At 39.3% G+C, this 142,923-nt stretch overlaps 1 protein-coding gene across 1 annotated transcript; it reads left to right on the top strand.

Moving 5' to 3' along the window:
* The first annotated feature begins 21,315 nt into the window (after positions 1 to 21,315).
* Positions 21,316 to 90,476, top strand: LOC103041560 (anosmin-1). The gene is made up of 14 exons (XM_022665630.2): positions 21,316 to 21,540; positions 36,417 to 36,464; positions 60,464 to 60,526; positions 60,885 to 61,107; positions 70,859 to 71,043; positions 71,478 to 71,607; positions 74,668 to 74,873; positions 77,009 to 77,156; positions 78,095 to 78,223; positions 82,447 to 82,535; positions 84,684 to 84,855; positions 86,397 to 86,611; positions 88,475 to 88,616; positions 89,300 to 90,476. The coding sequence occupies exons 1-14, from the start codon at positions 21,346 to 21,348 to the stop codon at positions 89,353 to 89,355; spliced, it is 2,001 nt and encodes a 666-aa protein (XP_022521351.2). The 5' UTR covers positions 21,316 to 21,345; the 3' UTR covers positions 89,356 to 90,476.
* Positions 90,477 to 142,923: the final 52,447 nt, after the last annotated feature.

Raw genomic sequence — 142,923 nt, 5'->3', positions numbered from 1 at the left:
ATAATTTCATGAAAAAAGAAAAGAGAGAGAGAGAGAAAGAGATAAAGAGATACAGAGAGGTAGAGATAAAAAGAGAGAGAGAGAGACAGAAAGAGAGAAAGACAGAAAGAGAGATAGAGAAAGATAAAGAGAGAGAAAGAGATAAGAGAGAGAGAGAGATAAGACCGCGGGGGTGCAGATCGTGTTGTGACGCAACACTTACCGGATGGCTCCCCTCCCCCGCGGGCTCGCGGCTCTGTTGCGCCTGGCTGGTCACCGCCGGGCTGATTTAATCCCCCCCGGCCCCGCTCAGTCATTCAGTCTCAGAGAGTAAATAACAACCTGACATCATTACAGCCCTGCATTACAGTCACACATTCCTGAGGGTGCCGTACACACTCAAATACACACGCACACACACACTCCTTCATACACACACTGTACCGATACTTCTACACAACAGCAGGCCTACAGAAACAAATAACTAAAATACCAGTAGAAATGAAGCTGCTGTAAAATTATTCTACTTTATATGAAAATCAACTGATTTCTAATTTATAATAATTGCATTTGTACCTATACCACTTACAACATAATGTTTATATTTATATAAACATTTTCAAGTATTATGAATTACATTACATAAATTATATATTTAACCCTCTATGGCATGGTGTGGACCATGCAAATTGCCATCAGCTGCCGGAGCCCTGAGAGAGCGCAGTTGGTCTTGCTCTCTCTGGGTGAGTACAGTATATCAGTAGATGGCGCTCTCTCTTTCCCCTCATCACTCCTAGGGTGATGTGGATCAGCACAAGGCTGCGTCTGTGAGCTGATGTATCAGAACCGAGTTGCTGCGTTTTCCTCCGAGCGTTAGCGCTGTGATGCTACTCAGCTATGCTAAAGCATCAGCAGCATCTCAAAAGAGGCGGAGCCTGACTTCACATGTGTCGGAGGAGGAGGAGTGTGCTAGACTTAACCCCTTCTGGTGTTGGAGCATCACTAGTGATTTGTATGTATTTGCATGTATATATTTGTTTATTTATTTTTAATATAATGTTACAAGGCATAACTACATCCAGTACAATAAGAAGCACAAGTGGGCCATACAATTATAACATATAAAAATATGTATAAGTGCAAGATATTCTTCTAAAACAGTGTTTTTTAATTTGTTGCCTCTGAACAACATTGTGCAGGTAGACCACTTTTTTTATATTAATCATGACAAAGCAAGGGTTCTTATTTCCTTATGAAAAATACAATTACTGCAGTAGAAAGGATTTAATCTGCTGATTTTCATATTGAGAACAAGTAATTATGCTATTTTTGTCTTTTTTTTTTTTTTTAAAAGACAAATAATTTAAACACTGGCTCTGAGCTCTGGGATTTGTGCGAGAGGTAAATTGTGTAAATTGTGAAATTTGTCCTGAATGAACTCGCTGTGAGAGCTGCAGATGTGCTGTAAATCCATGTTAGCTCTTAGGCTAACCGCTAAAGAAATGACTTTGGGTGTGTTCTCCATCTCCCTGCTGAGCCTTTAGGATTGAGGTTGCGGTGTCTTGCATCATGGCAGTGTGAGATTAGCTCTGTCACCCCCCTAACACACACACACACACACACACACATACACTACCACCACCAAATGAAACTTTAATGTCCCGTTTCTCTCAGGCTAGTGTCCTGCAAAAGCTCAAATGTTGGCCAAATGGTGCGTATCGATCTTATTTAAACATATATTAGCTCACAGAACAGGATTTCTCACATTTAAGATGAAGGACATTTATATTGCATTAGATGATCAGCTTTACACATCTTAAAATGATTTTTACGGTCTTTGGGTTAAGTCCCTATCTGGGTGGAGTATATATACAGCTCTGGAAAAAATAAAAGACCTCTTAAAAATGATGAGATTCTTTGAATTTACCAAATTAAAAACCTCTGGAATATAATCAAGAGGAAGATGGATGATCACAAACCATCAAACCACCAAACTGAACTGCTTGAATTTCTGCACCAGGAGTAAAGCAGCATAAAGTTATCCAAAAGCAGTGTGTAAGACTGGTGGAGAAAGAGAACATGATGCCAAGATGCATGAAAAAAACTGTGATTAAAAACCAACCAGGGTTATTCCACCAAATATTGATTATTATATAAATTGAATTATATAAAACTTTATGAATATGAACTTGTTTTCTTTGCATTATTTGAGGTCTGAAAGTTCTGCATCTTTTTGTTATTTCAGTCATTTCTCATTTTCTGTAAATAAATGCTCTAAATGACTATATTTTGACAAAATTTGGAATTTGGGAGAAATGTTGTCTGTAGTTTATGAGAAATATGATGCTTAGGAAGCTGGAATAAAGCCCTGGAGTGATTTTTACCTTCTAACTCTTGAGTCAGACAGTCAATGTGATCAATATCCTGCACCCAAACAGCCTGGAGAGAGAGAGAGAGAGAGAGAGAGAGAGAGAGAGAGAGAGAGAGAGAGAGAGAGAGACAGAGAGAGAGAGAGTTTAAATGCGCTTCTATTAGCAGTATTACGGTAACTCGGCCTTCTGCTGCTGACCGGCTAACAAAGAACAGGTTCAGGCCCCGCCCCCTGCTCCCTCTGCCCCTCCCCCACGCCAGACTGATGAGGGTCACATGACCTTTGTAGACAGTGCTGAGCAGGGCGGTGATATGGAGCTGTGGGGGAAGGCCGTCCCAAGACACACACTATAGGCCTCCCGGAGTGTGTGTGTGTGTGTTTGGTGTGTGTGTGTGTGTGTGTGTGTGTGTGGTTAGAGTGATTAGTGTGAGACACTTTCTCACCTTCAGTAAACACTGGGGGAAGTACACACTGTGCTGTGTTGACTGGTTCTAATGTGTTTACATGTACTCATAATTATAATGTGGCCACAAGAAAATGATCCAAACACACACACACACACACAACAAAAACAGTATTATTATTACCCTTAATTACACTTTATTATATAAACCATAACATTTACATCTTTATCTATCTATCTATCTATCTATCTATCTATCTATCTATCTATCTATCTATCTATCTATCTATCTATCTATCTATCTATCTATCTATCTGTATTTAAGGGCTGTATTTAGTACAGAAAATGGTTCAAAATATAAAAACAGTGATATATAGTATTGTTTTAGTTTTTAATACATTATTGATACATAGCATAAAACATCAGTATTTGTATTGATACATAGGTGCTCTTAAATCCCTAAGCTCCCTGTGATGAGTCAACGCGTTATATATGGTGTAGCCTGTGCAAGCGCCCTACGCAGCTCTCTGTGTTTATTTAACTAAAGTTACTGCTTTATTACCCCACATGGTGGCGCTATGGTCAAATGAAAAGGGAGTAAATCTGCGAAACTGAAACAAATAAAGCCATAATTGATGGTATTTGCTTATTTAGGAGCATTTTATCCTCATCCTTTATTAACACAGATGTTGTGAAGTGTCTTAGAGGATTGTCTTGCGACATATTTTAAGTATCACATGATCATCATACCGTCTGAAACATATTATGACATTATTGTACACATTTTATATAGAGGCAGGATAATACAAAGAACTGTACGGATGTTATTTACAACCATTGAAATGTGGTTCTTTCTAGAACGGAAAAAAGGGGTTTCATTGTTTTTATGAGCGTTTTATTACAAATATAAGCAAAAAAGGTTTTTAAATAGTATTAAAAAGGCATTTTTGGACCTGTAACACTAAAGGAATTCCCTTTTTTGATGCTACATAGAGCCGATGAGCCTAAATTGAACCCTAGTAGAACCATTTGTAAGAGTGTAGACTGTGGATCTGAAGTGTAAGTGGAGAATCTCAGTAGAGGAGCGGTGGTTTGGTATGTGTGTGTGTTCTCCTATGAGGAAGTGTGTGTGAAACTGTGCTCACAGACTGTACACACACACACACACACATACCACCCATCCCCCACTGTAGCAGCAGAGAGAGGATATTACATCAGCCAGCTCCTCTGTCGACACACAGCTGCTCAAACAACCTGTGTGAATCGCTTTACAAAGCATTAACACCTACAGTATTCCCTTAAAGTGAAAGTTCAGCTAAAGAAGAAGATTATACCCCACCAATTAGCACAGGAGCTACAAAAACATGTGACCCTGTATCATCTAACAGAAGCAAATAACCACCAATTAGCGCTGAAGCTATGATACTATTCTAACAATAAAGCCATGTAAGATTATACCACACCAGCCTCACAACACTTAACCCTTTAAGATCCTGCATTTATTACAATATTCATACATCATGTATTTTCTTTACTTTTAAATATTTAAAGGCACGTAACAATATTAAAACAGTCTGAGAGCTTGTTAATGTTGTCTATCAGAATAGAGACCATGAACCAGCCAATGAACAACAAGTTTATAAACCAATGAAACAGTAGCTTGGTCCCATCCACTGCAAAAAACACTGTAAAAGCAGGAGTACAAAAGAGACTCTAGTACGTAACAGCTATTTTTTTTAGTAATTAGTGTAATTTAGGACACTTTTTAATCATGATTTCTTTTTGTTTAGGGAAGGTTTATAAAATAAAAAGGTCAACATGAAATACAAATATAAAATAAAATTGATTTTAGTTCATTGGATTTATTTACTATACAAATTTAATAGTAGAACATTAAAGTCGTCATTTCTGTGTGTTTCTTACCATTCATATCTGAAAGGGTTAAAGTAGTAGGGTAATGTAAAGTCATGTGAAAGTCATGAAAGTATAGATCACCAATTAAAACTGAAGCTACAAGGCTATTATAACAATTGTATGATTGTATGTAAGTTTACCCCACCAACTATCATTTAAGGTAACAGACTCTAGCTAGAAAGTAATTAAAGCTAATATGCCATCAAACATTAGCATTGGAGCTCCCAGGTTAATAAAACAATTAGGTGAAAGAAAAGTATACCCCACCAATTAGCATTGAAGCTACAAGGCTATCATAACAATTAAGAGATGTAATAAGCTTATACTCCACCAACTAACCCTAATGTAATGTAATGTAATTTAGCTGGCAATTAACACAAGCCTATACACCAATTAGCATTGGGACTATGACATTAATAAAGCAATCAAGTAAAAGAAGAGTATACCCCACCAAATAGCATTGAAGCTATAATGCTATTGTAACAATGAAGAGATGTAAGCTTATACCACACCAACTAAGTGTTGAGGTATAGGGGTAATTCAGCTGGAAAGTAACGAAAGCCTATATATTAGTTAGCAATGGAGCTATAAGGTAATAAAACAATCAAGTAAAAAAAGAGTACCCCACCAATTAGCATTGAAGCTACAAGGCTATTGTAACACTTATGAGATATAAACACACCTGCTAACATTTGAGGAACAAGGCTAATGTGGTTGACAAGTAATAATAGCTTTTGTGCCACCAATTAGCACTGGAGCTATACGCATAAAACAACTGAGCCATGTTAGCATAGAACCCATCAACTAGTATATGAGATATGAGCTAATGCTAATGTGACAGCAAACAAGTAATGGAAGCTTATACTCCACCAATTAACACAGCAGCTGCAAGGCTAATAAGGCATATAGACAAAATATTAAAAAAAACAATCTTTGTGCTAATTGTGTATGTAAGTATATATGGAAAACTGCAACCATATATTTAACTATTTAACCATTTAAAAGGTGGTCATGTTCTATATAGAACAATTACTAAACTGATAAAGTACTAATATAGCCTACCACATGTTTGTACTAAGTTTCTTCAGTGTGAATATGTTAAAATATTGAGTTTTGGGAATGTGTGGGAAGTGTTTTTAGCAATGCTAGCGTAGCATCTCCCACTGTTAATTACAATGAAGCACAAAATATAGCACACATATCTTGGCTGATTGAATAAGTATATTTAGACAAAATAAATATATCAGGTGTAAATGTTCTGCACTAAACTATTGCTTTGAGTCCAGCTGGGCACAGATGACCACTGCTGGCATCACGTTCGGAGGGAAATGGGCTGCAATGTACATTAGTGCATCTGAGAGAGGAGAGAGGGGTTGGGGAGATGACAAAGAGACGATTGGGGGAATGGGGGGGGGGGGGGTGGGAGGGAGATGGGGGGTGGGTCCAGACAGATGTCAGAAACTTAAGACTAGAGGCCAGAGGTTGCTGACCTTTGACCCACAGCTTGGCAGCTTGGAAAAATATGTCACCTCATGAAAGAGTGGAGGTTCCCACATGTGATAGCATGGGGGCTAACGGTGTTCAGTTTATTGAGGTTTAAAGTGAAAGTTTATCCAGTTTCAAATCTTTACACCATCACGATTGGTGAATGCATGATGCACGATATACAGATGAGCCATATTATTAAACACAATGTGTTTAAAGTCCTTTTTTTGCCACCAAAACAGCTCTGATCCATTAAGACACCAGATTTAATGTTAGACGCAGATAAAGTCAGGCAATTTAAGTTGTAATTTGGTGCCTCCATGTGCATCTCTTTGTGCAACTATAGGTTTACATAGGATCTCCGGTGGATTTGACGTTTAGAATTAGTCTGCGAGGGAGTTCATTAGGGGTTAATAATTAAGTTGTAAATACTTTATAAAACATTAATAAATAGTTAAAATGCCTAAAACGTGTAATATTTAGTTTTTCCATCAGCCAGCATTAACATGTCTATTCAAATTATATAGAAAAGTCAATTTAGTTATTTAATGTCATTTATATATGGTAACATACCCCACGTTATGATTATTGGATAAATTATTAATCTGGGTAGTTTAAGTTAATAACAGATATATTATTAAATATATGTAATTACATAAAAATATAATTACATATATTTAAAATTATACTATATTTAAATATAAGTATTTACAACCTAATTAATAATATTAATAAACTCCTTTATAAACTATTTATTAACCATTTATAAATGAGACTTATTTTAAAGTGGTACTGATTAATGTAATGGGTGGATAGTATGTTTTGGTATATATAGAAAAATAATGGCTATACACTTAAAAATACAACATTAGGAAGTTTTTGTATTTAAATACTATAGTCTAGGCTTTTTTAGTCACCACAAGTGGGTTAACTCCATTTAACTCAAAAGTGCTGAAACACCCCCCAGTACTGAATCACTACGGCTGAAGTGGAGGAACTGATCAGTGATCAGTGATCAGGGCCGTAATTCCAGAGCTTTTAGGATCTGAGGGTTCTGATGTAAAGTGACTCTGGATGATGGATGTTCCTCAGAGGGAGAAGCACACAGAGACGTTTGTGAATTAAGATGAGATAAGATAAGACTTTATGGCTCCCCTGAGAAAAGCTGAAGCCTTAAAACAGCAGGACTTAGAGAACACACTGCACTGCACTTCAGCACAGCAGAATAACAACAGGGTTATTAGCATACACAAATCAGACATGCTGTATTATATACAGATAAAGGAGAGGTACCTGAATATTAATGCAAATGTATGCAAATATATGATACACTATATGTTAATGATTTTTATAATTAAAAATTAATGTCAGAAATAGTATTCAGTACTAAATGATATATATATATACAGTTGGCATAATTCAGTGCTGTGCAGTCAATACTCTATTGCGCTTGTAAGCGCTGCATGGTTGCTAGGTTACCTGTATGTGGCAGAGTAATACATGGAGAGATTCGGTTACAGTGCATTACCGGCTGATAACGGCCCTCATAGAGCGTCTCTCAGCCAATCACGTTGCAGGGTCGGAACTAACTGTGGTATAATATTGAGTAGTCAGTACTATACAAAGTTGACTAGTCAGTACTCTGTTATGTTAAGTAGGTGTTACATAACCTTGGGTAGTCAGTATTATACAATGTTAAGCAGTCAGTACTCTATTATGTTAAGTAGTCAGCACAATACAATGTTGGGCAGCTAGTATTCTACTTTAACTTTGATTAGTCAGTACTCTATTATCTTGAGCAGTAAGTACTTTACAATGATGGTTAGTCAGTAGTGTATACTGTCAGGCAGTTAGTACTATATAACATTGAGTAATCAGTACTGCTTGTTTGATGTTAATACAATGCTGAGTAGTCAGTACTGTAGGATATTAGGCAGTTAGTACTATACAATGTTGAATATTCAGTACGATACTACGTTGAGTAGTTAGTACTCTATTATGTTAAGCAGTGTGTATTGTGCAATGTTGGGTAGTCAGTACTGTATAATGTTGGGCAGTCAGTATAGTACAATATTGAGTATTCAGTACTATACAATGTTGGGTAGTCAGTACTGTATAATGTTGGGCAGTCAGTATAGTACAATATTGAGTATTCAGTACTATACAATGTTGGGTAGTCAGTACTGTATAATGTTGGGCAGTCAGTATAGTACAATATTGAGTATTCAGTACTATACAATGTTGGGTAGTCAGTACTGTATAATGTTGGGCAGTCAGTATAGTACAATATTGAGTATTCAGTACTATACAATGTTGAGTAGTCAGTACTGTATAATGTTGGGCAGTCAGTATAGTACAATATTGAGTATTCAGTACTATACAATGTTGGGTAGTCAGTACTGTATAATGTTGGGCAGTCAGTATAGTACAATATTGAGTATTCAGTACTATACAATGTTGAGTAGTCAGTACTGTATAATGTTGGGCAGTCAGTATAGTACAATATTGAGTATTCAGTACTATACAATGTTGGGTAGTCAGTACTGTATAATGTTGGGCAGTCAGTATAGTACAATATTGAGTATTCAGTACTATACAATGTTGAGTAGTCAGTACTGTATAATGTTGGGCAGTCAGTATAGTACAATATTGAGTATTCAGTACTATACAATGTTGAGTAGTCAGTACTGTATAATGTTGGGCAGTCAGTATAGTACAATATTGAGTATTCAGTACTATACAATGTTGGGTAGTCAGTACTCTTTTATGTTGAGCAGAAAGTATTATCCAATATTGAGTAGTCAGAAGTGTATGTTGGGCAGTCAGTACTGCTTGATGTTGGGCAGTCAGTACAGGAAGGTGTTGGGTAGTCAGGACTTTATAATACTGGAAAGTCAGTGTTGTTTGATGTTGGACTGTCAGTATTGTACAACGTTGATCAGCCAGTACTATGTTATGTTGAGCAGTATGTATTATACTAATTAGACAGTCAGTATTGTACAGTGTTAAAGAAGGTAATACAGCATGGTACTGAAAAATCAAACTTAACGTTTTGGTTTTCTAAGCATAAACTTTGTAAATGAAGTAATAGAGAAGCTGTACACTGCATAGATGAGGCACATTAATTGCCACTATTGAAATAAACCAGTAATTGTGAATTATCTTAATTAAAAAAGTAAATATCATAGGGACTTAAAATATAGATTCAATATACCTTAGGTATGATTTTAGACACGGTATTAACTGTAGTGCTGGTGAAACATGCCTCAGTGTCCTGAGGAGGGGGGGGGGGGGGGGGGGGATTGGTTCTGCTTGGGTCAGCATATTGCAGCGCAACAGGACTCAGAGCTCAGCCAGTGATGAAGTGAGTCTGGGCCAGATTCTGTCAGCAAGCCAGTTTTACAGTATTACTGTACTCCCTCTCTCTCTCTCTCTATCTCTCTCTCTCTCTGTGTTTCTCTCTCTCTTTTTCTATGACTGAGTGCATTTATATGCTATTTTCTGACAAATCATTTAAAGTAGTGATACTTGTAAACAGCACAATCAAAAAAAATACCGGAGAAAAAAACAATAAAATAAAACTGGAGAGAGAATGGGATCTGTGTTAAAGAGGAGTGTGAGTAAATGTGTAAATACTGCCATCTGGTGCTGTGTTTTGTAACTGTTTTAAGAGAGACAGTGAATGAGTAGCTCATTTATATGGAGGACTGAAAATGACATTAAAAAATAAATAAATAAATGTTGAAATAATAAATATATAAATGCACATATAAATGTAAAAATAAATAAATAAATAAATGCACTTATAAATAATTAAATAAATACATATACACAAATAAATAAATAAGTCAATACACGCATAAATAATTGTATAGGTAAATAAATAAATTAATAAATACATTTCTTATTTGTTTATACATATGTGCATTTATTTTATTTATTATTTCAACATTTATTTATTTATAAAAAAAAATCTACATTTATATGTGCATTTATTTATTTATACTTTATTTATACTATTTTTGGTCCTCCATAATTTATCTACAAAACGGTGATTTAATTTTGAATTTTGTAGAGCAGCAATTGTAAAATAAGTTTATTCCAAGAGATTTTAGAATATAGAGAGCAGCTACAGGGATTAAACGACAAAGAAAAATAATATTTCATTAGACTGGAGCAATATACTGTATACAGTTGCAAGAAAAATATATGTGAACCCTTTGGGATTATACTTGGATTTCTGCATAAATTGGTCATTAAATGTGTTCTGATCTTCATCTAAGTCCCAACAATAGACAAACACAGTCTAATTAAACTAAAACCAGACAAAAATGATATATATGTTTGCATGGTTTTATTGAACACAACATGTTAACATTCATAGTATACACTCACACACACCCTTACACTACTGAAGGGATTTACACTTTATCAGCGGTTCCTCTTAAAATCCTTTAATATGTCGGGAGATTGCTGGTTCGAATCCCAGTCATGCAGCTTGCCATCAGCTGCCGGAGCCCTGAGAGAGCACACACAGTTGGTCTTTCTCTCTCTCTGGGTGGGTACAGTACAGTAGATGGTGCTCTCTCTTTCCCCTCATCACTCCTGATGGGTGATGTGGATCAGCACAAGGCTGCATCTGTGAGCTGATGTATCAGAACCGAGTCGCTGCGCTTTCCTCCGAGCGTTAGCGCTGTGATGCTACTTTTCGAAAAGAGGCGGAGTCTGACATTACATGTGTTTCTTGTGGTGTTGGAGCATCACTACTGATAGGGAGAATCCTAATGAGTGTGTTGGGTAGTTGGTCTCCTAAATTGGGGAGAAAAGGGTACAAAAAAACTCCAGCATGTTTAGCTGAAATAATACATGCTATTGAAAGGGAGGAAACTGGTGTCACATGATTTTTTTTGGCTTTAGCTTGATTTATGGCTCTACCGATCTCAGTATTTTAAGGGGAACCCGTGACCCCCTCGCTGACCTCCAGGATCTGTGTGGTCTGTTTCAGGCCTGGCCGAGAGCTCAGGGTGTGTTTTCACGGCCAGAGACAGGAATAGATTGTGTACGGTGGTGCGCTGTGGTCTACAGTCACGGCCGTTAAATCTGAGAAATGTTCCCTCCAAACCTCCAGCACTCCAGACTCTCCTGTAAGAGTTATACACAGAAAAATCACTCAGAAAAGCAGCGTGGAAAATCATCACGTATAAAAGGTATCAGTACAGTAAATTATACACAAAGACTGAGTGTTTCTATACAAAGAGTGCACTGTAGAGTCAGACGATGGAGGGTCCGGCGATGGGGTCTGTTCATTATTTAAACCTCAACATCTTCACACACTCACACTCACAATCTGGATATATCTGACTTTTTGACTAAAAGTTCAGAAAATTGAAAAGGAAGGATGCTAATCCAATCAGCTGGAGGAGGAAGAAGCCATGGGAGAAACCAAGGCTTACATGTACCTTATACTATCACATGTACTATCACATGTACTATTTATCACATGCACTACTATCACATGCACTACTATCACATGCACTGCTATCACATGCACTACTATCACATGTACTTCTATCACATGTACTTCTATCACATGTACTTCTATCACATGCACTACTATCACATGTACTTCTATCACATGTACTTCTATCACATGTACTTCTATCACATGCACTACTATCACATGTACTTCTATCACATGCACTACTATCACATGCACTACTATCACATGTACTTCTATCACATGTACTTCTATCACATGCACTACTATCACATGCACTACTATCACATGTACTTCTATCACATGCACTACTATCACATGCACTACTATCACATGTACTTCTATCACATGCACTACTATCACATGCACTACTATCACATGTACTAATTATCACATGCACTACTATCACATGCACTACTATCACATGTACTTCTATCACATGCACTACTATCACATGCACTACTATCACATGTACTTCTATCACATGTACTTCTATCACATGTACTTCTATCACATGCACTACTATCACATGTACTTCTATCACATGTACTTCTATCACATGTATTTCTATCACATGCACTACTATCACATGTACTTCTATCACATGTACTTCTATCACATGTACTTCTATCACATATACCATCTATCACATGCACTACTATCACATGTACTTCTATCACATGCACTACTATCACATGTACTACTATCACATGTACTTCTATCACATGTACTTCTATCACATGCACTACTATCACATGTACTTCTATCACATGTACTTCTATCACATGCACTACTATCACATGTACTACTATCACATGTACTTCTATCACATATACCATCTATCACATGCACTACTATCACATGTACTTCTATCACATATACCATCTATCACATGTACTTCTATCACATGCACTACTATCACATGCACTACTATCACATGTACTTCTATCACATGTACTTCTATCACATGCACTACTATCACATGTACTACTATCACATGTACTTCTATCACATGTACTTCTATCACATGTACTTCTATCACATGTACTTCTATCACATATACCATCTATCACATGCACTACTATCACATGTACTTCTATCACATGTACTTCTATCAGATGCACTACTATCACATGTACTTCTATCACATGTACTTCTATCACATGTACTTCTATCACATGCACTACTATCACATGCACTACTATCACATGTACTTCTATCACATGTACTTCTATCACATGTACTTCTATCACATGCACTACTATCACATGTACTAATTATCACATGCACTACTATCACATGCACTACTATCACATGTACTAATTATCACATGCACTACTATCACATGCACTACTATCACATGTACTAATTATCACATGTACTAATTATCACATGTACTACTATCACATGTACTTCTATCACATGCACTACTATCACATGTACTTCTATCACATGCACTACTATCACATGTACTTCTATCACATGTACTTCTATCACATGTACTTCTATCACATGTACTTCTATCACATATACCATCTATCACATGCACTACTATCACATGTACTATCTATCACATTTACCATATATCACATGTAATATCTATCGTATTTACTATAGCACATGTATTGTAAGTTTTATTTAAAGGTTGTGATACCATCATCAACATTCAAATATATAATGCAATGTAAATCCATCTGTAATGCATTAACACAACACTAATCTCTGAGGTCAGTGTGTATATTTATATATGTGTATTTATAAGTGTACAGTAATTATACATCAACTCAGTATTGATCTAGTGTTGTTTGTATTCAATTTGTATAGCTTGTATTGTGGTCTTACAGTGTGGACTGTGACATTTAAAAATATACACATACAATAATTGATATTATTATTATTATTATTATTATTATTATTAATATTTGAGAGAGCATTATTATTATTTGCTTAAAACACGGTATAGAAGAGCCCCCAACCCAATTCACAATATTATTTTAATAAAATTAATAAAAAAAAACATTTTATAAATAGATTTTCTTATCATATATATATCTCATATATTCATACTTTAAATCCTGGCTGATCAGTTTTTATCATGATGGTCTTTAGCTTATTGATCTGGTTAAGATGCTGAGTAACTTATAAAAGGCTCTTATAGTCTTTTAGTAAACAGCTCCCCCTGGTGAGACACTCCGGTATTACAGCACTGAAACTCCCAGCTGTAATAAACAGAAACTGGCTGATCTTTCTCTACTCCTCTCTGTAGATCTCTCTCTCTCTCTGTAGAGTGTATTGAAGTGAGAGGCTTGGCCTTGAACCTGAGGGTGGGAGGTGGTGTGGGTGGTGATGAGGGTGGTGGTGTGGGAGGTGGTGTGGGAGGTGTTATTTCACTCAGACAGCAGTGCAGGTCTCTGAGGACAGTCTGCTTATCTCACAGCAACAGAAAAGCAGAAATGATTAACAAATCTACATTTAAGACATTCAGACTCCAGAGCAGAATGTCTCCAACCAGTCCTGAGATTACTGGAGATTTATCTGTATTATTGGCAAAACTACAGACTATTTACTTCTACTCTCTAAATTTCCACAGAATGATCTGAATGCTCTCCTCCTTACATTTTAATAAAAACAGTCTCGTTACCGCTGTTTCATTTCAGCTGGTTTTCATTCCGGCTTCTCATCGTTCAATAAAACCCCTATCCAGATAAATCTCTCCATCCAGATAGAGAGAATCTGATTGGTGATTGGATGTAGAGAAGTATAATCATATACCATTCCGACTCACTACTGGTTTATACTGTGATCCATCACATCCGCACACGTCCAGGCTGGAACCATCTAGAAATGGGTAGGTGGGTAGATAGATACTTTACTGATCCCAGAGAGAAATTCTAGAATTTAAGAATGTTAAGAATGGTAAATTCTTGAATTTTAGAATGGAAAGAATGGTAAATCCTGGAATTTAAGAAAGAATGGTAAATTCTGAAATGGTAAGAATGGTACATTCTTGAATTTGAAAATGATAAGAATGGTAAATTCTGGAATTTAGAAATGGTAAGAATGGTACATTCTGGAATTTAAGAATGATAGGAATGGTAAATTCTTAAATTTTAGAATGGAAAGAATGGTAAATTCTGGAATTTTAGAAATGATAGGAATGGTAAATTCTGGAATTTTAGAATGGTAAGTATTGTAAATTCTTTAATTTAAGTAAGAATGGTGTTCTTTTTAAACTTTTTCTTTTAATCTGTGAGCTATTGCTGCAATAAGTTATGAAATGTAATATCTGTTCTAACATTCTCAATATCAACAACCGCCTGCTGTTTATGTTACTTTGTGAAAGCTGTGTTTCCCTTCAGGCTCGCATGCAGGCGCACACTTGCACACACTTTTACACAGGTGTGTGCAACAAAGAGTACACCTGCAGCTTTCAGGATCAAAGATTTACAGCAGTAAGAGCCACACAAACAGAAGCCTCTCCTTACATACGGGCTGATATCTGATACTGCCAGCCTACTGTCTGAGGAAATCAATAAACACACTGGGGTATCTTTATCTGCTGTGTTAGCGCCCTCTACAGGTGACTGAGCATCATATGCCCCAGAAGCCATACCTTTAAAACCACAGGCATAATTTTGAGTAGCGAAAAGGGCATGGGCAACTCATCCAGGAGGTCACAAAGAACCCAGAACGACATCTAAAGAACTGCAGGCCACACCTGCTTTAGTTAAAGGAGAACTCTGGTGTAAAATGTACTTTTGTTGTAGTAAAACATGATTAAAAATTTCTACCTATGAATAGCATAAATAGCGCTTTATAGGACGTAAACAGTGCTTTTTAATAAGCTTCTTGTGCTAAAAAAATGTAAAGGGTAGATTGGGAGAGGCACTGGGTGATGTATGGGTTTAGGGGCAGGTCAGGAAGGAGAGCTGATTGGCTAAGCTGCAGCAGTGTGTGTCTGATTGTGGTGAGATGCTGATGATTGGATGTCATCAGGGGGAGGGATTATTAATTGACTGATCTGCATATTAAAATACATGGAAACATCATCCTCACCTATAGCACAGTTGGCCCTGAGAGGGCACTACAGAGGCAGAAATTACCACAATAAAAGCGTAAAATGAATATTGTTGTTTATTCTATAAACTACAGACAACATTCTCACAATTCTCCCAAATTCCAAATAAAAATATTTTATATAGAAATTTCTGAAATAACAAAAAAGATGCAGAGCTTTCAGACCTCAAATAATGCAAAGAAAACAAAAAGTTCATATTCATAAAGTTTTAAGAGTTCAGAAATAATCAATATTTGGTGGAATAACCCTGGTTGGTTTTTAATCACAGTTTTTTTCATGCATCTCGGCATCATGTTCTCCTCCACCAGTCTTACACACTGCTTTTGGATAACTTTATGCTGCTTTACTCCTGGTGCAAAAATCAATTCAAGCAGTTCAGTTTGGTGGTTTGATGGTTTGTGATCATCCATCTTCCTCTTGATTATATTGCAGAGGTTTTCAATTTGGTAAAATCAAAGAAACTCATCATTTCTAAGTGGTTAAAACACTAATTTTCTTCTGAATAAAACGCTTTAGAGACAAAGAGAGGTCAAACACTTTTCCAAAATGTTTTTTAAATGAGTCACATCATGCTTTATGACGAGCCGCTCTCTCTCTCTATTCGATAACTAATGGAGGAGCAAGTCTAGACCTATAATCCCTGTCCGGGGATCCTCCCTCAGGTGTGCTGCTCTGAGTAAGCGCTGGTGTTTGAGATGTTTTTACAGGTACATGAAAAGGTGTAAAGCAGGAGACTCTGTGTTCTTCAGTCTACAGGTCTGATCTGAAAACACACAGCGATCAAAGCTCTCCTCCTCCTCCTCCTCCTCCTCCTCCTCCTCAGAGCGACTGCTGATCCATTGTTCTGGAGACTCGCTGGTGTTCGCTGTGCAGGTCTGAAGTGAGGGGAGAAGAAAGCCGGGCAGGTAGACCCTGAACAAAAGCCGTGTTTGGATTCCCTCATCGAGTCCTTCCCTCAGGACATGACTCGACCGGCTCGGGGCTTCAGATCCGACGCTCCTGACGTTCCTTCTGTTCTCCTGCTGCACCGCCTGTGTGCAGAAACACCACAATCTCCACTCTGAAGATCTCAGCATGGACAGCGAAGCCTTTATAGTGGAAATTTAGGATTGAATTTAGTTTTTTTGTTTTTTGTCAGGACTGTAGTTTGGTATACGACAACTTTAAAACCAGAGTGTGACAAAAAGGCAAATAAAATGTACAAAAAGTATGCAAAAAACTATTGAAAAAATCACAATACAGATTGTTCTTTTAGTAGTTAAAACATTTTTTAAAAATCAATTTTACATTTTTGATTAGAAATAATCAAATGCGATTAGGTGGAGGGTTACAGTGTTCAGAGCCTCCAAATGCCACGAAATTACATATAATTTTACATGAAATATCAATTTTACATTTAACACTTTAAAACCATTAGACTTCTACATACTGTACCTATGTTTAAACAACTTATCTTGTGGAGCAACCTGAATTAATTGTGAATGTGATTTCATCCAGAGTCACGTGTCTGTTTGTTTGGACACCAGATGCCGTCGGTCATGATTATTACCATCCTGTCAGGGCCAATCAGGGATGAGACAAATGTGGATAAAAATACAGTAAAGAGGCATTATTGCAAATGGACAATCCAAAAATGTGGTCAAAACCAAAATACATAAACTTGAGGTAACAAACTTACCAAGAGAAGAGAGACAGTCAAGGCAAAAATCGACATATCAAAAATTTGAGGGTTCAATGGATGGTACCTGACGAACATTAGACCAAAAATGAAAAATGCACTATATGGACAAAAGTATGGTTATTCGGAAATGAAGGCTACTGATATAAAAGCATGTGATCACCATCCCACCTCATCCACAACTCATCCATAAAGTACTAAATGGAGCTTGATTGTTCTTTTGCCATTCTAGCCATGTCTGGTATTAGATGTGGTGCCAATAACTCTGAATCCATCTGCTCTAAAGAGTTTTTTCCATTGGCAGTGCTTTTCTTCAAGGACCAGCCATACTGTGTGTGCATTTCCACATCTTAACTTAATATAAATAAATGCACTTATTATAAGGGGTGTCTACAAACATGTTGACATGCAGTGTATTTTTGGATGTGGTCCTGGGAATGACCTACATACTGAATTACCAACTAAAGAAACCAACTACAAAAACCCAGTTCTGAGGGTGTAGGCCTGTGAACTTCAGCCTCACTGAGTATCTCCACTGAAGCTCCTCCATAGGCCAGGCCTTGGCTTCGTATGTGTCCAGCCTGCGTAACTCAAAGAGAGATAAAAGGTCTCCCAATGGGTTTATTAAGGAGTCTACAGGCTCTCTGCCCCAGGAATGCATCCCCAAAGATACATATTTTACATTCACACACAGAATATTATTCCAAGAAACCCCAAATGCCCCTGATGAATTCCAGATGCTTCCGAACGTCTGATGACAGCAGCGCGAGTCACAAAGCGATGTGTGTGTGATGTCCTTGGGAAGTGTCGGATAAAACAATACACATAAATGCAAAAATGAGGTGAACGTTTAGCCTCTGCAGAGCTTTTAACTGTTCTGTTTTATCTTTCCTCTCTGTGTGTTCACAAGACGTGGTGGCAAAGGTGTTCCTTCCACATGTACATGTTTAAAATTAAATGCAATCGTTGCCAGTTTCCTCCCTTTCAAAATATCGCTGTATTAAAACTGCAAGGTCATGCTTGGTGCCGGTTGTTAGCTTTGGCACTGTGGTTAACAAGACATGGAAGATTATACCCAAAAATTACAAGGAGGCTCTGTAAGTCAAGCTGACGTCAGAATAACTGTGACTGTAGAATTTTTCGACCCAGTTTTCTCCTCAGTTTAGCTTTTCTCTTGTGTGAGGGGTTTCTATCCTCCTGTGATTTTATTCCCATCCGGAACGACCATGTACGTGTTTTTTTTCCTCAGACGTCCTCTGAGAAAATTACAGACTGAATTATCTACTGTTTTTCTCTGAACTCCGTGCTCCTCCGGTAATTTTAGTCCTGTCCGGACACACCTCTCTGAGTTTTGTCTCCTCGTGTTTAATAAAATAATAAAATAGATATTTGTCCACACGGAGATCCACGTTAAAAACACAACACAGCGAGTGGAAATGGAGGAGCTACTGAACTCCATGATGTCATGAGGTTAGAAGTCATTAGTTTGTTAAGTTGTTAGAGGTGTTAGGAGAATAGATGCTCTTTGAGACGCTCTGTCCTCAGTGTCTTCAGGGACGCTCTTGCTCTGCTTTTCCAATAGATTAAGCAAAACTACGTACAAAGAAACAATAAAAGCATCCTTTATTTACAGTACATGTTTATCTTCACCCTGTACACTAATGCAACATGGGCTAATTGACGCTAGTTTCTTGCACATGTTAAGCATTTGGCTGTAATGTAAGTTTCCATGTTGTCTTCAGTGAAGCGTGCCCCATGCCTGAGCTCTATACTGTATGTAGCTAATTAGTGATGTTTATATTTAAACACACATATAAACAGCGGTTGCCTATGGAGACTTGAAACCATTGCATGCATAAACTGAGGCCCTTTAGGGTTTGGGAAGATGTTGGGACTGTACACCATTTACTATTGCTAACCATCGTTAACCATCATTAACCAGCTCTTTTTTCGAACTCTTTTTTGCACCCTGTAAACCCTACACTTCCCAACACATGGCTGTAATAAGCCGACAAATTAAGCCATCAGATGAGAGTTTAAAGAATACAGACATCCTCGCTTAAATGATCTTCATGAGTGGAAGTTTGGGAGGGTTGGGAGCTTCAGCACTGCTTCGCGAGGATTTAAGAGGAAGCCCATCTGGGATGTGGCCTTCGCAGGGAACGCAGCGCACCTACACGACCTCAAGGGTCACGTTCGCCCGCCGACCCGTCCTCCCGACCACACACGCTTCCGAGAAAGCCGCAAAAACGGCATCTGAACCAGCTCGCTGTGTGTGGTCAGCAGGGGCAACCTTTCCTCAAAAATATGAGTTTAACTTGGCAGCAAGTTCCGCTCAGCCGGAGGAACCGCATCAGCCCGACTCCCCGTTTCATTACGGAGGTACGAGCTGAAATGTTTGGCTCAGACTCAGTCTGGCCCACGGTGAGGCGGCGGCTTCCTGGGCCAGAACCCCCGGCTGCTGGAGTCCCAGTTTCTGTCCTGCTCTGTTTAAGAGGTATACCCATAAAGCCTCATTAGGCAGGAACGCTGCGTGGCTTCTGCTGCTGCTCCAGTGGCCAGACGAGCACTTCACGAGCTGAGAGAAAGTGAAGTCAGAGCGGGATTATAATAAAGCCCTACAGGGAACTTTCCAATTAAACACACACTCTTGTTTTTTTTTTTTTTGCTTTCCTTTACAGCGACCAGCTTTGTTCACATTGTTTGACATCTCGCAGAATATCTGAGACGCAATAAACAGCAGTGGAGGATGGATTGAGAGTTGGTATTTTGTATTTGTTGTAATGTTTCTGTCTGGGCTACCAAAAGAAGAGTCATTTCACACGATTGGTGCCAAATGGTTTAAGGTAATTTAACCATTTTTTCCAGAACTACTGAAAAATCCAGCTGAAGCTGAAGCTGGGAGCTGAGAGCTGCTTTCACATTATCTAAGCTGGTCTCTGATGGTCAAGATGGTTAAAAAGCTGGTCATCCAGCAGCTGGTTAGACTGGTTAATATTTTTATTTACTTTTAAAGGACTAATCAAACACCATCACCAATTTTACCAAGCTGCTGAGATGCTTGACCATCTTAGCTCTTGACCAGTATAGAATAGAAAGGTTTTTGTCCACCAGCAAGACCAACAATCTGGCAAGGCAAGACAATAACCAGCATAACCAGCAAGTCCACACTGGTTGACCAGCATTGCCAACATCAAAGCTGCAAACACCTTAAACACCAAAGATCAGCTTAGACCATGTTATTCCATATATACAGTTTTGAAAAAAAAAAGAAAAAATTAGAAAGCACTTCAGTTTCTGAATCAGTTTATCTGATTTTGCTATTTATAGGTTTAAGTTTAAGTAAAATGAACATTGTTGTTTTATTCTATAAACTACAGACAACATTTCTCCCAAATTCCAAATAAAAATATTCTCATTTAGAGCATTTATTTGCAGACAATTAGAAATGTCTGAAATAACAAAAAGATGCAGAGATTTCAGACTTCAAATAAGCAACGAAAACAAGTTCATATTCATAAAGTTTTAAGAGTTCAGAAATCAATATTTGGTGGAATAACCCTGGTTGGTTTTTAATCGCAGTTTTTTTTCATGCATCTTGGCATCATGTTCTCCTCCACCAGTCTTACACACTGCTTTTGGATAACTTTATGCTGCTTTACTCCTGGTGCAAAAATGATCCAAGCAGTTCAGTTTGGTGGTTTGATGGTTTGTGATCATCCATCTTCCTCTTGATTATAATCCTCTAGATTATTTTAGATGCTTCTTTATTTTAGTAGATTAAGCCTCACTAAACTCCTCGCGCTACCTGCCTGCGAGCTCCTCCTCCCCCTCGCGCTGCCCTGGCCCCGCCCCTCGCGCTCTCGCGTGCCGGGACCGTCAAAACTTTCCCCCTCAGTTTGCGCGGAGAGGCGCGAGCGGAGCGGACCGGAGCGCAGTGATGCCGTCGAGCAGCGCGAGGAGCGCGTGCAGCCTGGCCGCGTGCATGTGGATTATTACGGCGGCGCTGTGGGGCGCGAGCGCGGCGAGGCGCGAGGACGTGGCGGCGGCGGGCAGCGTGAACCGCGCGCGCTGCGCCTCGCGCTGCCTCAGCCTGCACATCACCCGTATCTCCGCGTTTTTTAAACATTTCCAGGTAATTTCTGCGATTTCAGCTGTTGAGTTTCATCTGTCTGATTTAGGCTGATCAGGTGCTGAATAACCAACTCTATACAATTCTGTTTAATAACACTTAACACTTATCACAATATTTCAGGGTATTTAAGCATAATATTTTGTGCAATACTATTTAAAAATGATGAGTTTAATTTGATTTTACCAAATTAAAAACCTCTGAAATATAATCAAGAGGAAGATGTATGATCACAAGCTATTTTTGCACCAGGAGTAAAGCAGCATAAAGTTATCCAAAAGCAGTGTGTAAGACTGGTGGAGGAGAACATGATGCCAAGATGTATGAAAAAACTGTGATTAAAAACCAGAGTTATTCCACCAAATATTGATTATTTCTGAACTCTTAAAACTTTATGAATATGAACTTGTTTTCTTTGCATTATTTGAGGTCTGAAAGCTCTGCATCTTTTTTGTTATTTCAGTCATTTCTCATTTTCTGTAAATAAATGCTCTAAATAAGAATATTTTTATTTGGAATTTGGGAGAAATGTTGTCTGTAGTTTATATAATAAAACAACAATGTTCATTTTACTCAAACACTAACCTATAATAAGTGTTAATAAAAAGAAAGTCAACAATGGCAATGGAAATAATGAAAATAATGATTTTTAGATTTTTAACGATGGTGAAAGTAAACTGAAAGTGAGCATGGGATAGTTATAGTGCTGAAGTTCATGGGTAGATGCTGGTGGAATCCAACACGGTGTTAAAAGCACCTAATTAGGTTTTAAGTGCTGTGCAGATGTTGTGTTGTGTTCACACCAGGCCAGCAGTAAAGGAATTAGCCCTCTTGTCCTCTGAGTGACGGGGTCCGTAATGTCCAAAGCTGTTTTTCACACCTCACTACACATAATGTTCTCCTGCTGGACACCAGTGAAAGACCCTGCAATAGAGCTCTTCTTCTTCTCTTTGGGTCCTTTTGGCGTCTTTGTACTTTGTTTAAACCATTTGTATGGGGTTGCTGAGGTGGTTGGGGTGGTTGGGGTGACTGTCTTTCTTTGACCTTTAAAAGATCAGTTGTTGATCAGTATCTGATGGACAAACTCAGTTAATTTAGAAGGAGTTCAGAGTTTGAGATGAACACATTCACAGTTGGGATTTTTGGATTTTGTGCTTCATTTGTTGAAAAACTTTCTTACTGACTATAATTTATTTTATTGTGGTGCTTTATTTTCTGCAACAGAGCTCTTCTTCTTCTTTTTGGGTAATTTTGTCATCTTTTTACTTTGTTTAAATCATTTGCATGGGGTTGCTGAGGTTGCTGAGGTGATTGGGGTGGCTGGCTTTCTTTGACCTTTGAAAGATGAACATATTCACAGTTGGGATTTTGTGCTTAATTTTTTGAAAAAATTACAGACTTACAGGTGGTTGTTAAAATGCCTGTATAACTTTAGAAATGGTCCCACTGTTAGGATCAGGCGTTCTCCTCACCTTGCCATGAGCACGTTGGCCACATTTTGTTTACATTCCTCCCCTGTCTCTCTCTGTCGCGCTCGGCGTGATTTTACTTTTCTTTGGTTTCCACCTGTTTTTGGGCTCTCTATATCCTTATAAGGGTGTTTTTTTCTCGGCTGTGTTCCAATTCACTAGTCACGGCAGCGGTAGTATAGTAGCGTATTGGAGCTGATAACACAGATCCTCGATCCTGTGTGAGGAGCATTTTTTTTGCTGTGTTTATTTATTATTTTTTTTCCTTTCTTTTTGGGTTTACCTGCTTTGAGATCAGCTGTTCTCCAATTGGGTTCAACAACCCTCTGGGCTGGAGAGCTACTAGTCAGTAGCACTTAATCCCATTACACACTTAATTTTCCAAAACAGATTTTTTAAATTTTTGTGGCCCTCCACATTTCCAATGGCTTGAAAAATATGTGGTCAAACCTATTTGCCGACCCCTGTCCTAAAGCATATCATCATAGATAAAAAAATATATCGTTATCGATAAATGGATCAGAGAATGGCATTGTCACAGTATGTAGGTATACACTAAAAAAAAAGATGAGTAAAATGTACTTAAAAAAGTTTTGCAACTTTCTGCATTTTCTTTTTTTTAAAGTAAATTAAAAAAATTAAATTTAAAGTCAATCCTTTCTTTCAGTAAACTTTACTTAATTTCTGCATACAATATTACCTAATTACAATTACTTAAAATAAAATTTATTTATTACATAAACATATTATAATTATATACATAATATACATAATATATTATAATTCCTGAAATGTAAATATTTTAAGTTTAACACACATATTACACATGGATGACATGTAATGCATTCTTTTAATTATACAGAAATTAAATTTACTTTAAAAAAGCAAGTGCAAAAAGTTGCTTAACTTTTTTTTAAGTAAATTTTAGTCATCATTTTTTCAGTGTAGGTGATTAATCACGCAATCTTATAGAGAGCTACTTTAAGAGCATCTAAAAAAGAATCTAGTGGAAAAGAGTCACTACCGGCTAATAAAAGCTGAATAATAAAGCTGCGAATATAAATGTCAATGGCCTTTAATGCTTTAATGCTGTGACTCTGGCAGGCGTTCCTCCCTAACACATGAGGACACTTTGAGATGTTTTATCCCAGTAAAATACGCATTTGCAGTTCCTGACAGCTGATTTTCTGTATTTCCCTCTCTGGAGGAAGTGCAGGCTGAAGCTGAGATCCTCGGGGAGTTTGATAAGAGCTGGTTGAGGGAGTTGAGAAGCTCCAGGAATAGAAAGCGATTGTTACTGATGCTCTGCAGAGACGGGTCTGGAGGATCTGTGGGTTTGCGGTTCTTTCATGTGGAAATTGGAGGTCTGATCAGCTGCAAAAACATACAGCCACCCCCCGCCCTGACCTCCCCCCTCCCTCCCCACCGGATCAGCCACCAAATGCCAACGTCACCCTCCTCAGAGGAAGCTCGCTGCCTGTGTGAAGCCACAGTGGTGGGGTCGCCTTCCTGCTAAACAGGGCTTCACCCCCGCAGGGAGGCTTTACCGGGTCCTGAGCGTAACGCCGCCGGATCCGCCTCCTGTAAAGGATCTTATTACGGATCCCTTCCGGCGCTCGAGGGCCGGGAGACGACGGAGCGCTTCAGTACTTAAACAGAGAAATCCATGTTTTAAAAGCAGGAAATGAATTCATCTGATGAACGCGTATATAGAGTATAGTAGGGGTGGGCGATAACAGGCCCTAAAATAACATCACGATATTTCATTGTACTTCCGCGATAATAAAACAATATTCTTGGCGATCTTGACAAAACACTGAATTAAAAAAAAAAAAAAATCAAGAATTGTCACGCCTGCTGCGGTTAGGGCTGTGAAACTAATGATTACTTTGGTAATATTCTACTCATCTGATGATTATTTTTTTGATTAGTTGATTTAAAAAAAAAAAATTAAAGAATAGAAACAGCAGAACATGAGATTTAAAAGCCATTTAAATGTCTAAATGTTTGTTTAAACGTGGAAAGTACTGATATTTAGTGAGTAAATATGTAATATGAATCTGTTGAGTTTGGAGACATATAGTAAGTTGAGTGTAAACTGTGTGAGTGAGTCATTTACCCTTTATCTCCCATTGCCCTTCTGTAATAATAAAACAAGCAAAGAAACAAAACCAAAACAAACGAGAGACGAGGAGAATAAACTAGGAACTAAAACGAAACAGAAGAAATGAAACAGAACAAGGAAATAAACAAGCAGTAAACTAAGGGCAATAAACTAGAGAAACAGGGAAAAAACGCGAGAACGACTAAACAACAAAGACCGACAAAGACACACTGAAACACCAGGACTATATATACACAGGAAACACACATTAAACACATGAAACTCTCCTGTCCTGCTCCGCGGAGTCGTCTTCATGTGAAAGCTGTGCGTTTGCGAGCATTTCTGCCTGTTTGCTGGGTGGTAGTGTTGGTTAGCTTAGCTAGCTGGCGGGCTAGCTGCACCCGTAGGACTGTGGTTAGGTTAGCATAGCTTGCTTTGGCTTAGCATTAGCTTAGAAAAGAGTTACTTTAACTCTGTTATATTGTGTATTTGATGGTCACGCACATACTGTACACTTAAAATGAGTTGATATTAACTCTCAGGGAGTTTATTCCAAAAATCAGAATTTTATGTGCAGAGTCAGTTCTAGGATCAGAATTTAAATCCAGATCTGATTGGTGGCGCACCAGAACCGATCAAGTGGCATGTTCTCTAAAAGTGCTATATTGTATTTTTTTGTGTTATTTCATATTAAACATATATAGCAGTGTATTTATGGATATTCAAGCTCACATACGGGTGATCTCTCACCTCCCCACAATACACAGAGAGGGAACACCCAGCCGTAAAGCACCGCGGCCGCTAACGCCAGCTGAAAGGAGGGCTGTGTTCTGCGGTGCGTTTGGAAAGCGTCCGGCTGAAGTCCAATTATTTATGTGCGGCTCGATTAAGCCAAAGGTGTGTCAGAGAGGTCCTGCTGCTCCATTTGGAGTCGTAAAATATATGAGATTTTAAATTAAGCCTTTCATTCCTCCCATCTGGCTCTCGGGCGGTTAATGTGCCGGACCCGAGAGATGCATGTTTTAATCCTGAGGAAAGACAAACATTGGAAAGTAGTCTCGCCGTGTCCCCGTGTCTCCTTGTCTCTCTCTGGCCTTTGATATGAAGCAACGTGGGAATGGAGCTGAAGCCTGCGGTCGTTAGCGGCTCGTATGTGTGGAGTTTTTCATTAGTTAAGACAGCGCAATGAATGAGGACTTATGTTGCCTGGTTTCACCCTTTACAGATCCAAACATGAGCGCACACACACACACATATACACACACACACATACACACACACACACACACACACACTCCAAACTGTTCTCGGAGGAAAATCTCGGGCAGGCTGCTTAATTTTGTTTTTGTGCCACTGAGAAAATGCTGAAGTTGGGAAATTGCGTGTCACTCCTGTAATGAGGTTATATATTACACTTGATTAGCTTTGCCAGACCTGTCTACTGCTGCCCACTAGGGTCACCTCTCCTTCCAATCAGCATAATCTGTTATTTTTCCTTCACTCTGTTAATAATCTGAACTTTTTTTCCCAGAGTTTGGATCATATATTTATATACAGCTCTGGAAAACTGGAAAAAATTAAGAGAGCACTTTAAAAATGATAAGTTTCTTTGATTATACCAAATTGAAAATATAATCTGGAATATAATCAAGAGGAATATGGATGATCACAAGCCATCGAACCACCAAACTGAACTGCTTGAATTTTTGCACCAGGAGTAAAGCAGCATAAAGTTATCCAAAAGCAGTGTGTAAGACTGGTGGAGGAGAACATGATGCCAAGATGCATGAAAAAAAAAAACCACTGTGATTAAAAACCAACCAGGATTATTCCAGCAAATATTGATTTCTGAACTCTGAACTTATAAAATGTCGTCCAATGTTCATTTTACTCAAATATATACGTTCAAACGTAAATTCACCCATAAATTAAAGTAAAGTGAATAACATTTTCGATTTTTTGTACTAATGTGTACTACTTTTCGTAAAGGACGAATAAGGACTATACTTTCAGTGGCAAATAATAAAATGATCAGGATGTATCATCAGATATTAAGGAAACATGCTGAGTTAAAGCACTGGCAGCTCTTGTCAGCAGCACTTCAGCCACTACGGTCCTTTTTTTGTAGTGTGCAGGTGCCCAATACACAACAGCAAGCGAGCGGTGCTGCAGCATGGAAGCTAACATGCAGGGCTGGTTCAGTTCAAACCTTAGCTGCTTTACAGCAGTGAGGGCAGGACATAACTGAGATCTAGATCAGGCTGCAATAAAACAGATAAAACAGCTCACTACTCAAACATATATGTGTTATATGTACTGTATATGTTATCTGCTAAACTAAGCCGTATATTACGAGGGCCTGTAAATATTATATATCATTTATAAACAGTTGTTGGTTCCAGGTGGATTAAATAACTCTGGCAGTAGGTATGTTAACAGTCATGTTTACTGCATTACCCATAACCGTGCAGTCGTCCCGGTGCAGCTCTGAGTGTGTAATATATGTTAATGTATTTATGTTAATGTATGTACAGACCCGCAGTCTCTAACACTAAACTATGTGGAAAATGTGGTGCTGTCATGCTCTGATGGCGTCAGACAGGATTTACTCTGGCGAGGTTTTTATCTTCAGCGCAGTGTAATAAACACGGCCTGAGTGAATAGTGAATTACAGCCGTGCAACAATTCATTTATTGAATTGAGAGTGTGTGTATATGTGTGTGTGTGTGTGTGTAGGTCTGGAATAGCTGCATTCCTGCAGTATTTATCAGGTTCGTCTGTTTATACAGAGCAAGAAAATTCCAAATTAGAACAACATGCAGTTTCTGATTTACATCCCTGAGAGTCTTTGCTATGTTTATGGATTTTATGTGTTTTCATAGATTTACTTTAGTTTTATACAATAAAAAGAGACAAAAAGAAACAGTTTCCAACAGTCTCTTCTCTTTAACTCTTAAAAATCCTAAAAGTTAATATATATGTCTATGTAAATAAGCTCTGTTATGATTGGCTGCTCTGTGTTGTGCTTCATTAAGGAAGCACTCTGAGTTTAAACACTGTAACTTTTATACTGTACCATACAGCTAATGTAGGCTAAATGGGAGGAGCTAAACTACTGTGAGCTGAGTGGGTGTGGCTAAACTGCTGTAGGCTGAATGGATGGAGCTAAACTTAAACTGCTGTAGGCTGAATGGGAGGAGCTAAACTACTGTGAGCTGAATGGGTGTGGCTTAAAACACTCTTTATACTGAAACATGCAGCTAATGTTAAATGTTGAATAGGTGGGGCTAAACTGCTATAGGCTGAATGGGTGTAGCCAAACTAAACTTAAACTGCTGTAGGCTGAATGGGTGGAGCTAAACTTAAACTGCTGTAGGCTGAATGGGAGGAGCTAAACTATACTAAAATGCTGTAGGCTGAATGGGTGTAGCTAAACTAAACTTAAACTGCTGTATGCTGAATGGGTGGAGCTAAATGTCTCTTTTTTCTGTCAAAAACTAACCAGTAATCTTGCGAATGTCATGCAAGTTTTATATAAAATCTTGATTATCAGGAATTATCTGTATATCGTAACAAGAATGCATTCCTTCGGGACTTTTTTTAGCGATGCAATGCTGTACATGTATCCTTCCACCAAGTAAATTTTTAATTTGATATATGATTTAAAAAAAGACCCCAAATCTTCTCCAAACTCAGGTAAACTCAGGTAACCTCTGTCTATAAACTGGTGTCTATTATCTCAGGCATCAGGCAGTGTTTTTGTTTTATAAACATTTGCTGTATTAACTCTCTGTGAGGAAGCTTTTAGAGCTTCAGACGTCTGGATCACTGATTTACCCTATTTTACTCTAACGTTATTGCACGTTATTGCGTGGTTTAGTACCGTGTGTCTCGTTATCGGTGTCCTGAGTGAAGCTGCAGGACTCGGTTGGGTTGTTGGAATCATGTGTACAGCATGTGTGAAGCTCGATCCCTCGGCTCTCTGCTCTTTGGACCGTCTCCCAGATGAGACTGTTTGGATTACGGGCGTGCTGCACCAAGCCTTATCTTAACTATGGCTCAGCCAGGGCTCAGCAAACCCCACACACACACACACAAAGTCATACACACACACACCACACACACACACCAAGGCTAATCATCCGGCCGCCGCAGCCCCGAATGACCGTGGCTTTGGAATCTCGCTTTACGGCCGTGGACTCCGGCACTTCCAGCCCTATCTCCTGCAGGAATGCAGCAGCTGCGGATGCTCGCAGCGCTACGAAACGCTGATAAGAGCTTATTAGCAGGTTGTTGATAGCTGAACACGCCTCCAGTGGTTGGTTTCTACACTGTCGTTACTGTAAAACACTGGGGCTGATGTCATGTGACACGAGGGACAGTTAATCCTTACAAAGTACCGCACGGAATGCAGGACGTTAATCTGCAGGACCTCGCCAACAGTCCCTGTCCAATTCTGATCTGGGTCTGATGATGAGCATGAAGACAGATTCACATGGCTGGACTTTTACTCTGGTAATCATTTGTTATGTAAAGTAATTTATCATCTCTTGTTTCTTTACTGTGTTGATTTTACCAAATTAAAAACCTCTGGAATATAATCAAGAGGAAGATGGATGATCACAAACCATCAAACCACCAAACTGAACTGCTTGAATTTTTACACCAGGAGTAAAGCAGCATAAAGTTATCCAAAAGCAGTGTGTAAGACTGGTGGAGGAAGAGAACGTGATGCCAAGATGCATGAAATAACCCACTATGATTGAGTTATTCAACCAAATATTGATTTCTGAACTCTTAAAACTTTTGTTATTTCAGTAATTTCTCAATAGAATTTTATTAAAGAATAAAACAACAATGATTATTTATATTTCTCAAACTTATACCTATGAATAGCAAAATCAGAGAAACTGACTCATAAGTGTTTTATTCATTTTTTTAGAGGTGTATATAGCCATTTTATTTACTACTCAAAATTCTTGTATTTTTTTTTTATGTCTCAGTTAGGGATGTGCCATATCTAATCATACCATCTCGTATGCAATAATAACATTTAATATTCATTTTGTTGCAGTGGTGTATTCTTGAAATAATTGGTTCATTTTAATTCAGTGTTTTGTCATATCGCCAAGAGTATCGTTTTTGCGAAAATACCATGAAATGGTGATATTGTAATTTTTTTTACAATATCGCCCACCCCTAATATGGCGTATTAAGTACAGCACTGTGATTTTCATTCATTAAGTTGTATTATTGAACATCAAGCTTTTCTACACTTTTAACTAGAATCAAAACCAGGGCACCGCATTTCCTTAAAAAAGGAAATTCAGAATTAGCTTTTTCTGTCTTCACAATGCCGTCATTCTCTCCGCCTCGACACACCCCGACCCGGAGATGAGCTCCTCCTTTTACGGAGCTGAAGGACATCAGTTGATTGTGAGCTGAAAGGTTAAAAGTGCTTTAAAAAGCCTCTCCTTCACTTCTAAAGCAGGGGTCGTGGTGGTGCCCTATAATTATCCCGGGGCAGGTCAGTGACACGGCGGGGTCAGTCCTGAAGCAGCTGGGCCGGGATCCCCGTTGAGCCGGACGGTGCTGTGGGGACGGTGTTGTGGCTCAGAGTTAATCTCTGCTCTGGGTTCCTGTCGCCTGATGATGGATGGGTCTGGAAAGGTGTCGGAGGTGGAGAGCTGATGCACGATTCCCTAACTCTGGTTTCCTCTTTGGGTTCTGGGAGTTAGTCTACAAAATTTAACGTTTTCTTTTATTTTGGTGTTTCTGTTTTCTTTTGTGATTCTTTTGTGCAAGGCCAAAGTTCTACACTAGTTTAGGTACCACTTTAAAATAAGACTACCTTTCTAAAGGGTTTATAAATGGTTTACAATTACATTACATTACATTACATTTGACTGACGCTTTTGTCCAAAGCAATGGTAAAGTACAAAAGTAATAGAAGTTAAAGGTAAAACATTTTTATATAGGGCCTAAAAAGGTTGAAGGGAAATAAAGGGATAGAGGAGTGAAGGAGGGGAAGAAGGAAATGAGGTAAGAAGTAGTTAGTGTGTTAGAGGTGTTAGGAGAGTAAGTGCTCTTTGAAGAGCTCTGTCTTCAGGAGTTTATTAAAGATAGTGAGAGATTCTCCTGATCTGGTAGTAGAAGGTAGTTAGTTAGAGGTGTTAGGAGAGTAGGTGCTCTTTGAAGAGCTCAGTCTTCAGGAGTTTATTAAAGATAGCGAGAGATTCTCCTGATCTGGTAGTGGAAGGTAGTTAGTTAGAGGTGTTAGGAGAGTAAGTGCTCTTTGAAGAGCTCTGTCTTCAGGAGTCTCTTAAAGATAGTGAGAGATTCTCCTGATCTGGTAGTAGAAGGTAGTTAGTTAGAGGTGTTAAGAGAGTAAGTGCTCTTTGAAGAGCTCTGTCTTCAGGAGTTTATGGAGCTGTTCTGTATCACCTTGTAGGCGATAGTAAGAGTTTTGAATTTGATGCGAGCATCAACTGGTAGCCAATGGAGCTCAATGAGCAGCGAGGTTACGTGCCCGTTTTGGCTGGTTGAAGACTAGAATTAGTTTATTAATGGTTACTAATTAGGTTGTAAATGCCTTTAAAAAAAAATCATAATCAGTTATAACACATACGTAGAAAGGGCAACAATGACCTGTTATTTGTCTGTATATTGTTGCCCTTTCTATGTATGTGTTATAACTGATTATGAATTTTTTTAAGGCATTAGGCATTAATAACCATTAATAAAATAATTTTAAACAATTTATAAACCCTTTATAAAGGTAGTCTTATTTTAAAGCGGTTTCCTTGGACTGTGGTCTTTTTTTAAACTGGTCCTTTGGGACGCTCATATAAGTAGTTTAGATGTTTTTCTCAAACCAGACTTGGAGAAAAACACACAGTGTCATCTAAAGGTCCTGAGAATCCGTTCCTAAGTGGTTCATAGCTTGGCATTGTGTCCTACGATAGTGGTTCTTGAATGGCGCCAAGACTTGAGACATTTACTGTAGGAACCTTTCCTTTTTAAACTGAATTGAGTCCAAGTCCTCGAGTCCCTCAGTGGAACTCATCTGGATGCCCGAGTTGTTTTGACCACGTTCTCGTCTAAAGTCGTGACGTCTTTGTTTTTGAGACGTTGTTTGAGACCCAGACGACTCTTTTCGCTTCTACTTCTTTCTCTTCTTCTGCTTCATCTCCTCTCGGGAGCTCTTTTCCCAAGGCCGTGTCAAGCCTCGTCTTCCCCACTCCTAATGGAGTGATATCTTCTTAAAAGGATAGGCTGTTCCACTCTTGGCTCCGTCTCGCCTTTGAAGCCGCTTGACCATTATCCTTGACACGGAGTGCACAACACCCGCTGGTACTGGATCGCAAATTAAGTCTTTAATGATAAGTTCTTTCCCAAGGTTTCACTGGGAATTTCCACTGGATTACATTGTTCCAGAAGCCTTTGAACTTGACATTGAACTTGAGCAGACTTTTTAGGTTCGGGGACTCGTAAAACTTTGGCCGTGTCCTCACTGAGCAAGTGAAGTGTCTATTAAGGGTAGGCGATATGGCTCTAAAATAATATCACGATATTTCAGGGTATTTTTGAGATAACGATATATTTGGCGATATAGGAAAACTAAAATATGAGGAATATATAATAATATATAATATAATAGGAATATAATATAATAGTATAACAGTTTAATCATAATGTGGCAAAATAAATAATATAGCATAAAATAATATAATGCAGCAAATAATATTGCAGAATATTTAGTGCATGCATATAAACTGCAAACTAAAACAATTATACAATAAATACACCTAAAGCTTCACAGTAAATAATAGACTACTTTTAAGACAGAACAGCCCTATTATCACGATATGGATTTTTAATATCATGATATTTCTGTGTCACGATATATTGTATACGATATAATATTGCCCACCCCTAGTGTCTATATGAGGAAGAAAACAGGGATTAGTGTAGGGACAGACATCATCTCTTTTATGCATCGTTTTAACGCTTGTTTGCTAACACAAGAAACCCCAACTCTTCTCCTCAGAAACACGTAAATGCTAATAATTATTTAAAAAACATTTAAAACATTATATCAATGGTGATGATTTCCTTTTTTATTTTAAGACATAAAATAAAAGGAGTAGATTCAGCAATATTCGCTAAAAGTTCGCTAAAAGTCCAAATGTTTGTGAACAGTCCTTCTGATTGATGCATTTAGTCACTACTAAGTCACACCCCTTGTTGGCACTGACAGTTTCTAGTCTATTTGCTGTGGATCGGCTACTCCCTGGAGCAGATACTGTACATTTGAACATACTGACACCATGCCACAATTGACCTGTGGAGAGGAGGAACGGTGTTCTCTGGATGTTTTATGCATCGTTTTAGCGCTTGTTCGCTAACAGAAGAAACCCCTCTTCTTCTTTCTCTGTTGATTCTTGGCTTGGTTTCTCCCGATACGGTTTCGCCGGAGCTGAAACTGCGGATCAGAGGAGGCCAATAAATCATTACGTCTGTCGCAATAAAAATCTCCTGCACCTCCTCAGCATTTAGCTTGTTAAAATTCCTCTCCGACCACTTCTGAAGCCTCACCTGTTCCTCTTGGACGGCTGTCAAATGCATGTGTAATTATAGTCCTATTGAGAATACGCTGACATACTGACGAGGGGGGTGATATTCAAAGAGAGAGACAAAGGAAGCTCTAAACACACACAGCTCACGTTATCGTATATTTTATCTTGTATATTCTATAGAAAAATGGGCTCTTTGACTGGTAACAGTAGTAGAAACCCCTTTGTTGTTATAGAGAATCCATAAATGCAAAAAAATAACTCTTTAAGTAGCCAAAGAACCATTATATATGGTATATATTGTATATATAATGGTATATAATGGTTTGATGGTTTGTTGGATTGTCATGTTTCTATAAAGAAGAATCAGTGATTGGACCAAATGTTCCCTAGAAGATCAGTCCATGCCTTTAAAAGTAGAAATGTGCCTTAAGGACAAATTTCTAGCTTTTGTCAGTTAAAATTTCAGCTAAAGTGAGTGAATTTATGGTATTCTCATAAAATTTCATCAAACTTTAGAAGGGCTTATTTTTTTACCTTTTACAAAGCAGATCTTACATTATATAACATATCTGAATTTTAGAAATTAGCTACATGCTATTTTTAGGAACATCTAAACACGTCTGTTTAAGCCCCGCCTTCTCACTGCCTCTGTTGGTCCACATGATTGATCTTTATCTGCATAAACCATTGAACCAAATTGCTGCCTATCACAGCTGTTAAATATGTGCAAATGCAAATGCTTAAAGTTGAAAAAACATTAAAACATTTATTTAAAAAACACGTTTAAGACTTCAAATGAAAGAAAATGATTTTGCAATAAACACCAATATCCAGCATGTTTAGTAATCTTAGAAACTGAGTAAATGTTTATGTATTAGGTTTAATTAATGCAGTTACATGATCTTAGAGACCAGTAAGTTATAGTTTCGAGTCTAGTCCCAATAGAATAGGACTTTTTGTAGCTAATAATGCCTAATAAAGCTCCATCCTTCCAAACTTTGGGAATAAGCTGCAGAGTTGGGGATTTGATGATAAGGAGGATTGATAACATCCCATATCTTGACCTCTCTATGGATATTGTCACTGTATACAATCAAATCTTTACAGCAATGTTGTAAAATTTGGTAGAAACCATCCCTGGACAGTATAGACAGTGTAGACTCCAACAAAATCTCTTTTTCTAGAGCACATACATGACATTGGTCCTATTATTTAGATCTACTTAAATCCTTTCAGCCTGAAAAATCCTCAGCTTATTGGACGTCTGTGCATCTCCAGTGTTTTTATAATACGCTAGTTAGCTAGCTCCTTGCTAATTGTCCACTCCGGTCTCTACTATTCCCATTTAATTCAGTGTAAAACGTTTAAAATAGCTGTAGATATCTGACACATATCTGTCACAACATTCAGGAGACTGGAGTGAGTAAGAGATTACACTCTAAACACCAGAGATCAGACCTTTAAACCCTTTGAGCTCGTGTGTGTGAACAGTGTGACAGTGGTCTTTTACAGCTGTTGGATGGGCTCTTGGGTATTTACTGTCCTCGTGAGGGTGTAGTTAATCTTTGGCTGAACTGCAGGCGGTGATTTCTCTGTGAACACTGGCGTGACGGTGAGCAGATATCTGCCGCTTCTGCTGGGCGGCTTCCAGTCCACTCTTCTTATTCTTCTTACAACGTTTTTCTCTGAATTAATGAGCAATTTGAAGCTTCTAATGGTTCACGTCATCATATCCTTATAGCAGCCTCCAATGAGAAACACTGTATTAGAGCTTAGATTCGTTTTTAATGCTATTTTTAATTTATATTAAGCTATGGCGTGATAATCACAATATAGTACATAACCAATTAAACTGTGTTTTAAATAAATAAATACATTTTTAAACAAGAATATTATAATCACGCCAGCTCCTTCACTTATCCATGCATTTCCTTATTGCTGTTTTATATGTTTTGTCCTTAGGCTATATTCGTAAAATAAAAGGAAATATTTGTTTAGAAAGTGTTTAATATTCTTAAACATTGTGATTTACAGAATATTAGAGAAGACAAAAGTCATTGTAAATAATCATATATATATATATATATATATATAATAAGTGTAATTGTTGTTTTATGTGTTTTGTGCTAAGGCTATATGTTTAAAATAAAAAGAAATGTTTGTTCAGAAAGTGTTTTATATTCTTAAACATTGTTAATTATATTAGCATACACAGGGAAATCGCTTCACATTGCTAAAAACTGTTCTTAAGTAATAGGTCTATGCTTCTTCAGTGTTGCAATGTTAAATAACATCATTCTAAACAAATTTTGCTCATTTAAACAGCCAAAAAATGTTTTTTTTTTAAAGCCTAGTTTTAACACTCTACTTACACTACTTACTTAAAAAATGTCTTGTTTAAATCAGGCTCGGGCTCACAAAAACAGTTTATGGGTCGGTTTGGGTCGGGCTCGGGCTGGGTCAGGCCGGGTTTTTTGGGCCTGATCTAAGCTCTACACTGTATGGCAATGTATTGCAGTTACACACATGAAGACACATATTGGTATTGGTTTAATTTGAGTTTTTTTATAATTTTAGGTTCATAGTTTTGGCTGGTAAATGGATTGACATGGTCTCTAAGCTTGGGGAGGCTAGTTATGGTTTTGCAGGTCAGGCTGGTTGAACTGGTTGAGGATGTTGGTATAGTATATTTTATAACATTAAACCTTCTTTTCTTTTTCTCTACAGGGTAACGGATCTTTGGTATGGTGTCAGAATCACAAGCAGTGCTCTAAGGTAAGGATCTCTATGGTAGAATCACATTTCATTGTAATGTAGACGGTTCTATGTTTGACTATCAACCTGACAGTTATGTACAGCTCTGGAAACATATAAGAGAGCATTTAAAAATGATGAGTTTCTTTGATTTTAGCAAATTGAAAACCTCTGGAATATAATCAAGAGGAAGATGGATGATCACAAACCATCAAACCACCAAACTGAACTGCTTGAATTTTTACACCAGGAGTAAAGCAGCATAAAGTTATCCAAAAGCAGTGTGTAAGACTGGTGGAGAAAGAGAACATGATGCCAAGATGCATGAAAAAAAAACTGTGATTAAAAACCAACCAGGGTTATTCCACCAAATATGGATTATTTCTGAACTCTTAAAACTTTATAAATATATTTTACAGCAGTAAAAATATGCACAACCCTCCAACTCCTCTACAGAAGTATGGATATATCAATATATCGATAAATTGTATAGTTTTGATCTGATTGTATCGATACATGCCATCAAATATCGATGTTTTTACTGAAACATAGGCGAGCTGATCTTCTTAAAACCTGCCTCCCAATTCGACGTACTAAAGTTACTGCCTTATTATCAAATTCTGTGAAAATGATCCAATAAATAAAAAATGGTATTCCTGTTATTTGCTTATTTATTTATTTTAGTATTTTATTCTCCAGTAACACTGATGCAGTGAAGTATCGTAGAGAATTTTCTTGCAGTACAGGATGTAGAGTATCACTGTATCGTATAATATTACAGTATTGTGAAATCATCATTATCGTGAGCAATGCATCGTGATAGTATCATGTCTGGAGCATCATTAACACCAGTAAACACCTATTAAACGTATTACACCTGTCTGCTGGAAGAACAGCCACCAGAGGGCCTGCAGAAAAACAGGTTAATAAAAAACACACCTGCACGTGAGTGCTTGGCTCTGTTGAGCGTGGGTTTGGTGACAGATGTGAGGACTGAAGGACGTTGAGTAGCCGAGGTTTTTGAGAGTCGTGGTGTTTTTTTTTGTGCAGTAGCTGCAGCAGAAGCACTGCAGGGTTTCTCACGCGGTGTGTTTAAGGTCACGCACATGGCAGAGCTCTCACAGCTCTCCGTCAGCACGGCTTTTAGTGGAGTAAACCTCTCGCGCTGGTGAACAGGCTGGTGAGCGGCGGGTGCTGACGGCCGGGGCTTTGTTCTGACAGTAGTGGATCTGCTGTGGCAGAGCCCGGCTTGTTTATTTTGACGGAGTCGGTGGCTGGAGGCGAGCCGGGGTCTGGAGCGTAAACAGAGCGCGAGAGCAGCAGCTTTCTCTCAGTGTTGACATTGAGTCACGCCGCCGTCGCGCCGGTTTGCTTTCCGCTGTGAGTGTTTTTTTCTGTTTAATATTGGATCAGCTTGTCTGTGAGATCCTGTTTTCCTTCAGGTGACGACAAATTACACTTCACTCACGCCTGTCTGTCACTGCCCACGGATACACCAGCCAATCAGAGGCCTGGAAACAACCTGCTGCATGTTCAAAACACAGTATGAGTTCATTATATACAACAGAGACAGAAACACCTACATCATGCTTCTACTGACTGGCCAATTTATTAGAAACACCTACTTTGTACTTTGATTTCCTGTCCATTTCCTTGAAAACACCTACTTTGTGCTTCCTCTCACTGGCCACTTTATTAGAAACCCTTACTTTGTACTTCCAGTCACGGGCCACATTAATGGAAACACCTACCTTGTTCTTTCAGTAACTAGCTGCTTTATTAGAAACCCTTATTACATCTTATTTGAATGTTCCTTTTTATCTTTAATTTTACAGTTTTTTTCTCTCCATTTTTCCTTTTTTAATAGTGTTTTGATTGCCTTTTTCTATGTACAGCACTTTGAGCTGCATTTTAATGTATGAAAGGTGCTATATAAATAAAGCTTATTATTATTATTATTATTATTATTATTATTATGTTTTGTTTCCACTCACTGGCCACTTTATTTAAAACACTTACTTTGTACTTTGAATTACTCTCCACTTTATTAGAAACTATAGTCTTGTGCCTTCACCTCTGGCCATTTTATAAGAAACACTTATCTTATGTATCCATTCACTGGCCACTTTATTAGAAACACCTACCTAACCTTCTGCTTCCACTTACTTTGGCCACTTTGTTAGAAACACCTATTTCATCCTTCCACTTACACTGGCCACTTTATTGGAAACACCCACCTTATAGTTTCACTCACTGTCCACTTTATTAGAAACACCTACCTTGTACTTACACTAACCGGCCACTTTATTAGAAACACCTTATCTTGTTGTTAGAATCACAGGCCACTTTATTGGAAACACTTACCTTATGTTTCCACTTATTGGCCACTTTATTAGAAACCCTTATGTTGTGGCTCCAATAACTGGCCACTTTATTAGAAACACCTACCTTGTACTTCCAGTGACTGGCCACTTTATTAGAAACACATTATCTTCTTATTCCAATCACAGGCCATTTTAATGGAAACACCCACCTTGTACTTGCACTCTCTGGCCACTTTATTAGAAACACCTACCTTATGCTTCCACTCACTCTGACCACTTTATTAGAAATGCATCACTTTGTAGTTTCAATCACTGGTCACTTTATTGGAAACACCTACTTTATCCTTCCACTCACTCTGGCCACTTTATTGGAAACACCCATCTTATAGTTCCACTCACTGTCCACTTCATTAGAAACACATACCTTGTACTTACACTAACCGGCCACTTTATAAGAAACACCTACCTTATGTTTCCACTTATTGGCCACTTTATTAGAAACCCTTATGTTGTGGCTCCAATAACTGGCCACTTTATTAGAAACACCTACCTTGTACTTCCAGTGACTGGCCACTTTATTAGAAACGCGTTATCTTCTTATTCCAATAACAGGCCATTTTAATGGAAACACCTACCTCATGCTTCCACTATCTGGCCACTTTATTAGAAACACCTGACTTCATAGTTCCAATAACTGGCCACTTACGTTCTTGTACCTTCCTTTGTGCTTTGATTTACTGTCCAGTTTATTAGAAACACCTTTGTTGTGCTTCTACTCACTGTGCACAAATACTTTAGATGTTCTACAACCTCAAAGAGCTATGAGGGAGGTGTTTCTGATAAAGTGGCCACCCTTCATAATATATATGTCTTTAACGCAGCAGTCAGTTTACATTAGAAGTTGTTTCTGAGTTTGGGAGCTGAGGGAAAGTGAGCTCTGCAGCAGCTCAGTAAACAGCAGAGCTGTAATGAATTTCCTCCTCAGGTCTGAGATAATGAGGTTGTCAGAGGGGCTTCAAACAGGAGATAAAGTGCACTTTTAAAGCCAGCCTCCTTTATTTTCCTTATAATACACCAGAGGATGTTCCTTTCTGGAGCTGGAACAGCACTGTCCTCATCCATTCATCACTCTCTCTCTCTCTCTCTCTTTCTCTCTTTCTTTCTCTCCTCTGTTTGTAAAGGCTCACCCTGTTTGCGTGTGTAATTCTAGAATTTTCCATTTATAATCTTCTTCCTGGATGTTTCTGAAACACCTTGGCCCTAAAACAGACTGCCATCAGTCTTCCCAAACTGCCGTTGGCCAGATCCTTAGTTCCGCCCTTCCGTGTTTCCAGTGGTGGAACTTCCCAGGCGAACAGGGAGCGCTTCATAAATAGTTAATCTCTGAAAATAGTCTTTATTGTGGAAACTGGGTTTCAGGGGGCTGTCAGTCAAAAAACACCCTGGAGGAACCAGGACTCAAAAGGAGAACCTCCCTAACTTATATATATATATACAGTTGTGGTCAAAAGTTTACATACACTTGTAAAAAAACATAATGTTATGGCTGTCTTGAGTTTTCAATAAGTTCTACAACTCTTATTTTTCTGTGATAGAGTGATCGGAACACATACATGTTTGTCACAAAAAACAGTCATAAAATTTGGTTCTTTCATAAATTTATTATGGGTCTGCTGAAAATGTCACCAAATCTGCTGGGTCAAAAATATACATACAGCAACAAAATTTGTCAATTTTGGTGATGTAGCGAGTTGTGTCAATCAAATTAGCTTCATGTCATGGCCTCTTCACCTCTTGTAAGTGATTCTGATTGACTACAGCTGTTGACTTCTCATGAGCCCATTTAAATAGGGCTCATTTGACCCAGTGATTAGACTCAGCTACAAAAGCTACAATGGGAAAGTCAAAGGAACTCAGTGTGGATCTGAAAAAGCGAATTACTGACTTGAACAAGTCAGGGAAGTCACTTGGAGCCATTTCAAAGCAGCTACAGGTCCCAAGAGCAACTGTGCAGACAATTATACGCAAGTATAAAGTGCATGGAACAGTTGTGTCACTGCCACGATCAGGAAGAAAACGCAAGCCATCACATGCTGCCGAGAGGAGATTGGTCAGGATGGTCAAGAGTCAACCAAGAATCACCAAGAAGCAGGTCTGCAAGGATTTGGAAGCTGATGGAACACAGGTGTCAGTCTCCACAGTCAAGCGTGTTTTACATCGCCATGGACTGAGAGGCTGCCGTGCAAGAAAGAAGCCCTTGCTCCAGAAAAGGCACCTTAAGACTCGGCTGAAGTTTGCTGCTGATCACATGGACAAAGATAAAACCTTCTGGAGGAAAGTTCTCTGGTCAGACGAAACAAAAATTGAGCTGTTTGGCCACAACACCCAGCAATATGTTTGGAGGAGAAAAGGTGAGGCCTTTAATCCCAGGAACACCATGCCTACTGTCAAGCATGGTGGTGGTAGTATTATGCTCTGGGGATGTTTTGCTGCCAGTGGAACTGGTTCTTTGGAGAAAGTAAATGGGATAATGAAGAAGGAGGATTACCTCCAAATTCTGCAGGAAAACTTAAAACCATCAGCCCGAAGGTTGGGTCTTGGGCGCAGTTGGGTGTTCCAACAAGACAATGACCCAAAACACACATCAAAAGTGGTAAAGGAATGGCTAAACCAGGCTAGAATTAAGGTTTTAGAATGGCCTTCCCAAAGTCCTGACTTAAACCCCATTGAGAACATGTGGACAGTGCTAAAGAAACGGGTTCATGCAAGAAAACCATCACATTTAGCTGAACTGCACCAATTCTGTCAAGAAGAGTGGTCAAACATTCGACCTGAAGCTTGCCAGGAGCTTGTGGATGGCTACCAAAAGCGCCTAGTTGCCGTGAAAATGGCCAAGGGACATGTAACCAAATACTAATGTTGCTGTATGTATATTTTTGACCCAGCAGATTTGGTGACATTTTCAGCAGACCCATAATAAATTTATGAAAGAACCAAATTTTATGACTGTTTTTTGTGACAAACATGTATGTGTTCCGATCACTCTATCACAGAAAAATAAGAGTTGTAGAACTTATTGAAAACTCAAGACAGCCATAACATTATGTTTTTTTACAAGTGTATGTAAACTTTTGACCACAACTGTATATATACTGTATATCATTGTAGCCGCTGGAGTCTGGAGATCAGCTGTGCTAGAATAGTTAAATACTTGGTCATTCTATTGGATAAACTAAACCCAAATCAAACTCAAATGAATATACAGTACACTTATTGACAACACCAAAAAGTAGCTTATGGGAAAAACAATAAATGTACAATTAAAAGGCCTGGATATAAGATAAGATATGGTCAGGCATGGGTAAACTTTTTTAACCCTTTAAAGACAAGACTGAAACTGAAGAGAGCTTGCATAATTTGTGTTGGGTTTAAGTTGGGTTTGAGTTGAGTTTGAGTTTAGTTTGAATTAAGTTTAGGTTGAGTTTGCGTTGAGTTTGAGTTGAGTTTGAGTTGAGTTTGAGTTGAGATGGGTTTAGTTTGAGTTGAGTTGTAGTTGAGTTTAAAGGGTTTGTTGTTTTTGGTTGTTAATAATGAGGATTGTTCTCTAGAGGCTCTTTGTGTGGTGTTTGGATAGCGGGTTAGCGATCGCCTCGTAATGAACTGAAGTGTTTGGAAAGACGTTGAAGCGTAAAAAAGAGAAAGAGTTTAAACTGTGTCTCCACCTTTTGTTCTACGTTACAGTGAGTGTGTGTGTGAGTGTGTGTGTGAGTGTGTGAGTGTGTGTGTGTGTGTGTGTGTGTGTGTGAATAGCTCAGCAGCCAGCGCTAAGTCTTTTCACTTCACTCAGATTCCGAACAAGTCAAACAGCTCAGCTCTAGTAATGGATTGAGCAAACCCCCGACACACACACACACACACACACTCACACACACACCACACACACTCACACACACTGAGAACCACTGCTGATACAGTTCCTTTCGACCCTTCATGGGGTCTCGGCTTCGACAAAAGCTGCACACACACCGGTTAATTATTTAAACAAAGACAGACTGACCTCGCCGGTCCATCAGCACTTTCAGAAATAAAAGCCTCGGCTGTTTTCATTTCCAGTTTGGGGGAAGGCGGTGGTGACGGCGTTTGTGGCGGTTGAGCTGGTGGTGGTGGAGATGGTGGAGGAGCTGGTGGTGGTGGAGATGGTGGTGGAGGGGGGTAATGTTGACCATCCTCTCCAGAATGTCATTCACTGGCTCAATTCGACTCCACTGCCATTAGCATCCAGTTGTTATGGTAATTAACCTCTCTCGCCCGGACTTGGCCTGTCACACAGCGCGAGAGGATGTGCTGGCCTTCATTAGCATGCTGTAGCCCCAGCGTCGGCCTCCATTCAGACCCGGCCACGCCAGGAGGCCGGCGTGCCAGAACACCACAATGCTGAGGCCCTTTATCCTGGACTTTTTTGTCATTTTGGTTCTTTATCTCTACAACGACCTCCTTCACCAGAGAGAGAGAGAGAGTGAGAGAGAGAGAGAGAAAGCCCTGGCCGTCACTTCTCTCTGAGCATTTCACAAATTCTAGTATGTTTGGGTTAATTTTTGGGATTTTTGTGAATGCATTCTGCTCATGTTCGTGGCCTAAGACTTTTTATAATGGCTTTTAGGTTAGTATTTATTCAGTAAATAATTTTGCGGAGAATTAAAAAAAGAAAAATAATGGAGGACTAGAGTGCCAGATCATTCTGTGAACTTTGGCAAAAAGTGCAGCCCAAATGTAGAGTTTCCACATTATATTTTTACACTTTTCACACAAATAGAAAGTAATGCTGAAATATGGTGCCGTATCACCCACCCCTAATTATCACTTCAGGGTTCTACTTTTATACTGTTTTTAGCAAAAAAACTACTACTACTTTATACTTTGCTAGTGCATTATTAGTATCATGACTTCTGTTACAAATCTGATACAATTCTTGTATTTTCTAATATCTCAGTTAGGGGTGTGCCATATCATATCCTATGGTGCTTCTTTGGGAAAACGGCCAAACAGGTAATGAAACAAGTGATTATGTGCTTAAATTAAAGGCAGTTAGACTTAACAGCCATCTACTAAAATTGCTAAAGAACCAGCAGTCCTTGATCACACCCAGTTAATATCAGCAAGACCTTGTCAAATAGTTCATTTGTTTGATCAGGTGTGCTCTAAAACCATCTGAAACCAAGCAAAGCTTAAGAGCATGCACATTTCAGTTAGGTATGCATCAATATAATTAGTAGTGCAATGCATGTCACATTCTATAAACATTTTTATACTTTTCCAAAAAAACATATTTAAGAAAGAATGTATGCTTAAATAAAAAATAGAGATTAGTTTTACTCTATGGATGCATGTTAATGTGGGCATCTTTGTGCTGGAGCTCAGTCAGTGGGAGTAACTTCAGTACTTCACATGCATACCCTCTATTGGAACATAATTCTGGATGTTAATTTTATTATTAAAACCTCAGTTTGGATGTTCTACAGCTTCTCAGACAGGTTAGACTTGTGTGCAGCAGTTTATCATCTAGTTTTATGTGCTTTGCTTTTGGAAGATCTCAAGGTGAACATGTCCAGCAGATTAGAACCATCTCTTACTTATTTTTCTGTAAGTAAATGTGATTTATTTTAGGGGTAGCATTGATTCCATATTTCTTTAAACATGTTTTGGCTGCAGCCGCAGTCTGAGGTAAGAGGAGACTCATGTATTCTGTGATTTGACTTGCAGATCGAGACACCGAGACACTGCCTGCCCGGTTACGTTATGCTGACGGACCAAAATTGATGTTCTCCATTAAGTTAAAGAATGGACACACAAGTCCATAGCACTCATTACACAGCAGAACCGAACCCCTCCTTTCATCTGTGATCAGCCTCCTCCTCCTCCGTCCACAGGAACAGAAAGACTCCAGCTCTGCTTTCTCTTTCATTCGCTTCCCAAGGTCTCGCTGCGCTCGCCAGCAGAAAAGGCTTTTTCAGTCCAGCAGTGCTGCTGCCTGTGGACGTGCTGTTTTAATTGCATTGAGGAAAGCCACGGCCAGGCGTCCCTTTCTGACGCCGTCTTTTGACTGAAGCCGGGCTATTGAGGAAAGAATCCCTGTTGCAGAACAAACACTGGAGTTTTTTCTGCTCTGCCTTTCAGACACACTTACGGATCCCGACCCTTTCAGAGTTTCAGAGTGAAGGTGAAAGCACTCGGCTGAGTAAAAGAACATGGGAATGAAGCCACACTGCCAGCTCCCAGGCAGCTTAGAGTGGCCAATCAGCATCCAAAGCCCAGATTCCAGATATAAATCTAAAGTAGGGGCTAACATACACCCCTGTGGAACCCCACATAGTTTTCCAAAAGTACATATTTGAAATATGGCTTAACAAAACCACTGTGAAACGCCGTGTAGTTTTCTAGAACTTGTACTGATTCCAGATACAAATCTAAAACAGGGCCTAACACACACCCCTGTGGAACCCCACACAGTTTTACAAAATTTAAAACTGGTAAGGATTTCAGATACAAATCTCAAACAGGGTCTAACATGCAACTCTGTGCAACTTCACATAAGCCCCTGTGGAACCCCATCATTTTATAGAACGTGTACTGATTTCAGATGCAAATCTGAAATAGGGCCTAACATAAATCCTTGTGGAACCCTACATATTTTTCCAAAAGTACATATCTGAAATAGGATCTAACATATACCGCTGTGGAACCTCACAATTTCCTAGAACTCATACTGATTTCAGATACAAATCTGAAATAGGGCCTAACATACACCCCTGTGGAACTCCACATAGTTTACTAGAACTCATACTGATTTCAGATACGAATCTGAAATAGGGCCTAACATACACCCCTGTGGAACTCCACATAGGTTTCCAAAAGAATATATCTGAAACAGGGCCTATCATACAGCCCTGTGGAACCCCAAATCGTTCACTAGAACTCGTACTGCTTTCAGATACAAATATTATATCAGACCAAGTTTTCTATAACTTTACTAATTTTAGATATAAATCTGAAACAGGGCCTAATATACACCCCTGTGGGACTCCATAAAGTTTCTAGAACTTGTATTGCTTTCAGATCCAGATCTGAAACAGGGCCCAACATACATCCCTGTGGAACCCCACAAATCTATCTATCCACTACCGATACTGAAGAGATTTTCGCTTTGTCTTCAACTGACTGTGCACTATATATGTATATATATATAAACATATAAATGTTGTGTTGTTAAAATCTAATCCTAAACCTAACCATATTGTTGCAGATAAGCGACAAGGTTTCTCCATACTTCCAGCTCCCATGCAGCTTAGAATGGCCAATCAGCATCCTTCTAAAATGCTTTTTCAGTAGAGGAAGGTCCAGAAAATCTTCTAGCTCTTCACTCTTCATTTTTAACTGAAAACAAACACACCCCACATCAGGAGGAGTGTGAAAGTGTGTGTGTTGGGAAGGGCTAAATTCCTTCCTGGCCGGCAGTGTTGAGCCGCATGTCATGCTGATTCTCCACGGCCGCTGTGTGGTCATCGTTTTCCCCTGGATTTACTGAGAGAAAGAGCAGACGCTGGAGGAGAGGGAGGGTGTTGGTTTTTATTGGAGGCCCTGTCTCTGGTAGCTGCATCTGCCAGGAAGCACTGAAGCACTTCAAAGCCCCTTTTGGTGGCTCTCAAGCAGCACCTCACCCAAGGTGAGTGTGAGCGAGACGGCCATCAATTCAGCTTTAAACCGGTGCTTCAGCAAATCAGCTCAGACTGCAGGATTAGTGTTGGAGGTCAATTGAGTCTTTTTGTTTTTACGTCTTTTTCTTTGTTCTTTTTTAGATTTTTTTTGTCTCTCTTTTGTCTCTTATCACAGTTGTCATTCTATGTTATTTTTATGCCTGATTTTCAACAAAGCAGATATAGCATAGAATGTACGTTGGCTATGCTTAGATAAATACTTGTTATAGTGTCTAAGAGCATTTTCACACCAGCACTATTTGGTCTGGTTAGAACGGTTCTATTGGGCAGGTGTAAAAACAGTAATCGCACTCGGTCCGGATCAAATAAGCCGGATCAAGGTGATTTAGGTCTGGTCCCAAATGAACTCTGGAGTGGTTCGCTTGGGGTGAAAACGTGACCCGGTCTCGATCTGACCCAGATATCAAATATACTCATTTTATTTGAGCTAAACTGCTGATAAGACACCGTTTAATCTGATATTTTATCTATATAACGCTAATTACCACAGCTAACGACAAAAACTCTCTCTGCTGCTCCATGCTGTTTAAACACTGAGCACAGTATGTGCTGTGTTCACTGCTCACAGCAGCACAACTCCGTTTACTACCTGTACATCTGCGCTGCACGCCCTGTTGAAAACGCTGTGTTTAAAAGTACAGCAAGACATTTTCAGTGTTCTGTATTAAAGTGCAAAGATATACACACTGGAACACAGAATCTTCTCAGTATATTTACTATATTTACCTAAATCTCGTCCTAATGCTACAAATAATTACCTACGACTACTGATACTTAATATCAATATCCGTGGTTAATCTTTAAAGATGGGTTGATAGTAATAGATATAATAGAACAGAATTTATTTTATGACTTATATGCAGGGCAGTGGTGGCTAGAGTGGTTAGAGCAGCAGTCCATTGTTGACAAGGTTGTAGGTTTAATATTCAAACTCTACAATCTTGTCTTGTCAGGTCTTGTCTTGTCTTGTATATTATTTTGTAACTTTGTTGTAAACGTTTATACTCATTTAGTTTAAGTTGCTTTGCTGTTTTAGTTCAAAATTCATATTTTAGTTATTGATCAGATACAGTGTCCAACATACACCCCTGTAAACCCTTGATATAGTTTTCCAAACTAGTTCAGATTTCAGATACTTATCTGATAAAAAAGTCCAAAAAATACACCCTTGTGCTTTCTAAAACTGGCACTGATTTCAGGCTGATGGGCTGATGTACCAGAGTGATGTACCCATCATGGTTTTCTAGTGGGAATCCATTTTATATTTTACTGAGACTGATGTTTTGTCTTCGAAAACTTTCCACAAAACCTAAACCTAATCCTAATGCTACAAGTAATCACATATGACTACTGATACTTAATATCAACATCTGTTGGCCATCTATAAAGGTGTGTAGATAGTAATAGATATAATAGAACATAATGCTATATTTTAAGACTTATAGGGCAGTGGTGTCTTAGTGGTTAGAGCACCAGTCCATTGATGACAAGACCTTGCAATCTTGGCTTATCTTGTATGTTCTTCTGTGACCTTTTTTAATATGTTTATACTCATTTAATTGAAGTACCACCACTGTTTTACTTCACAATTTAAATTTCAGCTATTGATCAGATACAGTGCCCAACAAAAACGCCCCGTAGAAATCATCAGAGTTTTCTCTTCGAAGGACATTAAGGAAATTAGATGCATTGGTTCTTCTGAGCGAGTCAGCGAGTTTATTCGTTTTCTGATAATCTCTGCCATTTGTGGCGATGTGTGTATTCTCGGGTGTGAGTGTTTTAAGTATGTGTGTGTGTGTTCTGGCCCCTACCCCTCTCCGTATGGCCTGTTTTGTGGTGCTTCCTGCCACCCACCACGGTGAGTAATGAGACAGGAGCCCCATCCCTCCCCCTCCACACTATCACTGCTAACAGCCGTGTCCCCATCACGTCCTCTCCCGCTGGGTCTGACCAACCCACAGACAGAAGCCCCTAAAACCCGCCCACCCACCAGCACACACACACACATATAAACACACTCAAACAGGTCATTGTGCATGCTTTAACCACCACATGGCAAACCAGACCCAGACCAAACCCTCTGCTAGAAATCTCCACCAAGCTGTTAATTCCTTTCCACGCCCAAAAATAACATCTCTGCTTTTCTCGCCGCCTGTGTGCTTATTACATGCACATCTGCAGTCGTAACCAGACACCCAGGCGCGCCGGTTTTGCGTTCGGCATTAGTACGGCTCGCCCAATAGGAGCCCATTCGCCCGTTCCCCATTATCCACACTTTAAATTAGCAGCGATTAAGAAACAATCACATTTTGATTTCTTAATCACTGTCTGATCCCTTTCTGTGTCAGATAACGGTTGGTGCTTTAATTTCTTGGCTGGAACGATGGGTGCGATGTAATCAGAAAAGCTCGCAAAATCCTCTTTAAGTCGCGGCAGCCTGGATCGAAGGCTGCGGGATTCTCTGCCTCTTACAAGCTGGCTGATGGGAATGAGATTGACCCGGTTCTGCTTTGGTTTGGTTTGTCCTCAATTTCTGCAGTGAATTTATTTACATCCATTTCTTCATCTGAGTGAGTTGGGCTGAATCCTGCAGTTGCGACTCACTTGTCAGGCTTTCTTCAGATGATTAATTGCGGATTACTTTTGCAACACCCACATCAATCACTGATTTACCACCCAGCGCTTGTTAACTTGGCAATCCCTGGAATGCACCAAGACCCAGCGAGTGCCGCAGGTTATCACCAGCCTCGCATTCGTCTGATCAGTCTGTCAGGAGTGTCATAAGAAGCACTAAGACCTCATCTATCTCCAATCAGGCGGCCATTCGTTCATCCAGGACTAATCTGCCGATAAGTCCTAGTCCAATCCTCTCTGGACAGAAACCCTGAGCTCTCTCTCTGCTTGCTTCGCTGGCTTCCCTGCTGATTAAAACTCTTGGGGAAAGTCTTAAGATGATCCACATCTGCGGTCTCTATGGGTTTCTTTTTTGCATCAGTGTGCCATGGCTGAATACAGTTTGGGATAAGAAGTGGAGGTCATTAGTGTCTTATGGGAAAGGACTTTTTCTGTACAGAAATCGTAGGGAGTCCCTCTCAGAAAACATAAGTTTGGGTGTGTTACAAGTAGTCAATCAATCAACCAACCAACCAACAAACAAATCAATCAATCAATCAATCAATCAATCAATCAATCAATCAATCAATCAATCAATCAATCAATCAATCAATCAACCAACCAACCAACCAGCCAACCAACCAACCAACCCACCAATCAATTAACTAACCAACCAACCAACCAACCAACCAATCATTCAATCAATTGTTTGTGTTTATTCCATGACAACATCAACACCTTATAGCTCAAATAAAAGGTGTTTCTGGTCCATATTTTGCTGGTGCTTCTTTCAGACCCTTCTATTGATATATTACTGTGATGGTGGACCATTCTCTTATGGTTTAATGGTTTTAAGAGTTGTCAGTACCTATAAACTAACCAATAAGGAGGGCTAGTCCTCTTCTTCAGACATACATTTCAGTTTCCAGGCCTGCAAACTGGATTCAACTTCCAGAGTAGAAAATCAACAGGTGGACTGAAATCTATAAAGAGGTGTTTCTAATGATTTATTAGTTTGTCACTGTTGTTTTCTGGTCTGGTTTAGATGATTGTGAAAGGTGAATGGTACGAACTCTAAAAAATCGAAATATCTCTAAGCATTTATTTATTCCTTAAGGACATTCCCTATTCAAATAAACATGTTAAAAGTCATGTAGTCATTCCAGGCCTATAGAAGTGGAGAGCTGGAGCTGCGGTTTGGGAAAGCAGCCCAGAAAAAGCTCCTCTCATCACTGCTTTCTTTACCGGCGTCCATCATCAGGTAGACAGACTGAGTGTTTCCGTCAGCACCTCTGAAATATCGGCGGGGGCATTAGGAAGGCAATGCGTGTACAGTAAATCAGATACATGGCCTAGCATGCGCCCCTGTGGAACCCCTCAAAGAGGCCCACTGTTTCCCAAAGTCCCTTTTTAGTCTCTTTTTAGTGACGCATGGCCCGGGCCTTATCACTCATCTGAGGCCTTTCTGACGGCAACATCCTGTCGAAAGGTGGACCGCCGTGAAACCCAAACAAAGCCTGGGGGGACAGCGGAACGATATCACGTTACAGTGCGGCGGCTGAAACCTTCCTCTCAGACCTGTATTAGCTGTACTTACTTACCACTATCGCCATCGGCTTTTAAGTTTAAGAACGGCTGCGGTAGCCGTCATCGGCCGGTGCACGTTTTCCGTAAGAGATACCCGCCGGAGAATGGCTGTCGCCTAAACACGACTTGAAGTGTCATGAAGTATTAACGTGAAACCCTTATTCCTCTGGAGCGCAGACAAAAGCGCTCTGCTGCCTTATTCTGTTCGCTCCGCTCATAAATTAACCAGGCTCCTCCAATTGTGGGGTGCATGTATAATTCATGACCACCCGCCTCCCTCCTTCCCTTTCGGTCTCTTTCTCTGAGCGGAGAGATGCCTCCCAGGCCTCTTTGTTGTCGGTTCCTCCGCCTGCATTGAAATCAATAATTAAAGTGATACTCCAAGAATGTCTGTTTGATGCCACCTGCTAGGATATCATTTCTTCATGCAGCGAACAGGTCGTCCTCCTGTAGGCAGCGATTGCTTTCTGAGGGTCTGTTGGATGCAGAGATCATTTGATTGAGTGAAAGAGTTTGTGGTATCTGATGTTGATTGCTCACTAACAGAGCACGTTTGGGGGAAAATCATTTGGGTGACCCGAAATATATTATTAGTTCTTCTCTAGGTTTGATTATTTTTAAAGAGTTGAAGTACCCTTTAAGTCTCAGTTTATTTTATTGGTTGTTTGTCATGCTCTTAGTGAGATTGACCTTTCAAGTCTTTGTTACTGTAAGCGTCAGGTCAGGTTCTTGTTCACCATCTAGTGGATGTTTGTTCTCCCTCATCACTTTAAGGGAGTTCTCCAAAAATTCTTTTTAATGATTAATCTTCATGTTCTCATTTTGTTGATTCTTCCTCGTGTTCATACAGATTTGTATATTTGAGACATAATTGCACCATGCAGCAGACAGGTCGTCCTCCTGTAGTCAACAATCGCTTTCTTAGGGTTTAGAGGATGCAGAGATCACTTAGTGACAGTGTTTTTTGTGATGGCCGACAATACATTACCAATTGTTCTGTAGGTTTGATTTTTAAAGATTTGAAGTACTCTTTGAGTCGCAGTTTATCTCATTGGTTTCTTTGTCATGCTCTTAGTGAGATTGTCCCTTCAAGTCTTTGTTTCTGTAAGCAGCATCAGGTCAGGTTCTTCTTCACCATCTATAGAAGGTTTCTATGGAGTTTCTTCTTAATTGTTCTTCCTCATCATTTTAGGTGGTTCTTTTTAATAATTCTATGTTTTTGGGGGGATTCTTCCTAGTGTTCATACCAAGGTTGTACTTTTGAGATATTGCACCATGCCTCAAACAGGCCGTCCTCCTGTATACAGCAATATCTTTCTTATGGAATAGAGGCTGGAGAGGTCTTTGTGGTATTTGTTGCTGGTTGCTTACCAACAGAGTGCAGAAAATTCAACTACATCATCAAATGTTCTGTTAATTTAACTTTTTATCACAAAATATTATATAACATTTGTGATATAAAACAAAGAAACAAAGTTAGTTCTTTATATATGGAGGATCTTCAAATACTTACTAACTTACTAACTATATACAGTACAGGCCAAAAGTTTGGACACACCTTCTCTTTTTCAATGCGTTTTCTTTATTTTCATGACTATTTACATAACTTAAAGAAAATTTACATACTTAACAAAAAATGACCTGTCTTCCACAGTCAGGGAGTTAGGGAGGTTCTCCCATCAAGTCTTTGTTCTTATCAGTGTTTTTTACTCATTATCTTAGGAAATACTTCTTTTGAGTCTTGGTTCCTCTAAATGGTTCCTCCTCAGGCTCTTATCAAGGTTCTCCGGTTGTATCTTGGTTCCTCTCAGTGGTTTTATCCTGAGTTAGGATTAGGATGAAGGCTGTGCAGAAGAGCCATTAAAACTGAATTGAAGTGAAGTGAATGTGAAAAGCTCTGCTGATCGTCAAGCTGCTTTGAAGCTGGACAGCAACATGAGCTAAAGCAGTGCAGGGATGGTGATGAGAGATGTGTGTGTGTGTGTGTGTGTGTGTGTGAGTGTGTGTTGGTGTGTGTGAGTGTGTGTGTGTGTAGAGGAATGACTGCAGTAACTCAGACATGACTTAATCCACTCACACACTTAAGTGCACTGGAAAACCCATGACTGACGCTGAACACACACCCCCGACACACACATGCTTTTGTGAACACAGTGCTTGCCAGTAGCATTACATCTGATACAGGTAATAAAAACAACGTGCAAAGGAAATAAATAAACTACTGTCTTACTTTAAAACGGGGGCCGCGATATAGGGAAAAAAATGACGTGATATTTTGTTATTTTGCAGTTCATTTTGTGATTATCTGCGTGTTTATCATACCTTTTTATTTTAATACTTTTTATTTTTCATATTAACGTGTAAAACACGTTCATAAACACGTTTTAATATCAGACTATATTAATATCAGTTCTAAGATAGAACCTAAATACAAAAAGTAGTTTTTAAATGATAATTTTATTTATTAGAAGGAAAAAAACATCTGTTTAAACCAACCTAATATTTTGCAACTGCAGTCAAGCTTTACTGATGACGAGTCTTTCACATCTCTGTTGAGGAATTTAATTCCACTCTTCTTTACAGAATTGTTTTAATTCAGACACATTGGAGGATTTTTCAGCATAAAAGCCTTGTTTAAGATCATCCACAGCTAACTGAGGCGAGTGAGACCTGCAGTTCTTTAGATGCTGTCATGGGTTGTTTTTGACCTCCTGGATGAGTTGTCCCTGCCCTTTTGGAAATAGGTAATTTCTCTAGGCCAGCCACTATAGGATGATTTAGATAGATTTTTCCTGTAATACAAATTAAATCATCATTTAAAAACAGATTTTTGTATTTATATTAAAACAGAAGATATCTGTAAGAGGGCAGATATGTTTTCAGGGTTCTGTATGTACAGATTCTATGCACATTGTGATGGAGATACATGCAAATATTACTGTTTTGCCTTAAAGCTTCAGTACCCTTGTGAAAAGGAAGTATTCATAAGAGCATTAAAAATAAGTTCAAATTATGTAAAGAATACTAAAAGTGCATTTTCATTTTAATATGCTTTATGAAAATATGTACACATTAAATATACGTTCTCTGTATTTCCATTAAATTTATTTTTTAAGTCATGCTTTAAATGATATGTTGTGTTGATAGAAAAAAATATATAGTGGTATAAAATTCTGTAAATAAGTGCACTTTAGTGTAGCATTTAGGTGTAAACAATATGTGCATCAATATGCAAAGTAGTACATTTACAATATACTTCAAGTGCAAAACACATATACTTAAATCTACTTAAGTTCGCAGAAGTTGTATGAAGAAAGCACTCAAAACCCCAATTTAATTTTATTATGTGTTTTTAATTTTAGATTAATTACAACTGAAATATACCTAAGTTGTCATATGTTGCTCCAAAATAGTACATTTAGTATGTACTTAGTTGCATATTTTATTTTTAAATAGTATGTACTTTTCCATGTTAAGTATACTTTTAAAAAATGTACTTAATATACTTTTCTTTTATAAGGGCAATTCACACTCACACACACACACACACACACACACACTGATGTTCAGGCACACCTGGAACAGGTGTGTAATATTTCTCCTGCTGTATCGAGGTTAGTGATGGGAGTTGTGACTGTGATCTTGCCCAGTGAGTCCTTTTCCCCCATGTGGGTTTTTTCCTCTCCAGTTTTACTGCAGCTCTTCTCAGCTTTCGCCTCCAGCCATGTTTCTGCAGCAGAACCAAGAGAACAAAGAACAAAGTTTCTGCACAAGTTACTGAACTGATATTCCACCTACAAATAATATCACAAAACAGAGAGCACATCGTCTAAAGTCCAGATAGAAATCGAAGAAACTCACTCCAAAGTCCAGATAGTCCAGTGGGAAACTAAATAACATCCTCCATATTCCAAATCTTTTTTCTAAGAAATTACCCATAAAGTAAAGATAATTAAGTATCAAGGAATCCAGAATGCTCAACTATCCCATTTAAAACTGAGAGCGGCAACATAAAGAGAGCCATAAGGAACTTTCCTAAGACAAGAAAAGTGAAGTGAACCATAAGGAAAACCCTAGAAAGTCCAAGTAGTTCAATGTAGATCTAAATAACCCATTCAGTGTTCTGATAATTGAGAAGAACTCTAAAGAACCCCCTGCAAAGTCCAAATAGTTCAATGGAAAGTTAAAGAACCCAATCCAAATCCAAGATAAATCAATGGAAAGTTAAAGAAGCCAATCCAAATTTAAGATAAATCAATGGAAATTTAAAGAGCCCAATCCAAATTTAAGATAAATCAATGGAAAGTTAAGAAACCCAATCCAAATTCAAGATAAGTCAATGGAAATTTAAAGAACCCAATCCAAATTTAAGATAAATCAATGGAAAGTTAAGGAACCCAATCCAAGTTCAAGATAAATCAATGGAAAGTTAAGGAACCAATCCAAATTTAAGATAAATCAATGGAAATTTAAAGAACCCAATCCAAATTTAAGATAAATCAATGGAAAGTTAAGAAACCCAATCCAAATTCAAGATAAGTCAATGGAAATTTAAAGAACCCAATCCAAGTTCAAGATAAATCAATGGAAATTTAAAGAACCCAATCCAAGTTCAAGATAAATCAATGGAAAGTTAAAGAACCCAATCCAAAGTAAAGATAAATCAATGGAAATTTAAAGAACCCAATCCAAGTTCAAGATAAATCAATGGAAATTTAAAGAACCCAATCCAAAGTAAAGATAAATCAATGGAAATTTAAAGAACCCAATCCAAATTTAAGATAAATCAATGGAAATTTAAAGAACCCAATCCAAGTTCAAGATAAATCAATGGAAAGTTAAAGAACCCAATCCAAAGTCGTATATCACATTCACTGTTCTGATAAATGAGAAGAACTGTAAAGAATGAAATGTAAAGTAGGGCTGTTAAGGGACCCGTCCACTCCAGAGGTTCAGGTGATTCAGTGATAAGCTGAAGCTCAGTAGCAGGTAAAGCAGGAAGGTGGAGGAGCTCCAGCAGGTCTGTGCTGGGTGGAGGAATGTGCTGCTGGTTTGTGCCGTGAGATTTCTGAACAGGAGCTGCTCTGATCCTCAGGTTTATGGTCTGTGCTGTGTGATTTGTAAAGGAGGATTTGAGGATTTAGTTTGTGTTTGAGGACGAGCGGCGGTTCCTGTAGCTGCAGCTCCAGAGCTTCAGACTGACTCTCAGCTCCTTTCAGCAGAACCACCACTTGTGTTTACTCACTACTGTTCACTACAGAGAGAGAGAAACAGAGAGAGAGAGAGACAGAGAGAGAGAGAGAGACAGAGAGAGAGAGAGTGAGATGAATTATAGCAGAATGCAGCTGATTCAACAGTTCTTTAACCATTCATGAACAAACTGTGCTGTACAGCGACTGTGCTTCCACTTACTCTGGCCACTTTATTAGAAACACCTATCTACCCTTGTGCTTCCATTCACTGGCCACTTTATAAGAAACACTTATAATATTGTGCTTTAACAAAGTGGCCACTTCATTAGAAACGCCCCACCCAACTTGCGCTTCCACTCAATTGGGCCACTTTTTTAGAAACACCCTACCAAACTTGTGCTTCCACTTACTGTGGCCACTTTATTAGAAACACCCTACATACTTTGTGCTTTACCCACTGTGGCCACTTTATTAGAAACACTGTACCAGTCAAAAGTTTGGACACATGCTCTAATCCAGATTAAAACTCAACAGTCAGTCAATCTGAAACATTTTAAGAACTTTGAAAGACCAGCAAAAACATTATGATGGAACTGGCACACATTAGGACCACCTCAGGAAAGGAAGAGCGAGAGTTTACTCTGTTGTACAGGACAAGTTCATCAGAGTTACCAGCCTCAGCTCCCTAGATAAGAGCTCCTAAATGTTTCTCAGAGTATTTTAGTTTAGAGTATCTAGTGTTGAGTGTTTTTTGGACGCTGTGATTGGCTCAGGCTGATTAGCGGAGCCGCGTTTGGTTATTTAGCTCTGGCAGGCCGGTGTGTGCAGCAGTGTGATTTCTGTCGGGTTTACGTTTCCAACATGCGCTCACTCCATTAAAAAAGCAAATAAACATTTCAGAGCAAACGGCAGAATAACGGCGGCGCGGCGCTAATGAGCTAATTAAAAACCCATAAACAAGTCAGCTCCCTGACTCAGCCCTTTACATTCCCTACTTCTCAATATCTGTGTTTTATGTGAGGAGAGAGATTTGGATTCAGAGTGTGTGAACGTTCTGTGTTTATACATCATGCTAATCTTCCTGAGACCGAAGCTCGAGATATTTGCAGCAAATGAATGGATGTTTACATGTGTAACATGTTGGAGGCAGGATGCAAACGCACATCGATTTTACTCATTCATTTATTCATTTATTCATTTATTCATTAATCGGTGTAGATATACTGCACAGGAAACAAATAAAAGACCGCTTAAAAATGATGAGTTTCTTTGATTTTTCCAAATTGAAATCCTCTGGAATAAAATCAAGAGGATGATGATCACAAACCATCAAACCACCAAACTGAACTGCTTGAGTTTTTGCACCAAAAGCAGTGTGTAAGACTGGTGGAGGAGAACATGATGCCAAGATGCATGAAAAAAAACTGTGATTAAAAACCAGAACCAGGGTTATTCCACCTAATATTGATTATTTCTGAACTCTTAAAACTAGTTTATGAATATGAACTTTTCTGTAAATAAATGCTCTAAATGAGAATATTTTTATTTGTAATTTGGGAGAAATGTTGTCTGTAGTTTATAGAATAAAACAACAATGTTCATTTTACTCAAACATAATCCTATAAATAGCAAAATCAGAGAAACTGATTCAGAAACTGAAGTGCTCTCTTTATTTTTTACAGAGCTGTATTCATAAACTCTATATTGACGCTATATTAACAGCACATGATCAAGGCATGGAAATTGACTGGACAATTGATGGGGTGTAAGATAGCAAAGAGCATTGTGAGTGCCTTATGCAGGGTGTACAATAGGGCTCTACTTCTAGTTTTTGTAAAGTTGGTTGGCAAGTTTGTTCAAGCTTCTTAAATAGTGCTTTTCTTCCAATGGGGAACCGGCACTCTTCTGGATCATGAACCTAATCTGGTTTGCTGCATTTCCACCAACAAAAATCGGTTCCAGAACCAGGAACGTTCATTTTTCAGAGTGAACTATGATCACTTCTCTTCCTCCGCTGTGCAGCGCCCTCTGTTGGTGACGTTTTGAAGTGACGTTTTATCAGTTCCACTAAAACTGGTGGAAATGCTAGCTTTTATAAGCCTGAATGGAATTGGTTCAAAAACTTATTTTGTGGGAAAAGCGCTAAAAATGGTGGATCACAATTGTAGAGACCAGTTAATCCACCAAACAACTCAAACAAAACAATATTCTATACTGGTCTCAATCTATAATTGGCTCTCAATCAGTCTTGAGCAGGTTGTTTTCTCAAAAAAGAAATGTTATAAAATACATTTCAATCACTGTTATCGATGTTTCTTCAAGCTGGAGATTCTTCTGTGTGACTTCTATGTGAACCGGCATGTGAACCCCACCGCCGAGACCCCCATGACTCCTCCGGTCGCGGCATTGTGCTGAAACACTGAACCGTTCCGCGGGTAAACGGTGCTGCGGTGCCTCGGCATAGCTGAGCCATGACCGTGTTCTGGAGCCCATTTAGCGCACTTGAGGTTATAGCGTGGTTTGGGATCAACCCAACTTACGCTTAGCTTTTGCTTCTGCATCTCTCTCTTTCTTCTTCTCTCTTTCTCTCTTTCTTTCTATTGGTCCGTTCATCAAGAAATTTCGGCACAGTGTAAGGAACAGTGTGTCTGTTCAAATTATGTTGTAAACAAAAAATCTACAAAAATAGAGATAAGTGTTTTACATAGGACAGCAACAATATGTGTATTTACTTCTCTATGCTTTAAGGATGTAGATTAGTTGGTTTGTGTTTTTGTGCTGCTGTCTCGGCCAGGACTCACTTGTAAAAGAGATTTTTAATTTCTATGTGAATAACCTTGGTAAATAAAGATAAATAAATGAATAAATAAAAATGATTCCCTTTGATCTCTTTGATCTGATGGAACTGATCACACCAGTAGACGTTGCTGATGGAAAGTCTTCTGAGCTGCCGATTGGTATTAGGATTGGTATTAGCAAGACTACTAGCGTCCACCACACATGGACGTTCATGTCCTGTTGCGTTTGGTCCGGATCTGAGGATCTGATTGGCTGTGGGAGCGGTGAAAGTCCGTAGAGAAGACATTACTTTAATGTGTCTATAGTGTATCTGTTTCACTGCTTCTTCAGGCATGAAGTCACGCTTAACCATTTCCACGTGCTGCACGAGGAGGGAATCCCAGATGCTCTGTAAGAAAAAGTTGGCGTACCGTCCATCAGGCTTTCTTTAAACAACCCAACAAATACACAGTATATAATACTGCACAGTGGTTATTTATATTTCTTATTACATTTGATTTAAAGGGGCACTAAAAAGGCAAACAAATTGGAGGGGTAGTTTGGAAGGGGCACTGGGTGATGTATGGGTTTAGAGACAGGACAGCAGGGAAAGGTGCAGCAGCAGCAGTGTGTCTCTGATAGTGGTATCAAAATGCAGATGATTGGATGGCGTCAGCAGGGGGCTGGATTATTGATCAACTGATTTGCATATTGGGAGTAACTGCGTACCAAAGTAAACGGAAACATCGTCCCTGCCTAAATCACAGTTGAACTTGAGAGGCGCTGCAGAGGCAGAAATTACAATTAATCAAAATAAAAGTGTTTTTAAAGGTTAGGAAATGTTTCAAAGGAACACATTTCAGACATAAATGAAAAAATATGTTTTTCACAGAATTTCTGTGATTCTGTGTTTGGGTGTTTGAGTGTTTGAAGTGTTACGGGTTAGTGATGGGGTTAATCGGACCTGCCAAAGTACCATTTGAAATTCAGACTGACATTAACCAGAGAGCTAGCCAATCCGCTCTCACTAGTGAGAGTGTCAGTGGGTCAGTAATTCATAGTCAGAGGGCCGACCAATGATTCCTCAGTTGCCAGAATGGGAGCCAATGAATCCAAAGTAGTCAGAATGCCGGCAAATCAACACTTAGTAGCTTGAATGGTGGCCAAACAGCACTTAATGACCAGAGTGCCAGCCTATAAGTCCTCAGTAGCCAGAATCCCAGCCAATCAATAGTCAGTATCTTGAATGGTCGCCAAACAGCACTCAATGGCCAATTGCCAGAATGGGAGCCAATGAATCCAAAGTAGTCAGAATGCCAGCAAATCAACACTTAGTAACTAGAATGGTCGCCAACTGCACTCAATGGCAAGAGTGCCAGCCAATCAGCAATCCATAGCCAGAGAGCCAACCAATGAGTCCTCAATAACCAGTATGACAGCCAATGATTCCTCAATAGCCAGAATGGCAGCCAATGAGTCAGCAGTACTCAGAATGACAGCAAATCAACACTCAGTAGCCAGAATCCCAGCCAATCAACAATCAGTATCTTGAATGGTCGCCAAACAGCACTCAAGGGCCAGAGAGCCAGCCAATGAGTTCTTAATAAACAGTTTGACTCTTTCTTTTCTACATTCAGAGACACGTCTGGAACAGATTTGTTGGAAGAACACAGTGTAACTTTAAGTTCAACAGCAAAAAACAATGACCTGTTCATATTTTGTTTGTTCATGTTTGTCATTTTCTCTTTCTGTAGTGTTTGGAACCCTGCAAAGCATCATGGGACCTGAAGGAGAACCAGTGTCAGGACCTGTGTGAGGTACAGCAGAGCCCTTGAGAACTTGAGAACCAACACTCTCACAAAATTATAATTACTGTATATATACAATTTATTTTTGCCAAAATTGCCAATTTACAAGCTAAGAAAAAGCGTCTTAACTTATTTCTTAACTTCAAGCTTGAGTATAAATATTTTATTAATATTTTAAATATTAAGAATTCATTTTAATTTTATCAAACAGTGAAATGTTTTAAATGTTCTTACGTGGCCGCTACAATATTTGTTTGTATTTATTTAATAATATGTAAGATGGAAGAATTTTAACTAAACATTAATAAACTCTTTCTCTCTCTCTCTCTCTCTCTCTCTCTCTCTCTCTCTCTCTCTCTCTCTCCAGACTCTGTTTCCTAAGAAGCATTACGAGTGTCTGACGAGTTGTGAGTTTTTGCGCAGTGTGGAATCAGCGAAGCAGGGAGATTGTCCAGCTCCAGAACGAGCCAGCGGATTCGCCGCCGCCTGTGTTGAGAGCTGTGAGGAGGATGCAGAATGTCCCGCCCACAGGAAGTGCTGCTCCAATGGTTGTGGACACACCTGCCAGGTTCCCAGGAACCTGTATAAAGGTACACATAAAGCACACGACACAATACAGCACTTTTTACGATCAGTACATTACATTTAAAACTGTTTATCTGTAAAGTATAAAGATAAAAAGAGATGGAATCTAGGATTGAATGGGCTGCCCTTGTAGTTATTAGTTAATTTCTGAATAAATCAGAATGTTTTTAGGCATACAGGTGTGTGGTTCTCCCTGGTGAAAGTATTAATCCCTGGTGGGTATTATATTTTGCTGTAAATATAAAATAAACAGACTGAATCTGTACCGAACTGAATCAGTTCCCTTCTAGATCCCAGTAGGGGGCGCTAGGACTTTCAGAAGTTTAGATATATCCAATTTCAGGAGTAGAACATACCACAGAAACCCTAAACACCTCAGAAACACAGGATACCACAGAAACCCTAAATATCACAGAAACAGAAGATACCATAGAAACACTGATACCATAAAACCCTGAATACCTTAGAAACCATGGATGCCTCAGAAACACAAGATACCATAGAAACACTGGATACCATAGAAGTCCTGAATACCTCAAAACATTAAATACCACAGAAGCACAGGATACCCTAGAAACCCTGAATACGTTATAAACCATTAATACCATAGAAACATTAAATACCACAGAAACCCTGAATGCCATAAAAACTCTGAATACAACAGAAACGCAAAATACCATAGAAACCCTGAATACCATAAAAACCTTAGATACCACAGAAACATTGGATACCAAAGAAACCCTAAATACCACAGAAACCCTGAATACTATCGAAACCTTGAAAACACTGGATACCATAGCAATCCTGAATACCACAGAAACTCTGAATACCCTAGAAACCTTAAATACCATAAAAACCTGAATACCTCAGAAACGTTTAATTCTACGGTAACACAGAAACCTTCAGAGTTCTGGTTTTACTGGTTTTTGGGTAAAGATCTCTGAGGAAAATTACAAAATCCTGTTTAGTTCAGAGCAGGTTTAACAGTTTTATCCACCCAAAAGTTTATTAGCAATATTAGTCTACTATAGTGAACTACATATTAATAAAAAATACATGTATTTTTAATGCAATATAAACAGTTATTAGCTGAACAGACTGGTGTATCAGGCTGGTGTTCTACTGATCAGAACAGTCTTTAGCGAAAGCTAAAAAGTCCCGTCCTTCAGCCAGCTGGTCTCCACGCTGAATACACCTCTAATTTATTTTTAATTGTGTGTCAGAGCAGCGCTGAGTGAATGACGGCTTCCTGTGGAGCTCAGGACTGATCCTCAGCACCCTGACTGTGTTTGGCATCGCTCGGTGTGCCACTGTGAACGCTCGTTACACTCCAAACGTTTAGCTTGGCTAACGGCGCCGCAGGAAAGTGCAGCCGTTTGCTTTTATAACAGGACTCTTTGTTTGTGTTTTTGAATGTTTCCGTTTGCTTTGTCCGTATTTGAGCTCTCAGGAAACGGTGTGTGTTTGGCCGGTGAACAGGCGTCCTGTGTGGAGTCTAATCTTAGACCCCTGTCGTTATCTACCCTCAGATTTTGGTCATGATGTTACTGGATGAAACCCATCAGTGCCGTCAATCAGTAAAAAGTAGAGCTGCACGATATATCCTTTATGCATCGTCATCGTGGTGTACACATGCGCACCAGTCACATCTCAGGATTAAATCAAACATGTCTTGTTGCAGTGTTTTGATTCTTGACACAAGAAGTAGATACACAGCGCTGTCTCTGTGTCTGTGTGAGTGACAGGCTGCTGCTGCCTGAGAAGCGTGAAGGACTGTGCACCTCAGTCCAGTACAAATATTTCCAGTTACAGCTGAATTCACGCTTTTAATTCTAGAAAAATGTTATTTACCTTTTAAAAAGCATTTACATGCCTGATTAAATGGCTGATTACTGTTGTTTTGCTGTTTTCCTCGTGTCTGAATATTTCTGCAAGATGAGTTTTAAGATGAGTTTGAAATCTCACCATTGACTTTAAAGCATTAGTATGAGTTAAAAGCATCCATATGGGTTTTTCAAAGCATCAACATGATTCTGAACCATCAATATGAGTTTGAAATCTTACCATAAAGTTGGAAGCATCCATATGAGTTTTCAAAGCATCAACATGAGTTTTTTTAATCATCAATAAGCGTTTGAAGCTTTTTTATTTATGGTATTTATTGTACATTTGCTACATATTGTTATTGAAAAGATCAAAAACAGGATAATGCTTCTTTCATCCCCATAGAATAGCTACAGAGTTCAGACGAGTTCCTCCTACATGTGGAACAGACTAGCTCTTGAGTCGTTGCAGCAGTTATTGGGTAAATGGCGGGACGGGGACGGCCGGTCGTTGTTGTCAGATTTGCTGCTTTCTCCCTCATTTACAGGTAGGATATAAAGGCTTTGATAAGGTTCCAGGTGGGGTCTGGGATTTGGGGTCTGGAGAGGGTCCGTTATTAGCTCATTGCTGGAAGAGTGTAATGGTTTCTGCGTGTGCTTCGCTCTTCGAGGGGGAGGATGGTCCAGGTTGCTGGAAACCATTAACCTCACTGCGAGTCAGGGGCCAAATTGAGCGTTGCGTCGCCGGCGTTCAGATCGCTGTCAGATGTTCCTGCAGGTGGGGAACCGTAGCCTTGGTTTAGATGTGTGCAGGAGTGTGTGTGTGTATGAGTGTGTGTGTGTGTGTGTGTGTCCCTGACCTCGGCCCAAGACACAGTCTAGGGCTTTGTGCTGTTCATACTGAACAACATGCCAGGCTGTAGTCCTCGACACTGAGGACCAGATGTACCGAGACTAGCGGCAGGCTAATGATGCTACAGTAGGAAACATCACTGTAGTTCTGGGCGGTACAACTGTAAATGTATATCTCGGTATTTTTCAAGATTCTAGTGGTTTCACAGTACATTACAGTATTTTTATTGGTACCACTTTAAAATAAGACTACCTTTATAAAGGGTTTATAAATGGTTTACAATAAGTTTATTAATGGTTACTAATTCGGTTGTAAATGCCTAAAAATCATTAACGATCAGTTATAACACATACATAGAAAGGGCAACAATGACCTGTTGTTTGCCAACTAATGAACCCACAGCCATCTATATATGTTGCCCTTTCTACGTATGTGTTACAACTGATTATTAATGATTTTTAAGGCATTTACAACCTAATTAGTAAACCATTTATAAACCCTTTATAAAGGTAGTCTTATTTTAAAGTGGTACCTTTTTATTTATTTATTTTTATTTATTTATATATATAATATAAAACACTAATGTTTTAAATGAAGGCTTTGATTAAGACTATTGAATTTACTTTGTCCCAAAAAACATTAAACAACAGCTGAAAAAAACAGCTGAAGAATGTATTTAAACAATAGACCTTAAAAAGACAAACATCTTTAACAACTTTAACACTATAAACAGACCTAAAATAAAACTCAGTGTTTAAGTAGTGCTTAATCACAGTATTCATGGTATATCACGTTTTTTTTTATTATTGTTTTTCATTGTTATTTTTTGCATGACTGGACTTTTTTATACAGGTTTGTGAGTTACTGTACTGTACTGTACTGTACTGGACTACATATAATATTAAACACTGATGCTTTAAATGAAGGCTTTGATTAAGACTATTGAATTTATTTTGTCCCAAAAAACATTAAACAACAGCTGAAAAAACAGCTGAAGAATGTATTTAAACAATAGACCTTAAAAAGACAAACATCTTTAACAACTTTAACACTATAAACAGACCTAAAAAAAATTCTAAATTCTGCCGTTTTCATGGTATATCACGCTATTTTTATTCTTGTTTTTCATTATTTTTTTTTGCATGACTGGACTGGACTTCCATATGGGTTTGTGAGTTACTGTACTGTACTGGACTACATATAATATTAAACACTGATGCTTTAAATTAAGGCTTTGATTAATACTATTGGGTTTACTTTGTCCCACTAATGCATAAATCCATGTTGGTTAGTCAACACCTAATGTAAAGTGAGTGCTACCAAAGATAAAATCCATTTGATCTTGGGAACATACTGAAGAAATCATGGGTGGAGCTGTTGGAAGTGCAACTGAATCCAAATTCCGTTCTGTTTACTAAACTTTACTGGACTTCAGGCATAAATTAGCGCTCGATCATCAAAAGAGAGAGCGTCCGTCGTCCACGTACGTGAATAATGAAGCACCGTATCAGGGAGGGTCTGTAAGCTAGCTGAGCGTGATCTCTCCATGATAGATGGGGTGGAGGTCTGCAGAAGCGTGCACAAGCGTGCAACCCAAACCCAAACTCACCCCACACTTATACCACAGACTATAATGTGAATCACGTTTAAGATGATCTTCTCATCTGAAGATGAGTCACGAGCGAACAAGAGAATAAAGGTCCGCTCTGAATTCAGATTGATTTTAAAGGAGGTTCTGCTCTTGTTCTCTTGTTCTCTTGTTCTCTGGTACATCTGGTCCTCAGAGAGTTTCTTTCTCTCTAAAGTTGAACTTGTTTTAGATGCAGAGCACCTCATAAATTTCACTCCTTACTCAATTATTCACTGCTTGTTGTTTGTTGGCTCGTGTGCGCTGTTTTGATTTAGGAGATTCAGGGTTCCCAACGTTTCAAAGAATTAGCTGGCTAATTCAACCCATCCTCTTTTAAATAAAATGTTATTAGGTGAAATATATAAATGCTGTTTAAGGGCATTTAAGACTGTTTAAATGAGCATTATAAATCTCATTGGTAAGAAAATCATGCAATTAGTAATATATTATATATATACATATCCTTTTAATTAATTCCTAAATGAATGAATTTATTCAACCTAAAAGGCTGCATTAGGAGGTTTAATGATTGGTGGTTTTGACCTTGGGTCTTTATGTATTTAAAATAAGCTTGAGAAATCATGAGAAATTGAGTTTGAGAAGTAGTAGAAGCTTAGACATTAGAATTTGAAAGAAATTGTTGAGAATGACTCTCGATTTGTCAACCGTGCACTGTGCAGCTTGATTTAGGGCGTGTCAGTGTGTCTTTGCTATCGTAACGACGGGAAAAATTCGTCTTGCAGGGCTCAATACATACAAAAAGCATTTGGTACTAATTCTAATTGAATTAATCATGAGAGTGCTTTGGATGTAGCAAAAATGCAAAACATGTTTTGCAATAAACCAATCAGTGTGTTTCTTGCCATTAGGTTTAAGATCCGGGTGAGCTCTGACTTTGGCAGATTGCTATTTTAATGGCGCAGCTACCTGGAGTTGTCCAACTCTTGACCACAAGCGCACTATGGGTTTGTGCACTGCTGCCTGTTCATGGGCCATAGGTGCTTAAAAAGTGAGGGTGTTAATGCATTGGGGATGCTCCTGTGACTTTTCGCTGCTAAGATAGCGATGAACGTCTGATGGTTGACGTCTGTCTAGGTTGTTTTCAGTCAGTTCAGTCGGCTCACCTGTGTTTTCTGTTGCCAAGATAGCAATACACCAAAAATTAACCTAAAAAACACCTCTTTCCAGACAACCTTGCCTATATTTAACAACAACTGTGCAATTTAAATAACGCAAACGCAACATGTGAAAATAGACTAAGATAGCCTTTCTCAAGGTGTAAGATCTAATCTAATCTCATTCTAGATTCCACTGTTGTACCTGTACAGCTATATGGACTTCTTATAGACTTAACCTACTGCTCCACACTGCTTACAACTATCCAGTCTAGATACTGTGGGACTGGGAATGACTAAACACAAGAAAATTGGGAGGGAAAAAAGTGTTTGAGACTAAACCAAAATAATCAGCGAGCAGCTGCTGTCTGCGCTGATCCTCGCCGGTTCTGAAAGTCATTCAGTTCAGTGTAACTCGCCCAATTAAAACCAGTTTAATGAGCCGATTTACGGACGGTTAGCAATTAAAACCAAATCCAGATCTAAATCTATGACGTACCGACGGTACAACACTGGGATGTCTCAGCCTTTAATGTTTCACAGCCTCTGCTGATTCCAGAGCTGCTGAGATCATTTGTGTAGAGTAGAGAGGCATGGTGTGTAAAAGCTGTGGTCTGTGAGCAGGTTTCAGCCACATCCCGTTAGATTATGTCTGCCCGGCGAGACAGAGGAGAAGAAAGGACCAAATGTTTGGACAGAGGAGCCAAAATCGCCGGCCAACGACTCAAAAACTGTATCTGAAAGATTTATCACACTTAGGAAGCGGCAAATTCATACCGGAGGAACCGGAGTTTAGATTCTCTGCCCGAACCCGACCTGAACTCGGGCCGGGTCGAGACGAGACTTCCAGAAAGTCGAGAAAAGTGGGCGTTAGGCTTAAAAAAATGGTTCTTCTTAAGTTTTGTAATGTTAAATAACATCATTCTGAACAGATTTCACTCATTCAAAGAGCCTGAATTTTTTATTATATTTTTTTTTTATTTATCTCAGATTAAAAAAAAAATCTCTCAAATTTGGCTATCCAATTGTCCCACCCCTTTGTGTGTCCCCATCACCAGTGGCGCCTGCGACATTAGAATGGTGTGGATGAGCAAATGCCTCCTCCAACACGTGAAGTCAGACTCCGCCTCCTCTGCTAATGCTCGGAGGAAAGCGCAGCGACTCGGTTCTGATACATCAGCTCACAGACGCAGCCTTGGGCTGATCCACATCACCCTAGCAGTGATGAGGGGAAAGAGAGAGCGCCATCTACTGTACTGTACCCTCCCAGAGAGAGCAAGACCAACTGTGCTCTCTCAGGGCTCTGGCAGCTGATGGCAGAGCTACATGAACAGGATTTAAACCTGCGACCTCCTGTTAATAGTGGCAGTGCATTAGACCACTGGATCACTCGGTGCCCTTGAGAATGTTTTTTAAAAGCTCAGTTTTAATGCTGTAATTACTAAAAAAAAATCGGGTTTAAATCAGGCTCAGGCTCAAAATGGCTGGATATTTTAGGCCAGATCATCAGCCGCGATTGTTGCTGAGGTTGTTGGTGGGAAGATCACAATCCACAGCATATTTAGGAACCTCACAGCCATAAATAGAAGCGGGGAGGATGAAGGAAGCGGTATAAAAGTCATTCACATCAGCAGAGAGTGGCGGGTGGCCTGTGGAGCGAGTGCCGGGCGCGAGTGCCGGGCGAGTGCCTGGCGAGTGCCTGGCGAATGCGGTGTGGTTGTTGGAAGACTCTCTGAGCTCTGAACTCTGCGGCTGGGCTTTAGGCAGCGAATAAAGACACCAGTTATGAGTGAAAGCTGCTTCTCTCTCTCTGTGTGAGAGTGTGTGAGAGTGTGTAAGTGTGTGTGAGAGTGTGTGTGTGTGTGAGAGTGTGTGTTGTGTCATAAAGGAGATGTTCCAGTGGTGGTTGGAGCAGGAATGCTGCGGGATTGTTGTAGTTACCCACGTTTTGCTTGGAGGAGGTGCTGCACACATGTGCTAACTGAGAAACCACAGCGCAATACCACACAGCTGCTCTCCAGAGATACCAAACCCCCCCCCCCCCCCCCCCCCACACACACACACACACACACACTCCTCCATCTGGCTGCGAGATCCACACTCAGCGTATCTGTTTCAGATGCTCCCACAGCCAGACACCATTAAAGCCACGTTTTTGTAAAAAACTAAATTCCACTCTTCAGTTCAGTGCCACATTTTACAGAAACCTTACAGTATAAGAAAGTCTATTATTATGGGATGTATTCATTTGCCATTTCACCTTGACTTATTCTGTTCATTTCAGCGAACAAGGCTGGTGCATGATGGGATCTGTTGCGATGACAACAGCCTTGCTGTAAAGTGAAAAAGTTCTGCAGCTTAAAAGTTCAACTTAACCCTTTATATTGCATGAGTCCATATGTAAATACTGTATATCAAATATACATTTCTATTTTTACTTCTGATAACAAACTGCTAATTTGAATCACTCGTCACTGGTCAAATATAAAATGTATTACTATATTATGTCCATGACTTACATATGTCATAATTCACAAACCAAAGACTCCACTTCCCAGTGTGCACCTGTGCCCAGCTCCCTGAATATGCCACATCACGTGACGCTTTGGCATTCCAGCTCACCCAGATACTAAAATTACTCTCACCTGTGTTTCGCTGTATAAATACCCCCTCATTTTCTCTGCTCCCCTGTCCGGTATTGAAACTTTTGTGTTTCCGTGTGTCTCATTTGTTACTCCACCCCCTCATTACCTTCCCTGTGTGTTGCCTGTTTCCTGTTCCAGTTCCATGTGTATTTATAGCCCCTTTGTTTCAGTGTTTCCTTGTTGATTCTTGTATGTGTTCCACATCCTCATGGTTGCTAGTTCTTCGTTTAGTCATAGTAATAAATCATTGCCTCATTTATCAATTTTTAACATTTTCTTTTAGGTTAAAGTTCTTTGATGAAAAGTGGAATTAATTTTGTTATAGTCTTAGTTTTCAAGTATTAACTTTTATTTGATTCTTGTCTCATTTTCATGATAAAAAAGTTTGACAATGAGTATTTTAATGAAGTTAACACTAAACTCACTCCTACTGCATGCAAAATAGTTGATTATTTCAATTAATCGTTGCAGCCCTAAACAGAAACATAACTTTGTTTTATTAAAACACATGACATTATAAATATTAACAAGTGCTCAAACACATTTTACAGAAAATACTGTCTCCATCTCCATCACCCAGCACCATCAGCATGTAAATCCCAGTGTTGTGCTCCTTTAGATACGAACGTCCACTGAAACCATCCTGTGATGATGGAGGAGGCTTGGCGTTCCTCGCCGGCTGATTTATGGAGATGAATGGGAGTTATTCCTCCATCTCCATCTCATTAAACTCTCCACTTCCATCAGCAGCTCTTTCCTCCGCAGCTGCTATGAATCGAGTGCAGAGAGTTAATCTTCCACAGCGTTTCTCTGGAGTTGCGTTTTTTCTCTTTGTAAGTCCTGTACTTAATAAATTTATTACAGATGGAAGTGTTTATTACGGCTTTGAGGGTCGAGTGGGAGGAACCGTCGTGTGGTAAAGTGGTTGTGTGGAGTTTCGCAGCTTTCTGAGCGGTTGAGTAACACTTTAGAGATCCAGCGGAGCGATCGTCACAAAGACCATGATCTAGTGACAAAAACTAGTGACTAAAATGAGACGAGGCAAAGCGAACAACTTAAAAAAGCTCAGGATTCTCTGTAAATATATAAAAAATACATTTCTAATTTTACTTCTAACAAACTGCTCATTTGGATCACTTGTCACTGGTCAAATATAAATTTTTATCACTATAAAGTTTACAAACCAAAGACTCCACTTCCCAGTGTGCACCTGTATACAGCCTCTAAAATGAGACATGCTACATCACATGATGCTTCTGCGTTCCAGCTCACCCAGCTACTAAAATTCTTCTCACCTGTGTTTCGCTGTATAAATACCCCCTAATTTCCTCTGCTCCCCTGTCCGGTGTTGAACCTAGTTTTCTAGCTCTTCTACCCAGCATTTCTTTTGGGTTTACTCTTTTGCCTAGCCTATTTTTGTATTTTTGACTGTCCGTTTTGTCTTGCCCTTCTACTATTTTGAGTATCCTCTGTATGAATCACCTTGGCCGTGATCTAGAGACAGTGACTAAAATGAGACGAGGCAAAATGAACAACATTTCATGCAGAATTAATGAAAAAAAAAAGTTTGGTGACAGATTATATGTGCACTGTTTTACCCACTTACCTCAAATGGTAACAGTAAATGTACTGTTTCGCCAAACCGTTGCTTTAATGATTTTTCTCGTTTCTTTCTCTCCGTCTCTTTCAGGAGCTCCTCTGAAGCCCAGAAAGGAGCTGGTGTTTGTGGAGCAGCCAGCAGGGCCGCTGGAGGTTCGCTGGTCCTCCAAGTTCAACATCTCGGTGGAGCCGGTGGTGTATGTGGTGCAGCGTCGCTGGAACCACGGCATCCACCCCAGCGAGGACGACGCCACGCCATGGCAGGACGTGGCACAGGTCAGTCAGTGCTCAGCCCCCAAGCGTGAAACATCTGACTTTAGTTTCATTTTTCCGCCTGTATTTGGGCTCCCTGACTCCTTATAAGGACATTTTTTTCCTGGCCGTGTCCCAATTCACTAGCTGGGCTGCGGTAGTGTATTGGAGTGCGACCCTGATGACACAGTGTGTTTATTTATTTATTTTTTTATTCTTTCTTCTTGGGTTTACCTGCTTTGAGATCAACTGTTCTGCAGTTGGGTTCAACAACCCTCTGGGCTGGAGAGCTACTCCATCCCATTACACTTCATTTTACAAAATTATTCATTCTCAATTTCCGACCCTCGAAAAGCATTTTACATTTTACACAATTCATTTGTGTAACAGTTTAACCACTCTTTTAGTAGAAACTTCTGTTCTACTGTTGTATTTACTGTCCCCTCTGTGACCCTCAGGTGGCAGAGGAACGGGTCCAGTTGGTGGACACCAGGCCCAGCAGGTGGTACCAGTTCCGCGTGGCGGCCGTAAACGTCCACGGCACCCGCGGCTTCACGGCCCCCAGCAAACATTTCCGCTCGGCCAGAGGTGGGTCCTCCTGGGTGGTCCTCACCCTCCTGTCCTTCCCATTGCCCCCAATAACCTACTGAACCTTTACAGCTCAGGGTTAAGACCATTACAACAGGTGGAGTCTTCAACCAGTGGGTTTTTACGACTTACGACTGGAGCATGTCTTATAATCGCCTGGTTTAACCAGTCAGGAGCTGATCCAAGACGACTGCTGGAGTGCCGAAGAATAACAGGCACTTTTTAGCAAAATGCTTCAGTAGGGCTGTGTGTAAAATGATTTATTTTTTCCTCGCTGATAAGTGGTTTTCTAAAAAAACACGCAGTTGTTAAGTGTCAATCCCTTGAGTTCCATTTTCCATTATACATATTGGAAATGCTCTTACTTTCACTATTAAACATATAACTAATAATTGCTTACTATAACTTATAATTTAACAGTCTGTTTATCATCAGCAACACTATTAAATTTTTAGTCCCTTTCAGCATATAAATAGCTGTCAGAAATGAAGCTAATCCTGCTAACAAATCCTAAAAAATGATTTGCTTACAGTTAGCATTTAGCGTCAGGCGTGATTTATGCTATGCTAAGTGATTTGGTGATTTGTTACCCATGTTAAGATTTGTGTCGTGTTAAGATTTCCTGTTATATACTGCAGTTATACAGCCTGTCAGCTAAAACCTTTACAAACGTTTCTCTTTTTTTAAACGTTTCCCTCTGAAGCTTCAGGAGTGGCTAATTCTTTCCGACGGTAATAACAGGACTCTCGCGCAGGCGGCGTGTAGCCTGTTACACTTACAACAAGCAGGGGTTTCATTTACACGGGTTTTCCCCACTTACGCGCACATAAAGTGTAATATGTCTGAATTAGCGAGGGGATATTGCACGTTTCAGATACACAAAGGCTTTGACTGCGTGCCACAGCGTGAGGTAAGGTGTCTGCTTTAGATCTGTAGCTCAGATTAGCAGGCGTAGTTCAGGTCTGCGCGAGAGTGAGTGAGCGAGTGAGTGCGAGAGTGAGTGCGCAAGAGTGTGGGAGTGTTAAATATAAAGCGACATAAAAGCAGTGTTTAGCGTAGCGCTGTGTAACGCTAACCGAGGCTGGAGGCACTTCTCTCCTGACTGTAGAGATCACTCCTGTTTTCCTACCTGTGAATTACAGCAGATTTAAAAGTGAAATATGAGATTATTTAAATGTTTATCGTCTGGATCTGAAAGTGTAGCTTAAAGCGAGTCTGCAGCTAAAATCAGAACCCTGGTAAAAAGTGGGGGAGAAAAATGCTCTTCAGAAGCTCTTTAGTGAAGGTAATGGTTCTGTATGTTTAAGAACCGTTGCAGAACCTTTTTGTTCTTCTTTCTTAAAGAGTGTACTGTTTTATACGGAGCCCCTGAAGGGTACTTTTTATGTATAAAAGTGGTGAGCACCAGATATTAAGTGATTAGCACCAGATACTAAGTGATGAGCACCAGCTACTAAGTCGTGAGCATCACATATTACATGACATTTTGCATGCACCAGATACTAAGTGGTGGGCATCAGATACTAAGTGGTGAGCACTAGAAACTAAACTGCCAGCATTTGACTAGAATTGTCAGTGCAAACACTAGTCCCATGACATTTTGAATGCACCAGATACTAAGTGGTGAGCACCATATACTAAGTGGTGCGCAGCAGATACTAAGTGATGAGCCCCACATATTAAGTGGTAAGCACCACATACTAAGTGGTGAGCACCAGATACTAATTGATGAGCACCAGCTACTTAGTCGTGAGCATCACATATCCCATGACATTTTTCATGCATCAGATACTAAGTGGTGAGCCCCACATATTAAGTGGTGAGCAGCAGATACTAAATGGTGAGCACCACATACTAAGTGGTGAGCACCAGATACTAAACTGCTAGCATTTGGCTAGAATTGTCAATGCAAACACTAGTCCCATGTCATTTTGCCTTTCAGGGTAAATACAACTCCTTTTTCGTATATTATTTTAGTTTTAGGGTTTTTTTGGTAATGAACGCTGTTCTGTATACGTGATCAATAACTCAACTCAACTCAAACAAAACACATAAACATCTGAATGGTAAAATTTGTTAGCACCATTAGAGATCTGATGTTTAAACTGAAGAATCTAAGTTTCAGACACCGATCTGAAGCCGGTGGAGTTTTTGTTCTGATGAGAATCAGCAGTGATGGAACCCAGATGAAGCTCTGCTGCTGTTTTGTCTTCTTTACCTTCATGTTTTACTCAGCGTCTCTCTCCCCGCTGATAATAACGCTGTGTGAATTCGGCTCACGCCGGCTCTCTGACCCTCCTGACGAGAGATCGAGAGTGCGTCATGTGATTTCAATTTCCCGTTAACATCATTTGTCGGAGTAATTTGCGAGAGCTTCGCCGGCTTGTTTATTTTGCGCCGCTAAAGGTTAGCATTACCAGCGACACACGACGTTAGCCCAAGTGCACCAAATGGCTTTCAGGTGGGAGTGGATCGCGGTACAAAGAGGAAACTGATTGGCTCCTAAATTGGGTCATTTTCTCGTTAGGGTTTGAGTTACGTCATGCAGAGATGTTGAGTTAACTGGCTTTTCTGACCAGCTTGCTGATCTAGATGCTCTCTAAAGCACTGGGGATTGAAGGAAACTGTAAAATACTGAGATTAGTTTTAGTTTAAACACTGTTGACTGAATAAAATGACCTTAATATCACTTCCCAAGCTCTTCACTTAACTCAAATGTACTGAAAAGGCCAAGGCTGAAATTCTAGATTTTTTGGTATTTAAGAGGCCAGTGTAGCTAAAAAATAACATTATATGGAAAAATAAAAACTTTGTAAAAGTTTCATGTCTAATTTTCTATATTTTTTTAAAGTTTAGGAAATTAAACAAGTTACACTGATTGTATATTGTATATTTTTACATTTATGATAAAATCAGGACACACAGAACTACAACTTTACAAAAATAAATGCATACATAAATATATGTATTAGAATGCAATAATATGTGAACTTTTGCTCATTGAAGCAAATTGCTGCATAAAGACAAATGCACTGATTATGTATTATTTCCCCCCCACAGACCCGTCTCCTCCCCCGTCCCCCTCTGGACTGAAAGTGAGCAACATATCTTCAGGGAAGGACGGGTTTCTGACGGCTCGGCTGGACTGGACTCTTCCTGAAGAGTCTGATGTTCCTGTTCATCATTTTAAAGTGTTCTGGAGCTGGACGGTTCCTGGAAAAGCTCTGGTTCCGACCAAGAAGAAGAGGAGAAAGACCACCAGCGGGGTATTTATCACTGCTGAGATTTTTATCTCCTGAATTTTTTAGATAATCTGGAATTTACAGAAAATGATAAAATACCCCTTCCTTTTGCGTCATCTTCCAGGCCACTTTATTAGAAACACAACAAAAGACCAATAAACAAAAAAATATACGCAAGGTAGAAGAGCTAGAACCTAGATTCAACACTGGGCAACGAGGAACAGAAACAGGGGGGGATTTATATTAACAGGACCAGGTGTAAGTAATCAGAAGCTCGACGAGTTAAAACACCCCATCGTCAACTTTGTACTTTCACCCACTGGCCACTTTATTAGAAACACCCCACCACCCACTTTGTGCTTCCACTCACCCTGGCCACTTTATTAGAAACACCCCATTGCCCACTTTGTGCTTCCACTCACTTTGGCCACTTTATTAGAAACACCCCGCTGTAAGTCCTGACTCTGTTAGTCTGCTTGCCATGAACTATAGATACACACACTAAAGACTTCAACTCCCAGCATGCACTTACACTAGACCTTCCAGACTTTGCTCATCACGTGACGCTACAGTGTTCTAACTCACCGAGCTTCGGATTGCCCACACCTGGTCCTGTTTGTATAAACAGCCCTTTACCCCCCCTGTTTCTGTTTCTTTATTAGAAACACCCCACCTACTTTGTGTTTCCACTCACTCTGGCCACTTTATTATTATTATTATTATTATTATTATTATTAGAAAACCCCAGTGCCCACTTTATGCTTCCACTTACTCTGGCCACTTTATTGGAAACCCTAAGTAGTTTGAGGTTGTTTGAAAAACTTCAAGCTAAACAACATATGCATACTGTATATCAAACATCTCTAACAACGTCTACAATTGAGCCACAATGGAGGGTGTTTCCAATAAAGTGGCCGCACAGTGTGCACACGGGTCATGTTTTTCTGTGCACTTCTTACAGAAACGATGAATAAAATCAGAGAGATTCATTAATAAAGTTATTTAAGGCTGTAAGGTTCACGTAGCCTCGTCCGTTTGTTTAGACGTGTGCCGGCCGGTGACCCGCTGGTGCAGGAATGCCAAAACAAACACGGCTTTATAACTAAATCCAATCAGACGCCGGCGCTGGCGCAGCGCCGCTGAAGCGAAGGTGAGGGAGCCGAGCGGCGGGGGGCGTTCTGAAGTTTCGGAGTGGAAATTCTCACCATGTTGCTGCTCAGAAAAACACATGTGCTTCTAATAACCGCCTGCCTGTGAAAGAGTGCAGTGTAGCGCAGCTTCAGCCGTCTCAACATCGCTTTAATTCAGTTTATTTAACTCTTAAACTCGGTGACTTTTATTATGTGTTAAATACCATTAATTGGGAGCGTGAATGACGTTATGTTCTGTCATTTCCCTATAAATAGAAATAAATAAATTTTATAAACGTATTACACAAGTCTTCAACAAACTATGCAAATAAATTAATTGCATGGAAATAAAATTAATTTTAGAAAAGATGTCAAATTATGTGACCCATACATGATTTCACGTTGTGAAAAATTATTATTTATTTGTAAAATTAATTAATTTTTTTTTTTTTGTTATTTTAAAATACTTTTTTTCATTTTTCTATGATCCAAGAAAAAAAATTCTAGAACTAAAACAAGGTTAAAAAGCTTAACTCTTATATTTTGTTCCCAATCAGTTTCTCTGATTTTGCTATTTATAGGTTTATGTTTGAGTAAAATGAACATTGTTGTTTTGTTGTATAAACTACGGACAAAATATTAAGAAAATATTGTAATTTAGAGCATTTATTTGCAGAAAATATGGAACAAAAAAGATGCAGAGCTTTCAGACCTCAAATAATGCAAAGAAAACAAGTTCATATTCATAAAGTTTTAAGAGTTCAGAAATCAATATTTGGTGGAATAATCCTGGTTGGTTTTTAATCACAGTTTTTTTCATGCATCTTGGCATCATGTCCTCCTCCACCAGTCTTACACACTGCTTTTGGATAACTTTATGCTGCTTTACTCCTGGTGCAAAAATTCAAGCAGTTCAGCTTTCCAGAGGTCATTTTTAAATGCTGTCTTATTTTATTTCAGATCTGTATTTGTATATAATTGTAGTTTGTATCTCTTCAGGTTTTATAATGGTGTTGTTTGTGTTTTTAGGCTAAAAGCTCGGTGGATTTGGAGGGTCTGGTGGGGAACAGCTCGTATACGGTAGAGCTGCAGGCCGTGGCGTACTGGGGTCAGGTTCGGCTAAAGAGCCCCAAAGCCTCGCTGCAGTTCAGCACAGCGCCGGAAAACAACCACTCGAGTACGACTCCTCACTTTATATAATGTATACATTAATGATATTACCACCTCCATTGTTGACTGTAAAATACATGTTTATATGCTGATGACACAATTTTATATCACCACAGGCTGCCTTTTATAAACATAAACTTGTTTTAAACGCTGAGAAAACCAAATTCATGCTGTTTTCCAGACGGTTTAACATTGATTTTAGTGCTAAATACTCTTAAATGCTCTTAAAATTACAACTTATAAGGGTTCTAATGTGGAAAGAGTTAATGAATATAAGTACCTTGGCATATGGCTAGATGACAAATTTACTTTTAAGCACCATATTAACAAGCTTTCGGGTAAGCTGAGGCAAAAACTCGGCTTCCTATATAGAAATAAGTCATGCTTCCCAAAAAAACACAAGAAAAGAAAAGATTGTGAAAGCAAAGTTTTTTTTTTCAAAGTAATTTTTTAGTTTTTGATCTTGGTTGGTTTTAGCTTTTTTTCACATTTGTTTTTTTGTTTGTTTCTTTTCTTTTATTATTTTTAGTTTTTGCCTATTTATATTTTACTCCTTTAGTGTGTCTATCATTTACTAACACTAGACCTTCCGGACTTTGCTGATCACGTGACGCTATGCTGTTCTAACTCACCGAGCTTCTGATTGCTCACACCTGGTCCTGTTTGTACAAATACCCTCCTGTTCCTGTTCTGTTTTTCTTTTATTATTTAGTTATTGCTTATTTATATTTTGCTTTTTTATGTGTTTAGGTTTTATTTATTCATCTGTAGTTACATTTCTGTTGGTTCTATTACCTTAGATTTTTTTTTTTTTACCTATGATCATTATGATTCCTACTCTTAAATTATCTACACCACTTCCATATTGTCACACAGATACAGAACTGTGAAGAACATCAGCTCTACTTCCTGTACTAAACATGTTTATATCTTGTACCCAATCAGAAATCTCCACCAAGCTGAAGAAGGAGGAGTTTCCAGCGGGGAAGAGGCCGGCGAGCATGCTGGAGGTCGGCACTCCGTTCTACCAGGATGGACAACTGCAGGTCCGCGTTTACTGGAAGAAGAGAGGAGGTACTTCTAATGATTATGCTTATTATTATTACATTGAAAGCTTTTTTAATTTTTAATTATATCACTAGTTATTCCACACTTAGTTCCGACCTGCAGTGTGATTGGCTGAGAGGCGTTCTATGAGTGCCGTTATCAGCCGGTAATGCACTGTAACCGAAGCTCTCTTCATGTATTACTCCGCCCACATACAGGTACCCTAGCAACGATGCAGCGCTTACAAGCCAAACAGCACAGCTACAAACAGAGCAGCAATGGAACTATTTTAACTGACGGAGTTTTTATAACCAAACAGATCCTATTTTCTCCTCCTCTTTAACTCTTTAAAATCTTTCAGTAAACAGCGATAATGTAACTGTGGCAAAATCGCAATAATACACTCGGGTTTCGTGCTATATATTCCTCCTCTTCCAGAGACAAATTGTAAGTTGTAGTTTCTGTAATTATGAAGAATGCAGTCGTTCCCAGATTCTCCAAAATTTCTACAATTTGTGGTTAAGATCATGAGTCAGTCTCTAAACATAGTTCGGCATTAGAAAATAAACAGTAGAGTATAAAACAAAAACAGCATGGTAACAAAGACAATAAAGAAAAGAAATGTGTTGTACAGTAGAAGAGCTAGATAACTAGATTTAATACTTGACAAGGAACAGAGCAAATTGAGAGGTGTTTATACTGAATAGGCAAGGTGCAAGCAATCAATAACTTGGGGAGCGGGAACAGCGTAGCGTCACGTGGTCAGCAGAGTCAAGGAAGTCCGGTGTATGAGTGAGTGCATGCTGGGAATTGGAGTCTTTGGGTAGATAAGAGTGCAGAGCAGGCAGACCGACAGTGTCAGGACTGACAAGGCTTTACATAAAATATTGTAAAATATTGCTGTGAAAATTTGATTGCATTCAGCCAGTTTCTGATATTTAATGATAATAATTATATAAACATTTACATTTACAGCATTTATCCTACAGTCTTATTCAGGTCATATTACAGAGTTTGGCCAATGTAGAGTTAGGAGTCTAGCCCAAGGACTCTTATTGGTGTAGAGCAGCATTCTGTAGTCACCCAGAGCGGGAATTGAACCGCAGTCTCCCATACAATGTGATAGTTAGCTCACTGACAGATAGTGAGGGGTGTTATCCACTGTGCCACACCAACCACATACAACACTAGTGAAATAAATGTTTTATTGACACAGTAAACAGTTATTGTTAAAGATGTAAATATATTTAATTATGGTTTATTATTTCTGATACTCCAACACGTACCAAAGGTATAGAATAGATGGAGCTCTATCAACCCCATATCCTGAAGTTCTCATGAGTTTATGGACGCTTCTGCTTCACCTGAAGAGTCTGAAACCCTCAGGTTAATGAGATCAGACGTCATCCCTCCTGAATCACCGCAGGGTAACCTCAGATCAGCCGCAGTGTGGATTTCTCCCGCAGCTCAGGGCGCTAACGCTGCTCTGGAGATGCTGAAAGCTTGAAGGCCGCGCTCTGGGGCCGGGCTGTCAGCTCTCATTCAGACTTTCCGTCCGGCCGCAAATAAACGTCATCACCTCCACCAAACGCCGCGTGATGGATCCGGAAAACTCTCAGCGCCGCGTGAGGCCTGGAGCTCGTGATGGAGCGACAGCATGCTAAACGCTAATGAGGGAAATTCCTTCTTATCTGGACCTGTTAGAGTTAACTAAGAACTAGTGCTGGAAAAAGTGAAGGTGATTCGGCTAGACACCTTCTACAACCTTCTAACCTTCTAAAGCTGGAGCTGCAATTAATATACAACCTTTAGAAACCCAGGTTTCTAATACAGCTCTAAAAAATGGCTGAAATAGAGCATTTATTTGCAGAAAATGAGAAATGGCTGAAATAACAAATAAAAAAAAAAGATGCAGAGCTTTCAGACCTTAAATAATGCAAAGAAAAAAAACAAGTTCATATTCATAAAGTTTTAAGAGTTCAGAAATAATCAATATTTGGTAGAATAACCCTGGTTGGTTTTTAATCACAGTTTTTTTCATGCATCTTGGCATCATGTTCTCCTCCACCAGTCTTACACACTGCTTTTGGATAACTTTATGCTGCTTTACTCCTGGTGCAAAAATTCAAGCAGTTCAGTTTGGTGGTTTGATGGTTTGTGATCATCCATCTTCCTCTTGATTTTATTCCAGAGGTTTTTAATTTGGTCAAAGAAGTCATAATATTATAATAATAATAAATTACCTTTACATTTATGCCATTCATCTGATGCTCTTTTCCAGAGCAACTTGCAAGGTTATTCCTGTTAGATTTATTTAGGAGGTGGGCCAATGATGATGGCCAGTGTTAGGAGTCTAAACCAAGGACTCTTATTGGTCTAGACCAGCATTCTGTAGTCACTTTTGTAACCTGCCCCTCACTTCCCAATCTGATATGGTTTGTTTGGAATGCGTTGCTTTTGGGATGTCAGAATAGAGGTGGGCAATATGGCCCTAAAATAATATAATATCACAATATTTTGTGGTAGCAGTTTAGCTCCGCCCATTCCACCTACAGCAGTTAAACTCAGCCATACCTTTCAGCTCACAAGAGGTTTTTCTCCATTTTCATATTGACCTTATAAGGAGTGTTTCAGCCTATATTGCTTTCTGAATAAGAAATGCAATCAGGGTTTACAAGCTCTTATGGTGACAAAAACAATGTGTTTATTTTGCAAAAAAAAAAATAAGGTTGGTTTAGAAATTAATTGTGGCTATTTTTGTGTTAGATATTTACATAGATGCTATTAGGATACTATAATAATACTATATTATTATTCTTGTTGTTGTTGTTGTTACAACCTCAAATTAGAGGTTGCATTGCATTGTCTTTTTGAAAACTATGTGTTTATCCATTTCTATTAAACAAATATCTGGTTACTGCTTTTGTACTAAATCATAATTACAATCAATAGTTTTAAACCTCCATTAGTTAGTTTATTTTTTATTACTAGTCCTAAATGTCCTCCATTCCTACTTAATATAGAATGTATTGCAGGTCTGAAATGTAGGATGTTTGAAATATCTTGGGTTTTAATCGGCTGCAATCAAATAAATGTAAATTTTCTTTATGATTATTATTATTATTATTATTATTATTATTATTATTATTATATTAGGAGCTGGTCTAAGTCTGTATATTCTGAACAGTCCTTGTTCCTCCTGCTCAGGATTCTTCCTGGTGTTTTACATACCACTTCCCTTCTCTGTCAAACCGGCTTTACATACCATGTTTATATTTCCTCTCTTCTGCTTCCAAAGCGCCGCGAGGCTCCTGAGCTCCAGATTTCATGAGTCGGGCTTCAAAGAGCTGCTTTTATCTCGGCGTAACTCAATTATTAATTGGAGGAGCAGCGCAGCGCGTCCAGGCGGCGGCGGCTCCATGAATAATGAACTCCAACAACACCGGGCGCAGTTAGCATAAACAGCGGTGATTAGCAGGAGCCGCATTAGCGCCACGGCGCTGCGTCCACGTGCAGCCGGAGAACGTAGCGGCTAATTGCGCTCGCAGGTAGCAGAACTGTTGATTTTGGCAGCGCGTGGCCGTTACGCTGATTATCAGGGGTCAGGAAGGTTCACGTGGCCCTGACTTCATTCATCAGAAGCTAATTCAGATTTACGCTATGCTGCAAGTTCAGGAAAGGATACGGCCGGCCGTCTCACGCGAGGATTCCAGAACGCCGTATAATTACACTGTTTTATAAACTAAAACACATTTATAAACTACAAAAACTGTGGGTTTATAAAAACAGGTCAGGTTTTAATAATAATTTTTTTTATAAATAAACAAATGCTAATACTGATAAAATAATTGCAACAATTTTTAACTATTTAATTCTTAATAGTTGTTAATACATGTTTTAAGTGTAAATAAGTTAAATCCTCTACAGAGACCGTGCAGATTTATATTTAGAGAAGTAACCAATATGAATGTCGAACAGGTAGATCAAGGAAAATAACAGCAATTATTAACAGAAACATTGTGAGTTCTGTAAAATCAATGTCCAAAGTGCAAGAGTGAATGCATGCCAATACTTTTGAAAAAAGGACTGTACATCCAGCATGTGAAACAGTGCGGTTTTGGTGTTTTTAACCCATACTAGACTCTAAAATATATACATTTTCAGTTAAAAACGATTAAAACAGGAAGAAATCTGTTTTTCTTTTATTTTAAATGTGTTTTTAAAATAAATGTGTTTGTGTGGCTTTACAGACTCCTCAGCAACCCGTCATCATGTCCAGTGGACGGCGGAACACTGCAGCCACAACGAGACGTCACAGCCGGAGAAATCCGTCACACAGGTCAGTGGAAAAGCTGTATAAATTATGTTTTATAATAATTTTAAACACATTAAGGGCCCTGTTTTAGTGACCTATAGCGCATCGGTCAATTGCAGACAACGCAACTGGATTTAGGGCGTGTCGGTGTGTTTGGTAATGTAACGGTGCAAAATATACACCTTTTATTGTCGTATTCTCTTAAATCTCATAACATGAAATAAACCAATCAGTGAGCCAGTTGCCATTCCCTTTAAGAGGCAGGTGAGCTCTGACTTTGGCGTGTTTGTATCTTAACAGTGCAGAGCTTTGGCGCGTCTCAGCAGAGATAGAAACTGATCTCCTGGTTCAGGCTGTGAAGATACACCAGCAGCTCATTTTCGGGAACAATAATGTTAATTTATTCTTTATTCTGTTTATTGTTGAGTTAAAAGTCGGGTTTGTGCTCTGCACTGTGTCCGAGTGTGTGTGTGTATGTGTGTGTGTGTGTGTGTGTGTGTGTAATGAGCGGGGGTGTATGAGCGCTGAGAGCACCTATAGGAATGGACTCTGACTGTTGACTGTTGTCAGGGTTTTAATCAGTCAGTGGCGCACTTGTATTTCCCCGCCGCCAAGATAGAAACACGACAGAAATGTACCTGACCACACCTCACTTCCAGTCTGTTGTTATATTATTTTAAATATGAGGTCATAACCAATCATTTTTTTGTCATATGTATGTAATTCAAACATTGCATGCATATGTTTTTCTAAGGAAGAGTAAATCTAATGTGGAGTAACATGTTTAGGTTGTAAAGTCTCTGACTTTATGTTTATTTGAGTTTATTTTACTGTTATATAGGAGGGTTTTTCTACCCACACCCCCACTGAAACTGGCCCTGAGGCTTGTTATTTTAATTTGTGTGTGTGAGAGAGAGTGTGTGTGTGTGTGGTGTGTGTGTGTGTGTGTGTGTAGTGTGTGTGTGTGTGTGTGTGTGTGTGATGGAGGAATGGCAATAGTTTTAAAGGCTGTATGCATTCTTCAGGGCGCTCCGCTCCTGTTGCCAGGGAATGCGCATCGCTTTTGTATGGATCTCTGGGAAAAAGCAGCATTCCTCAGACGTTTCCCCACTGGACAAATGTCTCCCAGCATCCAGACAGAGAGGGACACCCCGTCCTCCCTCTGATATATAAAGAAATTAATGAAAACTGAAGTGTGGAAAGGGGGACCCAAGTTTAAAAGGGTTGTTTTAATAATAAAAAAAATACAGTAGTTTTAGCAGTTCTAATCCAAGTAACAGTGCAGGTTTTTGGACACGAATAGAGTTAAAACACTGTAATTCAGACTCTAGTGGGTTAATACCTTTATAATACCATTATAAAACACAAAATACAATGTTAGAATTAGTGCTGTTGATGATAATGCGTTATTGTGCATGATTAATCTGCAAACTTTAACTCATTTTGACTTTTTAACACACTTAAGCTTTTTTACCCATTTTGTCCCTAAAGTCCTGCAGTATTTCACTCTTTTACACCTCCTGATCCACATTATTAGCATTTTTAACAGTTTTAACAGTGTTTATTGTTGTAAACACAAAGTCAACAAGTTCAACTCAGGCTTGATTTAATGGGAAATATTGATTCAATCTTAGTTGCGATTAATCGCAACACATTTTGCGATTTTAGGGTCATTTTTAGATAAAAATACATAAAATACACCAATGTTCATTCAAAACATTATTATTAGCGTTAGCGGCTAATGTGGCCTGATAGCGCTTCACTGAGGGACCCTGAATGTTCTGGTAAGCCAGGATGACTTTAGTAGCTAGCGCTTCGTCCCACGTAGCTGAATGGAGAAAGAGTTAGCGTTTAGAACAGTGGTTAGCAGATAACGCTAATGCTGCTCCAGCAGTGCTAGCCAGGTTTTTCAGCATGCTACAGTCAGATATACTAACTTCTGAATGGTGAAAGAGCTAGCTAGCGTTTAGCGCTGTGGTTAGTGGCTAATGCTAATGCTGCTCCAGCCTTGGTGATGGAGAAACTTCTATAACTAAAACTCCTGTATAACTCTGTACTTTAGAGATCAGCCACGGCAAATCCTACTGAAGAGGCGAAAGTAGAGAAGCGTTAAAATCATAAAATTATGAAAAACCCTGTATTAAACTGTTGTGTTTTTTCTGTTTATCTCAGGAAAACTACATCAACCTGCCTGGCCTGCTGTTCTCCTGTAAGTACAGAGTGAGCGTCTACACCCTGAAGAACAAACGCCGCTCTGAGGACGACAGCACCACCTTCATCACCCCGTCCTGCTCCACCCTGCGCACCAAAACCCACAAACCAATCACCTGCCCGGGAGAGGGAGGTCAGAAACCAATCAAAATCAATAAAAATGTGTTTTAATGATTTAAAAGCAATTTTAATCAAACCTGTCTGTTTTACACAATCAGGCTAATCATGCTTAGTGTGTGAAAATAAGTAATAGAAATTAATGTACAATAAATAACATCTTGCTAACAGTCTGAGTTACACCCTCTGGCATTACAGTATTATAATTATTTTATATATTTTATAATTATTTTGAACCTGGATATTAATATTCTTTTTTAGTTTATTACTTATTATTTTACATTACATTACATTACATTACATTTGGCAGACGCTTTTGTCCAATAGTCAAGTACAATGTAAAATAAGTTTAAAGGAAAAACATCTTTGGATAGGGATAAAAGGAGGTCAAGGGGAGTAATAGGATAGAGGAGTGAAGGAGAGGAAGAAGGAAATGAGGTTAGAAGTAGTTAGTGTGTTAGAGGTGTTAGGAGAGTAATAGCTCTTTGAAGAGCTCTGTCTTCAGGAGTTTATTAAAGATAGTGAGAGATTCTCCTGATCTGGTAGTAGAAGGTAGTTAGTTAGAGGTGTTAGGAGAGTAAGTGCTCTTTGAAGAGCTCTGTCTTCAGGAGTTTATTAAAGATAGAGAGAGATTCTCCTGATCTGGTAGTAGAAGGTAGTTAGTTAGAGGTGTTAGGAGAGTAAGTGCTCTTTGAAGAGCTCAGTCTTCAGGAGTTTATTAAAGATAGTGAGAGATTCTCCTGATCTGGTAGTAGAAGGTAGTTAGTTAGAGGTGTTAGGAGAGTAAGTGCTCTTTGAAGAGCTCTGTCTTCAGGAGTTTATTAAAGATAGTGAGAGATTATCCTGATCTGGTAGTAGAAGGTAGTGTGTTAGAGGTGTTAGGAGAGTAAGAGCTCTTTGAAGAGCTCTGTCTTCAGGAGTTTATTAAAGATAGTGAGAGATTCTCCTGATCTGGTAGTGGAAGGTAGTTTGTTCCACCATTGGGGAACTCTGTTTATTTTTTGCATTAATTTAATACCTAATTATTTAAAAAAACTATACAGTTGTAGAGTATTATATCATTATTAATATGTATTTACAGTGCCGTGACTTTTCCAAAAGTATTCAGACCCTTTAAATGAACCAAAAAGTATTCTACAACTGCAAACCTACCAACCTGGCAGCCAAGAGGCCCATGGTCACTCTGGAGGAGCTGCAGAGATCCACAGCTCGGGTGGATCAGGAGGAGGTCCTGCTCTACATAAATCTGACCTTTATGGAAGAGTGTCAAGAACAAAACCATTATTGAAGGAAAGACTTAAGAAGTGCTGATTTTGGCCTAAATGTAAAGCGCTATGTGTTTATTCCACTTCACAATTATGTGCTATTTTTTATTGGTCTATCAATTAAAATCTCAATAAAATAAATTTAAGCTTGTGGTTGTAAAGTGACAAAATGTGAAACAGTAGGGGTTTGAATACTTTGGTACAAAAACAGTTTTATATTATATTAACATTGATTAATCATTGCTTTTTCAGCAGCAATGTAAATACAGATCTACTGCTCTGTTTATTTAAGGAGCTCCAAAGGTTTTGGCGAAGCCGGAGAACCTGACGGCGTCCTTCAGCACCCACGAGGGAAACGTCACCGGAAACTTCCACTGGAGAATATCCCACCCACAACCCCAACACACAATCACAGGCTTTCAGGTGACGTGGGCGGAGGTTACCACGACCAGCCGACAGAACAGCCTCCCCAACAGCATCATCTCCCAATCGCAAATTTTACCTCCAGTGAGTAAAAACATTTCTCTCAAATTACAAATAAAAATAATACAAAGAAAACAAGTTCATATTCATAAAGTTTTAAGACTCAATATTTGGTGGAATAATCCTGGTTGGTTTTTAATCACAGTTTTTTTTTTCATGCATCTTGGCATCATGTTCTCCTCCACCAGTCTTACACACTGCTTTTGGATAACTTTATGCTGCTTTACTCCTGGTGTAAAAATTCAAGCAGTTCAGTTTGGTGGTTTGATGGTTTGTGATCATCCATCTTCCTCTTGATTATATTCCAGAGGTTTTCAATTTGGTAAAATCAAAGAAACTCAGCGTTTTTAAGTGCTCTCTTATTTTTTTCTACCAGAGCTGTAGATGTAAAAAATTAAGAAAAAAGAAAATTATAGCAATCATGCAATGATTTTCATGCATAACAAACAGAGGGAAAACAACTAATCAATTAGTAATAATAATAATAATAATAATAATAATAATAATAATAAGCTTCAAAGTATAAAACATATTCTGATTTCTTTAAAAACTTTTTTGTTTAATAAATAAATCTGCATGTGTTCCTGTAGAGTTTTAATATTGTCTTCAATAATAAATTTACAATGTAAAAAATGATAAAAAGAAAGAAAAAGCACATTAAATGAGAAGCGGTGTGTCCAAACTTTTGACTGGTAGACTAAAAGTCACCAATACTGCAAAACAGCGTCTTTTATGAGATATATCAAGTACTTATTCAACACCAAGAAGTGATTAAATTATAAATAATATGCAGTTAATTAGTTATTGAATGTTTTATTCATCCTGTTAAATAAATGATATAGTCGTATTTTTCTCAGACACTTTCATGTACATCAAGAGATTCCCGGCGATTGTGTTCGGAAGTGTTAATCTTGTTTTTCTTCATGATGAGAATCACAGAGATGTCTTTGCTTTCCGAGCTGCTCCTCCTTTCATTTCATTCCCCGTCCATACGTCCTCTTTCATCCCTCGCTTTAGAATAATCAGGTCTTCCCAGAGCGCTTCAGGCGGAGTGTAAACAGCCTCTGTTCCTCTATTCATCCACAAAACACTGCAGACAAGAACTTCATTACTCTTCACTTCTGTTTCTCACCTCTTTTTCCTCTTCATTCAGCAGCTTCCACTGAGAAACGAGTTTTAAAGGGTTTATATCATTAAAATTTCTATTGTTTTGTTGTTTTTTGTAAATACATCAATTTAGCATTGTTACATTTCCACAAATACTCTTTTCTGTCCTGTATCCCCACAGTCTGCGTATAGAAAGTGGTGATACAACCAGAAATATAGAGTTTTTCTATGAGTTTTCCAGCCAAGTCTGCATACAGTAGTTTAGCTCCTGCTTGTTTTAGTCCTGTTACTGCCCGCTCCCGCCAAAAAAACGCTCATTTTAGTCACGTTACTGTCTGGTCTCGCCAAAAATTGCTGGTTTTAGCCCCGCTACTGCCCACTTCCACCAAAAACCGCTCGTTTTAGTCCTGTTACCATTCACTCCCGCTCAAAATCATGTGTTTTAGTCCTTTTACCACCTGCTTCCACCAAAAAATGCTTGTTTTATTCCCATTAGCATACACTCCCGCCAAAAATCTTTTGCTTTAGTCTCATTACCACCCGCTCCTGCCAAAAAACGCTTGTTTTAGTCCTGTTACCGCCTGCTCTTGCTAAAAATTGCGGATTTTAGTCTCATCTCCCGCTCCTGACAAAAATCGTTAGTTTTTGTCTCATTACACAGCAGTTTATATAACCAACCTATTCAGCCAACAGCAGTTTAGCTCCACCCTACAGTCTTTAGAAGTTTAGCCGAATAGTTGTGTAAAAATGTGTTAATTCCATTTTTGTTTTATTTTTCAGGACCATAATTTCCTCGTGGTGTCCAGCCTCAGACCGGCCAGTTTGTACCGGCTGGAGGTGCAGGTCATCACCACGGCGGGGGAGGGGCCGGCCACCATGAAGACGTTTCATACACCCGTCATTTTCTCCACCCTGCAACACAGTAAGTTTCACACTCAGCAACAGAGCAGATCTGGAGATAAATCAAGTTAAACATTTTACAATTTTGACTCAGGGTTCCTCAGTGTAGCACTTTTCTTTAGCTGTTAACTGCTTATGCTAATGCTGCTGCACCTAGCCTTAGTGTAAATCTGGAAATCTAAGTTCACTGTAAATAAATGTTAGCGCTTTTCTCACCCAAATAAACAGTTTTCAAGAGAAAAATCTGTTTAGATTAACATCCAGCGCTCGTTTGACTTTTTTTTTTTTTTTTAAGAATTACATTTTTGACACCCCTGTTCCTTACTAGTGTTGCGTAATGACTCTTATAATCTGGTATGCCTTATGTATGAAAACAGACCAAAAAATAGGCAATAGGCAGTTTATTAAAAGCTGTTACATTAATTATTTTGCGCTGTGTATCTGATTATTTTCAGTGGGACAACCTTTAAAAAGACTTTCCATTCTGAACCGAACTTTAGATGCCATAAAAAATATTCAATTATTTTTGATGTATTATTATCATGTTTAGTATGTTCAGCCTAAAAAAATACTAGAATAAAAGCGTGCACTTTTCCCCACACCAGTAAACCAGTCCCAGTTAAACCAGTTCACTCTCGTCCTGCCCTGTGCTCGAGATGGTATCCTGATTCTGATTCTTTCTTCATGTTTTTACCTTTTTTCCAGAGCCTAAACTTCGTCAGCACCCACAGCATCAGAGACCCTCATCAGTAAAACACTGAGAGGCTGAATATCAACCTTCTGGACTCTGGGCTTCTCCTTCAGTCTCCTTCAGTCAAAAACGTTTCTGAGCTGCTTCTCTTTTCTTCTTGATTTAGTTTGGAGCAGTGCAGGTTTGGAATGTGTTCACTCTGGACTCCTCGTTTATAAAAATGCTTTCCTCCTCTCGAGCCACGTTAACGCGGCGAGGTCAAGGTTGAGAGTCCACGTTTCTCCTCTCTTGCTTTTTCTTTCCTCTCTCTGAATAGATGAATGTATCTTTGGAGCTGCGGATTCTGGCGGCGTTTGGTTGGACGGGACGTACGTATCAAGGCTGAGAAGTGCGATTGGAATTTAAATTTTCTATATTTTTTCCATGCGGGAACAGACTGTCACTTTGGCTTTTTTTTTTGTTTGCAGTACGACTCTGATTCACCTCTAAAATGAGTTAAAACAGCATTAAAAGTGCATGTCAAACCTTTTATTGTTCGGTAGGCATGAAAATAATCTGTGTTACCGCTTTGTGAATATGTTAGTAATATTCCATTAACAGATTAACAGAGACCTATATGAGACCTATGAGTAATATTACTGTATTGTTTATTATTAATGACCATATATATGCTTTTTGTGTGATATTTTTGAACGAACTGATGAAACTGTGTATATGTTCTTGGCTGTAGAGATATTTGTTGTGAAACAGTCATTGAATGCCAATATTTATTTATGTGTGTATTTTCAATTTTTTTGATTTATGTGTACTGAGTGTGTGAATGTGTGTTTGTATTTCGGAATCCGACAGCTTCTTGTAAAGACATTTTGTAAAAAATGGAATTGTAAATATAGTCCTATGTTATGTTATTTTTCAGTGGTTAGACCCTGTACATACTGTCCAGTAATAAAAAAAATAATCTCCCGGTTCCTTAAACCCCGTGTCGGACTCTTCCTGTTTACTTCCTGTTTGCCTGTTTCAGTGGTTAGACCCTGTACATACTGTCAAGTAATAAAATAATCTCCCAGTTCCTTTAAACCCGTGTCGGACTCTTCCTGTTTACTTCCTGTTTACTTCCTGTTTACCTGCTTCAGTGGTTAGACCCTGTACATACTGTCCAGTAATAAAAAAATAATCTCCCGGTTCCTTAAACCCCGTGTCGGACTCTTCCTGCCTACTTCCTGTTTACTTCCTGTTTACTTCCTATTTACCTGTTTCTGCAGGATCTGTAGGACCGGCCGGTTCACGGCGTGCACGTTCTGCTCAGCCATCGTTGTCATTTATTTTGGCAGCACCGCTCAAAACACTGAACAGCAGCTCAGCGAATTCGCTCATCGCGTTCCGTTTTATGAAGCGTGAAATATGCACTCAGGCTGTTTGGATAAGAAGCTCATTCAGGGACAGAAGCAGAGCGAACAGCACACTCCACTTTATATCAGCTCACTTTCACTGCAGCGCTGCAGAACACCAACCGCCCGCTACGCCGCAATCAGCGTTTACTGATAAAGAGTCTCCGGGGAGTCTCTCCAAATCTCACTGGGATATAAATCTAAACCTCACGTCCCTACAGTCCAGGTTTGAGTCAAGTCTCAAATCTCTGGGCGGTAAAAGCAACTGTTGAGTTTCTGAGATGAAAATCTGAGTCTGGAGTCTTATGGTGCAAGTTTGGGTTAAATATTAAGTGTCTTAAAGTCTGAATGAAGTCTAGATTCTGGCAGGGAAAGTCTCTGTATGTGAGTCTAAGGCCCCGTCCACACGAATCTGGACATTTTTAAAAACTGAGGTTTTTGTCTCCATTTTAAAAATATCTTAATCCGCATGAGCAGTGTTTCAAAAAATCGACACGTCTACATGGAAAAGCTATACCACTCAAAAACACTGAAATAAATGTGGGATTCTCTAGACATTGAGAAGTACTACTTCATTTTTTAAAACTGTCCCACCAGTTTCTCATTGGTCCAGAATTCTGGTCCAGAACCTCAGTTTGCGGTAAGGTTTGTACCTCCGGACAGGAGGATCGGACAAAACTGCACGTAGCACAATTTGGTGCCTTTGCTTTGTTTGGTAACGTGGTAATGTGAGAGTAACATTAAATAAGCTGTAAACATGTTATTAAAGCTCCGTTTTCAGTGAAAGGAAGACAAAATGGAGATAAAAACTTCAGTTTTTACAAATTTCCAGATTCGTGCGGACGGGGCCTAAGTCGAGTCTTGAATCACTTGGTTGCAAGGCCATGTTGAGTTTAGTCAATCTCTAAGTAGTGAGTCTGAATCGAGTATTGAGTAGATTAGTCTCTAGTCTTTAGGGGGCAGGTCAGAATCTCCAGTCACTGGGGTATGAGTCCGAGTCCAGTTTAAGTTCAGTTTATGATATCTCAATTCTGAAATCTCAAGTCTAAAGTCTGTAAATCTCAATTCTCAGAGCCTAAATGGTTGGGAACCAAGCTGAGTCTCAAGTCTTTAGAGAACAAGTCAGACTTTTGAGAGTCTTGATTAAGTATTTTACAATCAGTCTCAGGAATGGGTGGACCAAAGACCAAGTTCCATTATCTGTTAAGGATTACCTGATTTTTCAATCATTTTTCTGCTGTTTTATTGGGTCATTCATGGTACCTCTTTTATTTTATTTTATGTGATGTTTTGTGTATGTTGTACAATTAAAGAAGGGAAAAAACTTACAGTCATAGAGTGTTGAATACCCAACGCTAGTGATGGTGTGTTGCTAATTTTAACGTTAGTATAGTTAGTTTAAAGCTGCTTCTGTGTTTTAATCTCCGCTCTGCTCAGTTTTTGTGAAAAAACGTCCCATTTTTTAAGCGCTCTGGTTCCAGCGCTGTCTCCAACAGAGTCCCTCCTGTCTTCTTTTCTGAGGACTTGTTTTCACACTGCTGTAGCCTCCGCCGCCCTCCAGCTTTCTCCTTTCACAGTGTTTATGTACAGTTCTATTACGCCACAATAGATTAGTTCCTGGCCGTCCTCGCCGGCTAATCCTCTTGTCTTCTGTGGCACCAAAAGCCCGGGCTCAGCTCAAGCTTTTCTCTTTCTCAGCGCCAAACGACCCTCCTCCTTTCAGCTTCTCCAGAGTTCCTACACACAAACACACACACACACACACAAAGTGTGTGAAGTCCATGAGTACAAAGCCTTTTAAACCTGCTAAGAAGCCACGAAAGCTATGCAGCGGATGCTAATGCTAGCAAACGTAAAAAGGACAGAAGCGTTGAGAGGCTCTATAGTGACAATAGCTACTGTGTGCTGTTGGTTTTTGAGCGTTTCACATCCCAGCAGGCTCCAGTAATTCTTATTTCTGCATTGTTTGCTCTTAGACTGGTCAGCCATTGTTTTCTTGGCCATTAGTGTTGAGGACCTCAACACAGGCCTCTTTATTTGGGCTGCAACAATTGAGGCGCCGTTAGTTTGCCTTTAAAAGATTGACTTTTGTTGGCTTGAGGACATGTCTAACCATATCCGGATATTTTAAAAATTCAGGGAAAGATTTTAATTCCTCCCTCTCTCCTCTTTGACAATTGTTTAATTCATTCAGAAACTAAAAAAGCACTTAGAAAAGCATGCTAGTCCTGTATAGGGTGGTAATATCTTATAAAAAGAGACCTTTACTACTCCTGCATGGTAAAGTAGTGTACTATGCAAGACACAGCATTTAAATGTCTTGATATTAACACTGGTATCTGGTCATGCAACAAGACAATGACCCTGAGCACACAAGTCGTTCCAGCAAAGAATGGTTCAATAACAATAAAGTTAATGTTTTAGAATGAGGTCAAGGTAAAGTCCTGATCTTAATACAATAGAAATGTGGACTGTGGAAGAAGCTGAAGTGAGCAGCTAATGTAAGGAAATCCACCTACAATCCAGAATTGATGCTGTTCTATATGAAGGAATGGGCTAAAATCTCTCTAAGACAGTGTGGAGGACTTTTTTTTAACTGGTCTTAGCCCGGGACTCACATTTTCTCATGGTTATGAAGTCACAACCCATTTATATATATATTTTTTTTTGCAAAATAGCCTTCAAAAACACATTTAAACATACATCTCTGGAAAAAAATAAAAGACCACCTAAAAATTACCATTACTGCAAATATTACCATTATTTGCATTATTTTCTTTGATTTGCATTATTTGAGGTCTGAAAGCTCTGCATCTTTTTTGTTATTTCAGTCATTTCTCATTTTCTGCAGTAAATGCTCTAAATCACATTATTTCTATTTGGAATTTGGGAGAAATGTTGTCTGTAGTTTATAGAATAAAACAACAATGTTCATTTTACTCAAACATAAACCTATAAATAGAAAAATCCAGATACGTTTGGAACAACCCTAGATCTAGGAATATTAACATTTTCATCTCAGCTGAAAGCTGCATGAAAACAGCTTTCGAAGTAACAGGGTTAAAGTTAACAAACTAAATGTATTTCACAAATGGTCATGATTTTAAATGAATATTGAACCACTTTCTTACCATCAGTCTCCTCTGAATCACCAGTAATGATGGACTGAGAGCACACAAGTATTCAACCCCTCTGCCGTGGAGCACTAAATTGCGTCCAGGTTTCGTCTGTTTCCTTTAATTATCCTGAGATGAGTCTAAAACTCTATTCCTGATCTCCACCTGCTGCAGTTTGAATTGATTGGACATAGTTTGGTGAAGAATTGTGGGTCTGTAAGTCTATACATTTACTGCACTGTCAGAATAAATACCTGAAGTTCAATGAAGGGTCTGTCAAACATTACTTTAAAAAGTGACAAAACAATATATATAGATATACAGTACTGAGCAAAAGCAAGAATTACACTAATCCATTTACCTCAGCAATATGAGAGTTTTTACCTGAAAAAAAGCATCACATATGATTTGAAAAGATGCAAATAAACGTAAATGCAGTAAAACTTAACAAGGATGTTATATCCTTTATATCCTGTAATAAACACTTACTGCCCAGATAAGAATCTTCTCCACAGGTTACTTGTAAAAGAGAAGTGTAAGTTATTATGTGTATTGTTATTGAGTAAACTGTGTATATTGTTTATACTGTAAAGCTTATTATATTATATTTTATTATTCTTCTTGTAAATAGTGTTCTCTGCACATTGGTGGAAATCTGCAGCCAAGTTTTTCACTCACATGTACACCTGTACTCTGTGACGTGACAATAAAAAATCTTGAATCTTTAATCTTGAATCAAAAAACGAAATGATCCAGTTTCAAAGCGATAAATCTTATGTCTTGCTTTGATGAGAATTTATAGTCTTACTAAGCATCGTGTAAATGTAAGATTCTTTTACTTATTTTAGGAATAATTATCTCATTTAGTTTTACTTAGAATTTTCACCTTATTTTAAGTAATTTGAAGTTATTCTGATACTTGCGTAGAAATTCAAGCTAGAAAATAAAATATTTTTGCTTGATTTGAGTCTTACTTCACTCATTTTGAGTCTTTGTCATTGCTTATTTTAATAATACTTTATAAGAAAATTTTGCTTAGCCCATTGGCAGATTATTATTATTTTTTTGCCTAATTTAAGCATTCATGTCTCAATTTAAATACATTTTATCTAGTTTTTGCCTGTGTGCATGTTTTGTGCATGTGTGCCGCATCTCTCTCTCTCTCTCTCTCTCTCTCACTCTCTCTCTCTATTTCTCTCTCTCTCTCTCTCTCTCTCTCTCTCTCTCTCTTTTTCTCTCAGTTTTCTGCTTCTGGAAAGAATGAAGAGTCATGGCTTTTAGCTTCTGCTACTGATGAAACCTCAGTGTTTTCTTTCCTCCTCTCTGCCGCTGATTAGAGGAGTGAGGGGGGGGGGGTGGTGGATGGGGGGGGGGGGAAGTCGGTGACCTTGCTCAGGGCCAGCGTGTTTCTGGTTATTTTTCCGGGTCTGGACACGGCGCACATGAAAGACCGCCACCGTCCGTGTTCCGTCTTCACCTAATCAGGAACAGGACGATTCCACAAACGGCAGAACAGAACAGAGCAGAACAGAGCAGAGCGAGCCCAGCGATGGCGGGAGGTCCGACGGGTCCGGATACACTCCTGAACCTTATCTTCTCCGGTTTGATTCGGCTCCAACTCAAACACAGCGAGATGCGCTGCTGCCTGTTTGCACTAAGACATGTAAATCTCTGCTATCAGAACGATAAGAAGACCAGCTGTTGGGTTAGATCTATTCAAATCACGTCCCAGGCTCAAATTTAGCCGCTAAGCGAGATAGCGATCCGCTAATCTCTCTGGATGTCTGGAACTGATAACTACTGTAGATATGATGAGCACACAAAGCTCAACACTTACAATCCAGCCCTTTAGATCAGACCGAGCTGTAAACTCGGACTGTTGGGCACCAAAGGCACGGTACATCTAACATCTAAACCTACTGTACCACCTTTAGTGAGTTTAGGATTTAGGTCAACTCTTAAAACTCTTAAAACTTCCTCTCTTTCTTTCTAAATTTCTCTTGCTCTACTGATGCTACTGATTGATTATTAAAAATAAAGCAAACAATAATATTCTTAACTAAAACTCTTCTAAAAACTGCTGTAATCTTGTCAAACGCTTAATTTTAAGCTCAGGGTTGGGTTAGATATATTTAAATCGAGGCCTGTGCTCAAATTTAGCCGCTAAGAGCATGAGGTGAGGGTTTATTATTGGGGTAAGAAACATTTGCTAAAATTAATCAAAGCCCACCCTATAGTAATAAAATAAAATACACACAGATACTCTATCCAGATAGGGACTTGAACCCAAGACCGGAGTCCTGAAAGACAGACCTACTAACATCTAAACCTACTGTGCCACCTTTAGTGAGTTTTGGATTTAGGTCAATTCTTAAAACTCTTAAAACTTGTAAAACTTCCTCTCTTACTTTCTTACTTTAGCTCTACTCTACTCTCACTCTACTGATACTACTGATTGATTAAAATAAAATAAAATAAAAATAAAGCAAAAAATAATATTCTTAACTAAAACTCTTCTAAAAACTGCTGTAATCTTGTCAACTGCTTAATCTTGAGCTCAGAATGAGTTAGAAGACCAGCTGTTGGGTTAGATCTATTCAAATCACGTCCTGGACTCAAATTTAGCCACTAAGCAAGATAGCGATCAGCTAATCTCTCTGGATGTCTGGAACTGATAACTACTGTAGATATGATGAGCACACAAAGCTCAACACTTACAATCCAGCCCTTTAGATCAGACCAAGCTGTAAACTCGGACTGTTGGGCACCAAAGGTATGGGTGTGGGTTTATTATTGGGGTAAGAAAGATTTGCTAAAATAAATCAAAGCCCACCCTATAGTAATAAACTAAAATACACACAGATACTTCATCAGCATCCCCGCCATGAAAAGCACCCTCTCTCTGGAGCGAAGATAACTGCTTTAGCTAACTTTAATTAGAAACGTGCTCCTGAGAGGGGGTGCTTTTCATGGCGGGGGTGAAGATTTTGGCGTGCTTTCACAATAAACGTTTATTTTAAAACAATTTCTGTTTTTTCGGTGGTATCACATCCTCACTGTAGCCCAACCACCAGCTTTCCCACACCTTTTGCAAGGTTAAAAAGCTAGCCTCAAGTGTAACTCCAGGCCAGGGACGGCGTTTAAACTCAGCAGAGCGAACTCTAAAACGGCGCTAATGTCTTTAACAGCGTCGCTCACGCTGTCAACAGGCCGTAAGAACAGCTGTGGCTGAAAAAAATACACACTCACACCGAGAAGAAGGTTCTGTTTATGCTATTTGCAGTCAGGCGTCCCCATTAGGCTATAAAGTGGGAAGGAACACTCTGTAATTATTTACTCAAGGAAAAATACCTTCTTGGCCCATGGAGAAAGTCAGTGTGGGGTTCAGACCCCCACAGCCAGATTAGTGAGGTTTCCATCCGGTGGGCCGCTGCTGATTTCAGCTAGCCGTGAAGGTGCTAGCACCGAGGCTTAGCTGTACACATGCTGTATGAAGTGCATAAAAAGACGAAAAAAGCTTCCAAAAAAGGAGGAATCTCCAATTCCAGCAATCTGTGGACTCAAGAGTCAATTCTAATGCTTCAGATTTAAGAAAATCAGCTTGCTGAAGAAATTGCTTTTAGTTTGTCTGAGTAGTTAGCCAGCTAACTAGCTTTCCTATTCTACCTTAAATGGTGCAAAAAACTGCAGAGGCTGCAGAATTTAAAAAAATTCTAAAAAATTTAAATTAAAGCTAATCAAAGCTAATTTAAAATGCTATAATCTGATCCGGGTGTTTGTAGGGTGGTTTTAATTCTTAAGAGAAGGATTTCACCCTTTCCTCTTGTATCTCTGTTCATCTGCTCCAAGGGGAAAAGTTACACTAGAACACAAGGAGTAGAGGTAAAAATGAGAAATAGGATTAGGCTTTAGTCGTGTTTTTTGTAATTAAGGTTTCTTAGACTTGTTTATTTGACTTTTTGCGTTTATCCTACTCATGCTGTTGTTAGTTCTTGTTAGTTTGTTTAATAAAGATTATTATCTGCATTTATGTCCTCTCTCTTATCTCTCAGCATCTGTGAATCGGAAGCTAAACATTGGTGCTCTAATTGGATCCCTGCAGTTCTGGCACTCTGGATTCGATTATTTATTGTGTTGTGACACAAAAAACGATTTGAGTGCCAGGGCATGCAGACTGAGACGCATCTGTGCCAATCTGATAGTAATCGCATTTCAAACCACCTTATAAAGTGTTTAAATGTCCAATAATGGAGGGTGATATGACCCTAATATAATGTCACGATATTTTATGGTATTTTTGTGATAACGATACTCTTGACGATAATTTTATTATTGCATACAATATAATATGGCACACCCCTACAAGAGAATTTGATCAGATTTGTAACAGAAGTTAATGATCCAGAATGTCATGATACTAAAAATAAAGCAAACTCCATATATCTCCATGTATCCAGGATTAAAGTAAAATAAATGATACTGGACAGATATGTTGGCGATATTGATGCATATCAACCCTAATGTCCAAACTATCAAAAATCACTCTGAACACAATCTACAGTAGATATGGGTAAAAAATTGAATTTAAACTGGAAGTCTGAACACTATATCAGTATCAGTAATGGTTTTGCTCTCCTCCAGTCTGAAACAGTGTAAATCCCACAGCTTCAGAGCTTTACTCTTCTGGCCTCGTTTTCGGTCTTTGGGTCGTCATGTCAAATCAAACAAGCTCCATTTGAACCAGGCTGCAGGTCAAAGGTCAAGAGGTAAATAAAAGGCTCCACCTGAAACCGGCGTTTATGTTTACTGAGCGTCCCCAGAGACGGAATTACCGAATCTCTCTTTAACCCCCAAAAAACATCCCCTCGCTTTAGAAATGCTGCCGGTTTCACTGATTTAAACTCTTAACTCGAATTACCGTCCAGTTCCCTGTTATCTCTCACTGTCCTCACAAACTTAACCTCCGCTGACCCCTCCACCTCCTCCACCTCCTCCACCCCTCCACCTCCTCCACCTCCTCCACCTCCTCCACCCCTCCACCTCCTCCACCCCTCCACCTCCTCCACCCCCTCCACCCCCTCCACCTCCTTCAACAACTCCTCTACATAAAACAAACTTAATGATATTTAACAGAACATTTTAGATACATCTTATTATTTGCTGAATTTCCCAGATTGGAAAGACATTTCATCTACAAAATGAAATCTAAGTCAAGCTGTGTGGTGTGCTGCTGATGGCTCGCCTCCAGATCATGCTAGATCAGTCCTGACGCTGTCAGTCTGCCTGTTCTGGACTCTGAACTACACAACAAAGATCTTAATACCAGACTCTGCAGATCATGTGAAGCTATGGCATTCCTGCTCCCAAAGTTACTGATTGTTTGCACCTGACCTATCCAGTATAAATACCCCTCAGTTTGCTCTATTCCCTGCTGAGTATTAAATCTAGTTATCTTGCTCTTCTACAATGCGTTTCCTTTGTTTATTGCCTTTTGTTACCGACTTGTTTTTGTTTCCATTCCATTGTTTGTTTTAATTGCTGAGCTATTTCTGTATTTTTGACTACTTCTGTGTCTTTGCCCCCCTATTGATGGATTTGACTACACTATGCTCTGGTATGTTGTTTATATTTGCTGTTTTACTGTTACTGGCCCTGCCTGTCCATAACTACTCTTGTAAGCAGAGTCCCTTTATTAATAAACTGTGTGTTTGGTATCCGCATGTCATGTGTCTAGCCTGCGTGACAGGCTAAAATTGGGCCCCATACATTTTGAACAAACAGTGCTCAAAACTTTGCTAATATTGTCTAGCATATTACACTTCTTTGCTGTCAAGAAATTGACAAAAAAAGGAGATACAATTCTGTTATTTTAAAATCAGTTTTTATAGAAGGTCAAAGGAAATCAATCCAAGTCAATACCACAAATCTGGAGTCTGTGATGTTATTTAATGTACTGACACGACTGTGTTCTTCATAGATAAGCGAGATTGTGGTTCCTCCAGAAGTGATGGGGAAATAGAAAGATATAATCAATAAGAACGCTGTAAAAACAGAAGTGATGGACGGAAATATTTGAGTATAAGCTTTTAAGTCGGATGATCAGGGATTAGTATGCAAATTAGGAATGGCCAGACCATTCAGAGAGAAAGAAGGAAACACCTCCAACTAATCTAATCTAATCTAATCACCCCAAAGACAGACAGAGAGACAGACAGACAGATCTGCAGACAGAGTTCAGGCTGAGTGAGTCTAAAATATTACTGTTATTATACAGAATTACAAATATCAGCTTGTTAAATTTAAAAATAGCATCTCTCACACACACACACACACACACTCTCTCTGTTATACACAGTGTTTGAGCTCTCTGGCTGCTGATTGGATGGTTCTGGGCTTGTGCTGGGCTCGTGTTTCAGGCCGGGAGTAAACAGAAGGTTTTGGGCTGCCAGGTTCTGGATGGTAGCACAGCCTCGGAGGCGGGTCAAAAGGTCAGCGGGCCCTCGAGGAGCAGCATGAGAAGAGGTCAGTGTGAGGGACACACACACACACACACACACACACACACACACACACACACACATACACGCATATTTACATATATTCAACATATATTTAAAAGTTTACTTAAATCTGAATTTGCTCAAAATCAATCAGAATCCATATTAAATCATGCAGCATCTTTTCTGCTGTTATTTTAAAAGGAAACTCCACCAATTCACCAACATTCTCTATATAACTCAAATAAGTTCGCTTAAAAATTTTTATTGTGTTTTTTCTTTGTATAGAAACTACACAATTCGAACATTTACATTTAAGGTACGAACATTGTGTATTTAACAGACGCTCTTACATTTTCAACAGAGATCCTTATACATCCTGTAGCTTGTAAAGACCAGAATCCAAGGTCTGAGGTGCTGCCACTATGTTTGGGAAATCGTTGATTCAAATCCCGGTTACGCAGCTTGCCATCAGCTTTCGGAAACCAAAAGCCGTCGCTGTGCTTGGTGCGCTGTGATGCTACTCGCACATGAAACGCACTGCAGAGCGCAAACCCGACTTTTAACTCAACAATTAACTGAATTAAGATTAAAATAACATTACTGTTCCCTTAAATGAGCTGCTGGCGTATCTTTAGAGTGTAAACGTGCAGCTCAGTTTCCTCTGCTGAGACACACAAAAGCACTGAGCTGTTAAAATACGAATGTGCCAAAGTCCGAGCTCACCTGGCTCTTAAAGGGAATGGCATCTGAAACACTGAGAACTAATACAGGCCTTTTGCGCATTATGAGCCACCCAAGTCGTATTTTTTGTGCCCTCATGATACCAAAGACTCACTGAAATGCCCCTAAATCTAAATCCAGCTGCGCACTGCGTAATTGACCGATTTGCTATAGATCACTAAAATAGGACCCATAAAGTTGCTCATATTAAAAGTTATGCCACATATAAAGTCATATAATCTCAGTGAGAAATTGAGCTTTTTTTAGGACCGCCCATTTTATGACTAAAGTAACAGCAGACTATGTGGCTACGTGGATTTAATTCACCTGTGGCATTAGAATTTGAATGAAACCCCTGACTTCAATTATTTAAAGGTGTGTTCCAATACGCTTCTTTACACCAGACCCGCTCTGATTGGCCGTTCAGACCTGAATCGCAGATGACTTTAATAAAAAGAAAAGAGTGTGAGGTAAGTTATCTTTATTTAAATTCTAAGTCTTTTAAAGCTTATTTAACACTTTTCTTAGGATCCACATTAGCATTCTGAGCCCTCTAAAAGCCTTGTCACGTCTCCAGCTCCTGACATCTCTCGGTCCGCCGATGTAATTTATAAGCTAATGCGGCTCCGAGAGAGACATAACCCAAAAAACATGGGAACAAAAGCAGCAGAAACCCAAAGGAGCCTCAATTTTCAGATGACGCCGAGCTCTTCAGCTCTTTCAGGTCAAGGAGAACGGGCTCTTTCTGCACTCACATAAAAACCCACTCCAGACCATAATGACTGGCAGACGACACAGATGGCCCGGCTTTTGTTCTGGATTTTTAAGCGTGTCTCGGACATGTGGAGGCAATGAGCGACTACATTTGTCAAAGTTCGGTGACGGGTTGTAGGCCGGGAACCGAAGAGGATGAAAGAGAGGAGAATTATGTAAAACATCGCTTTAATTAGGTGGAGAAAAACGATGAAAAGTTGCTGTCGTGCAAATGAGGCGCTAGCAAGTGTCGCAACTCGCACGTCATCGCCGTTCATCCTGACGAAAACTCTGAGCGTCCTCGGCGAGTATGTCCACATCTGCTTCAAGTCTTGAGTGATGGATGACCTCCTGCGATCGCATGCGGCCTGCGGTGCACACACAATTAGCAGCCAATGATAAAACGGCTCGGCTCTTTAGGAATCTTGGAGAAAATGCTAACAGACCATCACAGCTGAGTATGAGGAACAGTATGTATGTATATATATATATATATATATATATATACAGTACAGAGGGTGGAATACGCTATTTACAAAAGTTCTTTACATTATGCTTAAGCTAAAACTGTAGAACTACAAACTACAAGAACATAGAACACAGAATAAACAGACTTTTCTGGATGGTATGAAAACCCATGGCTTCTTTTTTGCATGATATAATGATGCACGCATTTGTGGAAGCATTTCCACTGAATAGTCCTTGGCCGCAAGTTCAGTTATTATTATTTTATATATATATATATATATATATATATATATAAACCCAATCATGTTGCAAATTGATAAAAAAAAGAATTACTAAAACAGACCTGACTGACTTTAAACACACACACAAACTGACAAGGAACACTAGAACAAAGGAACTTTATATACACAATTGCCCACCCAAGATGGCGGCGCGTTAACACGCAGCGGCCGCTCCGGGTCCGTTAAATGGTGCTTTTGTGTTACTATTTGTCGTTTTTTCCGTTTATTTCCTGCAAATATGTGCATCGGAACACCCGTGCACATGTTCTACCACCGCCAGACCCTGCTACAGTGGAGAAATCAGCCAGAAAACACGCTACCGGACGAGGTTCTGCAGACGCTACTTGAGCTTAGCCTGCTAAGAGACCCAGGCCACCAGCCCGCGGTGTTTCCTGACGCCGGAGCCCAGCGGAAGTGCCAGAGCGGATAGGAGCGCGGCTCTATCCGGGAAGACCTGCGGTGGAGGCGTGTGTGTTTACATCAACACGGAATGGTGTAACAACGCTGTGACTGTCGCCAAACACTGCTCTCCGCTGGTGGAGTTCCTGATAGTCAAGTGCAGACCTTTTTATTTAGTACGGGAGTTCTCCGCCGTGCTAATAGCTGCTGTCTACATTCCACCCAGCGCTAGCATTGGTGCTAATGCTAAAGAGGCTCTGTGTGAACTCTATCGGACTATCAGCGATCTGCAAAACAAACACCCAGACGGACTGTTTATTATCGCCGGAGATTTCAACCACGCAAATCTCAAGTCAGTGCTCCCTAAATTCCACCAACATGTGAACTTTGCAACGAGAGGAGCGAGCGCGTTGGATCTTGTTTACACAAACATCCCCAGCGCGTACCGGGCGGAGCCCCCTCCCCCACCTCGCTTTCTCGGACCACATGTGTGTTTGGCTGACACCAACATACACACCACTCATCAGACGCTCCAGACCAGTTCAGAAGCAGGTGAAAACCTGGCCGGCAGGCTCCATCTCTGCCCTTCAGGACTGTTTTGAGTGCACTGCATGGGACATGTTTAGGGAGGCTGCTACTGAAGGCGATTCTGTTGATTTGGAGGAGTATGCAGCATCAGTCACTGGCTACATCAGCAAGTGTATTGATGATGTCACTGTCTCCAAGACCATCACTACACGCCCAAACCAGAAGCCTTGGATGACTGCTGAGGTACATGCGCTGCTGAGGACCCGCGACTCCGCCTTCAGAGTGGGTGACAAGGTGGCCCTGAGGAAAGCGAGAGCCGACCTGTCAAGAGCCATCAGAGAGGCAAAGCGCGCACACGCCCAGAGAATCCACAGCCACTTCAAGGACACGGGTGACGCGCGGCGCATGTGGCAGGGCATCCAGGCAATCACCAACTACAGGACAATGCCACCATCCTGTGAACGTGATGCCTCCCTCCCTGATGCCTTGAACAACTTTTATGCACGATTTGAGGCACAAAACAACACGATGGCGAGAAAGACCATGCCCAAGCCGGACGAGCAGGTGTTGTGCCTGACTGCAGTGGATGTGAGGAACACTCTGCGCAGAGTCAACCCACGAAAAGCTGCAGGACCAGACAACATCCCCGGCAGAGTGCTCAGGGAGTGCGCAGACCAGCTGACAGATGTTCTCACGGACATCTTCAACATCTCCCTGTGCAGCGCCACTGTCCCAACGTGCCTCAAGTCCACCACCATCGTTCCCGTGCCGAAGAAGTCCACAGTGTCCTGCCGCAACTGGATCCTGGACTTTCTGACGGGGAGACCCCAGTCAGTCCGGTTCAGGGGCAGCACCTCCAGCACCATCACACTGAACACTGGGGCCCCCCAGGGCAGTGTCCTGAGTCCTCTGCTGTTCACCCTGCTGACTCATGACTGTGCTGCAAAACACAGTTCTAACAGCTTTATCAAGTTCGCCGATGATACAACCGTGCTGGGTCTCATCACCAAAGGCGACGAGTCAGCATACAGAGAGGAGGTGCAGCGGCTGACAGACTGGTGTACAGTCAACAACCTGTTCCTTGGTGTCCACTTAGCAGATAACCTCACCTGGACCCTGAACACCAGCTCTACAGCCAAGAAAGCCCAGCAGCGTCTCTACTTCCTCCGGAAGCTGAGAAAGGCCCGTCTCCCTCCACCCATCCTCGCACTCTTCTATAGAGGGACCATTGAGAGCATCCTGAGCAGCTGCATCACTGCCTGGTTTGGGACCTGCACCGTCTCTGACCGCAAGACCCTCCAGCGTATTGTGAGGACAGCTGAGAGGATCATCGGCGTCTCTCTCCCCTCCATCACGGACATTTACACCACCCGCAGCATCCGCAAAGCAACCAGCATTGTGAATGACCCCACCCATCCCTCACACGAACTGTTCTCCCTCCTGCCTTTGGGAAGAAGGTACCGCAGCATCCGGTCCAGCACGACCAGATTCTGCAACAGCTTCTACCCCCAAGCCATCAGACTCCTTAACTGCAGAGACTGAACTGACGGTTTTTCTGTACATGCACACACACTCTTACCCCACTTACCCCAGAAAATGGAAAGCACTAAAAACCCTACTACCTCACTGGACTCTATTGCACACTGTGTAATAGAGGTAATTACTACCTCACTGGTCTTTTTTGCACACTTTTTGCACACTGCATAATTTGCACACTGTCTTGTTATTTATTATTCTTTGTCTGTATTGTGTTGTATTGTCTGTCTGCACTTTTGTACTGTTGCACTATTGTTCTGTCTACACTGTGTTTATGTGCACCATGGTCCTTGGAGGAACGTTGTTTCGTTTCACTGTGTACTCTGTATATAGCTGAAATGACAATAAAAACCACTTTGACTTTGACTTTGACAAACACGGAAGTAAGAGGAAACAAGAAACGCCTGGGGACAGGTGGCGAGGGGGCGGAGCTACAAATGACACACGTGGGAGCACATTAGACAAGGGTGGAGACAAGGAGAATACAGAGAGGGCCATGTGCTAGAGAGCATGTGGCAAAAAAAAACAGACAGACACAGGAAAAGATAGAAACACAGAGCTAGACCAGGAAAGACATGGAACTGGATGAGAGTATGACATAGTTGTCGTGTCCCAACACTTTTATGTTATTCGCAAAATAGTAAAATGTCTCACTTTTAATCTTTAATCTGATTTGTCTTCTATGTTCTACTGTGAATTTTAAAATATAAAAGGTTTCAAAATCATTGCATTCTGTTTTTATTTACGTTTATTTACACTTATATTTACACAATGTCCCAACTTTTTTTTTCTGAGCAGTGGTTCTACTTTGGCTTTCCCAAACAGTTTCTGCTGCCAGATACACAGACCGGAGCTCCACAGGGACGCTTCTGTCCAGATATTAATGGGGGGTGGAGTGTTTTCAGCAGAGCAGTGACACTGACATGATGTTAGCATAGAGTTTATCCACAGGCTCCTCTGCAGAGGAGAGTCAAGGCTGAAGACGTCAGTTGGGAGGGGTATTAATGAACCCCAGGTGTGTTTAGTTTAACATCCAGCTTTTCCTCCATACGGACCTCAGAGAACATGAAAGCTTCTGCTCTAAACACGTCCAGATCCTGCGCCGCTGCCACGGGCGACGTGAGGCCTGCTCAGAGCAATCACGATCAAACAGACTGGACATGATAAGAGCGGGAACGGGCTCAAGGCCTTGACTCACACAGTTATACATATATACACATATAAACACATGCAGAAACACAACGCAGAATGCATGTGAAGGATGGGATCCCTATCAGTCGGTTCTTTTTGTCAAAAACCTCTGGAAAAAATAATAAATGAAGAGAGCACTCCAGTTTCTGAATCAGTTTCTCTGATTTTGCTATTTATAGGTTTATGTTTGAGTAAAATGAACATTGTTGTTTTATTCTATAAACTACAGACAACATTTCTCCCAAATTACAAATCAAAATATTATCATTCTAAACATGTATTTGCAGAAAATGAGAAATGGCTGAAATAACAAAATAACAACAAAAAAAAAAGATGCAGAGCTTTCAAACCTTTAAACAATGCAAGAAAAAAAAAAAACACAAATCACATTTTTCTTTCATGCATCTTGTCATCATGTCCTTCTCCACCAGTCTTACACACTGCTTTTGGATAACTTTATGCTGCTTTACTCCTGGTGCAAAAATCAATTCAAGCAGTTCAGTTTGGTGGTTTGATGGTTTGTGATCATTCATCTTCCTCTTGATTATATTCCAGAGGTTTTCAATTTGTAAAAATCAAAGAAACTCATGATTTTTAAGTGATGTCTTATTTTTTTTTTTTTTGCCATAACTGTATGTGCTGTTCTGGAACACGGGACCTCTTCCTGTATTTACTTTCTTGCTCTCACGCCCGACTCAGCTCTGACCAATCAAAGGAGATGGCATGATCACATGGCTTGTTGGGGCACATTTTGGTGCCATTAGGTTTGTGCCTATGTGAAAACAAACCAAACTGAGGAGGAAACAATCTACAGGTGTGAAAGTGCCCTAAAATACTTTCTTTATACACAGTCATGCTGCAGATTGCTTTTATTGCATCTGGTTTTTAATTAGCACTATTTTCTTTTTCAGGTTTGGGAAATATTGGATGTGAAGAGATAGGCACCTGGAAGAGCTGACAGTGTCCAGAGAGTGAGTGGAAGCACAAGGTTATACAGTGTTTCTAATAAAGTGGCCAGAGTGAGTGGAAGTACAATGTTATACAGTGTTTCTGATAAAGTGGCCAGAGTGAGTGGAAGTACAATTTAGGTGTAAGTGGCCAATAAATAAGATTGAAAGCACAGGGTAGGTGTTTCTAATAAAATGGCCAGAGAGTGAGTGGAAGCATGAGGTAGGGTGTTTCTAATAAAGTGGCCAAAGTGAGTGGAAGTACAGGGTTATACAGTGTTTCTGATAAAGTGGCCAGAGAGTGAGTGGAAGCACAAGGTAACTGTTTCTGATAAAGGGTTTTTCAGGAACGCTCAGCTGAAGGTCTGGTGGATCTCTAGTGGATCTCTGGGTGGATCTCTAGTGGATCTCTGGGTGGATCTCTAGTGGATCTCTGGGTGGATCTCTGGGTGGTTCCTCGTTGGGTTTTTAAGCAGAGGTGCGCGTTACAGATGAGCAGATTTTACTGTCCGTGTGAATCTCTGCTTCATTACTCTGCTTTTGGCCACCTAAGCTGGACGTGTTTAATGGTCTCCAGAGGTTCACCAGATGTTGTGGAGCTGAAGAATTCTCAAAACCTTCAAACTTTTAGTTTTCAAGTGGCCAGATTGAATGAAAGCACAATTTAGGTGTTTCTAATAAAGTGTCCAGTTAGTGGAAGCACATAATAGAAGAGTTTCCAATAAATTGGCCAAATTCTATCTTGAATCTTGAATCAATGAGGTTCAAAATTTGGGGTTAATAATAAAGTAGCCTTAGAGTAAAAGCACAAGGTTGGTGTTTCTAATAAAGTGGCCAGTGATTAGAATCGCCCACTTTGTGCTTCTACATACTCTGGCCAGTTTATCAGAAATACTGACTTTGTGCTTCCATTCAGTGGCCACTTTATTAGAAACACCTACTGTGTGTTTCCAGTCATTGGTAATTTTATCAGAAACATCACTTTCTGCATCAATTTATGGCCAATTTCCTCAAAATTAGTGCCCCGAAGCACAATTTGGGGTTTCCAATAAAGTGGCCATGAGTGGAATCACAGGGTTGTGGTTTCAAATAAAGCCCTCTCTCAACCAATGAAAACCAAATAACACCTTGATTCAAATACTACTATAGTGATAAATTTATATTTTAGTACTAAACTAAAAGAACTGAGAGTAAATTATTGTTCTGATCTTACAGCAGGTGGTCCTACAGCTTTCTCATGGCCTAAAGTGTGTTTCTGATAAAGTGGCCAATAGTGAGTGGAATTAAAAGGTAGGGTGTTTCTAAGAAAGTGGCCAGTGAGGTCCAAAGTTTGGGGTTAATAATAAAGTAGCCATAAAGTAAAGGCACAAGGTTGGTGTTTCTAATAAAGTGGCCAGTGGTTAGAATCCCCACCTTACTTCCACCTTGCTTCCACGTACTCTGGTCACTTTATTAGAAACACCTACTTTGTGCTTCCAGTCATTGGTCATTTTATCAGAAACATCACTTTTTGCATCAACTTATGGCCAATTTCCAGTAGAGTAGAGTAGAGAGCAGAGAGAAGCTCAAGGTAGGGGTTTCTAATAAAGTGGCCATCAGTGGAATCACATGGTTGGGGTTTCAAGTAAAGCCCTCTCTCAACAAGTTACAATCAAATAACACCTCAAATCAAATAATAAGTAATAAAATTACTAAACTATAAGGACTGAGAGTGAATGATTGGTCTGATCTTACAGCAGGTGGTCCTACAGCTTCCTCACGGCCCATGAATCTCCCACAATCCCCCCATGTTCTTCGGGTCTCCTGAGGTGGAGAACCGGATCACTAACTCTGTGGTGAAAACCAAGATTTCACCGACCATTAAACCCAACTAAACCTCAACTGCGTCGTCCTCCGCCGCGCTCTGTTTGCTTCCATTAGCGCATAAAAACTTCCTTACAGCGACGGTGAGCATTTCACCATGACCCCACTGTAGGTGGGAAAAAGGTGTGAGACTGTGGTCTGAAGATACAGAACAGGCCAAAAGTTTGGACACACTCTTTTTCAGTGCGTTTTCTTTATTTTCATGACTCTTTACATTGTAGATTCTCACTGAAGCATCAGAACTATGAATGAACACATGTGGAGTTTTATGTACTTAATAAAAAATGAGCTGAACCTCCACAGTCACCGGACCTGAACCCAATCCAGATGGTTTGGGGTGAGCTGGAGCACAGAGTGAAGAAGACAAAGGAGCAACAAGTGCTAATAAACACCTCTGGGAACTCCTTCCTTCCTTCAAGACTGTTGGAAAACTTTTTTCATTTCAGGTGGCCACCTCTTGCTCACAAGCTCATTGAGAGAATGTGTGTGCAAGAGTGTGCAAACAGCAATCAGAGCAAAGGGGGCTATTTTAAAGAAACTAGAACATTTTTAGAATTTATTTTAGTTATTTCACCTTTTTTTGTATTAAGTACCTAAAACTCCACATTCATAGTGTTCATTCATAGTTTTGATGCTTCAGTGAGAATCTACAATGTAAATATCAGTCATGAAAAAAAAGAAAACGCACTGAAAAAGAGAAGGTGTGTCCAAACTGTAAGTGTGGCCTGTACTGTAAGTGTGATAATGCGTGCTCAGACTCACGTTAACAAAACCATATGAGGTTAAATATGGAAGATCATGTTTCAAATATTATAGTTTTAGATATATTAGTTTGGCGGCTGCAGTGGAATATTTGATTGGCAGGTTCTGAAGGAGAGCTCTACGCTGGACGTGATGGAGATGAGTACTTCAGTTTAACAAGATAATAATGTTATTGAGCTCCACTCAGCTTTACTCAGCTTTACTCAGCTTTACTCAGCTTTACTCAGCTTTACTCAGCTTTACTCAGCTTTACTCAGGCCTAACGCTTCACAGATGCTGAAGAAGGATCTCACTATGTCGTCACTTCAGTGGATGAAAGTCCTGAAAAACAGAACAGTCCGAACAGTCCTGGAAAACCCGTCCGGAAACATCTCCAAACCTCCAAAGGCCTCCAAGTTCACCAAGGTCACCAAGACTGCCAAAAATGCCAAGGACAAGGTCTTATGAACCAAGGTCTCCAAATGCAAAAGCTCACGTCAAGTCATAAAGCTTCGTCTACGCACCGTAGGGTTGTTGACATCACACAGCAAATTCCTTTAAAAGTGAAGCCGAAAACCAATCGCATGACGTTTTCGATTGGAATGCCGAACCGATTCCAGAGCAGGAAAATTCCCGGAAAAAATGTCATCAAGCCAGATGACAACACCATTCCCTCTCTCTCATCTGCATAAGTTCCACTACCTCAACAAAGTGGTGCATGCACCATAATGGCCAGAAGTATCTGGACACCCAACAATCACATCCACATGTTCTTGAGGGACATCTTGTTCCAAAAGAGCTTCTACTCTTCTGGAATAGTTTTTAAACAGGATTTAAACATATCGTTGCTGTCAATTTTTAGTTTACTAAATAATTTAACAATAATTAAACAAATTAATTTAAATTAAACTGTCCCTTATACTGTGCCGAAATTTATTGATAAACAGACCAAGAGAAATACTTAAACACTGCCTGAAATAAACTCTTTTTACATTGACCTCGATTACAAGTTTTGAGTTTTTTCTCTTTCCTGTAAAGTTGCCATTTTGGAGATAATTCACAATATTCATGTGCAAGACCTTTAAACAGCCATTCAACCCAGTTTGCCCAGTTTAACATAATTAAGATGTCAACTTTTATTTGGATGCACCCATTTGAAAAAATAATGAGAACCATATTTTTTATGGCTATAAAACAAGAAAATCAAATATTTACCAAATAAAAACATTATATCCTTAAAGAACCTTTTCTATATTAATAATGGTATAAGTATGAAGTGATATTACTTTAGTATTTTGGAGTAATAGAAGGTCAAACCTAGGGAAAAATGTTTATTCGGTCATGCATACAACAGATTTTGAAGTCCTATAAAACCAGCAAATTGAAATGTTGTCAAATGACACCAAATGACACCTTTCTATACTATTATTGGTATGAGTATGATGTGATATTGCTGTAGTATTTAGGAGAAATAGGAGGTCAAACATAGGAAAAAAGGCTGCTTTGGATCTACAGGCCCAGCTGCAACATCTGTAGGTAAATATGTTGCAGGATGCCATGTGTAACAGGAGAAAAGATATACCTTCATTTTTCATTCATATTTTATTTTGTATCCAGGCTACAAATTGGTGACAAATTGTAGAGTTTTCCTCAAATGAACGTAATTTTCAACAATTGCTTTAATCACTTTGCAATTACTTACATACAGTATATCATTATTACACTCATTACATTCATATGAATTCCATTCAATTCCAAACACTCCTTATTGGTGCATTATTATTTTTTTGTGTGTGTCAGCAAATGCACCATACAGTCTGCACTCTGTTCCACTAATTGGTGCTCACTCGTGTTCACTTAATGCCAGCAGCAGCATTAGCATGAAACTGAGCTCCACTGCACCGTACTGGGCTAAGCGAGCGCGGCTATGCTAACCCTGGCCGGCTGTATAAGTGAGCAATCCAACCTGAAATTATTAGCATAATTAGCCAGTGGTGAAACTGAGCCAGGAAGTAAAAACACGTGAAGCTAATACCAAACCCAAACATTTTATTTAACTAACCACTCCAGCGCTGCGCTTACGGTCCCTGCAGAGGATGTCTGGTGATTTGTGATCAATCTTTTAGTGAAGAGCCAGATCTCCACCGACAAGAATAGCACTGCTTCTCCCTCTCCACCGTGCCTGGCTCTCATTATAGTCCAGATAGGTTTCTCTCTCTCTTTCTCTCTCTCTCTCTTTCTGTCTCTCTTTCTGTTTCTGAAGGGTTACCTTCTGTTTCTCATCTGCACGCCGATGCTGGACGGCAGCAGAACGTCTCTATATGTGACGCTTCTCTCGCTCCGTCATTAAAGCTGAAGGGGTCTGAGTTCTGACCCAGACCGCCAACAGCACTTTCCATCCACACACTTCCACACACTCGCACACACACACACACACACACACACACACTCTCACACACAATGCAAAATGCAATGCAGGTAGTGACCGCTAATTTACCGTTTTCCCTTCACACACTGCAATATTCATAGCCGAATCCGAGTCAAGACTGAAACCGGGAAAAAACGAAAACAGATTAAGATTCAAAAATAAAAATTCTAATTCCATTCATTTTTATGCTAAAATGTAAAAATACACATTTTCAAAAAAATTTCAATTTTTAAAAATCACATTTTGCCCTCAAACAGCTTGTCACTAATGGTAGTTCTCTCCCTGGTAGCATTACTATTTTAGCTAGTTGTCACTAAGGTTATCTAGCTCTTCAATAGTTTGTAGTTTAGCCCGTTGCTAAGGTTAGCTAGCTCACCACAAGCTTTTGTACCATCCCACGTAACATTAGTATTTTAGTTTTTTTTTAGCTTGTTGCTAGCTTTAGTTGTCTCTTCCTGTTACCATTAGAAGTTTAGTTGGCTTGTTGCTACAGATAGCTAGATCATTGATAGGGTTAGCTAGCTTATTGCTAACTTTAGTTCTCTCCGAGATAACACCAGTATTTAAGTTAGCTCGTTGCTATGGTTAGCTAGCCTGCTGCTAACGTTAGTTATCTCGCTCGTTTGCACTTAGACACAATAACACTAATTACTACCATGACTCAACACATGTCTTTTCATTTATTATGGAGTACTAATAGCTGATAAAATAATGGAAAATAATGCTGAATTTTATTTATTATTGCATTTTATTGCATTTCAATGCTGCTAGGAATAACAGGGTACAAGGAGTACAGGACATCTGAAGATCATTAATAAGCATTATGTTCACTAAATGTAATGTAATGCTTGATAAAAAAGCTGTATAAAAGAAATATCCTGATATTTTAACTGGAATTAAATAACTGGACAAAAGAAAACTGTGATAAAAAAAGAACAATAACAGTAGTGTTTCACACTCTAATAATCAACAACGAAGCGATAAAACCGGGCTGAATTTTATTAGTAAAACCTGTTCCTGAATAAAGAGGCTCTGCTCCCACTGCTGGACGAGCAGATCTGCCCTCGGGGGATGAAAGTTTCACGGTGATTGGATCTGGCGGTGAATCATTTCATCTGAGGCCAGTCGTCCACCTTCGGCTCAGAGAATAGATTGAGATGTGGTTCAGTTTTCATGCCTGAAAACCAAACCCTTCAGCCCCTCAAACCCCTTCAGCCGCTTCATTACCGACAGTGAAAAAGGCCTTGAGCTGGATCTGTTTCTGAGTAAAGATCTACTCAACAAAATCACACTTCTGGAAATCTGTCAACAACAAACAGTAATCAGAACCAGACTTCATCAACACGTCTCACTGCCTGCTGGAATATATATCTTTAACAAACTGAATCATTTCAGTTCAGGGTCAAACAGACCAGGTTTAATAAAATAAACCATCCTTTTATACCTTTCTATCAAACACCTAGCCTGTAGCCTGTTTGCAGTACAGGTTGTGTTAGCCAGAAACTGAACAATTTGTTTAAACAATACAAACTCTGTTCATTTAATTCAATTTATTAAAACAGGCCATCTTTTTTCTAACCTAAACAACATTATATAACCATCATCATCAAAATATCTGCATTAAAATAAATGTAATCAATGAAACGAGGCTGTATATTTACAGTGTTTTAAACCACAAAGTAGAAGAGCGATCAGGCGGCAGTTACTAGCGCTGCTAGTGCTGCTAACTGCGGCTAATCACGGCTAATGCTGCTAAGCTTGCTGTAAGTAAACAGAAGTGCTTTATTTACTCAAATAAAGCTTTTTTGTAGGAAAGAAATCATATAATTCAGCGGTGAGACCTGCTGAATTAGAAGGGAAACATGGCGACACCCCTGTTCCTTACTAGTATCACTTAAAATGTGTTTTATAATCCTGTGCGCCGTATGCATGACAACAGACCATAAAATAGACGTTCATTGATAGTGCGCCTTAATAATCCGTAATATATATTACGTTTACTCTGCTCTTACATGTATAAGACATTTTATAAAAGCTAACACTGCTAACAGTTAACAAAAATAAGGAACCCAAATATACAGTATAAACAGCTTGCAGGTTGCCAGTGTGGATTCATGCTAACTGCTAAAACCGAGAGCTTCCATTCTTTATTAATGCTGGTATACTAGTATGCTAGTACTATAGTATAGTATGCTATTATATACTATAGTAAAGTACGCAATAATGCTATACTATATTATACGCTATACTACACTATAGTATAGTATGCTAGTAGTATGCTAATAATATGCCAGTAGTATGCTAGTATGCTATACTATGATATGCTATAGTAAAGTATTCTATTCTATAGTATAGTATGTTAGTAGTATGCTAGTAATGTGCCAGTAGTATGCTAGTATGCTATACTATGCTATAGTAAAGTATTCTATTCTATAGTATAGTATAGTATGCTAGTAATATGCCAGTAGTATGCTAGTATGCTATACTATGCTATAGTAAAGTATTCTATTCTATAGTATAGTATGTTAGTAGTATGCTAGTAATGTGCCAGTAGTATGCTAGTATGCTATACTATGCTATAGTAAAGTATTCTATTCTATAGTATAGTATAGTATGCTAGTAATATGCCAGTAGCATGCTAGTATGCTATACTATGCTATAGTAAAGTATTCTATTCTGTAGTATAGTATAGTATGCTAGTAGTATGCCAGTAGTATGCTAGTATGCTATACTATGCTATAGTAAAGTATTCTATTCTATACTATAGTATAGTATGCTAGTAGTATGCTAGTAATATGCCAGTAGTATGCTAGTATGCTATACTATGCTATAGTAAAGTATTCTATTCTATAGTATAGTATAGTATGCTAGTAGTATGCTAGTAATATGCCAGTAGTATGCTAGTATGCTATACTATGATATGCTATAGTAAAGTATGCTATACTATACTATATTATAGTATGCTAATAGTATATGTTGAGCTATTTCTTTAACCACGTTTATTAAATCAGTGTTAGTCTTGTGTTTCACGAAAGTGTGAACAGAGTTTAGCAGAAGTGAATTTAAAATGATTCACTTTAAAGGCTTTTTTTCTGCATGTAAAAATAAAAAGCAGATGCGTTGCTCTGCGGTTAGCCCCGCGGAGAGCGGAGAGCAGATGGCTCCCTCTAGAGGCCTGTCTGTTTCTCATCACGGCCGCGGTCAGAACATCGCCTCAGGTACCGTCAGCAGCTTCACCTAAAGGCCGTGTTTATGTCTAAATGCGGTAAATCTGCAGACCGCAGGCTGACTGATGTTTCGGGAGACGTTTTTCCCCCCGAATCTTAAATATTCATGCGTCTGGACGCCTGCAGGGGGGCCACGGCAAGTCAGAGCCGAGGCCTGTGCTACAACAACAACAACACGGGCTTCTGTCTCCACGGGTCTGTTTCCCATTATCCTCCCTCTGAGCCTTTATCCCTCCATCCATTTCCATCTTGTTGAGCTTCTTAAGGTCTCAAGCAAACGAGGCAGGAAATGTACTCGGGGAAGATTGGTGCGTCTTCGTGTTTGAGGCCGCGTTCAATCAGTGTGGATGAGCGTCTTGGGTTTTTCTGAGGTTTTGCAGAAGAGCGTCGAGCACCTGCCCAAAGCTGGGGGTCGAGCTGCTGGAGAATCATGTGGTTCTGTTGTTTTTTATAATATATAATAAAGTTGCCACCAAAAAATAAAGGCCACACAATGTAATATTTAGTTTTCCCACCTTTTTCTTTCACTTGAGTCTGAATATGACCCTTTATTTTGAAGACAAACCCAATATCCACAAACTGGCTGACTAAATGACTGACCACACACACACACACACATGAAAATTCAGGCATCACTAGTGATAGGGGGAGTCCTAATGATAAGTGGGTTGGGTAATTGGCCTTATAAATTGGGAATAAAGTGGGATAATTTTTTAAAAAGAAAAATATATATAAAAAAGAGTTTTGAACACAAAAGATTTTGGAGTCAGGTTGCCTCAGAGTTGTGGGACAGAGTGAGGAGCAAAGCAAAGCAGCGGAAATTGAGCATTTAGCCGAAACAGAGTGCTGTGCTTACACAACGTCATCACACTTCACAAAGAGTTTTACTTTTGGAACAATTTGGAGAGTCTCGAAAAAACAGAGCACGCTCCATTTACCAGTCAATCGCCTGCTGGCTTTAGCTTAAACCTCCCGAGGAGCTCGCGAGATCGGAGACGCTAAGCTTTAGCCTGACAGCCGCGGCGCTAGCAGGCTCGTAGCCGACCGTGTGTTTGGCGTTTCAAAAACATCAGGGAGTCTGTTTCTCTCTGGATTTGACATTCAGCATTGTGTTGAAAATAAAGATTTATTACATTTGATCTCTGGAACGCAGATCTCCGGCAAACACACCAGCCCTGGGTGCTGACTCACTGCAGAGCGCTGAAGCTCCGCAGATGTTAGCCTGCTCTTTGGTCCAAATCCATAATTTTGCACTGACAGGAACCCAATATGTGTTGTATTACCCCTCGAGAAAGTAAGAAACGCTCGCGTCTGCGTCGTGTAACTCAAGGCTGTCAGCGAAGTCGCCAGTAAAATTAAAACCCGTTTCATTTGCCCGTCACCTTTTAACAGCGTTAGCATGCTGCGGGTGAAACGAAAGCTTAACAAAAGCTCAACATGCTCACATAAAAACCCATGAAGAGAAACTTGTGTGTGTTTGTATATCTGTTCGCTACACGGTTCAGTTCTGGTCATAGCTGTGGAATGTCCTCATCACCTCGTAGCGCCTGTTTCTTTTATAAAAACGATAAAAAGCTAAATAAACAGCTTTAGTAACTTCATTTCAGGTTTTGAGTTGGTGGGAGTGTTAATTATCTTGGCTTGATATGAGCTTTTCCACAGCAGAGCAGAGCGACAGCATCAGGTGAGTCAGGGCGACCATCACTCTGCTGAAAGTAATACCTTAGTATTTTTCTCCCTGATCTGTATCTGCTGCATCTGTAGCCTTGAGTCCCGGTTTTCCTGAACTCAGAAAGAGAAAATCGACTGATTCAAACAGAAAAAAAAGATATATAATAGATAGGTGTTTCTAATAAAGTGGCCAGTGAGTGTAAGCACAATGTGGTTGTAACATCTTGACTGTGTCAGACTGGAAAAAGCTTTGCCTGTTCTCATTTTTTGTTTTTTGTTTTTCCTCCCGTTCTTGTGCTCACTATCTCCTTATAAGGGCGTTTTTTTTCTGGCTGTGTCCCAATTCACTAGCCGGGGCAGTGCAGACTCGGGATTGATCCTGCGTGAGGAGCGGTGTATTTATTTATTTATTTTTTTTCCTTTCTTCTTGGGTTCAACAATCCTCTGGGCTGGAGAGCTACTAGTCTGTAGCAGCACTCCATCCTATTACACTTTATTTTATAAAACATATATTTTTTTGCGGCTTGCCACCTAATGGCTTAAAAAAAATATCTGAGCTGTGGCCAAACTTAATTGCAGACCCCTGTCTTACAGTTTCTTCTGGCCAATCACTTTTATGGCAGGAATAAGGAATAAAAACTATAATAATAATAAATACTGCCGCAAGCGGCGATTGACGGTTTAAGCACTTTAACGCGTAGTGAAGCTTTTGAGTGGCTTTAAAGTCAAGCGCAGTGATATTTGGGCCCTCTTGTCGGTGGGGGTCTTATTTAGTTAGTCAGGAGGTGAAAGTAAACAAGTCAGCTCTTGTACGATTCCTGCTGATCCCCTCCTCGCACCCCGCCGTCCCCCCGGCTCTCTGGGAGCGCAGCCAGTGCAGTTTCTGAAGTGTAATTAAAATGCATGGTATGGAGAAGATATGTTCAGAAGACGTGTTGCGTAATCCACCACTGAGGCTTTATACGCTCTGAGGAGTATGAATGAGGCTATAATGAGAACTCAGAGAGTCTTCATGATGATAATTCTGAAGCTGTAGGAGCTCTGCTGATCGGAGATGAAGCTCCGCTGGCACGGCTGGAGCAGCTCTGCTCCAATCACGTACAAGCATTTGATTTGACAGCAAAAGCAGCGATTCACAGAGATTCAGACATGCCAAGTCTGTTTACACCTGGTTGCTTCTGTTTGACTGTTTTAATTTATAATTTAAAGTGACAATCCATAAATTAAAAAAATGAAAAGATATCTCTGGTTAGAATGTGTAGTTGCACTAAGCATGTGGAAAAGTACTTTTAAAATATGTACTGTGGTGTGAATCTGTTGATTTTATAAAAGACTCAGTTGTTTTTCTGTGATTTTGGTTTAATAAAGACTTCACCAAGAGTTTACCATTCTGATATCTCCATGTTCGCAGTAGCTCCAGTAGTATCAGCATCATTATCAGCATAATTTTGCAATTACCGTATTTTTCGCACTATAAGGCACACCTTATTATTGGAAACACTATCAATAAATATCTATTTTCTGGTCTATTTTCATACATAAGGCAAACTGGATTATTCAATATCATTTGCAGTAAGCTTAGATTTCCAAATTTTCCTCTAGCGGCTAATGCTAATGCTTCTCCAGCAGTGGAAATAAATATTTCGCTTTGCGACACATGACATTTTGTCATGTTACAACAAACCTGTGATTTTTTTTTAGTTTTGTTTTGTATTTTCTTTGGTATTATTTTACCCAATTTCCTTTGCAATTTACTTTTTAGCCAATCAACCCTCTCAGTCACTTGGACATCCTTTCTTTGGCGAAGGCCTCATCATTAATCCACGTCTAGTCATGTCTGGACCCACACAGATCTTGCCGAGGTTGGAAAGCAAGGGGGTGGAGCCTAACTGCTGGGCCACTGATCACCATTGGCCATCCTGGAGGTGGTTCTAAGCAAGTAGGGGAAAAATGTAACGTTGCATCATAAAGTCATGGCTTTTTAAAGCAGGTGGAAGCTGATCATTGGTTGAGAGATGGAATGGTGACAATGCATGAAGTCTCCTAGTAGAACTTTTGCAAGTTTTATTTGTGAAAACTAGAGTAATTGACCATTTGGTTGCTTCTTGAAGAGCAAAATACATCAAATTTAGCAATTGAAGAAGACTGTCTTCATGAAAAGAAACAAAAAAAAAAAGCATAGCATCTGCATTTTTATCCATGTTCATGTTATTTATTCACATTATATTACATTATATTTAATGTGTGACGAGATTAAATTGTCCTGTTTGTTGCTCCTAGCTGTAAGAACATGCATTTTTGTCTCTGAGAGAACTGAGAAGAACCCTCCCCACTCGCTCTTGAGTTCAGTTTTGGCGCTGAAGCTGCAGTTTTGATGAGTTTGGGGGAAAAAGACTCAAACAGAGAGAGGAATGTCAACACACAGCACGCCCTGATTATCCGCCAGCGTAAGACTGATTCGTATGACTCTGCAGAACCAGAGCCAGGACAGCGGACTCTGATGTTTAGCTGAGAAACCCTGGAGGCTCGGAGTAACTGAGCCCTGCATGAAAACTTGTCAGAGGTGGGATGGTATTTGTCACGTTGGGAGTGGGTCCAGAACGAGCGTTTGTTCATTTCTGTCTTGTATTTGCATTTAGTCAGGCCACACGTACTTCCCTTTTTGGTCCAGAACTTTTGGACACGTGTAGCAGCACAGATCTGGCTGCTGCCAAATGACAAGTCTAGATTTAACCTCATGAGATCTGGACTTTTACAAACACAACAAGCACACAAATTTTAGCTTTGTACAGTAAGTAAATAAAATAATTTTAAATATAAAACTGGACAAGAGTTGTTCCCTGCTCCATGTTTCTGTCTGGACTGGCTGTAGAAACTTTTGACTGGGATTCCCGCCATTTAAAAAAGTAATACTTAAAAACTGTGATTCTTGAACTGTTAGAATTAACTGTAATTCTTTAAAAAAAAAAGCATTTCAGACGTGTTCTGGCAAGCCAAGATGATATTAGCTAGCGGTAAACATGCAGACTATGGAATACAGGCTGACATATTCGCCTTTAAAGGGTGAAAGAGCTAGCACTGTGGTTAGCAGCAGGATTCAGGTCGATAATACTCACCTCTGAATATTCAAAGAGCTAGTGCTTAGCGCAGTTAGCAACTAATGCTAATAAAGCTCCACCAGTGCTAGCCAGGGTTAGCAGCAGGCTATAGTATAGTACTCAGCCGATAGCCGATAGTACTCATCTATGAATGGCGAAAGAGCTAGCACATGTTTAAAGGGCTAATTTATATATACTGTATGTGCACCAGATTATAAGGCGCACTGTTAATTTTTGGGAAACTTTTCGGTAAAAGGATTTTAAGTGCACCTTATATTGCGAAAAATATGTAATAATATAATGTTGTTGCTTGCTTTCAGATCACCATACATGGAGTTTTGGTCATGCTTTGAGTTCTGTAATGTTTTTACTTAAATTTGAGCTGAATATTTTCGTAAATGTGATTAAATGAAAAATAATAAATTCATTTTTGTCCGGATTCCGCAGGCATGACTAGCGTATGAGCCAGAGCGCAACACGCTGGCAGGGTCCTGCTCCCCACAGCCTGGAAAATAATCACTCCCTCCTGCTCGCGTTTATAAGGACCATGTGGGTTTCCCTCCTCCTCCACCGCCGCCGCCGCAGTCGCAGTCATCGTACGCACCGAGGAACGAGAGGAGGAATGAATGGAGGACTTCTCTTATGAGTGTCGTGTGGAAACGCCGTTAAATTAGAAATACACCGGACCTCCAAGGACATGAAGTGCCCGGGGACGCGGGTTTTGTTTGTGATTGTTAGCGATTTACACGCTACAGATGCTACAGATGCACCACGACGTTTGGTGATGTTCCTCCAGCAAATGACTCTGTGAGACGTGTTCATTTCAGCATAGCGGAAAAAAGAAAGATCTAATAAAGTGTGTTCCTCTATCTGGCTATAACTCTATAACTCTGGCTGTAACTGAGCGCAGTGGCTCTGCACATGTGCTTCCTATCAGGTTGAAGAGGCTGATATTAAATCCTATCGCTCACTTTCGCCCATGTGAGCTTATATAAGTGTGCAGTAAAGTGAGGTATGTGTCCCTGGGCTCTGCAGAGATCTTCGGTCCCACTGAAGGAGCTCCAGCACCTCCTGGGAAAAGCAGCGTCCGCGAAATCACCAGGAAAACACTTTATTTTTACAGAAACTGCTGTAGGGAGCGAACAGTCCTCTCAACCGTTCAAACCTTCAAAGACTAAAAAGTATTGTGTGACCATGAGAATACTGCACACTTTATAATGCAGCAAAAACTGCAACCAGTACATTAAATATATTTTATACATCTCTGGAAAAAATGAAGAGATCACTTCAGTTTCTGAATCAGTTTCTCTGATTTAGCTATTTATAGGTTTATGTTTGAGTAAAATGAACATTGTTGTTTTATTCTATAAACTACAGACAACATTTCTCCCAAATTACAAATAAAAATATTCTCATTTAGAGCATTTATTTACAGAAAATGCAATAAGAGAAATTCATAAAGTTTTAAAAGTTCAAAAATAACCCTGGTTCTTAAGCACAATTTTTTTTCATGCATCTTGGCATCATGTTCTCCTCCACCAGTCTTACACACTGCTTTTGGATAACTTTATGCTGCTTTACTCCTGGTGTAAAAATTCAAGCAGTTCAGTTTGGTGGTTTGATGGTTTGTGATCATCCATCTTCCTCTTGATTAATATTTGCTCCTTTATAAACAAGGAAAAGTGGAGAAGCGGCTTTTTGTTTTTGTTTTTTTGCGCCAAAAATCTGTAACACAGTAATGATATTACTGTATATATTCATCAAGCAGCCTGTGTAACTATATTTAAGAAGAAGCTTAAACATATCTTTTTACATTAATTATATGCTTTTAATTTGACCTTATTCTTATTTTTCTAGCTTTCAGTTAGATCCTTCTTATTATTTACTTATTGTAACTGTTGGAATTGGTTTTGATTCTATTATTTTAATTTTTTTAGCTTTTAATTAGATCTTATTTTTATCTGTCTGGTTTTGGTTGTATTTTTATTCTATCATAATTTATATTAATTTGTTTTTGTTCATTTTAATTAACTTTTTTAATGTCTCGCCTTTAGCTGCTTTTTTATGTATGAAAAGTTTATTATTATTATTATTATTATTATTATTATTAAAGAGGAGGAAAAAGCAGGTGGGGTAATGATAAGAGGGCGGAGCTACAGATGTGAGCAGGTGGGCACAGGTGGGCAGGATAATGAGAAATCATGAACTTTTACAGTGAAACTTTAGAGAATCTTCACCGTTTCTGTTAAATTTACTCATCATCTCAGAACTGTGTATGTGTCCTTCAGTGTGAACCGCGACGCTCTCCGTCCAATCAGAGGAGGAGGAGATGTTCTGGTGGGCTGGTGGGTTTTTTTAAGACCCGGTTCTCTCGTTGAGGCGGAGGCTGAGGATTGGGACCGGCTGTGTTCTTTAAGAGCCCAGTAGCTCTTTAAACCGGTTTCTTGGAAAGCGACTCGGAAGTGCAAATAAAAATCAGTTTATTATTGTAAGCGTTGAAGGTTCTGGCGACTATTAACTATTTATTTTTATTTCCGTGATTAAAATCCAGGTTGACACTAAACCCAAACAGCTTATAATGGAGAAATTATGGGGAGCTGAGGATTCATTTAAAGGAATGGTTTTGGGGTAAAATCAAATTTACACAATTCAGCTCATTAATCCAGATTTACTCGATAAGCCAAGACTTGGTTTTTGTTTCCAGATTTGGCTTCTTACTTTATTACAAGACTGATGTTGCTACCAAACACTTAGTCACACAAATCTCTGGTATAAATGTATATTTACAGATTTAACCTACTCAAACCACATCATAAGCCCTATACGGACAGGAGTGATTTCCTCTGTGATTTTATTCCCATCCAGAACGACCATGTACGTGTTTTTCTGAGAAAATTACAGGCTGAATTATCTACTGTTTTTCTCTGAACTCCACGCTTTTTTAAATTTTAGTCCCGTCCGGACGCACATCTCTGAGTTTCGTCTCCTCGCCTTTAATAAAATAGCTATTTGTCCACTGCCGCGCACCGTAATTACACTTTGGGCGTGCCACGGTTTCCACTGAGATCCACGTAAAAAAACACAACAGCGAGTGGAAATGGAGGAGCTACTGAACACCACGATGTCATGTGAACGAGAAATGATCATTTCATTTCAGATATCATGATGTCTATATCAGTTTGTGGGAGAATCCTGTCTATAACTGGAGAGGTGGGATGTCTATACTGTTTTTCACAACAGTCTACATGTATATGTCTGTGTTGTGTTCGTAACTTAAATTATACTAAATATATCACTACCTTTCTTTGTTGTCATTAAAAAAAATAAGGAAAATCAATTCTAGATCTGATTAAACTAAAAAAAACTCAAATGTTTTACTGCACTATTGTGATTTTTGAGTTAACATACTGCTAGAATTCCATAGTAGATAAAGCAGATATAATATTTCTTTTTTTTTTTTGTACAGGCAGATTTTCTCCTGTTTTTTGACCGAATTTGACCCCGAACTCTCCCTGACCTGCTGATCTGCTGAATGTGATTGGCAGCTGGATGGCGGGGACTTTTATTAGTGCTAGTTTTGGGTCAGTCCTGCATATTTAGAATGATTTCATGAATGAAGCTCCTTCGTTTTGGACAGCAGGTGTTTGAGGCTGAGGTTTGATCCTCTGATTCACACTTTACCCCTGAAACCCTCATAAATCAGCCTCTCTCCTCCGTCCCCCGCCGCACTTTATACACTTTACACTGACGTTTACAGCTCCTCCTCACACAGAAATGGCTAAAGCACACTTCCTGTCCTCCTGTCCCCTGTCTGTGGAAACCTCTTAACATCCCAACTGGTCCCATGGACAGGTCTGACAGCAGAACGGCCTTATGGGAGAAATATCTGAGGAGAAGGTCTTGGTTTGAGGCTCAGATCGATTTATTGGAAGCTGCTTTTAACCCTCTGCTCTTCTAATTTTTGTACAAAAAAAGAATGGAAGCAAACAGACACACCTTTAACCGACTTTAACAGAACAAATTGTTATTAATTATTAATTTTGCTTAACTGGTTTTAATAATTCATGCTGTATTTCACTGGTGTTAATAAAAAAATAAAAATATTTTCCAAAAATGTTAAAACCATTGAAAAATCTTTTTTTTTTTTTTTTGAATCCACTGCTATCCCAGTATTATTATGTATAAATAACATACACAACCAGTCAAACGTTTTAGAACACCCACATTTCCCCCCTTTATTTTTTTCCATTTATTCTTTTGAGGTTCAGCCAGTTTTGTCTTGCAGGGCCTTTAAGGAAAACAAATGAACTAAAAACTGATAAAAGTCATTTTAGTATTGTAATATATATGTATGTATGTGTGTAATACCAAGTTCACTGTTACACCCACAGTGATACTGGTGTGCCACAGATTGAACCATGAAGCTGTGTACCATTAACACAAAAGTGTAATTTCTATAACACTGGGTAACACAAAAACACAGTGTGACACCAAGGACACTGGGTAATACCAGTAACATTGTGTAACACTGGTGACATTGTTTAACACCTCTAAAATTGTACCATGAAACTTTGTACCACTAATATAGAAATGAAATACCTGTAACACTGTGTAACACCAAAGAAATACCAGAGGCAAACACCAGGGACACCACTGTGTAGTCCCAGAGACACTGGACAGCACACACAAACAGTGTTACACCAAGGACATGGTAACATTTATATTAGTGGTTATGTGTAATAGTGGTGTAACAGTGTAACACCAGTGGTCCCTGGCAACAAACTGTTGCACCACAGAATCTCTGTAACACAAGTGACATTGTGAAACATCAGGGACACTGTGTAATTCCAGTAACATTGTATAAGACTGGTGGCATTGTGTAACACCTATACAGAAGTATTGCACCATGAAACTGTGTACCACTATTATTGAAGTGTAATACTTCTATGTAACATTGTGTAACACTGAAAAATAAACAGTATAACCCCAGAGACACTGCACAGCACTAACACAGATATTTAACACCAGTGACGCAGTGTTACACCAAGGACATGGTAACATTAACATCAGTGGTGCTGTGTAAATCTGGCGGAACTGTGTAACACCAGTGGTACCAGGCAACAAACTGTGTCACCAGGGAATTTCTGTAACACCAGGGACACTGTGTAACTCTTAACCACCACTGATTTGTAACACCAACACATATCTGTAATAAACTAATTCACTTAAGACACATGCTATAGAATAAGAAGCCTAATAACTTAAGAATTTGATCTGGGCTGATCGATCGGGGTTTCCTGTTCTACATCCACACGGTCAGGAGAGGTTGAATCCGGAATGTTTAATGAAGATTCTGATGAAAACTAACATATTTATACATTAACATCCTCATATTCACCACAGAATGAAGCAATGCGGCGTCCATCGCTGACATTGACGACTCTGTTGGTAATTGCAGATTTTGTGTAAGTGATCCATCACTCCGCTCCTGAGTGGATTTTAATTTAGCGTTTACGCTTCGCTCTGCCAATCACTGGGCGGCGCGCTCCGCGAAACGTCTGGAACCAATCAGCGAGGTGTGTGACCTGTCGACGCGAGGTGACATTGAGCAATGAAAGCCGTCTCCGCCGTCACCGCGACGGCACGCTAACGCCTCAGACTGACAAGTGTCCTCTCCGCCTGCACCGGGAAAAATTACGCAAAGCTGATTGTTGGACTCGGAGGGCAAAAGGCGCCCCGAACATATGCAAGCAATTTGTTTGGAATAAATGAAGAGGAATCTCACGCTCGACAGTCCTCACAGCTGTCCTCGCTAACCGCTAAAGCAGCTTTTGTTGTCAGATTGACAAAGGAGGAGGCTATTTAGGTTTGTCAGTTTGTCAGTTCATGGGAAGAAATGCTAATGCTAATAGCAGTAATAATTACGGGGTGAAGAATGAGAGATGTCAACAAATGCTCTGAGTTTCTGTGTCAGACAGGTGTTCACTTCAAGTTCAATATTTAGCAATATTTTCTATAATTAGCTAACACTTCCCTGCTGACAAAACAGAAAAATGTCAAAAACTGATTTAACTGCTTAAACAATTTAGCTGTGTACACCATTTTTTTTATGATCAACTGCTGTTGTTTGCCTTGATCTACCTGTTTGACCTCTGTTACCTAGTACACCAGTGACGACTTTCTTCTTCAGGACACTTTTCCAGACTGTTGTCCAGGTTATGGCAAATATTTGTGCTCTAATGATTCTGATTGATTTTCCTTTTTTCTCTCAGCTTCACAGTTGCTTGTTTTTCACCCATAAATAACCATAGCTCTCTAACTATAACCCTGCACAGTCTGCACAGATAAAAAAATAAATAAATCTAAAACTGAGCGTTCAGACATTGAGCACTGTTTATTTATTGTGTGAAGAATCAGTGTTTTAGGAAACACCTCAGCAACAAAACACACCTGACTAAAGTCACATGTTCTAATACCTTTACTCAAAAGGAAAATGGGCGGATTCAGACAGAAGGTCCAAGACTTAAATATCTGAATATCTGAAAATAAAAGCTATATTCATCTTTTATTGTTCAACCCATATGTTTTTTCAGTCTACAGCAGAAATAAGGGATTGTTCCAAATACTTTTTTTTATATTATTCCCATTTTCTTTCAGTTTAGCAAGACTAATTGTGCACCTCCTCTTTTTAAGCTTCTGATGATGCTGTTGCATTGCCGAGTAGCATCACAGCGCTAACGCTCGGAGGAAAAAAGCACAGTGACTCGGTTCTGATACATCAGCTCACAGACGCAGCCTTGTGCTGATCCACATCACCCTAGGAGAGATGAGGGGAAAGAGAGAGGGCCATCTACTGTACTGTACCCACCCAGAGAGAAAAAGCAAGGACAATTGTGCGCTCTCGGGGCTCCGGCAGCTGATGGCAAGCTGCATGACTCTCCCGATCATACTGTGGATACTGTGGACCCAGGTCTGGAACAAAAGACTAATGTGAAAATGCCCTAAATGAAAATAGCTTCAGCAAGCTCTAACACAGTTAACAACGACCGGAGACAAATGAATTGGCAGCAGATAGAAGGAGAGAGACTGTATAGCTGTAATTCTGATCGATGGGGTTCTCTTTCAGTCCCTCCAGCTCTCCACTGGGCACCAAGGACAGACTGTGATGAGATACAGGGATGTATAGAGAGCTTGTTAATGTTATTACAGTAAAAGCGTGACATGATTTCTAACCTGTCTGGCCTTCCTTCTATGAGCCGGCCGCGAAAACTGGTTAAGAACTGAATCGCTGATAAATTCGCTCAGTGGATTCTGAATAAAGCAAACAATTCCAAGAAACAAATTACAGACTCCGAGCCGTTCCAAGCAACGAACAAAAAAAAGCAGATATGAAACTCGCAACAGTAATTTAAAAGCAATTGTCCTTGAAAATAAAAAGGAGCCTGCAGAGGTTTATATGTGGAGGCGGTTTCTCTCTCCGGAGCAGAGCGAGGCATTTATAAAGATAAAATGTCTCGGAGTGACAGAAGGTTTTTCCAGCACCTTTAAATGAAATTTCTTCCATTCCAGTCAGATATCCAAGACAAATAAAACGCTTCTTGTGGAGATAAACTGCGGCCTGACGTGCAATGTGTCATTCGCCATATGGTCCATGTGTGTGTAAGAGAGAAAGAGAGAGAAAGAAAGAGAAAGAAAGAGAGAGAAAGAGAGAGAGAGAGAGAGAGAGAGAAAGAGTTTGTTTTGGATATGATAGAGCTGTTCTTGTCCTCCTCACGGATATTGGAACAAACAATACTGGAGAGCAGAATTGGCACGACTGCATCCTTAATGTAATCTATCATCATATTCAGGATAACTAGTTTCATTAGGTGTCACTTCATTGGCTCAAGATTGGGGTCAATCCAGGCATATTTTAATAGTTTTAAATGGTATTAAAACCTGAGTCAGTTCTGCCAAATCCTTTGTTTTTACCGCTGTGTTCCAGCAGAACACTGTGAATCCTGTGTCCTCTAACAAAGTGCCATTAATGAAGATTATTATTCTTATTTTTATTATCAGCCTACAACAGTGAGGAACATTGTCAGATGACAACAGAACAGTTTAGAGTCTGAAGAGTTTTAAAACTATTTTACAGTGAAACATCAGCATCTCCATGATGCTGACCTGTGATAAAATCACCTACAGTAACATAGGCCCAACCAAGGACAGATACATGCAGATACAAGTCAAACAATTTATTATCAAAGGGCTTACAGACAGTCAGAGACAGGCAGGGTCAGTAAAAAGGAAAACAGGAAACAAACAAAAGAAACACATAGTAGAAGAGCAGACAGGTGTGGGTAATCAGAAGCTTGGGGAACTGGAAACGCCATAGCGTTGCAATTTTTTTTCAACATTATATCTGTGCTGCTTATAGACGTTGGAATGCATTTGAAAAGATTTTACCAGTGCTGCCAAAACCATGGGAGAAAAACACTATAATCAGGAGATCGCTGGTTCAAATCCCGGTTATGTATCTTGCCATCAGCTGCCAGAGCCCTGAGAGAGCACAGTTGGTCTTGCTCTCTCTGGGTGGGTACAGTACAGTAGATGGCGCTCTCTCTTTCCTCTCATCACTCCTAGGGTGATGTGGATCAGCACAAGGCTGCGTCTGTGAGCTGATGTATCTTGTAAACTTTCATGAAAAAAAACGTATATAAATGTATAAACTTAGTCTTGTTATTTTAAAGTAGTAACAAAATTAGTCCATAAAATGCCCCCCTTCATCAACATTCAATATAAAACACAGTAAATAAAATGGCTATACTAGCTTTGTATGGTTTGTATCTACAATAAACCTCTACTTCACACCAAATTCCCTTATAGTTATACAAATAATTCTGAAAAAATCTATGGAACTTCCCTTTTCCCTTCAGCACTGTGATGGATTTTCCACTTTTTTGCAGATTCTTTGTGTACTGGAGCATTTCACAGTTCACATTTGGAATCACTCTGTGCTGAAATGGTGCTGGAGCTGGATCTGACCTGAGCTTCACATTTTTTTTGTGCGTGTTTTTTTTTTTGTGACGCAGATTTGATCCAAAAATACCACGTAAAACACTGCATAAACCGGCCCTGGCTCTGCGCTCCCTCACCGCAGAGAAACCTCAAACGCAATAAAGGGAGAAGACCCCACTTTAGGAGGTCAGGGAGGGTCTCGAGAGGGACGGAGCTACAGGCTAATTGTTTCTTTAGCTAAAGAAAAAGACCTGAAACCCAGAAGGTAAGAAAATGCGCTAAAGGGCCGTGAAGGGATAGTTCTGGAGGTTCTGAATCGGGTCGGAAGGTCTGGAAGGTCCATCCAGAGCAGAAGATCTGTTTCAGAGTAATATTGTGGGTTCTAGTCTGGTCTGGTCTGCACTGTAAGCCTGGATAATTTAAATTTACTTAAAAAATTTAGGAAACCGGTTGCCTTAAAAAAGTTAAGTAATGTGTAAAGAAAACTTAAATTAGTGTAACTTATAACATCAAGTTATTACAACTAAACGAGAAGTTGATTTAACTTTTTTGATTTAATATTTTTGTTATACTGTAAGATCAGAGTTCACTTTTTTAAGGCAGCCGGTTTGCTCCAAACTTTTTAAGTAATTGGGAATGAAAACTTGAGTTAACATAAATTAAAACATCAAGTTATTACAACTAAAGGGGAAGTAGATTTATTTGTAAGGTAGCGCAGGGGGGGAATCACTACACACTGATGGTGAGTGTCTGTCAGAAACTGTTGGACACACCCAGTATGCAAATAGATTGTGACAGAAGCCAATAGAAAAGAAGCTGCTAATGGCAAAATAGGCTAAACTCAGTTATTATTTTAAGTTGGTTCAACTCAAAGATCTCAGTTTGAATAGTACAGTATATGTGCTCACAAATTCAGTTCACCTAACTCAAAATAGTTGAGTAATGTTTAGAAATATCCAATTTTATATAAAACAGACTTAAATCATTTGAGTTTAAACAGTGTATGGGTTTACAGTGTGGGGAATTCAGGACATATCCAAGGTTGGACCGGTTCTGTTCGGAGACCTTAAAGGAAGGTCATCCAGTCTCTTTAGGTTAGCTCTGATTGTTTCAAAAACTGACCAGACTGAGGAGAATTGATTTAACTCTGTTTGAGTCAAAGTTTCTGACCTATTTTCAGTGAACCAGTTGGACTGAACATGTTAGCAACCTAGCAGAATGAAAACAGCTCAATAACTGAAGACCAAAGACTACTATAAGCTGAACTTCACTTTTTAATGGACCCTTATTGGTGTGTTTCTGATACAGCTTGATACAGCAGATAAAAATACAGATATAGACAGTATTAGCTTGAGAAAAAAGATGAATCTCCTTTGCAAAAGTTGGAGCGAAAACTCCAAATCTAAACCATGTATTACAGTAGTAGCCACTTGCACAGCAGAGTTGGGGGAGAAAGCTGCGCTCGCTTTAAATGCAGTTTAAATGAGTTTACAGCTTAATAAACATAAATTATCCAGCTCTAATCAACACATATACACCAGGAAGACAAACAACCTCTCTTGTATTATTGTATTATTGTAGCATTTTGAAGTAACAGGAGATCAAACTTTGCGTAAACCAGATTTTGGAGTCCTATAAAACCAGCAAATCAAACTTTCTCTACTATTAGTGGCGTAGGTATTAAGTTGTTTTACTGTAGCATTTTGGAGTAATGGAAATTTAAACTTACGAAAAATGTCTATTCGGCTTTGCATAAACCAGATTTCGGAGCCCTATAAAACCAGCAAATCAAATAGTTATCAAATGACACCATTATATTCTTAAAGCAGACTTTCTGTACTATTATTCTCATGAGAACTAAGTGATTTTACTTTAGCATTTTGGAGTAATGGAAACTCAAACCTAGGCGAAATGCCTATTCAGCTTTGCATCAAGCAGAGTTTGAAGTCCTATAAAATCAGAAAATGAAACTGTTATCAAATGACACCATTATATTCTTGAAGAAGTCTTTCTATACTATAATTATTTTGAGTACCAAGTGATTTTACTGTAGCATTTTGGAATAATAGGAGGTCAAACTTAGGATAAATGCCCATTTGTTTTTGCATAAACATATACTAATATAATTTGGCATACTGAATTATTGTGTGGGATGCAACACAGAGCACTTAGCGTCCTGAGTTCTCCAGTGTTGGTGGTGTAGAGGTGGTGGATCAGTTTTTGGAATAATAAGCCAAATTTTAAACGAGTTCAGGTTTCTGTCGTACGGGAAACATCGCAAACCATGCAGAGACAAAACATGATGCAATTTGATAAGTTCTCCTCAGGAGCTCCATTAGGAGGCCTGCTTTTCATTTGGCACATCAGCTCTGTGTGAGTGTGTGTGTGTGTGTGTGAGTGTATGAGTGTGTGAGTGTGTGTGTGTGTGTGAGTGTGTGTGTGTGTGTGTGTGTGTGTGTGTGTGTGTGTGAGTAGGTGGGTGTTCCAGCCAGTCCTGCAGAGCTCACTCATTAACACAGCGCCCGATAGACGTGCTGTCGATGGGCCTGGCACATTCCACCGGACTCTGGGAATGACTCATGCACACACACACACACACACACACACACACACACACACACACTTGCTGCCCAAAATTAAGTCTGAAAATGGAGCAAAAGTGCACAAATAAGAGAAAGTTAAGACTTTACTGTTATTGCCAAAATATTAACACAACTTAAATGCACTATATTTTTAAACATTACTTTATGGGTACCACTTTAAAATAAGACTACCTTTATAAAGGGTTTATAAATGGTTTACAATTCGTTTATTAATGGTTACTAATTAGGTTGTAAATGCCTTAAAAAAACATTAATAATCAGTTATGATACATACGTAGAAAGGGCAACAATATAGATGGCTGTGTAATATAGTTCACTATTCGGCAAATAACAGGTCATTGTTGCCCTTTCTACGTATGTGTTATAACTGATTATTAATGATTTTTAAGGCATTTACAACCTAATTAGTAACCATTAATAAACTAATTGTAAACCATTTATAAACCCTTTATAAAGGTAGTCTTATTTTAAAGTGGTACTACTTTATGTATAGATCACAATTTGAAGTGATGTCTTGAAAAACACTTTCCATTGTATTAATCATATAATAAGTTTCAAGTGATATTACTGTAAGAATTGTAAGAGTTATGAGATGGCAATATTTAAAAAAAAAAAAATAATATATATATATATATATATATATATATATTTGTTGGTATAGCTCTGAATAAAAAACTGAATCAGTTTCTCTGATTTAGCTATTTATAGGTTTATTTTTGAGTAAAATGAACATTGTTGTTTTATTCTATAAACTACAGACAACATTTCTCCCAAATTACAAATAAAAATATTCTCATTTAGAGCATTTATTTACAGAAAATGAGAAATGACTGAAATAAAAAAAAGCAGAGCCGAGGGTTTCTTTAGTTGAAAAGGGGAGATGCTAGGCTAGCAATGCTAATAAACACTGGATGCTGACTATCAGCGATTTGCTAATCTCTGTAAACACACGCCCACAAAAATCATTCAGTCTCCAAACCCACCTCTCACAACTCCTCCAGATCCTCATTAAACTTCTAACTGGGACTATTTTCACCTCAGTATTAACTTGTTTCAACTTGCTTTGATTGTTGACTGAGATAACGGGCTCTATTTTAGTAATCTACAGCTTGATTTAGGGCGTGTGAGTGTGTCTTTGCTATCATAACAATGGGAAAAGTACAACTTGCGCTGCTTGAAAAGTGTAAAAAAGGCATGTATACTAATTGTGTTAATTAATTATGGGTGTGTTTTGGGCGTAACATGAAACGAACCAATCAGTGTGTCACTTGCCTCACATTCCCTTTAAGAGTCAAGCTTGCTATTTTAATGGCGCAGTGATTCTAGGCTTCTCAACCAATCTGGCAAAGTTGAAGCAGCTCCTGTTGTTTTATTTAGTGTTCTGTTTATTGTTGACGTAAAAGTTGTGTTTGTGCTCTCCTGCTGGTCCTTGTGTGCATAGTAAATATGTTCACATACTTTTTCTTTACATTTATTAAATTATAAATAGTACTATTTCTTAAATCGAACAATTTTGCATTTCTGTAAAAGATAAATATTATAGACTACAGAACTCTTGTTTTTGGTAATTTGCCTTATTAATAAAGATGAATCAGTTGAAGGTTAAGCTGAAGAACTCTTGTATTTCCCATTAAAGCTGCTCTTTTGAACTTGCTGTAAATGGCAAAACCATGTCGGTATTAACAAGCCGAGAGACAGACGTTGATAAACCAGATGACACCTGAGAGAGCAGGGGTTTATCGGTACCATCTGGTCGTGAGAGGCAGTTTCTGGGGTCGGAGTGATGGATGGAGGGTTTGATGAGAACATCTTAAAATGGATAGATACAGAGCTTAACTTCTAATAAAAAATAAATGCAATATAAATGCAAAAATTGGCTCAGCGATCTTTGAGTACTTTGTACGTGTGACGCTCTCTTTATCCCCCACCTTATCTATAGTGAATCCAAAAGCAAAATACTCTTCAATCCTTATTTTTTTGGTAGCAAAAAACTCAATCTCAGCAAGTGATCTAATTTCATTCCAGTAAATAGTAAAATAATTGTTGTCGTCTTAATAGGCATTGTTTGTGTAAGTGATAGATAAATCTTACTTATTTTAGGAATAATTATCAGTAATTATTCAGTCTTACTTTTTCGCTTTTTCACTTATTCTGATTCTGGTGTACACATTTAAGCCAACAAAAAAAAAAAAACGTGATTTTTGACTCATTTTGAGACTTTGCCCACTTTATTGTCATATTATTTTACTTTTTGATTTAGACATATACTTCTCAATTTACATATATTTTGTCTAGTTTTGCCAATGGATATTTTCGCAGTGTAACCTTAAACGTTATACACACACAAAGGGATAGTCAAAAAACAAAAGAGTGGTTAAAAAGACCAAAGGGGTCACCAACAAAAGGGATAAAACACGAAAGAAATGCTGGGCAGAAGAGCTAAAATAGGTAAAATAGGTTCAGTACCAGGCAAATAGAGGGCAAGAGAAAGAAAGCTATTTATAGTGCTGAGTCCAGGTGTGTGCAATCAGTAGGATGGCAAATCAGAACTCTGATGGGCCATGTGGTCCAGCATGTCTGCAAAGCTGAGTGCAGGTGTATTATGGGATATGGAGTTTCTGTTTCTGGAGCATTAGAGTCTGTGGCAGGCAGACAGAAAGTGACAGAACAGGTCAGTATATATATATACAGTACAACAGGTCAGTAGAAGTGTCAGTTCTGTCACTTTCTGTCTGTCTGTTCGGCCAACATCTTAAACACAAACTATATTGGCAAAACAGACAGGTATAATCTTTTGCACCTCACTTGCAATACCCACGCTTTGGGAAATGCTTGTATAGTAAATAAAATGAATTACAGTTGATGTTTAGAGTCTTTAGACTCATCTTTAGACTGTTATCATAGTCCCATAGGAACACTCAAGTCACTTATTCATTAAATGCACATTAACATTTGTTGAAAATGGGTCACAGACACTTAATTCCAGGAAAACTTTATGGCAGCATGTTTTTGCCCAGACCTTCACACCTACTAAAGCTGCAGAAAAGCCTTAAGCTTCACTGAATGAGCCCTAAAACAGTCTTCATCATCACCGCCTCCGAGCTGCTGCTGCTGTCATTACCCTCCAATGAGCAGCGCAGATTAGAATCGAAATTAAACTCCAAATTGCTTTCGGGGTCAAATTGCCTGGTCAATGGAGATTCAGTCCGCTAGTTATTAGCGAAATCTCCGGCACCCAATTAGCTCAGGACACGGAGGAATAGCGGGAGTAATTCAGGTGACCTCAGACTGGAGCAAGGACACGAGCCGGTTCAGATGCCAGGCCTCCCGGTAATTCGGCGGAGACCGGCTGACTGTGCAGCTTTCTGAGCGCCAGGAGCCGTCCTCTCCCGCTACGTTAATGCTAGCGGCGCTGGACGGGGTGGTAGCGGCGGCGGCGGTGTTACTCAGAGGAAGTAAGTGGGGTGTTATAATTGGACCTTCCTGGAATCATTAGCAGATAATGCTTTGTGGGTAAAGATAACCTCACATTTAATGAGTATTCTGGGAACGGACGACTTGTGTTTTAGCACTTTTTTAGCTTTTATTTTAGCAATTAGGAAGCTAAAAATAAAACTTAGTAAATCAGAGAATTAAAAAAAAATAAAAGTGTGGGAAACCACATCATGCAGCTAGATCATTGATATTGCCATTTCTTATCTCTTTTAGGTGTAAATTATTACCTCATTTTTTAGACTATATGGCGCAAAAGATTTCAGCTAAACTAAGCTAATCTAAGTTAACAATCTAAGTAAACAAAACTGTAATTCCTAAAAAAGCATTTTCTTTTAAAGTCAAGCAAGCGCTGGATGTTAATCTACACAGATTTCTTTCCTAAAAAAAAAATCTGTTTATTTAGGTGAGTAACTTGCTTCTGTTTATTTACAGTAAGCTTAGGCTCCAGATTTTCACTAAGGCTGGGTGCAGCAGCATTAGCATTAGCAGCTAACCACTAGCACTAGCCGCTTCTAGAGGCTTGTTTTAACAGAGTGGATGCACAGGCTAAAGTCTAGTAACAGACAAAGATTTGAAGATTTGAGTCGTTGGTAAAGACTAACAAAAAGGTAAAAAAAATAATACAATATTAAGGATTTTAACTGTTTATTATTATTTATGTACTGTCGCTCCATTCTTCAGGAAATTCTAAAATTCTCTCAAACATTTTTATTCTGTATTTGTTGGCTTTTTGAAAGAAAAGCACTTCAGTACGGTTCTTAACTCTCTCTCTCTCTTGATAACCTGCTCTCATCAGGTCTCCTCTGGGTCGCTCCATCACTCTATCTGCTCCAGTGACCCCGAACATCAGCGATTATCTCAGGGGAACAACAAAAGCTTCAGTCTGTGATCTGCTTTATACAGATCTGCAGGAGATCTCTGGACCGCGATCCTGCTGGAGGATCCAAAGACAACGCGCTGTTAGAACCCCAGGGTTCCTCTGGAAGCAGAACAGCTCCACAACATCATATATTCAGCCGTGGAGCTTCAGTTCTGAGGTTTGCTTGTCTGGTGTGTTAAGTGCTGTACAGAAAACACAGGGGAGGGAAATGAGATTTACTTCAGTAGAGCTGCGTCAAAGTGGACTTTCATTGTATCCTTAGCTGAAGATAAATTAGATTGTTGGGTGACATCGATGACAGCCAATCCGAACGAAGGCCAGACGGAGCGGTATCTGCCCAGAACGCTAACTTAACACTTTAGACTCTTCATACTCGCGCCAAAATAAAGAACTCGGCTTTTCTAAACACCACTATTCCACTATTACACTCCACCCGCAGCCAATTCCATCACAAGATTCCTGCGTAAGATGTGGGAACACCATGTTCTGATGATTTATGCAACCTGTTTGAGCTGTGTCTAGAAATGTCCTTTCCCAATATGCGTATAAATTGATTTATAACAGTGTGGTAGACAGTTTTTATACAGTTAGACTGGAAAAGCTTAAAGAGGTGTTATGAATAACTTTCTTTATACTTTATTATTTTCGTGTTTTCATTTTATATCATTAGAAAGTTGGCTAGAATGCAAATTCTATCAAATCTTAAAAAATTATAAAATAACTGCTTCAAATTATTTTAAAAAGTTGAGTTAGATCGATTTAAGAAATAGTACTATCTATACTATCTTTAATATATGCAGAGTGTTAAGAAAAAGAACGTAAACCCTTTGAAATTTCATGTTTTTCTGAATAAATGTGTCTATAACAAAACGTGATCTAACGTGAATGCAAGTATTTTTAATAAACAGAGAAAACAAACAATAAACCAGAAACTTAAAAAAACAATAAGATAAACAAACAGACAAAATTTTGGTGAACAGAACAGGAATAAAGAAAGACAGAAAATTAAAAAAGAAAGGTGCGACCATACAGACGTGAAGCACAGAACAGAGAAAACTAGATAAGGGAACACTGAAACAAAGGGGCTATATATACAGTAGACACACAATGAGGGCTAAGAAACACCTGGTGAAGGTAATGAGGGGGCGGAGTTACAAAAAAAAGGTGGAAATATTAATGACTAGTGCAGAGGAGACACGACAGAAACAAACAGGGCCTCATTGTCCTGACTATCCTAGTTGTCCTCACTGTCCTTACGGTCCTCACTGTCCTGACTATCCTAGCTGTCCTCGCTGTCCGGACTATCCTAGATGTCATTTCTGTCCTGACTTTCCTAGTTGTCCTTTCTGTCCTGACTATCCTAGCTGTCCTTTCTGTCCTCATTGTCCTCGCTGTCCTCATTGTCCTCGGTGTCCATATTGTCAAAACTGTCCTCGCTGTCCTCATTGTCCTGACTATCCTAGCTGTCCTCATTGTTCTGACTATCCTAGCTGCCATTACTGTCCTCATTGTCCTCGCTGTCCTCACTGTGCTCAATGTCCTCACTGTCCTTATTGTCCTTGCTGTCCTCATTGTCCTCGTTGTCCTCATTGTCCTCTCAGTGTGTTTTTATTTGATGTAGTTTTATCTGAACTGTGGGACGAGGGCTGCAGCTGTGAACGAGCTGCATTAGACACAATTAGCCGCCCTCGCCGTGCCAGAGCATTTTTTCCAGCCATTATCAGCAGGACTGCTGTTAAGATTTAACACGGTGAATCGGTGAGAGACGATTTCTCACAGACTCGGATATAAAGAGTCCCATTGTTTCTGTTTTCTCTTTTTTTAGGATTAAAGGAAACGACCTCTCCGGGGAAAGAGAAAGGTGAACTGGGCTGAAAACACTTTGCTGCCATTATGGAGCCGAGTCATCATGACACACACATCCAGTAAACACACACACACACACACACACCTTACCACCCTACCCTGGACCATTTATTTGTGTGACTATCAACACACACATAGCTTTACATTCTGAGATCATTTGTGAGGGTTTGGGCACCTCTTGCTTTTAGTCGTAATCTTGTGGCTCAAGCACTGAAACAGATTTTTATCATAAAACTGAGAAAACTACATTTACAGCTACATTTGATGAGATGATCATAAATACATGAACTACTTTAGTTATACATAACCAGTATTAATCATCTTGAATTAATCTATCTATAATTTTAGATCTATAATTCTGTATTTTAAATCTATAAACCATTTTTTCCTCATTTCTATTTAATCCACCATTTAAGACCATAACAACCAACTGGGATAAGTAGATCTCTTTTGAGTATTTCCCAAAAGAGATAAAAAAGCATAATCAGCATGTTCATACACGGAAAATGCAGCAGATAAAAGAGGCAAAGCAAAAGAGTAGTCAGAAATACTAAAATATGTAGGCAATGACAACAAAAAATAAAGTGTGCAAGGCGAGTATCGGTTGTAGTAAACAAAAAAGTTGGTAACATAGGCAATAACTAGATTCAATACTCTAGATTCATTGAACCAAGCAAACTGAGGGGTATTCATACTAGAGTGGCCAGGTGAAAACCAGGAATCAGTAATTGGGGGAGTGGGAACGTCCGTGTGAGTGCATGCTGGGAATTCTTTGATTTTTTTAGAAGTTCAGAGTCCAGAGCATGCAGACTGACAGCATCAAGGCTGACATAGAGATGTTTTTTCTTTATTTGATAAACTTCTAATGTTCTGATGTAATCTGGAGTTTACACAGTATAAACTAATCTCTTTTTACTCTAATAAATGCTTTTAAATGATGTTTAAAATGATTTAAAACTTCTGCACAGTACTGTAGTTTTATATATATATATGTTTATATAAACGCACACACTGTAGACATAACATACGTAACCAAACACATCATCTCACATCATCTCACTTCCTGTAGAGAAGCTGAATGAGCGGCGGAGCTCCTCGAGACGCTGCAGCAGCTCCACGCTGCATCAAAGCGTGTCCTGAAGCCCAGGAGGATGTTTTGATTCGCTGCTGTGGAGCTCAGGCCGTCCAGAGAAGGAGCTCGGCGCAGTGTGTACGGTGTGTGTACGGTGTGTACGGTGTGTATGGCGCTCGCTTTGTTCCTGCGGGGGGTCTGGTGATGACGGCTGTGTTGTGGTGTTTGCTGGGTTTGACTGAAGCGCTGGATAATAACAGATATACGTTCTCTCTCTCGCCGTCTCTCGTAATTACCGCTGTAATTATACTGCGTGTGAATTACGGCAGGCGTGCGTGACTGTAGACTGTGAGTAGTTTTGGTATTTTGTGTTGAGTTGTTGTGGTTAGAGGTGTCTGGCTTGTCGGAGCTTGCTGATGCCGAATCACTGTAAGAAACGCTGTAAGAATAAGAAGAATAACAGCGGGGGACCCTCGGGGCTTTCTTGCCATTCTGAAAAAAACTATACTATAGATTTCTGGGAATTATTAAATCCATACCTGTATAATTATGTTAAATTGTTATTCAGTAGAATGAAGCTGGTGTTTAAACTCGGCAGTATTACAGTGTTAAAGTCTTATTACAGTGTTCATTTCTGCTAAACCAGCTCTCCCATTGGTCAGAACTTCATGGGTGGAACTGAAGACCGGAAAGTGCAACAACGCGACAGGTGACCATTCATTTTCTATGGCAGGGCGCGATTTGTCACCGCGACAAGCAAGGAGTTGAAATTTTCTCAACTTTATGCAAATAAATTATGACACAGTAAAGTGACAATCTAACCTGATCTCTTTGGACCTATCACATACAAGCCGGTCCGAGGTCCTCAAGCTTCTCAAGCTTCTCAAGCTTCTGAACTTTTGGTTCCTTTTGCATTTTGTTCCCACCTAACAGAAACGGCTAAAAGTCTAGAAAGTACAGAAGATGTATCAATTTCTCATATTTATACCATTTATTCCCTCCTAAATGTACATTTTCCAAGCGGGAATAAAAATGACTAATACAAACACACATTTAATGAATTTTTTTAGGGCTGTTGAAGCAATAACATTTTTTGTGCCTTTTATCTTGTTGGAAGCTAGACCATGATACACACGCGCGTTGAGCTTTGACACGCCCACAAGTGACAAACGCGGGGACTTCTCGCGTTTTATTGTGAACGCAGAGTAACACAATAAGAACCCAACCAATTACATTCTGATTAAGAGTAAGTAAAAACATTAATCCACCCAGCCAGTAATGCAAATGTGTGGCTGCTTCTGGCAAAAATTGTATCTAAGCCAATGTTTTTTTAAATATTAAAAAAGAATTCATATTTGGCTCACATTTTGGTACCAAAATACACAATATTGCCAATACTTTCACAACATGAAATTGTCCAAAATCTCTCGGTTTGCTGAAGCATTAAGAGTTCATTTCACTAATGGAACTCATGGGAGGAGCCCAAACCCTAAATAAAACAACACCATACCCTAATGATCCCCCCTCTGCCAAACTTTACAGTCAGACGCGTACCGTACTCCTGCTAACTACCAAACCCAGACTATCATCCAACGGATTGAAAGAGGAGAAGCGTAATTTGTCGCACCAGAGTCCAGTGCCAGCCTTTTAAAACATATCTGGTTCACTGCTGGCACATATTTAATAATGCTGCTTCTGAAAACTGCATGCAAGCCAAAAATGTTATATTAAAATGTTAGATTTTGGCACAGATTTGGCATTGCAGCATAATGGAAAACTGCACGTGAACCAAGCATGGCCCACATATATATATATATATATATATATATATATATATATATATGGCCAACATAGTCCATCTGGAAAAATGTATGTGAGCTAAAATTGGTACAGTGGTTCACACATTACAAAACAAAAAGTACATACTGCAAGTGGGCCAAATAAAAATGGTGGATGTGGGCCAGATTTGACCCAGAATTATTGTGTTACCTAAAAAAGAGTCTGATCCAGCTGTTTGGATTAGTTTTGGTCCAGTTTTGGTTGATACATATCTCTAAACTAATGTTTATGTGGCCTTAAAGCGGTAAGTGTTTAGTTTAGTGGTAGTTTAAGCAGGTTTTGTTGGTTTAAACAAGCTGAAATACTTAAAGTACATGCTAATACCTGTTATAAGCTTTGTTATAAGCTCTGTAAAAACTTAAAGCTAACATACCACTAGAATCTCACAGTAGGGCTAGTTTTGACCCTTGTGGCCTGAACTGATGCTGAGGTCCAACAGTTTTAAAGTTATGGTTCTAATAATTCTACACAAATGACTGCACATTTTTTTGAATCTATTATATCTAAAGTCTAATAACTAGATTGGCTATTTAGGTTTTTATGAGTTCCTGGGTTCTCAGGCCCAACGAGACCCCTGGTAGTCAGAGACCCTTCAGGCTCACATTAATCTATCCCTGGCTGTAAGTGTCGTGAGGAACTCGACTCGAGCGCCAACAGGCTTTTATATCGCAATTGTACCACCATCTCCACGGCCAAGCTGAAGAATAGCCGTCCGGTGCTGCCAGTTCAGACTGCGAGAGAGCGACCCGTGAAGTACATTTGGTGTCGCTCCAGTAGGCAGCCGAACCTCCACTCCGCTCCAGCGTTTATTCAGCGTCTTGGGAGGTTGACTCAGTCGATAAGAAGCCAAAAAAGAACAGAAAAAATTCCAGAAGAGCGCTCCCTTCGCTCCCTTCGCTCCCCTCCTGACCAGCCTTTGGCGCATCTAATAAAAGGCGGATGTGGAGACATACCTCCACCATTCTACAGCTTTAGAGCAATAACTGGAATGAATGGGGCGTTTCATTATATCATTATACTGTCTCAACCCCACCGAGTGATTCACTCCAGCATAACGAGCGGGACGTTTTTTACAGGTCCCATCACAGCCAAATCAAGGTAAATGAGGCAGTTGTGCTTTTTTATTATTGAACTGAAATCATCTGATTCATAGTGAGGCTCCTGGAGCCGAGTCCAGCTCCCTTAGCTCATTCCTAGCAGTTAAACTTGAAAATATACGTTAGCTTATTGAGAGTATATTGAGCTGTATGCACACTGTAATCCTGGATAGGTTAAATTGACCAGTTGCCTTAAAAAATGTAAGTAATGGGAAATGAAAATTAAAGAACATCAAGTTATTAAAACTTAAGGAGAAGTTAATTTAACTTTTTTTATTTTTGTTCTACCCATCGGTTTGCCAAAAAATCCACTTCTAGTATCTTGTGTTCCAAAAAAATAAATAAATATCAGTTTTATTGAACGCGAGCGGCTGGTGGAGCAATGGGGACTTCAGAAGAGGAATCTCAGAGCTCAGTAGCTCATTTATTCACTCATAGTAAAACCAAAGAAACGAAGGAGTGAAGATTCTGACTGAGCTCTCTCTCTCTCTCTCTCTCTCTCTCTCTCTCTCTCTGACTGAACATAACAGTGCAAATATGCATTGTGAACACATACTATATATACAGCTTTGGAAAATAAAAATAAGAGAGCACTTAAAAATGATGAGTTTCTTTGATTTTACCAAATTAAAAACCTCTGGAATATAATCAAGAGGAAGATGGATGATCACAAACCATCAAACCATCTTTGCACCGGGATAAAGTGGCGTAAAGTTATCCAAAAGCAGTGTGTAAGACTGGTGGAGGAGAACATGATGCCAAGATGCATGAAAAAAAAAACTGTGATTAAAAACCAGGTTAATTCCACCAAATATTGATTTCTGAGCCGTTAAAACTTTATGAATATGAACTTGTTTTCTTTGCATTATTTGAGCTCTGAAAGCTCTGCATCTTTTTTGTTATTTCAGTCATTTCTCATTTTCTGTAAATAAAT

Source organism: Astyanax mexicanus, chromosome 11 (genome assembly GCF_023375975.1).
Source record: "Astyanax mexicanus isolate ESR-SI-001 chromosome 11, AstMex3_surface, whole genome shotgun sequence".
In the NCBI taxonomy this organism is placed as follows: domain Eukaryota; kingdom Metazoa; phylum Chordata; class Actinopteri; order Characiformes; family Acestrorhamphidae; genus Astyanax; species Astyanax mexicanus.
Note: the sequence above shows the minus strand (reverse complement) of the source record. Positions and strands in the feature narration are given on the sequence as shown.

Coding starts and splice junctions, on each gene's coding strand:
- LOC103041560 (XM_022665630.2), top strand. CDS start 21,346: ATGCCGTCGAGCAGCGCGAGGAGCGCGTGCAGCCTGGCCGCGTGCATG. Junction 82,536..84,683: donor CGGAGAAATCCGTCACACAG/GTCAGTGGAAAA, acceptor TGTTTATCTCAG/GAAAACTACATCAACCTGCC. Junction 86,612..88,474: donor AATCGCAAATTTTACCTCCA/GTGAGTAAAAAC, acceptor TTTATTTTTCAG/GACCATAATTTCCTCGTGGT.